Consider the following 144,179-nt stretch of genomic DNA (forward strand, 5'->3'; position numbering starts at 1 on the left):
CTGTCCTAATGCATTGACAATGGTGTTCCATGATGCTTGGATAAGCATCGAGCAGCCATCAACTATTGTAGCTGAGTCAGATTGAACTGGCTCATAAACCATGATGGGAGCTATGTATGGCAATGCTGCCAAATCTGGTTTTTCAAGAATTATTCGGCCTTTGAGAAGGTTATGTTGTAATTGCTGCAATCGATCCTTCTTGGTTGCGGATAAAGCCATTTCACTAAAAAGGACTTTGGTGGCCGGCGGACTGGCAGGTGCTGGGCCCTTTCCTTTGTCAGTATTGATTGCCACCTGTTCAATGCTTGGCGTTGCTTGCTGGCCTTTCCGAGTACTGATTTCTGTTGGAGTCTGCTCTTCAGGTACTGCTGAAGTCTGGCCTGCTAAGGATTTTTCAATGGGTAGAGGCTTGACCTAACTTTCCAATTGCTTCAGCAGAGCAGTACTCTTTGTCAATGTAATCCTTGGTTTCTTGGAACTACCGGCCTCCACCTGTGTGGCCTTCCTCTTTTGTCTAGTTAGGGCCAGTTGATTGCCCGGAGCCTCTTCGCCTGAAGATAGCTCTACATTGTTAGTGGCTGGAATGGGCTTTGGACTCCAAGCCATCTTTACCTGGAAAGAGGCTTTGGAGCAGTTGCCTAGTATAGAAATTTCCAAACATACCAAGCTTTAAATACATTCTGAGATTTCAGCTTGGCAGTCTGCTGTAACACGTTGTAAGACAAGATCTGGCACAAATTGATTTTAGCTTTAGCATTAGCCCTTTTGTAAGCAGCATGGCAAACACCTTCTCTTGACACATATGTGGGATTATTCTTCAAACTGACAGCCTCAACAACAAACCTATAGGCTGAGGGGACGTCCACTCCTACTACTGGAACCCCTTGTGCACCAGCCTTCCTTTTTTGGCTGCTTCATCCTCCTTCAGAGCCAAACTTATCTGTTCTGCAGACGCTGTGGTTGGCTCTGTCTCATTGGGCATTTTGAAAGCGTGAGCAATGACGTCAGGTGTTGCTATGATTTTCACTCCATTAACAATGGCACTGCCTTCCTTAGCATTAAAAGAATCAAGAACCTGCTTGATAATGGCTATGTCAAAATTCAACCTTGTAGCATGTACGACCACATGCAAATCCATAGCTGCAGCAGCAATTTTGCCTGCTCAGTAAACACATATCTTTGTATCTTGCTATGTGGGATAAGTGGTAGAGAGGCTTGAAGAGAGTTGATAATTGTTGCGTTTTCAGCCATTGTATCCTGCATCTTCTCTGACATTTTCCTTCTACCCATACACTGCAAGGACGGTAAGTCTGTAGAGGAAGAAGACTTACTTGTATATTCAAAGCCGCAGCAAGGTGTGTCGGGTAAGGACAGACAAAGATCAATAGATTCTTCTGACGAGGAGGTTTTTGGTTGTAGTGAAGAGTCTTCAGAGCTTGGCGATGGCGAGTGTGTAACAGCAGGTAGGAATCACGCAGGACTTGTGAGGAAGAATACCACCCGCCTTACTATTATACACATACATGCCATAAAAGCTCCACCACTTATCGTTCCTAGAGTTTTGTGCACCTTCAGAGACGTGGCACACATGTATTGGCCAATTTGTCCCATAATCCCTTTAATGATTATCACATGCATTCCCCTTGGCCCTTTTCCCCATAAGAAGTGGTACTGACTCTGAAACTCTACTGGCTCTGTCACTAGCACTGTTTTGTCACTCTGAGACTTTTCTTGCACTGTCCTCACTGGTTTTGGTACCGGTTGTACATGGAAGACGTTTAGAATGGCTCAATCTGAAAGTCCCTGGTCATCAGTACCCATAAGACCAATATCTTCTCCTCTGGAGGTCTCTTTTTCATTAGAATAATATAGCCTGATTTTGGTCCCATTATAAACACCTGGCAACATAATCCAGATAAGTCCTTCAACCTTATTGTGCCATTGGAAAATACCCAATCAACTTCCTATGGACCAACCCAAGCTATCTTTACATTTGGTTTCTTAGGGCCTAGTTTGGATTGATAAAGAAAAACTAAGTCTCCCTTCTGGAACTCCCTAACCTTGATTCTTCTATCATGCCAGTGCTTTTGTTGTTGCTGAACAATCTCCTGTTCCAGCATGGCTCGTTGTCGCAACTCATCCAACTGCACTAATTCTTCCAGTCTATGTTTAAGATTGTGATTAAAATCTAATCCATATTCCATCGCCATTCTGAGACTGGGAATCACAAATTCAATAGGCACTACAGCTTCAGTAGCATACACCATTCTAAAAGGTGTCATTCTAGTGGTGACTTTATAAGCTATTGTGTAGGCCCATAGAGCATTCTAGAGCTTAAGATCCCACTGATGTGGTTCCTTCTGAACAATCTTGGTTAGAATATTCTTGATGGTTTTGTTACTGCTCTCTGCTTGACCATTGCAGTTGGGATAATAGGGAGTTGATTTCCTATGCTTAACTGAGAGCATCTCCATCAGAATTTCCATGGTATCATTAATAAAATGTGTCCCTTGATTAAACACAATCTCAATGGGGCATCCATAGCGGCATATAATATTTTCAAATAGGAAAACAACAGTGGACTTGGCAGTATTATCTGGAAGAGCCTTGGCCTCCACCCATTTAGTGACATATAGGTAGCCATCAAGATATACCGGTTCTTCCTTAGAATGACCTCTTGAATGGTCCCATGAAGTCAAGACCCCATTTCATGAATACTCCCAGTGGTTGAACTGGAGTAAGTGGAGTCATATCAACTGTTGTTTGTCTGCCCATTCTCTGACATATATCACAAGTTTTGCAAAAACTTCGGACATCCGCTATTGGAATTTGCCACCATAATCCAACTTGCAAAATCTTCTTATAAGTAATATTAGTGGAGAAGTGTCCTCCAAAATCCGCATCGTGTGCTTCAAAGATGACTTGCATTCTTCCTTCCTTTGGCACACACCTTCGAAGAACCCCATCTACACCCAGTATATAGAGTGATCCTCCTATAATGGTGAACTTTAGACTCTTAATAATCAGAGCTTTCTTCTGATTTTGAGTCCAGTTTTTTGAGAATCCTCCTTTTGAAAGGAACTGATATACATCATACCATTCTGGATTTGTATTTTCCTCAGTTGTCACCTGAAATAGCTCTGCATCTACTAGCTCATCCCTCAAGGATATTTCAGAGTAGCCTTCAATACTTCTGGACAGAAAATCAACACCACAACAAGATTTACCCGGCTTGTGGAATATGCAAAATTCAAACTCCATTAGGAGCATCATCCATGTGATCAATCCTCCTTGGATAATAACTTTGTTAATAAAAAGTAATAATGCCCGATGGTCCACATAGAAATGAAATAGTTTGCCCAATACATAATGTCGAAACTTGGTGGCACTGAAAACCATTCCTAAGGATTCTCTCTTCGTGGTAGTATATCCTTGTTCAGCTTGATTGAGTCTTCGATTGGCAAAATACACTGGATAATCAGTCCTCCCGTTTGGTTGAGCCAATATTTCTCCCATTGCCAGTCCCAAAGCATCGACATGCACATGGAATATAACATCCCAGTCCAGTTGTTGGAGTACTGGCACACTAATAATGGCATTTTTAAGACATTGTAAGCTCTCCTCACATTCAACAGTCCAAATGAACTTACGGGTTTTCTTGGTGGGCTCAGATAAAGGTAATGCCTTGGAAGCAAACATATGAACAAATCTTCTATAAAAATTTATATATCCAAGAATGAACTTAATTTAGATGTTGTGTGGGGTGCCTTGGCCTTCTAGACACACTGGATTTTATCATTGGACATCTCTATGCCATTCTTGGACACTATATGCCCCAGTAATTGTACCTTCCAGACCAAGAAAATAGATTTGAATGAATTCAAACAGATCCTCTTCTCCTTACACCGCTGGAAAACCATTTCCAAAAACAGTAGACGCTTCTCCTCGACTGAAAATGCAATGAAGTCATCCATAAATATGGCTAAAAATTGGTGCAAGAATTCACTGAATATCTCCATCATGCAACGTTGGAATGTTGTTGGAGCATTGCAGAGACCAAATGGCATGACTAAATACATGAATGCACCTCATTCAGTAATAAAAGTGGTTTTACTCCGATCTTTAGGAGCAATCTCTAACTGATTATAACCACTGTAGCCATCCATAAAGCTATACATATCATGGCCTGCAATCTCATCAAGAAGCATGTCTGTAAAAGGTAATGGAATAGGATCTTTGATGGTTTGAGCATTCAATTTTGATAATCCACACAGACTCTGAGCTTTCCATTCTTAGGGAATAGCCAGTCACTACTGGTGACTTCTGTGATGAATCCAGCCTTCAGAAGGTTGTCAATTTCCTCTTGCACCTTCTTAGCATAGTTTGGATTCATTTTGTACCTTTGCAGACGCACTGGTATGGCATCTAGCTTCAGAGGTATTCTGTGCTAGCAAACCTTTGGATCTACACCTTTTAAATAAGTACGTTCCCATGCGAATATGTCTTTGTATTTCTAGAACATAAGTCGGGCTTTTTCTTTCATTTCTGGGTTCAGATGCTTATTTACTTTGATCAATCGAGGACTTTCCTCAAAGCCCAGATTCCATTCTTCCATTCTTGATCGTCTGGAAGCAACCAATTCGACCCACCTCCCTTCCTTTTGGTTGACTCCTCAACATAATCCCAAGATGGTTCTATTAGTTCTAGACTTTCATTCTGAACTCCAGTAACTTCTTTAGAGTGCACCTCTTCAGTGGGCGCTGGTGTACTGGAATCTGAGAATTCTTTTTTGGAGTCAGCTGGTTTTTCTAGCCATCCAGTTAACTGAATTGGTCTTTCTCCAAGATTCATTTCAATGAAGTGATCTGGAAATTGCTTCTTCTGCTTTTCAGCTTGATCCTTGTCAAATAATATGCATTTAAGTCTATCTCAATCTTCTTTACCCCATACTTCTGACAAAGCTCTTCTAGTCGCAGTGCCTTCTTCTAGCTTTTGGTGTTGTTTATTTGGATCTGAATTCTCCTACTGGTGCCCTGTATTGTCAAAGTCTGATTGGCATAATCATGAATAGCCTGCACCGTCCGCAGCCATGGGCGTCCTAGTAGCATCCCATATGCTCCTTGAACATCCAGTTCCAGAAAGCTGGTTTTGAATTTTTCTTTCCCCATCCTTATCTGCATATTCTTGATCATACCTTTTGCCTAAACAACTCTATGATTGGCCATTCAAACCTTAAAGGGTGCTGGTTTCAAATCTGTGATGCCTAGCCTTTGCTGAAGATGTGCCCCCATGATATTTACATGCCCCTCCATCTAGTATAACACCGGATAGCGGATCCCATTGTTTCCTGACTTTGTAGTCTACCTAGATTACCGGCACTTCATCATCTCTAACAGCTGCCCAATCAACTACTCTGGCATCGGGTTCAGCCTTTCTTCGTTGTCTGATGAATTTTACTGCTTCAGGCAAAGTCTTCCTAATGTCTTCCAATTCAACTGTCAGTTTTTGAATTCTTTCACATATTTTGACATGAATTTCTTCTCTCTCTTTATCAGAGTTATTATCAGAACTCGAGGAATCAGAACTATCTTCATAGTGCCAATCCTCTGTTCTGGTGTCCGCTTTCCCCAATTCAGTGTTTCCCATTGCAGTCAGATCTGATCTGACGTTCCCTAGATCTTCCACTAGTTCTTGCACTGCATCCAGCATAGTCTCAGAGATTCCAGATCCTGACTGCTCTGGCTGCCTTTTCTCAGAAGACTGGGCTGGTATCTTCTGAATGACTCAAGCATCAGAACTCTCAAGCTGCTCTGGTAGCTTCTTAGCTATATCCTCTGTGATCTTAGCTGCCAGTTCTTGCTGCTCTTGCCACTCATCGACTACCTTCTCCTTGCCCTACGACTTCAATACTTCTCTCTGCTAAGTCCATTTGCTAGTTTCAGGACTGATTGATTTCACAGGCTCATCTGGGATTTCTTTTATAACTACCCCTTTGCCGTGAGTGACTGCCCATACTAGAACTGGTTCTTGGGCTTTCGCCTCAGTAGCCACAGTACTGTGTCCATATTTTCCACAAGTATAGCAGTTTAGGCTTTGATTTTGAAAATTACCCTGACTTCGGCCTCGGCCAGTACACCCTTGGTATCTGCCGCGCCCAGTAGCAGTGCCACTAGTACCTAATTTCTCTTCTTGAGGTACACTGGTCGTCTCTACCTTAGTTGGTTCAGCATTGGTAAATGGCACTAGAGATAGATCCTTTCCCTTCTTGAAGTGATGAATTCGAATGCCACAATTGTTCCATAAATGGCCATACGCTTTGTAGTAGGTACACTGTGGGCATTCATTGGAAACATGATCTTTAGATTTGCACTTGGAGCACCAAGTTTCCATTCTCCAGACTAGATGTCTGGTCTGGCTGATTTCAACAATCTGCCTGACCATTTCATCAAGCTTCCTAAACTAAGACCCTTTCTTAGCCTTGTCCTTGCTCTTTTCGTCGGAGCTGCTGTCATAGCTACTGAAGGTCTCACTAGAATTAGAATTCTTGGTGGAAGAATTGCTACTGCCAGACCTACACTTCTTGTGGCTTCACTCCTTCTTAGCTTGCTGTTCAAGCTTCAGAGCTCTCTGCACCAAGTCATTGAACTTCTTTGTTGGTGTAGATACCTCTTGCTCTCTCAGCTTCTTGCTGTGGAACCCATCCAGAAACCATGCGCGTAGCCTTCTTTCTAAGGGTGGCTCCTACAACTGCCTGTTACATACCAGATTTCTGTAAACATAGCAAAATGGCAAAATTCAGATGCCCAAAACGTGCATGCCATAGTTTTGCATATGAAATAGCCCTTGAATCTGCAACTGCATTTGCAAAATTTTGTCCACACTTGTCATACAAAGTGAGTTTATACAACCCACGACACAAAAGGCCAGATGCAACAATTTCATCACCAAAACTGAGATCATGAATTGTACATCTATAATTCACAAATTTGACTACAAGTCGAAGTCTAGCAAGTGCAAATACACACAAAAGATTCTTCTTGATCCCAATGCATAAAGTGCATCAACAAGTGTGAAAGAAATGCCATTTGCAGTAGTAAGCACAATCTTTCCAACTCCCTGAATCGGATAAGAGGCATTGTTGGCACAAGTGATTAAATTCCCATAAGGGACAGACTCGAGAGAGGTGAACAATTCACGATGTGAGGTAATGTGCTTTGTAGCACCACTGTCGAAATACACACATGTGAGTCTGCAGAAACTGACATACATGCATCATGGACAGCAAGATCGTAAGTGCACTCTGCACTAAAAGTCCATTCTACATCAACACCAGCATCACAGTCTCCTTTCACATAAGACTCAACAATGGCTGCATTTGTAGTGGAACTAGCATTTGCAGTGGAACCCCCTCTTTCTTCTTAGCCTCTTTGGCCTTCAACTTAGGACACTGCTTGATCAAGTGATCATTAGCTTTATAATAATGGCAACGCATCTTCTTTTTGCCCTTATCACTAGAATTTCGAGACGAATTGCTGCCGGCAGAAGCATTAGGAACATGTGACTTTCCACTTGTAGAAGAACCATAAGAAGTGACTGCATTGTTGTTACCACCCTTTCTTTGAGAAGCAATAAAAGCTTGTTCAACTACACGCTGTCTAGTCCTGTTTTTTCTGGAAAGTGACTTTGCAACAACAATGTGCACAATGCATCAAACTTGACAACTTCAGGATTTCCTTGGGTCATGAGTCTCCAAGTGCTAGCAAAAGTTTGGTAAGAGTCTGGTAAGGCATCAACAACAGTCTGCACAAGGGAACTGTCTAAAATGACTTCACCTACAAAAATTAGTTGCTCATTGGTATCCTTGGTACGAGCAAGGAAAGTGTCCATATCATCTTCCTCATGCATAATCTTCGACTCCAGCTCTTTACGCAGTAATGCAATTTTTGCCTCATTGCGGCTTGCATAAAGACCAGCCAGAATATCCCAAGCCTATTTTGCAAATTTCGTTGAACAAATGTGAGGAGTAATGGTGCGCTTCACAGAAACGCAATCAACACAAGAGCGTATATATCCTTTACATCCCAACGAGCTTGTTCTGCCCCATAGGCAAAACAGCTCTAACAACAACAATCCTTGCAGTAAGACCTGCAACATCCTCAACATCGCTACATCCTCAAAACTAGGACGTAGATCAATGATTTGCACAATATTCCAGACACCCTTTAACACAAGAACATATTGCATCATGTAAGCCCACATAAGGTAATTGTCCCCATCCAATTTGTCCTTAGTAGCAAACATCTGTGTTGTTGTCGGCCATGGTAAATGTTGCACCTGATGTAAAAACTACCTGAAAAGAGGATAAACAAAGCGGGAACAACACGTGCTATATAACACAAACCATAGAACACTGTACGGGACCTATTATGCTGAAAATGGCACTAGCAAAAAATTTGCACAGAATGATGAAATAGCCCGTGCAGTACTGTATGTAGTGGAAACGGAGGACAAAATGAGCTCTCCCAAAATTTTTGTTGACCTGCAAATGCTCGCCAAACCTCACTGAAATCGGAGAAAGTGAGCAGGTGTGTGCTGGAGCTGCTCGCGACTAAGCCCGGGAGGACGCAATCTGCTTTGATACCAATTGTTGGAATTAGGGTTGCAAGGAAACGCACATAGCTTGGAGAAGACGAAGGAAGCTCAAGGCACACAACAGAGAGTGTATTACTTAGTATGCAATGGAAAGATAGATCGCCCTAGAATGAATGGGCGTATATACAATGTATGGGGGGAAAAAACCTTCTAAAGAGGAAGAAAATGTCCCGGTGGTCCTAAGTGTGTTCACACACATCACTATCACATGTATGGTAACAATTTTGTCATTGATGACTTCTTCAAATTCGGAGTGGAGGTGGATGCCAAAAATTCCACCAAAATACCCGTTTTTCCTCCTTGCAAAAGTCTTCCAGTGGCCCCTCTTTTGTTGAATTTGCATAAGGCTCCAAGAGCGAGTCCCTCCTTGCATGAGAGCATTGACCTAATAGATTCTTAGGGATTTGAAACCATGCATGGATGTGGATTATCCACTAATATGATATAGGTATATATGAAAAAAAACAAGTTAGTGCATAAACAAAATCTAAAATAGTGTCACCTGTATATAAAAACAAAAATAAAATATATGAAAATATAGGGAATCAAATGAGGGGACCCTCATTTGTTTTTATTGATGTAGGTATATTTACGAGAAGTAAAAAAAATGCATGTAAAAAATAGTAATTTTGTAAAAGAAAATGATTGGGTGAAAGGTATTTTTGTGATTTTTTCTTGGAGTGAATTCATACAAAAATTTAGAGAGGTTTGGATGAAAATATCTTTTTATAAAATAAAGAGTATGTACCTTGGTAAGAAAAATTATGGTAATGGTGAGTCAATGTACATAACATAGTTAGGCAAATAACGCACACCTAAGTAAAAACAAATAAATATATATCAAAATAATTATAATAAAAACTCCTATATCTAGGCCCTATATACAATGCAATATTTACACACAAATGGATCATAATATACTTTTATTTTTTATTTTTATTTATTTTTTGGGTTCAATTAGTCCAGTGACTAACTAGCTGATGTTTTTAAGGAGATATGGAAAAAGTCCCTTAACTCACACACGTCCATGTACAATGAAAAGGCGAGGATAGACACAATGTTTAGGTGATTTTAGTAGGGTGAGGTAGCTCACTGTGGCAATTACGGATAGCCAAAAAATAGATATCAGTGTCTAAGCAAAAGATGATGATACATATCAGTAAAGGACTAAGGGTCCATTGAGAGGTTGGAAAGAAAAGGGGAAAAACAAAACCTAGCGAGAGTCAGCTATGGGGAGAGCCGATTTGGGATTTTGAAACTCCTGGATGATAGCTTTAACACGTCGTTATAGTGCCCATTTACCTTGTTTGCGGGCTTTGTGTACCTTCTTGAGCTCGCTTGCTTTAATTTTGAGTTGTTTTGTGGTCGATCATAAACGTTTTTCCCTTGAAAAGGTGGAATTGGCGTAGTAGCTTCATCCGTTCTTCTTTGTCCTTGAAGGTGAGGATACACTGCTCGAGTGGCACATGCCTGTGTGTGTCGTTGATCCAAGAAATGGTTTCAGGCTTAATGTTGCAGGTTGAAGAATGTCATTGAGTTTGTCGATTGCTTCTTCGAGTGTCCTTACTGGTGCATCATGGTGAATGGAGACCTCCAATCGTGACTTTAAGGCCAAGGGATTCTTGTAGTATGCATTCTTGTAAAACCGCATGTATCTTGGTGTCAATCTTCCTATGTGTCGCTTCATGTACTTTCTTCACTTTCTTGACGATATGTGTGTGTGTGTGTGAGAGAGAGAGAGAGAGAGAGAGAGAGAGAGAGAGAGAGAGAGTCTTTTGCTAACACACACTTGATTTCATTAGATAATGAAAGGTGATTACAAAATCTCATTTGTAGGCGAGAAAAAGCGCTATAGTATGAGAGGCCTGAGCTAAGGGCTTCCAAATCAGCCCCTAACTTGAAGGATTCAACTCCCTTATTTGTTTGCACTTCTTAGCCTAATGAAGTAGTTCTGTCAGCACAGCCTGCTCCGTTTGCCTCATGGAAATGGAAACAAGAGACAATGACGTGAAACGCTCTTCCGGCCAGCTCGAGTCATCTCCTTATATCAACAAGATCGTGGTTAGTTTTTGTGTGAGAGAGAGAGAGAGACTTGCACGCAGTTGTATGCCCGTTATTTAGACTTCAAAATCGCAGGCACCTGGTGATATAGTGCTCGACCTTGGTCAATTAAGCATCCCAACGTTACGGCTGGGTGGAGGCCTCCGTCAGGTCTCACTCTATCTTTTCCCCTAGTGCATGTGTGTGTGTGTGTGTGTGTGTGTGTGTGTGTGTGAATTTTCATTACTAAAAAAATAAATTTGCGTGTGAATTTTTGCATGGAAGTAATTAAACAAATGTGCAGGTTTCAACTCACGCATGCATGAGTTTCTATGTCCTCCATAATCATTTACATGAACGTGCTGTAAACTCTCTGTTGAAGCACATTTAAGCATTGAAGTCACATAGCTGATTTAATCCCCGATTTGGCCTCAGTTTAGGGAGCAAAATATGACAACCTATAATTAAGCATTAGCTCTAGGGATAAACTATGATCTTGTATACTTACAACTTGCGGTGCATCGTTCTGGGAAGCTGTATTTGTGAAGTGCTAGCCAGAATTGTCACGGAAGTGGGTGTTAAGAAGTGCTGATAGTGTGATGTGGCAACCGAAAGGGTGTTAGGAGAGGGATGAGTAGGTAGAATTGCCAGGGTTTTTATTGTTCTCGAAAATTGTGTAAGAGGTGGTTGTTTTTACATTGCCAACTGCTGGACTTTTTGAAATATATGTATTAAGAAATGGCATTTGATGTTCAAGATGTCACCAGATGGTGGAATTCTAGGTTGCATCTTATGCTTGTACCCTTTTTGATCAGTTATCATTGTCCCGGACCTTCTATCGATGAGTTGACCCATTTATGGTATAGTTGCCCCATTTTCAGATAAGGTGGCACCTTATTATCTTTTGTTGGGGTTTCAGCCCAACTTGGGCAGTCACCTCAAGTGTGAAAAGGATGTAAGCTTATTTAAGGCCTAAAACCTAAATGGGAACTCCTCTTTTTGGTGCACGCTCATTTGCTCTGTAGCTATGTCGATTAGGGAAGCCCTAGGCTATCCCCACAGAGCCTACGATCGTGGCTTTGGTTGCATCTCAAGATGTCGTGCAAACCGACCCCAACCGGTAGTGTAAGCCGCCTAGAAGCATTTCAAAATGCCTACAAAATCGTTGCGACTATCAATGTCTGTTGCTGCTTGGTACCTCCATCAACTGTGCGTCTCAAGACGCTTAAGACAATGGCTCTGCATTTGGCTCCGCCCTTTGTGTGTCTCAAGAAGTTGCTCTATGAACTAGCTGCCAGCAGTTGCGTGTTTCGAAACGCTCGTGACACCTACCCTTATCAGTTGTCGCCTTGCAATTTGTGCATCTCAAAATGCTGAGGAATTGCGTGCAACGATTGCTGCTTCCAACTACGACATCTCAAGATGCCTATCCGACGGGCGGTGTACAATATCAATATAAGCGTGCTTCCCTTGAAGCTTTCATAGAAGGGGAGTAAAGTCTTTATGGATGTAGGAGTTGATTCACACTATGAAATCATTGTAAGGGTTTTCCTTCAATATATTTATGCACTAGCACCATTTGCAAGATGTTCTCACAAAATTTTGTAGCTCTCTTAGTTGTGCGAACCTACTTCATGTATCACTATTGTGAACCTTGGTGATGAATTAAATTTGAACTACCATGATGAATCAAGTGATATAGAGGTAGATGTGACATAGGTACCTAAGAGAAGCATTAACATTATGGTTAATTTTAAGGGGAGGCACATTCACATGTGCATGTAAGTTTTGTCTCAAGTAGGAGAAGTCCTCAATGTTGCGGACATAAATTATTAGAAAAACTGTCACAAAACGGGAGCGTACACGAGCACTTGAAAATCTGAAAATTAAAATACTTTGCAAATGTGAGAGAAGGGAGAAGATCGACATAGTATTGGGGACCAGAAGATGGGCTGGTCCCCCCCGTTAAGAGTATTCTTTTATTCAGGGAGAATTCTTATACAAGCACGAGAACCCGAGGAAACCCCTCCGTTCTGTAATCTTAGACCCGAAGGTCGTGCTTTCCTGTAAAGGGCTTGGGCACAAGGCCGTTCCTTCCCGTAAGGGACTTAGGCGCGAAGCCATATTTTCCCGTAAGGGACTTAGGCGTGAAGCCGTACTTCCCGTTAAGGGCCTTCCCGTAAGACGAGAGATTCCTGCAAAACAAACCACACAAACACACGACAACAATTCGTATGGCGAATCCACAATAGATACCTGTCGCTCTTGCGCGGGAAAAAGCGACTTCCGTGCTTCGTAGTCTCGTGATCTCTTGCGGCAGAGTCTTCTCTTGCTGACGTTGGTACCCCCTTTGAGTGAGGGCATGTGGTGCTTTTATAGCTCCCTGGCCACGACACGAATAGCTGCTCGCGTAGAGATTGCGGCCTCTTTTTTTTTTTTTTGCGCTGTTCTACCCGAAATAGGGAGAGAGAATTCGCTGGCTGGTTTTGTTGCTTTATCTTCTAAGTGGCTGCCCACTTATTAAGTGGGCGGCCGGCATATTTTAAAATTGGTCTGAACCTGCCCAAAAACTCAATAAAACCTTATAAGTTAAAACCAATGCATTTCACAATACTTCCCAGGTGTCCCTGGATGCAACCACATGCACAACTGCAATGCAAACATAGATTCCTCGCGGGAAAGCGTCCGCCTTCCCGCGATTGTTCCTGCTTTTCGTAAAAAGCTTCATTGAACCCATCTTTATTCTTGTGCTTGCGTTCTTAAGCGTATTTTCTTACTCAGTTCGGATTTCCTCCTTAGCCTACGGGATGCCCCCTTACTGATGCACCCGTCACCCATCATGTGACGCATCAGGGGTACTCGTAACCCGGCCCTTTCCACCGAACGTACGGAAACTCCTTCGCGATGTTTACCGTCACCCATCAAATGACACATCAGAGTTGTCCGTTCCTGATGGTAGTTCCTATAGCTACAGTCTTTTAACAGTTCTTAGTGCACATAATAAAATATCCTACAAAAGAAATTAATCATTAAAAATAAGAAAATAGTCCAATTAGCAACATCCCTCTGGCTTCTAAACAGTTGACCTCAACTGTAGTGCTTGGACATATACCCCCAGTATCTTGGGATAAGCTGCTAATTCCTCCTGCGTCATCCACTGAGCATCCTAGATTCGAGTAGTTCTTAAACTTAACCAAATACGTCCGTGTTATCTTTCCGTTTGAGAGACCGCTCCTCATGACTTACTATCTGCTCCGGTTGGAGTATTTCTTCTGTTTCCTCAACCTCAGGAGGTTCCTCAGCACTAGGCTGGCTGGAGGCGGTCCCACATACGGCCGGAGTAAACTGACATGGAAAGCATTATGGATCTTCCAATTAGGCGGTAGCTCTAATTGGAAAGCGAAATCATTCACTCGCTCAGTGATCTTAAACAGCCCATAATAACGGGTAGAAAGTTTTACCACTTTCCCCTTATGAGACGCTTGTTTCTTAAGTCTTGCCTTCTCAAACCTGAGTAAGACTAACTGTCCGACTGTTAAGTCTAGATTCCTTCTGTGCTTGTCTGCAGCTTTCTTATGCTTTTCCTGAGAGGGTAGAATAGTTCTCCTAACTTGCCCGTAGGTGGTGTCCAAATCCCGGACAAACTCATCTGCTGCAAAGATCTTATCCTTAGTTAAAAGGATGGGTGGAAGCAAAGGCTTACCATAGAGAATCTCAAAAGGTGCTTTCCCCGTCGATGAGTGTATGGTATTGTTATACGCATACTCGACAAGAGGCAAATATTTCTCCCAGTCAGATTGTTGGTCTGACACATAAGCTTTTAACTTATCCAATACTGTGGAATTGGCTATCTCACTTTGCCCGTCCGTTTGAGGATGGTAGGCAGATGAAAAATTCAGCTTTGTACCAAGATTATCCATCAAGGCACGCCAAAAATTTCCTGTCATGCGAGGATCTCGATCGCTCACAATAGACTTAGGCATTCCATGATGCTTAAAGATCTGTGCTAGAAAGACCCTAGCCATATGATCTGCTTTGATTGTTTTCTTGACTGGTATAAAGTGTGCTTGCTTGCTAAACCGGTCCACAATGGTCCAGATCGCGTCATTTCCAGTCTGAGTTCTAGGGAGGTCCATGATGAAGTCCATGGCAATACTTTCCCAGGGTTCATTAGGCACATGCAATGGTTGTAGCAACCCAGGCGTCTTATGCCGATCATACTTCACTTTTTGGCAAACCAAGCATTCCCTGACATACTTATCAATGTCTGCTCTAAGGCTAGGCCAAAAGAAATATCTTTCCATTGCTAAGGTCGTAGAGAGAATACCCCGATGATCCGCATAAGGCGAAGCGTGTGCTTCATCCATGATCTTCTTTCTTAATGGTTCTGCCACACATATGGCCTGATGGTAGTAGAGATAACTGTCCCGAATGGAATAGGGAAACTCATTCTCTCCACGATGTAGCTTTTTCCAAATGGTGGAGAAGTCTGGATCATTCGGATACAAATCCGGTAGTGCTTCTAATTCTTGGTGATACACCGAAGTGATAGCGTTCACCTTGGCCGCCTAGACAATGCGTCTCCGACCACATTCTTACTCCCAGCCGTGTGAAGGATCTGGAAGTGAAACATAGACAAAAAGTTTGCCCATCTCATCTGCTTCTCAGATAGTTTCCTTTGCGTAAGAAAATACCGCAAACTCTGGTGATCAGTCTTGATCACAAAATCCGCTCCTAGAAGATAGTGCTTCCAGTTGGATAAGGCGTGAATCACAGCCGTGAGTTCCTTTTCGTAGATTGATGCATGCAACTCTGCATCCTTAAGCCGTCTGCTTTCGTAGGCCACTGCATGGCCTTCTTGGTTTAACACTGCTCCGATGCAATCGCCTGAAGCATCACAGTGACCCTCAAATGGTTTTCTTAAGTCAGGCACTATCAAAATAGGCCCATGGCTTAGCAAGTACTTGAGCCGCTCAAAAGCTCCTTGTTGTCTCGATCCCCATCTGAAAGGAATCTTCTTCTTTGTCAAGTCATGAAGTGGTCGTGCTACATGAGCAAATCCTCGGACAAACCTTCGATAATATGAACATAATCCAAGGAAACTACGTACATCATGTACTGTAGTGGGAATAGGCCAATCTTCTACCACTCGGATCTTGGCAGGATCCATACTCACTTGATTGTGAGAGACTATATGGCCGAGATAGTGTATCTCTGAGAGAAAGAACTCGCTCTTCTTTGCATTCACATGCAACTCATGCTTTCGCAATTCTTGAAACACTAAGTCTAAGTGCTTCCGATGTTCCTCTTCTGACTTAGAGAAGATGAGTATGTCGTCAAAGAATACTCCCGTAAAAGCTCGATACAGGCTGAAAATGCGGTCCATCATGCGATTGAATGTCGCAGGAGCATTGGTCAAGCCGAAAGGCATTACCAAAAATTCATATAGTCCAAAGGTTGTGCGGAATCTTATGGACATCCTCAGGGGCGATCCGTATCTGATGATACCCACTCTTTAAGTCTATGCGACTAAAGACACTTGCACGCTGCAACTTATCAAGTATATCATCAATCCGAGGGATTGGAAAGCGATTCTTGATTGTGATCTTGTTTAAAGACCTATAGTCTATGCACATTCGAAACGTGCCATCTTTCTTCTGCACCAATAGAACTGAAGAGCAGTAGGGTGAAGCATTTGGCCGTACTAACCCTTTCTCTAGAAGCTCGTTGACTTGCTTCAAATTTTCTCTTGCTGAGCAAGACTCACCCGATAAGGGGGTTTGATTGGGGGGCGAGCTACCCGGTATGAGATCTATGCGGTGATCTTCCGGGCGTACCGGAGGGAGTTCATCAGAAGTGTTTCCTTGAACATATAGAATTGAGTTCGAGCTTGGTGGTGCGGGTTCCTTCCTTGCTTTCTCTTGCCTCGTAGAGGCTTGTTCTTGCCGTTGCTGCTTTAGCGGGCAGTCCGGTTTCATATGTCCTTTCTTGCCACAGTAGAAGCATCTTCCTTCCTCTCTGAAAGTTTGGAGTTGAGTAGGAGAAAGATACTTAGTTCGCTTGCCAGTGCCCTCTGGCTTCTTAGAATGATCATCGTCTCTAGATGGAGGACGTTTTTCTTCCTTGGCCCCCTTGGTCATCGTAGACCCCTCTTTGTCTTGCACGGTAAGTGCTATGCTCCATCTTTCTGGGCGTCCCAGTTGAGTGCAAATCCTCAGCAATGATTGCTGACTCCATCATCCTTTGAAGAGTATCATGTGGATACACCTTCATACTCTTTCGAAGCTGTGGTTGGAGACCCGCTTCGAATTTTCTTTTCTTTTCCTCGTCGGCAATCTTCATGAAGGGAGTGACCTTCAGAAGAACCGACCAATACTTGTCCACATAAGTCGTTACTCTTTCATGTTCCTTCTGGGCAAGCCAGTCCCATTCCTTCCGTATGTCCTGCTCGAAGTTAGGTGGAAGAAATTGTTCATAAAATTCAGATTTGAAGCTCTCCCAAGTTCTGGCCTGAGAACCTTCCAGAATCTTGGCTAGCCACCAATTACTTGCCGTTTCCTTGAGGTGCATCCCCACATGGCGTAATTTGGATCTTTCTGTGAAGTGCCCATTGGTAAAGGCGACTTCAAACTGTCTGATGAAGGACAGTGCTTTGGAGATGTCTCTCCGTCCATTGTAGGTTTCGAACTTGATGTCCTTGTCGCCCGATTTGAAGACTCTCATGCGCTGTTGAGACTTGCGACCATGCTTCTTGAATTGAGGCTTATCTTTAGGTTGATGAAGAGTAGTAGTAGTAGTAGCGGCTTCCTCCTTCTGACGAGATGATCGAGAAGTAGAAGTATAATCAAGAGAGTAAGATGGAGATGAGATAGAGATGTCCTTGCTCTCGTCTAGCAAAGAGAGCGGCTTTTCCTGGGCTTTCCTTGGAGTAGGCCGTTCATTACGATCCGAAGATCCTTTGTGCACCTCGGCACGTTCTTCTTCTCTTGCCTCCTGTGGTCTCAAGCCAACAGTGTTGTCTGGATGCTTGACTGCCTCAGTTCCATTCGTTTTCTTCATTCCGCCCAAAAGCTTTTGGACGTCTGGCAACAGTAAAATTTGTTGCAACTCCGTAAGCTGAGCTTGCACTTGTTGAAGCTCCTCTTCAACGCTTCTCCCTTGGCTCGACATGGTTCTTCCCGTTCTTCCCGGAATCGTCCTTCTTTGCAGAGAAAGAGAGGAGTCCGAGCTCTGATACCACTGTCACAAAACGGGAGCGTACACGAGCACTTGAAAATCTGAAAATTAAAATACTTTGCAAATGTGAGAGAAGGAAGAAGATCGACACAGTATTGGGGACCAGAAGATGGGCTGGTCCCCCCCGTTAAGAGTATTCTTTTATTCAGGGAGAATTCTTATACAAGCATGAGAACCCAAGGAAACCCCTCCGTTCTGTAATCTTAGACCCGAAGGTCGTGCTTTCCCGTAAAGGGCTTGGACACAAGGCCGTTCCTTCCCGTAAGGGACTTAGGCGCGAAGCCGTACTTTCTCGTAAGGGACTTAGGCGTGAAGCCGTACTTTCCCGTAAGGGACTTAGGTGTGAAGCCGTACTTCCCGTTAAGGGCCTTCCCGTAAGACGGGAGATTCCTGCAAAACAAACCACACAAACACGCGACAACAATTCGATGGCGAATCCACAATAGATACCTGTCGCTCTTGCGCGGGAAAAAGCGACTTCCGTGCTTCGTAGTCTCGCGATCTCTTGTGGCAGAGTCTTCTCTTGCTGACGTTGGTACCCCCTTTGAGTGAGGGCATGTGGTGCTTTTATAGCTTCCTGGCCACGGCACCAATAGCTGCTCGCGTAGAGATCGCGGGCTTTTTTTTTTTTTTGCGCTGTTCTACCCGAAATAGGGAGAGAGAATTCGCTGGCTGGTTTTGTTGCTTTATCTTCTAAGTGGCTGCCTACTTATTAAGTGGGCCGCCGGCATATTTTAAAATTGGTCTGAACCTGCCCAAAAACTCAATAAAACCTTATAAATTAAAACCAATGCATTTCACAATACTTCCCAGGCGTCCTTGGATGCAACCACATGCACGAATGCAATGCAAACATAGATTCCTCGCGGGAAAGCGTCTGCCTTCCCGCGATTGTTCCTGCTTTTCGTAAAAAGCTTCATTGAACCCATCTTTATTCTTGTGCTTGTGTTCTTAAGCGTATTTTCTTACTCAGTTCGGATTTCCTCCTTAGCCTACGGGATGCCCCCTTACTGATGCACCCGTCACCCATCATGTGACGCATCAGGGGCACTCGTAACCCGGCCCCTTCCACCGAACGTACGGAAACTCCTTCGCGATGTTTACCGTCACCCATCAAATGACACATCAGAGTTGTCCGTTCCTGATGGCAGTTCCTGTAGCTACAATCTTTTAACAGTTCTTAGTGCACATAATAAAATATCCTAAAAAAGAAATTAATCATTAAAAATAAGAAAATAGTCCAATTAGCAACAAAAACCCTCTTTTAGCCCTCTATTCCAAAAATCTAAAGAAACTATCACTGCTTTGGCAAAGAAAAGTAGCCGAGGTAGACCTTTCCTTAATACTCTTCATTGGTCTACTTGTGTGATGGATAAAATCTGAGAGAATAGTGTTATATTGATCCTCTAAAAATCGCCACGATGTATCCTAGGGAACCGTGATGCGTTAAATTCAGAGAGAAGCACCACGATGTATCCAAGAGATCCCATGAAGGGAATATCTAGAACCTATGAGTGATTGTGATAAAATACCCCAAATTTGGCTGAAGGGGGTGGTTGTTGGGGTTTGAGGGATGTTGCTAAATTGACTATTTTCTTATTTCCCAAGTAATTCCTATTTAATGAAATTAGGATATTTAAATGTGTGCACTTGAAATGTTAAGTTGGGAAATGTAGATCTACAAGAATTGATAAAGGTCATCGGGAACGGACATCTTTGATGTGTCATATGATGGGTGATTAAGCATCGCGAAGGAGTTGTTGCTTAAGTTTGGTGGGAGAGATTGGATAACGGATGGGTGACGGGAGCATCGGATAGGGAATATTTTGTTGGGGTGAGGAGGAAATCCGAATTGGGTAAGAATTATGCATAAAGAGCTGGTCTAATGGTAAGGCTTTGGCTTCTCAACCTATGGGTTGTGGGTTCAAATCCCCCGTTGGGTCACCTCTAGAGGGACACCTTGTGCTCACATGGTCTTCACGACGCACGTTGCTAGGGATCTTGCCCTTGGACACTGAGTCATCCTCCTCCTAGGGTGGGTCACCCAAGGAGGAGGTTCCTAACTGGTTGCTACGAGTTCTCTCCGTCGTTCCCAGCACGTGGTGCATCAATTAGGTGGCCATGGTGATGCCTACGCGTGGCTCTTGCCCGATGATATGCGGCCCTTGCCTAACCATGTTTCATGGTTAATAGTTGGAAGGGATAAGCACTTACCTTGAGGGCCCTCTGGTGCCTTGAAAAAAAAAAAATACACGTAAAGATGCAAGCACATGAATAAAGATGGGTTTTGAGAAGCTTTGAATAAAAGCAGGATGTTTTTGACTGCTTTTCGAGAGAGCAAACGATTTCCCACGAGGGAGTCTATGTCTGCATTGCATATGTGCGTGAGGTTGCATCCAGGGACGCATGGGGAGTGCTAAGTAAGCATTGATTTTCAGCTCATACATTTTAAACTGAGTTTTGAAGAGGTTCAAACCATTTCTAAAACATGACCGGCTGCCCACTTACCAAGTGGGCAACACCATATTAACAACGATCTCTCTCCTCTCTCTAGAAAAATGTCGTTAGTCCTTTTCTCTCTCCTCTCCCTATTTTTGCCGCCTTTCCCCCACCTGCAACCGTTGGGAGGACAATCACCACCCACCTTGCTATTCTTGCTAGCCTCCGGAATCTATAAAAGAAATAGGGACGCCCCCACTCTTAGGAGAACTGCCACAACGTGAAGGGAAGGGAAGGTTCTACTGCGACGGATTTGCAAGTGTTCGCGACAACTCTGCGTACAGAGGTTGTTTTTCGTGCCGGGAGTAACTGTCACAAACTGGTGACGTGGTTGAACCCTCGGACACACACCCTGCTGGCACAGACCCGTAAAACGCGCAACGCGCTGGGTCCAATGCCCCCAAATTGTCATAAGGAATTGTCTGCAACATGGGCACTGTAGTAGGCATCATCGGCACATCTTGGCCATTGACATTTTGCGTCAGAGGTGCCATATCTGGCTGCTATTTAGAAAAATCAGAGGGGTCTGATAGCACAACAGAAACTTGTGGTAGCAGTAATTCCAGTCGTCGAAGGGTGATGGAACAGAAGGGTAGAGACAATTACCGATTGAAATTTGCGAACACGAAAGAATCAAGAGAAGATGGTGTCAAGGTCCAGAAGGAAGCTGTGACGGGTTTTAGGGTTAGGATTTCTACGTCGAGGTCATAGACGCATCTGATCACTGCATTTGTTTGGCGAGTCACAGACTCTCTCCCCCTAGAAAGGTGGTCCATCGCAATCTCTTTGTCAGAGCCAAAATCCTCTATGCAGCTTATAGATTTTCTCTCCACTTGTAATGTGTAGCAGAAGTGATTGACGGTGTGTGCTCAATGCATACTCAAGGTTCCTTTTACTGAATCAGAGAGTTCCTTTTACCTCATGAGAGATGTGCAAAGACTAGAGAGAAAAGAGAGAATGATGCTGTGAATGAAGATGGTGTGAGGGGTGGAGAGAGAGAGAGAAGATTGACATCAAATGGGGTCCCAAACCCCCTCCAAGGGCCCCCCACTCTATCGCTAGAGAGGTATTTGCTTTAGATTGCACAAATGCTAATACAACGGTCCTAGATGCTGAGATGCTGATGGGATCTTGTTGTAGGTGCTTGGATCTGCGAGGCTAAGGGCTGAAAATGCAAAAACGCTAGGGATTTTGGTTGTGATCTGCAGTGGCGACGCGGCTATGGGCTGATCTACTATTAACGATGTCGACCATGGGCTGAAAACTGAAAAACCCTGGCTGATCTGCTGGCTGAAACTGAAACGTTGGCTGATCTGCTACGATTGGCTGAATTCTGAAAACGCTAATGCCGAGGCTGGTATTGCGACAGAGTGGCGAGGCTATGCCTGAAAACTGAAAACGTTGATGCTGATTTGGTGCAAAAACGCCAGAGAGGCTAAGGTATTGCAAGTACTTGGTACTTGTTGTCACGTGCACATCTAACCCTTTGTGCATGTGGACAAGTTGTTTTTACTTCTAGGTTCAGGTTAACCTAGGAAGTGTTTTGGTACCCTTGTGAGCCTGTGCGTAGGCCGTGCATGTCGAGGCACTTCGAATAGTTGCATACCCTCTGATTGCACACATCATTATCATTAGCACGACATTCAATACCCATCATGAGCATTTCAAGAGCATAGAACCCTTTTTTGCCAAAGTACACATTTTTCACTTATTTATTAATAAGTGACTTTTGTTGGAAAAGTAAGTAGGGCAATTTGCTAAAGATCTATAAAAGAAACCCATTGGGCACTCAGTAGAAGCAGAAGAAGCAGGGACACAGAAAGGGCAGGCACCGCAGCAGACCGGCAGGCACTCTCAGGCTCCCCAACGTTTTCTCAACAGTTCAGCCCAGCGTTTCAGCATCAGCAAATCAACATTTACAGCCATCAGCCACCAGCGTTTTCAGTTTAGCCCTTATCTTTGCGGATCCTCCCCATTCAATTGCAGATCCTCGCCGCATCGCCAAGCAGAACCCAGATCAACCTAGTGTTTTCAGTTCCAGCCAGATTAGCCTAGCGTTTTGCAGATCCAACCAAGACAACCTGGCTTTTTTGCATTTCAGCATTAGTGGGACTCGGCGGTTGCGGATCCAAGCTGCAGTACCGCAATAGTAGTAGATCCCCAGCAGGAAGCCTAGCGTTTCAGTTTTCATCCTTGACGCTGTCGTCATCGACACCATCGTCGTCGTCAACATCGTCATTTGTTACATGCACCTTTAACCCTATGTGTACTTGGACAAGCTACTTCATGACAAGGGTTCAGTTCAGTTCGGTTAGTCTAGAATAGGAAGTGATTTGGCACTTTTGTGAGTCTGTTCGCAGACTGTGCATGTCCAGACAGTTAGGGTAGATGCATATCCTCTGGTTGCACACAACATGATCATCAAATGTCCATGAGAACCCATCAGGAGCATTTTTACAGTCCATAGACCTATTTTCCCTACTTTTTTTAAGTGACTTTTGTTGGGAACTGGTTAGGGCAATTTGACTAGCCAAGTATATAAGCAAACCTAATGCTAGCACATTCTGGCAGAAGAGGCAACAAGAACCAAGTGTTCAGCAGGCACCTTCTCAGCAAGACCCCCCAGGGCAGTCAACCTTGCATTTTCAGCCACAAACCCAAGATCAGCCCAGTGTTTTTCATCAAGGACAACCTAGAGTTAGCAGAGACAACAGATCAGCCCTAGCGTTAGCAGTTTGCAACAATTGGAGGCTAGCGTTTTTGCAGCAGAACACAGTTCAGCACTAATGTTTTTGATCAGCAAGAGGCCCAGTGTTTTTGCAGATCTTCGCGACAGAATCCGCCCATAGCCAGCGTTTTCAGTTTTCAGCACCTAGACACAGCAGAACAAGCCCCAAACCTCGCAGATCTCACCTTCCCGTAGCAGATCCTCGCCGCAGGGTCAGATCCAGCGCTGTTTGCAGTTTCAGCCCGGAAAACGTAAATTTCAGCATCTGCGTTTTCAGCGCGTTGTCGACACATCGTCGTCATCGACATCGTCACTGACATAGAGTTAGAATTCAGCAGATAAAGATTTGTAGATTTTAGCCCGTCTCGTCGTCGTCCTCATTGTCGGCAAGTCCAAGCATTGTAGAGATTTGTGCAATCAATAGTAGACCGCTCTCGCCATAGAGAGTGGGGCCCTTGGAGGAGGGTTAGACAGCTTGTCTGGTGTCGTATTCTTCTCTCTCTATCTTTCAGTCTCAGCACCTTCATTCACAGTGTTTATCCACTTTGTTTGTGATCTCATTAAAGGACGGAAGGCTCTCCCTTCCCTAAGTAAAAAAAATCTTGAGCACAGGTCGGAGCACTAATCTTGAGCAAAGTTCAACATTCACTTGCGTTGCACAATTACATTGGTATCAGAGCTTTGGCAGTGTTTTCTATTACTCAAGGAAAGAACCACAAGAACCGCATAACTTTTTTTGCTTGTTGCGGTCGCATGTAACCCAAGACCTCTTGGGCGTGTCGATTCCTAATTGTGTTTTTGAAGAGTGACAGGAAACCCAAGAAAGAAGGGCTTGTCTAGCCTCCCCTTGTTTCTCTTCTCACTCATTGAGAGTGGATGGTGCACTTAGCGGCCAGCCAATCGACGTGAGGTGGGAAAAAGCAACCTTGGTATGAGCGCAAGGCCGCCAAGGAGTGCGCCTGCGGCAAAGAGCAGAACTCGGGTGAAGAGAAGATCCTTCTCTAACACAGATTTCAAGCGAAAGCAGAACCTCCCTCAAGAACCTCAAGAACTCGAGCACCTCAAGAACCTCAAGACTCTCAAGAACCCCAAGAACCAAGACCCCCAAGAACCCAAGTTTCTCGTGAACTTAAGAATCAAGACCCCCAAGAACCCAAGTTCCTCGTAAACTTAAGAACCCAAGACCACAAGAACCCACAAGAACCCAAGACTTCAGTGGATGGTCTTCACCCGAAGCGGAATGGATACTTTGCATGGAGGTGGTGAGCATGGGACTGGCGAAGAGGAGTTTTCCCCACCAGGAGGTTTTTTTGACTCTCCCCCTTCCCCATCTACGCAAAGGATTGCACTAACTCCTATGGAGGCTTTCGACAAGAGGATGATGGACAGGAAGTTAGAAAGCGACGAAAGAATAGCAGCTATAGATATGAAGAAAGAATGGCAGCCATAGCGCGTGAACATGAGCAAGCACGCTTGGAAGCCCAAGAAAGACAAGCCAAATTTGATCGCGAGAACAAAGAAAGACAAGCAGAATTTGATTGCGAGAACAAAGCAAGACAAGCGAAGGGCGACCAACACATGAAAGAGTTGTGGCAGCTTTTTTCTAATTTGCACGCGTAGTTTGAACAGAATCAGGAGGAGACTCTTTCAGTCTCTTCTTCTTCAAAGCATGACACACATGAAGATTTGCATGATGATTTGAATGATACTGATAAGCATGATGAATTGCATGATGATGATGAGCATGATGATTTGCATGATGATGATGAGCATGATGATTTGCATGATCAAGATGTGATTTCTCACAAGCATGATGATTTGCAGGAAGATGATGTGATTGTTCACAAGGATAATGGTTTAGTTGATGCTTTTTCTAGTGAAGCTTACCTCATTGTAGATTCGATCAACCACGAAGAACCGATCTTGGCTCTCGAGTCGAGGTCCAAAGAATCCCCACAAGAAGTATTATGTGTACAAATGATTAGTCAGCACGCATTGTTCGAGTGTTTCATTCGTGATGCTTTCCTTTATTTTAATCACCGTCCTTATGTGATCCCTTTTCATAGGCATGACATATTGTACGTGGAGCACGATTCACTCTTGAATGAGCACGGATGTATGCAGATGATTCATGAAAAGCTGAAAAGTATGCATTCAAGGAAGTCACATTCCATGTCTCTTCCTTGGCATGACACAGTTGTAGAAAGAGCACAAGAAAGATTGAGCATCAAGCATAGGCATTTCCATTGTGTTTTGCCACAGTTGATTGATTCAGATGGGAAAGTCAAGATTCGACCCCATTGTTTGCGTGAGTTTGATGAACGGTTTGACCCTTCGTCTCTATGTTCATCTACATTGCATGCATAGGCTCTACAGAAGAGTAGTATTTTTCCAGTCACTTTACATGGAATGGGTATGTTCATTTTTTTGTGTTGAAAGTGGTTTTAAGAATTTTTAGCCTCGGAGATTCTTGAAGAAGGCAGAAGCATGACTCTAGACGAAGTTGAAGCATTGAAGGAGCCACAGATGACTTTGTGTCGCTTTCGGCGCGGCCCAAAGAAGCAAGCGTTGCAGACCTTTATGAAGTTCAAATATCGCATGACCCACGCATCAGAGTGGGCCAGCGAAGAGTCCTTTCCAGGATTCCACACGCTGTTGGCGATCTCCCTCGACGCCATACAGTTCGGTACCAGTACCTCACTTTGAAAGGAGGGGATGTCACGTGCACACTAACCCTATGTGTACATGGACAAGCTACTTCATGACAAGGGTTCAGTTTAGTTCAGTCAGTCTAGAATAGGAAGTGATCTGGCACTTTTGTGAGTCTGTTCGCAGATCGTGCATGTCTAGACACTTAAAGTAGATGCATATCCTCTGGTTGCACACAGCATGATTGTCAGATTTCCATCGGAACCCATCATGAGCATTTTTACAGTGCATAGACCTATTTTCCCTATTTTTTTAAAGTGACTTTTGTTGGGAATTAGGTAGGGCAATTTGACTAGCCAAATATATAAGCAACCTAGCGGTAGCACATTCTGGCAGAAGAGGCAATAGGAACCAAGTGTTCAACAGGCACCATCGTCGTCGTCGACATCGTCATGTGTCACATGCACATCTAACCCTATGTGTACATGGACAAGCTACTTCATGACAAGGGTTCAGTTCAGTTCAGTCAGTCTAGAATAGGAAGTGATCTGGCACTTTTGTGAGTCTGTTCGCAGATCGTGGATGTCCAGACACTTACGGTAGATGCATATCCTCTGGTTGCACACAGCATGATCATCAAATTTTCATCAGAACCCATCAGGAGAATTTTTACAGTGCATAGATCTTTTTTCCCTATTTTTTAAAAGTGACTTTTGTTGGGAATTGGGTAGGGCAATTTGACTAGCCCAGTATATAAGCAAACCTAGCGCTAGCACATTCTGGTAGAAGAGGCAACAAGAACCAAGTGTTCAACAGGCACCTTCTCAGCAAGACCCCCCGCCCAGGCAATCAACCTTGCATTTTCAGCCACAGACCCAAGATCAGCCCAACGTTTTTCATCAAGGACAGCCTGGTGTTAGCAGAGACAACAGATCAGCCCTAGCGTTAGCAGTTTGCAACAACTGGAGGCTAGCGTTTTTGCAGCAGAACATTGTTTCAGCACTAGCGTTTTTGATCAGCAAGAGGCCTAGCGTTTTTTTGCAGATCTTCGCGACAGGATCAGCCCATAGACCAGCGTTTTCAGTTTTCAGCACTTAGACACAGCAGAAAAAGCCCCAAACCTCGCAGATCTCACCTTCCCGCAACAGATCCTCGCCGCACGGTCAGATCCAGCGCAGTTTGTAGTTTCAGCCCGGAAAACGTAGAGTTCAGCATCTGCGTTTTCAGCGCGTCGTCGTCGCATCGTCGTCATCGACATCGTCACCGACATAGAGTTAGAATTCAGCAGATAAAGATTTGCAGATTTCAGCCCGTCTTGTCGTCGACATTGTTGGCAAGTCCAAGCATTGTAGAGATTTGTGCAATCAATAGTAGACCGCTCTCGCCATAGAGAGTGAGGCCCTTGGAGGAGGGTTTGGCAACTTGTCGGGTGTCGTATTCTTCTTTCTCTATCTCTCAGTCTCAGCACGTTCATTCACAGTGTTTATCCACTTTGTTTGTGAACACTTGCACTCTCTCATTAAAGGACGGAAGGCTCTCCCTTCCCTAAGTAAAAGGAACCTTGAGCACAGTTCGGAGCACTCATCTTGAGCAAAGTTCAACATTCACTTCCGCTGCACCTTACATTATCGTCATCGAGTGCCTATCTTGACGATGACACCTCCGTCATCGTCATCGGAGATCCCTATCTTGACGACGACACCTTTGTTGCCATCGTTGTAGATCCTGGACTTGACGACGATACCATCGTCGTCATCGTCGTAGTCTATTCGTCGTCGTCGACATAGTCATCATCAAGTACCACAGTATCTAAACCATTGTACCAGATTTGTGCAATCTATAGCATAGACCTCTCTTGCCATAGAGAGGGGGGCCTGGGAGGCCCTTGGAGGGGGTTTTGAGAACCATGTGTCGTCTCTCTCTCTCTCTCTCTCTCTCTCTCTCTCCTTCTCTCTCTCTCTCTCTCTGTCTCACCACTTTCAGTCACAATAGCATTCACTTTGTTTGTGATCGTTGCAATTGCACTCTCTCTCTAAGAAGAACGGAAGGCTCTCCCTTCCGTAAGTAAAAGGAACTCTTGAGCACATTTCGAAGCACTGGTCGTGAGCACTATCAACATTTACTTCCGCTGCACCTTACATTGATATCAGAGCTTTTTGGTAGTGTTCTGTATCACTCAAGGAAAGAACCACAAGAAATTTTTTGCTTGTTGTGGTCGCACGTAACCCAAGTTCACTTCGGCGCTTGGGCGTGTCGATTCCTAATCGTGTTTTTGAAGAGTGGCAGGTAACCCAAGAAAGAAGGGCTTGTCCAGCTTCCCCTCGTTCCTCTTTTCACTCATTGAGAGTGGACCGTGCACTTAGCGGCCGGCAAATCGATGTGAGGTGGGAAAAAGCAACCTTGCTGTGAACGCAAGGCCACTAAGGGGTGCGCCCACAGGGAAGAGTCGAGCTCGCATAAGAGAAAAGCCTTCTCAAACACCTATTGCAACCTCGGAACTGAAGAACCTCAAGAACTCAAGAACCTCAAGAACCCAAGAACCTCAAGAACCCAAGTTCCTTAAGAACTTAAGTACTCAAGAGCTTAGTGTATGGTCATCACCCGAAGCGGAGTGGATACTTTGCGTGAAGGTGATAAGAGTGGAGTTGGAGAAGAAGAAGTTTCCACACAAGGAGGATTGTTCCCCGATCCTCCCCCACCTCCATCTACGCGACGGATTGCACCAAATCCTATGGAGGCTTTGGTCAAGTCGATGATGGACATGATGCTGCAACAAGAGGCGCAACGCGTCGCTATGGATCGCGACCACGAAGAAAGAAAGGCAGCCTTGGAGCGTGAGCGTGAGCAAGCGGGCAAGCAAGCGAAGCTCTACGCATAGCGATCAAAGAGAAGCGAGCGGTTATGGAATTAGAGCGTGAGGCGCAGGCGCAGAGAGACCAATGCAAGGTACTCACCTCGAAATCCGAGTCACTCAAGGACGTGGGCGATTCATCAGGTAGCATAGGTAGAGCCGCAGATTCCAACAATCTAGTCATTGAGAAATTGACGTTCAGTAAGTATGACGGTAAGATGGATGTTAATGTTATTCATTCTTGGTTGCATCAATTTAATGCTTACTTTGCGACAACTAAGAAAACAGGGAATAGCAAAGTTTTGACGGCAGCTATGTATCTTATTGGTGATGCCATAGACAGTCACGGATTATCTTTCGCCGTCTAGTGCGACAAAAGAAGAGGGCTTACCTATCTCAATTAGAGCGTGATCTGTATCAGCTGTTTATGAGTCAGGACTCTAGTGAGGCATGGAGGCTTTTCAATGAGCATGTTAGGTGCAGCGGAATGAATGTTGTATTTTCTCAAGATTAGTGATCTTTATTGCTCAAGGTTCCTTTTAGTTCTTAGGGAAAGAGAGAGCTTTCCGTCTTGTAGAGTGCTGTGGTCACGAACAAAGTGAGTGGATATTGTGCGTGCAAGTGAATGAGACTGAGAGAAGGAGAGAGAAGAGATACGACACCGAGAGGTTGTAAAACCCTCCTCCGAAGGCCCCACTCTCGTCGGTAAGAGTGGTCTACTTTGATTGCACAACGGTGTACAATGCGAATACAATGGACTGATGCAATGGGACTATGCCGATGACGACGACGATTTGATGGCTGAAATCTGGGATCTTTTATCTGCTGAATTTCGAGACTGTTTCGGTGGCTGAAAATGACTGTTTTGGCTGCATTTTTATGGCTGAAAATGGAGGAACATCTGCAACCGTCTAGGGGTTGATCTGCTACTACGTCATAAGCTGAAAACTGCGAGAATCCAACTGCTGAATTCTGCGTTTTGCTACTGCTGAGCTGGCGTTTTTGACAGGGCTGAAAAAACGCTGAATTTGCAATGATGCTGGCGTTTTTGTCAAGGGCTGAAAAAATGCTGAATCTGCTATGATGCTGGCGTTTTTGTCAAGGGCTGAAAAATGCTGCCTGGGATGTATCTGCTGAGGTTGGAATGCCAGGCAAGAGGACTTGTCGGTGATGGCTTGCTGGGAGGAATGCCAAAGGGAAGGAGTGGATGGCGAGGGTCTACTGCTGAGGGGGGGTACTGCTGAGAAGTTGCCTGTTGAGCGGGAAGCTCCTTCTGCCTCTTCTGCCATTTAGTGCTAACTTGGGTTTGCTTATATAGAAACTTAGCAAAATTGCCTTACCTACTTTTGTAGGAAAGTCACTTAAAAATAATAAGTGAAAATCCCAATAAATAGGAAAATAGGCTAAATGTACTGGAAAATTCCCCTAACTCATGCTAATGGATTCTGATGGGAATTCCGATGATCATGTTGTATGCAACCGGAGGATATGTATCTATTCTAAGTGACTGGGCATGCACGGTCTACGAATAGACTCACAAAAGTGCAAGATCATTGCTAATCTAGACTTGACTGAACTGACTGAACCCTGCTGTGGTGTAGCTTGTCCACGGACACATAGGGTTGGGATGTGTCACGTGACATCCCCTCCTTTTCAAAGTGAGGTACTAGTACCGAACTGTATGGCGTCGAGGGAGATCGCCAACAGCATCCGGAATCCTAGAAGGGACTCTTCGCTGGCCCACTCTGATGTGTGGGTCGTGTGGTACTTGAACTTCATAAAGGTCTGCAACACTTGCTTCTTTGGGCCGCGCCGAAAGAGACTCAAAGTCTTTTGTGGCTCCTTTGATGCTTCAACTTCGTTTAGAGTCCTGCTTCTTTCGTCTTCAAGAATCTCCATGGCTGAAAATTCCTGAAAACATCTCCAACACAAAACCATGAACATACCCATTCCATGTAAAGTGAAGTAAAAAAATCTCATCTTCTCTAAAGACTGTGTATGCAATGTAGATGAACATAGAGATGGAGTGACAGCCCGTTCATCAAACACATGCAAACAATGCGCTCGAATCTTTTCTGTTTGATCAAAATCAATCAACTGTGGCAAATCACAATAGAAATGCCCATGCTTGGTGCTCATACAATCATGTGCTCGTTCGGAGACTGTGTCATGCCAAGGAAGAAACATGGAATGCGACTTCCTTACATACAAACTTTTCAGCTTTTCATGAACAATCCGCATACATTCGTGCTCATCCATGATAGAAACGTGCTCAACATACAATATGTCATGCCTAGTAAAAGGGATCACATAACGATGCTGACTAAAATACAGGAAACCTTCACGAATGGAACACTCGAACCATGCGTGCGTATCAATCATGCGAACACATAATACTTCCTGTGATGGTTCTTGAGACCTAGGCACGAGAGCCAAGATCTGTTCTTCCTGACGGGGTTCTTCTTGAGTGGGTTCTTTCTGAGGGGGTTCTGTTGACCTAGGCTCGAGAGCCAAGATCGATCCTTTGTGATTGATCGAATCTACAACGAGGTTAGCTTCGCTAGAAAAAGCATCCACTAACACATCATCCTTGTGAACAATCACCTCATCTTCATGCAACTCATCATGCTTGTGAGAAATCACATCTTGATCATGCAAATCATCATGCTTGTCATTGTCATCCAAATCATTATGCAAATCATTGGCATCCAAATCATCATGCTTCTCATTATCATGCAAATCATTGTGCTTATCATTGTCAATCAAAACATCATCATGCTTCACACAATCATGCAAATCCTGTGTGTCATGCTTTGGAGAAGAAGAGATTGAGAGAGTCTTCTTTTCCCGAATTTCTTGCATCGGTGTCGACACTTGAGAAAAGAGTCGCAAGCGCTCTTGCCTTCTTGCTTTGATCGCGCGATCAAATTCTGCTTGTCTTGCTTTGATCGCTGCTCGTCTTTCTGCTTCGGCTTCTGCGTGTTTGCGTTCCATTTCTTTGAATTCACGATTAAATCTGGCTTGTCGTTCTTTGGCTTCCAAGCGTGCTTGCTCGTACTCACGTGCTATGGCTGCCATTCTTGCGGCATTTCTTGCTTTGCGTTGTAAAGTCTGTTCCATAAACAACAGCTTCAACTCCTCCATTGGAGTTAGTGCAATCAGTGTCGTAGATGGGGAAGGGTCGGAAAAACCTCCTGGTGAGGAAAATTCTTCTTTGCCTCTCTTATGCTCATCACCTCCAAGCGAAGTATCCATTCCGCTTCGAGTGATGATCATTCTGAAGTCGTGGGTTCTTGTGGGTTCTTGGGGATCTTGGGTTCTTAAGTTCATGAGGAACTTGGGTTCTTGAGGGTCTTGGGTTCTGAAGTTCACGAGGAACTTGGGTTCTTGGGGGTCTTGGGTTCTTGAGGTGTTCTTTCGCTTGCAAATCGCGTTGAGAAGGATCTTCTCTTTACCCGAGTTCTACCCTTTTCTGTGGGCGCACCCCTCGGCGGCCTTGCGCTCACACCAAGGTTGCTTTTTCCCACCTCACGTCGATTGGCCGGCCGCTAAGTGCACGGTCCTCTCTCAATGAGTGAAAAGAGACACAAGGGGAGGCTGGACAAGCCCTTCTTTCTTGGGATTCCTGTCACTCTTCAACAAAACACGATTAGGAATTGCCACGCCCAAGTAAACTTGGGTTTGTGCGATCGCAACAAGCAAAAAAATTCTTGTGGTTCTTGTGGTTCTTTCCTTGAGTAATGCAGAACACTTCCAAAGCTCTGATACCAATGTTAGGTGCAGCGGAATGAATGTTGTATTTTCTCAAGATTAGTGATCTTTACTGCTCAAGGTTCCTTTTAGTTCTTAGGGAAAGAGAGCTTTCCGTCTTGTAGAGTGCTGTGGTCACGAACAAAGTGAGTGATATTGTGCGTGCAAGTGAATGAAACTGAGAGAAGGAGAGAGAAGAGATACGACATCGAGAGGTTGTAAAACCCTCCTCCGAAGGCCCCACTCTCGTCGGCAAGAGTGGTCTACTTTGATTGCACAACGGTGTACAATGCGAATGCAATGGACTGATGCAATGGGACTATGCCGATGACGACGACGACTTGATGGCTGAAATCTGGGATCTTTTATCTGCTGAATTTCGGGACTGTTTCGGTGGCTGAAAATGACTGTTTTGGCTGCGTTTTTATGGCTAAAAATGGGGGAACATCTGCAACCGTCTAGGGGCTGATCTGCTACTGCGTCATAAGCTGAAAACTGCGAGAATCCAACTGCTGAATTCTGCGTTTTGCTACTGCTGAGCTGGCGTTTTTGACAGGGCTGAAAAAACGCTGAAGCTGCAATGATGCTGGCGTTTTTGTCAAGGGCTGAAAAAACGCTGAATCTGCAATGATGTTGGCGTTTTTGTCAAGGGCTGAAAAATGCTGGCTGGGATGTATCTGCTGAGGTTGGAATGCCAGGCAAGAGGACTTGTCAGCGATGGCTTGCTGGGAGGAAACGCCAAAGGGAAGGAGTGGATGGGGAGGGTCTACTGCTGAGGGGGGGTACTGCTGAGAAGTTGCCTGTTGAGCGGGAAGCTCCTGCTGCCTCTTCTGCCATTTAGTGCTAACTTGGGTTTGCTTATATAGAAACTTAGCAAAATTGCCCTACCTACTTTTGTAGGAAAGTCACTTAAAAATAATAAGTGAAAATCCCAATAAATAGGAAAATAGGCTAAATGCGCTGGAAAATTCCCCTAACTGATGCTAAAGGATTCTGATGGGAATTCCGATGATCATGCTGTATGCAACTGGAGGATATGCATCTATGCTAAGTGACTGGGCATGCACGGTCTACGAATAGACTCACGAAAGTGCAAGATCACTGCTAATCTAGACTTGACTGAATTGACTGAACCCTGCTGTGGTGTAGCTTGTCCACGGACACATAGGGTTGGGATGTGTCACGTGACAGAGCACTCTCCACCGCCAGCCATCACTTCCACAGAGACGGGGTGAATATGCTACATCTCTCTATACAGCATCGGGGCAGCCACCTTTGCCTGACCCTCCAGAGGCATGGCCAGAAACATGTACTTTCTTTATTGCTGAGAAGGTAAGGAAAGCCATTGACAAGATGAAGACAGGAAGAGCACATGATCATGATCATCTGGTAGCAGAGCACTTTATCCATGCCACAGATACGCTTGCAGAGCCTCTTGCTATGATGTTTAATGGAGCCATGTATGAGGGTTTCCCTAAGACTTGGAGTATGTCCACTATTGTGCCTATCTTCAATTCCGGAGATCCTATGCTTCCCGGGAATTACGGAACCATCATGGTTGGTCACACTGTGGCTAGGCTATATGCATCAATTCTTGAGCATGAGTTAAGTGGATGGGCAGAGAGAGAGGGCATACAGGCAGCAAGACAGGCAGGGTTCATGAGAGGTTTCTCCACTCTTGACCAGATTTTGACACTTACAGAGGCCATTATTGAGGAGGGTAGACACCATGGCAGGAGGATATATTGTAGCTTTGTGGATTTCCGCAAAGCCTTTGATACAATGCCACGAGCCAAACTCATACGCAGATTGCAAGACATGGGGGTGTCCACAAAGCTGATCTGGGGGATCTTAGCTTTATACAGGACAGTGGTAGGACAGGTACGCACTACTTAGGGCATGTCCGACATGGTTCACTCCACCATTGGGGTGAAGCAGGGTTGTCCCCTATCTTCGACTCTCTTTGAGATATATATAGATGAGTTTTCAGATTATGTACATACAGAGGGTGATAGAGGTGCTCAGCTTGCAGGGACATGGATTCCGTTGCTATTATGTGCTGATGATATTGTGCTAATCTCCGATTCTCCAGAAGGGATGCAGCGTCATTTGGATGCACTGCATGTATTTGCACGGGACAATGGATTGTCTGTGAACCTTGGTAAGACCAAGGTAATGGTGTTTAACACCACGGCGTAGTGGGTAAGGAGGTCCGCCCCCACTTTTACATATGGTTGAGAGACAGTGGAGTATGCAGATACATACACTTATCTTGGGACGGTTTTCAGTGGTCCAGTATTTTCCCTAAGGCGTGCAATAGATTCGCGATTGACCAGAGCCTGTGCAGCATTGGGGAGACTTGAGAGGATATGTTTGTAGGTTCAGTTCCAGGAACCTCGGACAAAGCTTTGGCTCTTTGACACTTTGGTCACTTCGGCCATGCTGTACGGAGTGGAGATATGGGGGCCCTCAATTGATCATCATAGCAGAGCTAGCAGTGTCACAAGACGGGCACCATGTGCCAATAGAAAAGAACAGACTGAACAACTTTAAGCACTTCAAATAACAACTGGACTGAAATAGAGAGAGACGACACGCGACACGGAGTGGCGGAATTCCACCCCAGAGAGTATTGGCCCCAAACCTTGGCGCCCCTTTCGGTATTTCTTTATATTGCATCAACACAGTATAAGCCGGTACTCCAGACTCTGCACCTTCTCCAAGAAGCATGCCAGAGAATGAGCCCTAACCTCATATTTAAAGACCCTTGGCCTAAAAAGCAATTACAGTGAAAAGCCTTCAAAACTCAAAAGCTCCTGGTCCAAAAAGCAATGCCAAAAGTTGCCAGCTTTTCGTAAATCGTGTTGGTGTCCGTACAATAGGCTACATGTCAGCCCGCCACATCAGCAAATCAGGGTTAGGGTTAGGGTTAGGGTTTCTGATTTTAGGGTTAGAGTTTGGGCATAATTAGGGTTTTTGATTTTAGGGTTAGGGTTTCAAAAGAATTAGGGTTTTGGCAGAATTAGGGTTTCTGATTTTAGGGTTAGGGTTTCAGCAGAATTAGGGTTTTGGGCAGAATTAGGGTTTCTGATTTTAGGGTTAGGGTTTCAGCAGAATTAGGGTTTCGATATGTCAGCAGTTTGTTACAGGCAGTACTGATGGATGGAGATGTATGGAGAAGCCCTTGGTGTCTATGATTTCTCGGATGATTAGGGCCAAAGGCCTCAGTACCACATGACATTGTTAGGGCGGAGCTCGCTACTCCTCCATTGGTAGCAGAGGCACTCACTCGATCAGTTTCATTTATGCATAACACTTGGGCTCTCCCTAGAGACAGATATGCTCGATTAGCACTAGAGTCTTCGCGACAGTTGGCATTGCAGGAAGATAGATCATGTTGGTATGTAGAGTTGGCATCTTGGTTTCAGTTACATGGCTTTAGTATGACCGATTGCAGTACTCTCTGGATGCACCCTCCATCCCCCTCACCAGGGCAGAGATTACCAGGCTCATCAAACAGGACTTGATTCAGTTGGATACGAAGAGGACATGGATACAACCTACACATGAGCTAGGTACGAAGATGACTTTCTATAAAGAGCATCTTCTCTTACTCACGGAAGATGGTTTTGTGATCAGACCAGGATACATGGATACTCATCTATCCCACCGGATACGATGTGCTATTGGTCAGATACACACATCCTCACATGAGTTAGAGATCGAGACAGGCAGATTTAGAGGAGTACCCGCTGAGTCCAGGATTTGTCAGGTGTGCCAAATAGAGCCAGAGGCAGAGCTACATTACATGTCACTGCCTAGTATACTATGAGATACAAGGCCGCTTTCACTGTCTATTTAGAGAGGGTTTTGGGCCACTTTCTAGAGTCATGAGATACCAAGATCAGATATGCCTCGGATTATACTTACTGGAGATTCGCAAACTGTAACAAACTGCGGACGTGTCAAAGCCTAAAGAATGGAGCCAACTTACAGATGTGGCCGAGGGGCCTAAACCCTAAGAAGAACAAGTAACAGAAGAAGTCCTACCAACTTATGGGGACCCTGTTCGATGGGGCTCCAAGTGACATAAAGGATTAAAATAAAGCAGGATCCGGACACACGCCAAAATTGATGGCGTGGCAGATTTTCGAAAATTGCGTTGGCTGATGACGTGGTAGGCTGTACGGTTTTCGTAAATTACGATGGCAGCTTTTGGCATTGCTTTTTTAGACCAGAAGCTTTTGAGTTTTAGAGGATTTTTACTGTAAACTGCTTTTGGGGCCCAGGGCCTTTAAATATGAGGTTAGGGCTCATTCTCTGGCATGCTTCTTGGAGAAGGTGCAGAGTCTGGAGTACCGGCTTGTACTGTGTTGATGCAATTTAAAGAAATGCCGAAAGGGGCGTCAAGGTTTGGGGCCAATACTCTCTGAGGTGAAATTCCGCCACTGTGTCACGTGTCGTCTCTCTCTTTCAGTTCAGTTGTTATTGAAGTGTTAAAAGTCTGTTCAGTCTGTTCTTTTCTATTGGCACGTGGTGCCCGTCTTGTGACATTGGTATCAGAGCATCAGGCGTGTGCTTTTTTGAAAGCATACCGGTCCTACAAAAGAGCAGACAAAGCTATTAGAATTTTATTTGAGGTATATTCACCCTCCAACCGGTCCTACAAAAGAGCAGACAGAGCTATTGGAATTTTATTTCGCCCCCCAACCCGGACTCATTAGCCACTCCCACCCTTACTTCATCGCGCATCGTGCGCGCTTCCGTCTTCATCGCAATGTCTTACAGGGCATAAGCCAATTAAGATCACTTGCAAGAGAAGGATCCAGATTTGTTTTAAGTCACTGTTTTTCTCAGAAGCAGTGCCATGCAGATGTCGATGTCTACAGCTACCAAGCAGCATACTCCAAGTACTTGGCAAGCTTTCAAGAAAAAAATTTGTCCGAAGTTATATGATTTCTGACATCTTCCTTCGGAGTGCAACTTCTGGCAGAGTGGGGTATCTTGAAATGCTTGCCATGGAAACCCTAGCAGATTATATCTTGAAATTTCTCGACATCTCTCAGTAGATGTCTCTTCTCGAGTTGATAACCTTGGAAGTTCGGTGCGATTGCTATATCTGTCCAAGAGCTGATAGACCATGCTGTGCTCCGATACGACCTTACGGAATGAACCTAACCCTAATTTTTGGTGTAGGTTCCATGATGGAAAGTCAGTCGACTTTTCGAGCTCGACTGATGTCGAGATTGCTTTTTTTTATAAAGTTTGAGTTTTGTTTGAGAACTTGTTTGGTGATCCTGTTTGGAATTTGTTTGAAATGGATGCTATCTGTTTTAAACCTGTCTTGGTGCCAATTTGAAATGTTTGACTCTGGTTTTAATATTGGTTTCATCGATTGGTGACTTTTGCTCCCGGGTGGAGTAGTGAGAAATGATGTTTGAGAATGCTTGTTCATACTCATGGCCCGGATCCTTGTGGTTATTTGCGGGGGGGAGTATTGAATGATTGAAGAGTGTTGTTTTTACTCATGGCCCGGACCCTTGTGGTTATTTACGGGGGGAGTATTAAGAAGTCTGAGCAGTCGTTACTCTCAACACCTCCAAACGACGCAGGCTGTTGTCTGGGGGGCGTTTGGTTGTAAAAGGCCTCTATATCTCATGGCCCGGACCTTTTTAGGTTATTTGCGGGAAGAGTGATGAGGGAGTCGTTGAACAGCTCATGGCCCGGACCTGGATGGTTATTTACGAGGGGAGTGTTCATCGGCGGCTTTATGTTTCTATGTCTTGTAACATGCATATGTGAGCATTTGTGTTGCATTGTGATGTGCCAACTACTGGATATTCCTAATTGGATGAGATTGCATGGGTATGTATTTTTAGTGCATCAAGACACCCGTGGAAGATCAGTACGGTCTGGGTGTGATGGCTAATTTTACTACACCGGAATATCAAGAGTTCCGATTTGGACGAAAGGAGAAGCTAACTTCTCGATCAAAACAACCGAAAGGAGAAGCTAACTCCTTGATCAAAAGAGCAGAAAGGAGAAGCTAACTCCTTAATAAAAAGAGCAAATTGATTATCCCTCGGAATGTCCCTCGAAATTTTTTGAGCTAACTTGAGTTGTTTTGTAGATATGCTGTAATCATGGACGATTACTCTCTTTCAAGAAGGGGAGATGTAACAAATTGCTGCGTGTCAAAGCCTAAAGAATGGAGCCAACTTACAGATGTGGCCGAGGGGCCTAAACCCTAAGAAGAACAAGCAACAGAAGAAGTCCTACCAACTTATGGGGACCCCGTTCGATGGGGATATGTCCCCAAGTGACATAAAGGATTAAAATAAAGCAGGATCCGGACACACGCCAAAACTGATGACGTGGCATATTTTCGAAAATTGCACTGGCATGATGACATGGCAGGCTGTACGGATTTCGTAAAATTACGCTGGTAGCTTTTGGCATTGCTTTTTGGACCAGAAGCTTTTGAGTTTTAAAGGCTTTTTATTGTAAACTGCTTTTGGGGCTTAGGGCCTTTAAATATGAGGTTAGGGCTCATTCTCTGGCATGCTTCTTGGAGAAGGTGCAGAGTCTGGAGTACTGGCTTGTACTGTGTTGATGCAATATAAAGAAATACCGAAAGGGGCGCCAAGGTTTGGGGCCAATACTCTCTGGGGTGAAATTCTGCCTCTCCGTGTCACGTGTCGTCTCTCTCTTTCAGTTCAGTTGTTATTGAAGTGTTAAAAGTCTGTTCAGTCTGTTCTTTTCTATTGGCACGTGGTGCCCGTCTTGTGACACAAACACAGAGAGGACCTCTTCAAGAGGGGCACAATGAGAGAGATCCAACGACAGCGGAAGATTACAAATTTCTTTCAGTCACAGACAGAGGAGTTCGAGCAGGCCCCACAACATAACAACACCGAAGGCACCAGAGGCATACTGCTTGATCGGGCGATAGAGTTGGGGCGGTCCCGTCGCCCACGGATGAGAGAGCCCTCTCGATATCGACGCAGATTGCGACAGAGGATCCATACCATACTGGCGCGACATAGGAGCCATCCCGGATAATGATGTATATGTATATGATGCCTCGACTGTCAAAGAGCTCCATTGTATCAACTCACCCTTTGTATTCCCTTTGTATCAGCTTTCACCCCACCCCTACCCACTATTTTCTTTTCAGTTCTTTGTACTTTTTGTACCCAGACCTGGTATTAGATTCACCACATGTAACCTTTTGGTCTCATAGGTCATTTTGGCCTTTTGAAGACGTTAATATTACATTTCATTTCATTTCATTTTCTCTCTCTCTCTCTCTCTCTCTCTTCCCCACCTGCCCACTCCCACAATCTTTTTGTTTTATGGAGTTTTCTCTACTGGTTCAACATGTTAAGGTGTTCATTTAAGGAGTTAATTCTGTTGGTTTAGGGTGTCAGCCAACGCTTCACGAGAACAGGACTAGCTGATAGATAAACTTGTCAAAAATATGTGGATTTTTGATATATTGGACACAATATGGAATTACCTCTTCCTTTATATGTTGTCATCATCTATTGTTGGGAACTTTCAATTTGTAACAGGAACAACTCATACTACAGTTTTATCTCATTTGAAGTGAATCACGATGCAGGATCAGGACCTTGTTATAGCGACAAAGGCTGGAAGACTAAAATTTATAAAGCCAAACAAGGTCTGGGTGGAAGGCTCTCAAAAGCGAGTAAGGTTTTTAAGTAGCTGTCTGAGTAAATAACCCTTTATTTCTGTAAGAGAGAATGTTAGCGTTCACTGGTAAAAATTTTATGCTCTATATTTGTTTGTCTCACTTGACTTCTATATTCTCGAATTTGTGTGTCTGTTTAACCACTTGAGCCAACAGAAGCTACATGATTGAAGACCAATTGTATATATGCATTATTTTTTTGAGTGAGTAAAGTAAGGTGTTTGATCAAATATCCTGGCAAATATTTGGTAGGATGTAGATAAATGGATTTGGGGCTTTAAGTAGATCAAGCCAAAAGCTGGTGTTAAATAGTTTGTTTTTTGGCGATTCTGAATTCTTGTCAAAGTCTTTGGGTGCATTTAATTGGCAAGTCTCACAAACTTAGATTCCTGAGTATGGTGTTCTCTAGGCTGTTGCAAAGACTGCATTAAACTTTTGTAGATATTATAAACCTATCATTCCTGTCCTTAGCTTTGACAAAGCATCAAATTCTAATGTGGACCCTCTCATGCGGAGGTGGTTGAATAATATAGTGTGTAACCTGTCTCGGTCATGCAAGTAAGAGTTCTACGGTAACAAATGATGGATTTGGTGGCATGAACAAATATATTGCTTGTGATTGCCTGGCTAGCAGTTGGTCTTGTTCTTGAGACGTTTGGAAGAATAGGTGGCAGAGAGTGCTTTTGTTGTCGACTTGTATGATGTTTTCTGGTTGTGAGAGAAGCCAAAAGCTCCAAAGTTGGTAGTAGCTACATATGGGTGTTTTCTTTGAGAAGCTGAAATTTGTGCATCTCTTGGATCTAGACCTGAACATAATCTTGATTCTGATTCTTGAATAGTTGATGGAGGAGGTTCTGCATACTCTCTGCATCCATCCCAACCGTGACTTGAGAGGTAGTAAAAGGAATATCCTTAGGATCCGTGTTTCTATTTCCCGACAAAGGAACTGAGACCTGGATCAGCACACTTTGTATACATTATCTTTTACAACAATGAAACAATTTGCAAGCGCGTAACTGGCATGCAGAGAGGCTCTGGTCACGAGCATCCTTTCCGTAATTTTTACTTTCATTTACAGTCTTGTGGACAACATCAATGTTTCGCCTAGACTGTGAGTGTGCTTCGTGAATTACACATGCTTAAAAGTTGAGTATGACTAACCAAAGGCATTACTTTTTAGGCTAAGCCCCAAAAATAGTAAACGAACATTACACGTATCACCTCATCAAAAAGTGGCCGCCACTATACAACCTCCCAAAAATTCTCTTCCTGTATCTCGTGACCCCCTCATCAACTTTTTAGTCGTGTTCTCTTTGCTTCACCTTTTGGCCACGGATCAAGTTACCTGATTTGTCACAAAGTGATGACGTGGCCACGGACAGCAGAAACCCTAATTTCTGCCAGACTGCAAACCTTCATTTTTGCCAAAAACCCTAATTTCCGGACATCGCGGAGGTGTACAAAAAAAAAAAATAATTTTTTTTTTGGGAAATTTTGAGCGACGCAAATCTCTGCTTTTTCCTATGATTTGGGAGAAAGAGAGAGAGAAAAAGAGAACTTGCTTTTTTATTGGCTCTCATTAAGAGAGAGAGAATCTGCTTTTGCTTTCAAGCTTTTGGGCATCCCTTGTAATCTTTAAATAAGTGGTGAGGGTCTCACTTCTCAGAGCATCTGGACGCAGAGTCTGAGAGTGAATCCTGACCCACTCTCTTGTACTTTGAACTGATTAATATAAAAAGAAATACTGAAAGGGGCGCCAGTCTTTGGGGCCAATATCTCTAGGCACGGAACTCCGCCGGGCCAGTGTACATCTATTGTGATTTGTGACTTGTTTTGAAGTGGTTATTTGGTGCTGTCGCGGTTGATTCTTGACTTGGAGTATCCAAGTCTGTTACAGAGGTATCAGAGCACGGCCGATTTCTCTTCTACGGGAAATCCGATCCCCAATTTTTTTCCGCGGCACCTATGGCTTCAGGCAATGATCAGTCGACTCCCTCTGCATCTGGAGATGCGGGCAGGGATCACAACGAAGATTCCGGCACGGAGTATGGCCCGCCTAGGCCTACTCAGGCGGAGCAGCAAGAGATGGAGCGTCGTCAATTGATTGGCGATGCAACAAAGATGATGCTCAATTTTGCCAAGGACCCGAAGATGGCAAAATATATAAACCAGACCTCTTTGGAAGAGGTACAGATGGAGTGGCAAAGAACCACAACACCACTCCCGAAACCCGCTCTCAAGAAACCTTTTGCCTCCAAGAAATATACGGAGAAGGAACTGGAGAACGTGGTTGATGCACGGATTGCTCAGCTTTTCGACGTGCAAAAGAAAGGCAAAAAGCACGGCAAAAAGCAGAAGAAAGGCATTGACTTCTCGGGATATTTGGGTCGTCAATCGGCTTTTGACAAGGCAAAGAAACAGAAGAAGCGTGTTCGATTTGAAGGAGTACCCAGTTCTTCTTCTTCTTCTTCTTCTGACAGTTCTTCTAGCTCTTCAGATTCGAGCGAAGAAGACAGAAAAGGTGAAAAGCGAAGCAAGAAACAAAGCTTCGGAAAGGGCAAGAAAAAGGCAAAGAAGGCTACATCTCGCCCAGAGACTGACAATTCTATTGAGGATTGGTCTACAGACAGCTCAGATTCCGATGACGGAAACTTTTATGCGAACAAGAAGAATTTTTACAAAGCCAACCAGTATGACTTTCTCGAAGATAAAAGCAAGAAAGTCTAAGAGTTTAAGGAAGGTGGCCACTCGATCAAGTTTGATACTTTTTCAGGATACTCAGATGCTTCGAAGGCTTTGTCTTTTATATAGCAGTTTGACATCGCTTTCGCGGGAGGACGCTATTCAGAGCACTCCAAGATTCGGTGAGCTGCCTCTTACTTTAAGGGGAATGCTCGTACTTGGTGGTCCACGTTTCTTTTAAACAAGACTGCGCCAGTTAAATGGCTGAAATTTAAGAAGCTTTTTATTTCTTCTTGGTTAACGTAAGAATATGAATGAGATATACGAGCTGCTTGGAACCATCTTCGGATGACCAAGAAAGACACAATCAATGCTTATTGTGAAAGATTCTGGAGCTCTTTTCTACCCGCCTCTTCATTCAAGAAGATCTCGTTCAGAGAACAGATTGAGCGGTTTACCTTGGTTCTACCTACAGAGATCCGAGATCACTGCTTGGAATAGAAGTCAGCTTCTATTTAGTAGTTGATGAGTCATGCGAAGCGGGGCTTTGCCATTCACTTTGGCAGTCTGACCTACCCCACAGATGAGGCCATGACACAACGAGCTGGACAGACTTCTGGGAATGAAAGTAGAAAGAAAAAGAGCAACCCAGAGAAAAAGGATGCACGACCCAAGCTTACTCCTGAGGAGAGAGCTCGCTCCATTAGAGAGGGGAAGTGCTTTGGATGCGGGGAACATGGACATATCTCCGTGAAGTGTCCTAAAACGGCACAAAAAGAATAGAATGATAAAGACGACGACAGGCCTGAGAGTTCGAGAGCAACTGAGGAACGTCATATAGAAAAAATAGAACTGGTACCACATGGTGTGGGACTTGCACCGAATCAAATGAATGAAAGTACAAACTTTGCTGCTTTTGGGGCAAAGTGAAGGATCATGAAGCTCTTTTGAGGGAGCGAAGGCCAACTTCTTTTCACTTGGAATTGGCGGCTCGATTTGGAAATTACGCCCGACAGACTGACGCCACAGGCGGAGGTAGTTCGACTGACACCCGGATGGGATGTTGCCATTACACCGAGCATTGGCAAACTTCGTTTGCAATGATAGGGGTGTTCAGGGCACGCGAGTGACGTTCTACTCAGGATCCCTTGGTACCACAAGAACTACGCCGTGGTTGACTACCGAGCCGAGAAAGCGACTTTGATAAATGAAGGGCTTAGAGATTAACTTCAGTTTCTTACTCATTCTTTTGGGAGAGAACTGAACGATGGATAAAGGTTGAATCTGTTTTGACCTGATCAAAAGAACGCCAAGATTTTTCTCCACACTCATGCTGATTGCTTTTCAGAGGGCCTAAAGATCAAACCATTGATCTGATACGTGGAAGCATGCCACCGAATCGGCCACCTTATCGTGTGAGCCGAGTACAGAATGAAAAGATTATGAACCCAGTGAAAGACCTATTGGAAAAGGGTCTTGTCCAGCCTAGTACTTCACCGTATTGCTCTCCAGTGTTGTTGGTTTTGAAGAAAGACGGATCTTGGAGAATGTGCATCGATTATAGCGCTCTCAACGAAATCACCATCAAGAACAGATTTCCGATTCCTAGGATCGATGATATACTCGATAGGTTACAGGGATCTTCGTGCTTTAGTAGGATTGACTTGAAGAGTGGATATCATCAGATCAGGATAGCACCGAGAGATGTCTACAAGACAGCTTTTCGGACGACTTTTGGGTTATTTTAGTTTTTGGTCATGCCTTTTGGCTTAACCAATGCTCCTGCGACATTTAACCGGATGATGGACATGATTTTTTCGAGAGTACAGGCTATTTGTTGGCACTTTCTTTGACGACATCATTGTTTTCTCCAAGAATGAGGCAGAACACAGAGATCATCTGCTTCAAGTCTTCAGGCATTACGAGATCACACGTTAGTGATTAATGCAAAGAAAAGTGAATTTTTCCTACCAAAGATACACTTTTTGGGACACATTGTGTCAGCAGTAGGAGTGCAAATGGACCCGGCCAAGATAGAGACTATCCGTGATTGGCCCGATTTGAGGAATGTCCATGAAGTTAGAAGCTTCTTGGGACTGTGTTCGTACTACAGGAGGTTCATACGAAAGTTTGCATAGGTTGCTTCCCCTTTGCATACCTTGACACAGAAAGGAGTACCTTTTTCGTGGGGACCCACAGAGGTGACTGCCTTTCGGACATTGAAAGAGAAATTGACTACGGGACCTATTTTGACTTTGCCGGACCTGCAAAAGTCATTTGAAGTATATTGTGATGCTTGTGGTCGTAGTCTGGGTGCGGTCTTGATGCAAGAAGGCCATGTCATAGCTTACGAGAGCCGTTTGTTCTCTAGGCCGGAGATGACAGCACAGATTTATGAGAAAGAGCTTTTGGCGGTTATCCATGCTCTTACTCAGTGGCGGCATTACCTACTCGGAGCGGATTTTACTGTCTTTACAGACCATCAGAGTTTGCGCTACTTCTTGTCACAGAAGCAGCTTTCGAAAAAGCAGATGCGGTGGGCGAACATCTTGTCATAGTTCCACTTCCAGATTGTTCATGTGCAGGGACAAAAGAATGTGGTAGTAGATGCTTTGTCTCGGAAACCGTTGGTTCTGGCTATTTCCGCGATACATCATAGGAGCTTCGAGGATACAGTCGATCAGTATGCCACAGATACAGATTTTGCAGATATTTTCACACGGCTACGAGATGGGGAGACAGTAGTTGGATACTCCCTTCGGGAAGGCTACTTGATGAAAAAGACTGTGCTGTGCGTTACACAACCGTTGAGGGAAAAGGTTATGACTGAATGCCATTGTCCACCTTTTACGGGTCACCGCGGCATTGCTACCACCATGAAAGGGGTAGAGAGATACTTCTTTTGGCCGTGACTCAAAAAGGACGTGGAAGAGTTGTGCGCAGTATGCCAGAAGGTCAAGTTTGACAGGCATAAGGCACAGGGATTGTTACACCCTTTACCCATACCCACCCGCCCCTGGGAAAGTATTGAAGTGGATTTCATTTTTGATCTCCCGATTACACAAAATGATCACGATGATTTTCCGATTACATGGCACGTCTGAGACGATTGTCTCCGACAGAGACCCCAGATTTATGAGTTTGTTTTGGAAGGCAATTTGGGAGAACATTGGCATGCGGTTGCAGTTCTCATCATCGTTCCACTTGGAGACTGATGGGCAATCTGAGATTGTCAATTCAGTGGTTTTAGATTTATTGAAGTCTTGTATCTCGGATCAGAAGACTCAATGGGAAAAGAACTTACCTTTGGTGGAATTTGCCTACAATAACACGATACACTCTTCGACGGGGAAGACGCCATGTGAGATTGTTGAAAGTGCTGCGAAGGTTTCATCCTTCCTGAGCACGAAAGATTAGATATTTGAAGCGGATGAATATTCGCGAGATTTGGATATGGCTATTGCCAAGGTTCGCGAGACTTTGTAGGAGTCTCAAGAACGACAGAAAAAGGCAGCGGATCGCCATCGTCGCGACTTAAAATTGAAGGAGGATGATTGGGTGCTCTTACGTTTTGAGAAGGCACGCCTACGAAAGAAAAAGGGAAAGGAGAGGCTTTTTCCAAAGCTTAGTATGCGATACTACGGACCTTTCCAAATCACTGACAAGATAAATGATGTCTCCTTCCGATTGAAACTGCCAGATACTTGGAGGATTCACAATGCAATGTATGTGAGTCTCTTGAAACCTGTTAAGGGTGATGTGCCTGATAATGGGGAGCTTGATGAGCAACCCAGAGTGGAAGAAAACGAGGAGATCCTTGTTCCTGAACAGATTTTGGCACATAACGATACGAAGAAAGGTAAAGTCCGAAGGCGGTTCTTGGTTAAGTTCAAGAACTTTCCTGCATTTGATGCGAAGTGGATGGAGCAGGAGGACCTAGCAGATACTCCTTGGATTGTGAAACTTTACCTCGATGTTTTGGTTTAGCATAGTCTACTCCAAACGGAACCCAGAAATTCAGCTTGGCCGAAGATCTGGTGCAGTGGGATGCACAAGAGGGGAGTCACTCCACTCCTTTGTCAACAGATGCTTCGATTTTGATACTAAAGTCATTGATGTCTCTTTGAGGTTCAGGGATACTGATAGCTGATAGTATTCTGCTGGATGACTTTATGAAATGGAATTCCTGATAATGATACTGATTTGTTCTTGACTTCTTGTGAGTGCAGGAGTTGATAGACGAAATGACTGCAGCATTTTGGTCTACTTGATCTTGAATAGACATGGTTGCAATAGGGGTTAGTCAATCGGACATCGATGAGGTCCCGATTGGACCTAGATGTGATTGCTAGCTACATTGCCGATAAATCATGGTCTAAGATCCGAATGAATGTTGAATGTCATGTGATGTCTGGTGATGTCCTGTGATGTCGTGAGATGTGACTGTCGATTTTGTACATGTGCTAGATGTGTGTTCCTAGTATGTAGGTACTAACAGTCAGTGTCTGCTAAGATGGTTTATGGCTTTTGTTGGTTTTGCAGGCGTAATCGCGGTCGATTACGATGCTTTCAAGAGGGGGGTATGTCACAAAGTGATGACGTGGCCACGGATAGCAGAAACCCTAAAATTCCTGCAAACCCTAATTTTTGCAAAAAACCGTAAGTTCCGGAAATCGCGGAGGTGTAAAATAAATAAATAAATAAAATTTTTTGGGAAATTTTGAGCGACGCAAATCTCTGCTTTTTCCTATGATTTGGGAGAAAGAGAGAGAAAAAGAGAACTTGCTTTTTTATTGGCTCTCATTGAGAGAGAGAGAATCTGCTTTTGCTTTCAAGCTTTTGGGGCTCTGCTTTTGGGCATCCCTTGTAACCTTTAAATAAGTGGTGAGGGTCTCACTTCTCAGAGCATCTGGACGCAGAGTCTGAGAGTGAATCCCGACCCACTCTCTTGTACTTTGAACTGATTAATATAAAAAGAAATACCGAAAGGGGCCCCAGTCTATGGGGCCAATATCTCTAGGCACGGAACTCCGCCGGGCCAGTGTACATCTATTGTGATCTGTGACTTGTTTTGAAGTGGTTATTTGGTGCTGTCGTGGTTGATTCTCAACTTGGAGTATCCAAGTCTGTTACATGATTGTTGCTCACATGTGCTTCAGATATGTGAGCCCAACCAGCTGCTGCAGCGTGGTAGTGCAACGTTAACACAACAGTCCAAGAACGACAAAAGAAGGAAGTGTACAGGCGTTGGAGGCATTTGGCTCTTGAAGGGCAATATGTTTTATTAAAATAAATTTTGATAAAAGAAGATTGAAGCAAAGTTCATGCCAAGCAAATTTTTTTCCAAATCTGTATAAAAGATACTTTGGACCTTTCAAAGTGATAAGAAAATAAATGAAGTGTGTTACTGGCTTGAACTTCCTAGCCATGCGAGAATATATAATGCATTCCATATAATTCTATTGTGACACAGAAGTTTCTATTGAAGTTGAAAGATTTATTCAACAACCGAAGCAAAGACGGTGGATGAGAAATTTATGTAGGCTTACCCTAACATCCTTAAAAATTATGAAGAAGCTTTTCGGCTGAGGGTAGTAAGAGTCGAGGGCTGTCACAACTCAATAGAAAAAGAACTTGTATCCTTTTCTAGAGGTTCATATACTTTATTTATAATTTTGTTTTCCTTTAAGAAATGAAGATAAAGATAGCTTGAATAGTGCATTTTAGAATGGCCATTGACAAGTAGTCATAGGTTATTTTGAACCCAGTCAATGGGTTGGAACGTGGATAATGCACACTCCCGCCTAGATCACCAAGAAGGGCGCTTGTAACCTTCAACTCTTGCACGTCGGGGTTAGATTTGCACAAAAAAAAAGGATTAATGCCTTGGTTGTGGGCTAGATCTGCCGGGATAGTCAGTTACTATCAATAGGACAAGGCAATTGTGTGTGGGAAACGGCTGGAGACTCGATTAACATTCGTATAGTTAGCGCTCCACAGTGTCATAACCATGGAGAATAAAGCGAGCGTGAGCCATTGGTTGTAGAAAACTTGGATACTCCATTTCGCCATTATTTGAAGGTGTGTGTAGAATTGCCCTAGCTTTATTAGCCGTCCAAACGGCCGGATCCCATTGAGGCTCACAAAGAGGCTATGGGATGTTGGACAACATTAGCCATTGAAGCTCTAATCGATGGCGTAAGTATCTTTCCCACCAATTCAATGATTGACACATAATTTTCGAGAGCTATAGGGCTACACAAATTCTCGTGTTGGCACTACAATGCTTTGATGTTTGCCGGGGAAGAAAGAGCAGCCATTGTAACTTGTCATGAAAGTGATGACGTGGCAACTTCACTGAAGGGAGAGGAAGAAAATATCGCAAGTAATTATGTGGCAATTGTGTATGAATTGATGACGTGGCAAATTGTACGTACGTTTTAGGCCAATACCAAAACGGGCGCCAGTGCATCTGGAAGCGGAACTCTGTTTCTTGGTAAATGGCTGCTGTTCCTGACCGGCCACCGTTCTAAAACGGTGTTCTGAATGGCCAGGTTCGTCATCTGCTGAAGAAAGTCGTCACTTGTTTGTCTCGCTCCATCCTTGGTTGTCCGCGTCCGCGTCCCCGCCCTCGTCCTCACCCCCCCGCCCCCGTCCCGGTCCTCCAGTTTCTTGCCATAGGGTGCCGTCCCCTGTTTCCATGTTACTATGGTGCCTTTCTCGACCATGTCCAAGACTCCAACAAATCCTCCTTGACCTTGGCAAAAGCAGTCTCCAGAATGTGTCCAATATGATATGCTTCAAAAATCTTTTCCTTGGTGCTCAAAATAGGTGAAACCTTTTTGCCACCCTCGACAATCTCAAATGTTGCCTTCCTCTTCGAAATGTGAACAATATTTTTGTAAGCATGAAACCGGCTAACCTATCGTCTAAGCAGTACAAGATAGCATAAACAGTAATTTTCAGCTTTAGAAAACCAGAAATTTAGCTCTTAGATAATGGAGAGATAAGGTAGAGTATTTGAGAGATAGACTGAGATAGAGATAGAGATAGAGATAGAGATAGAGATAGAGATAGAGATAGAGATGGGATCGGGAGAGGAGGAGGGGCGGAGTTCTCCTTCGAGATAGCACTGACCCCTCAACAGGCACCCCTTTCGGTATTTCTTTATTTAATTGGAATAAATATGTACGTACAACAATTTAAGTAGAGGGTGCCTTGCATATGGGAGAGCAGCTTGAGAGAGAGAGAGAGAGCTGCACGGTCTTCACATGCCAGTGCAAGGCGAACCAGATTTATTGGATCAAGAGTACGCAGATGATACCTTGGTTTGCTCTCAGTATGCACCTCATTTGTTGGATAGATTGCAAGATACTCTTACCGTTTTTTGCATTGCAAGCGGAGCTCTTATCAATTGGAATAAATCGTTTGGTTTTCTAATTGGTGTTGATGAAGCTCCACAATGGGGTGTGTAGGATGGGTTTACCTGGTTGGCTCTTGGACGGTCATGTCATTACTTGGGCTTTCAGGTTGGCATTGATGTACCGCCGGAACAACAATTTGAGCCAGTTTTATAGTCAGCTAGGAGGAAGCTTTGTCATTGGTCGTCTATGCATCTCTCTCTTGCGGGCAAAGCCTTGATTGTGAACGAGGTTCTCCTGGCAACTGTTTGGTACACCGCTTTTAGCTGGACTATGCATTCTGGGGTATTCATTCGGCATCGGCGTTTAGTACGCAACTATTTGTGGGGGGGTTCGGATGGCATGCACGACACCCGTCCCACAGTTAGCTGGCGTACCGTTATATTGCCTCGTGAAGAGGGAGGGTTGGGCATCATTGATCCAGAGATGCAGAGTGGTGCTTTGCTGCCCAAACTTATAGTTAGAGGCTTATTTCTTGGGGCCAAGCCTTGGAAACAATTTTTGTATCATGCTTTGTCCCGTGCAGTGCCACGTTTTGGATCATTAGATGCAGAGGGGCCTTGGCGCACGACTATCCGTTTCATCTTGCTCCTTTGGATTATACTCAATTATCTCTTTTTTACGAACTTGGCTGACTGTATGTCATGGTATGGTTCGCCGAAGACCGCGATGCATTGAGGATATTGAAAGACAACCCTTGATTTGGAATGTATATGTTCGTGATCATGAGGGACGTCAATTAGGGGAGCGGACTCATATGGACTGGGCCAGATGGGATGATGGGCCAACAACTTCTGTACGGACCTTGTTAGAGGCAGGCTTGCTTGATGCGGATTTCATTAGCATTGAGTTCGGTATACGCAGGGGAGTTTGAAACCGGCCCGTATGGCGGTAGGCGTTGGCTTTCACCCGAAATTCTTTACTTTAGACACACACACAGAGAACGTGCAAAGGAAACCTTTGACGGGAATTAACACTTAAGTACCCACACGGCTCGGAAGCTAGAATGCCCCGAGCAGATGCCGACAACCTGTAGGCCCGAAAATTGGCGCCCCTTTCGGTATTTCTTTATACTTTGAGAGGGTAAATTACAAAGTAGAGTCCTGGGAATCCTCTACATGTATCCCGCTAGATACTACTAGTTTTGGCCAAATTTCGGCAGCATAACAGCCCCAAAACTTGCGCGAAACCAATTCCCCTGTTAGAAATCACTTCCATTGCCGTATACCCTCTGATTTCTGCCCAAAAACAGTAAACTCAGCACGCTGTATTTACTGGTTTTTGCTCTGTTTTCAGCCCCAAACAGTCCCCTAACTGTCCTCTACCAATGGGCTCTATTCCCAAAGGTTCTGGTGTCCGTATGGCTGAAAAACAATCAATTAACAGCGCATACACAGCGCTGAAAACGCACCTGTATGGTGAGGTTATGCCCTCATCGGTGCTTGCTTTGGAGTAGCAGTTAGCTACCCCTGTTCCTGCTCAAGGAGGCTCTTGCCTCAGCACAAAAGCATGAACCCACACAGCTGTACATCAGTCAAATGAAGAGCGCTCTTGTGGGGCATCACATAACTGCACGTAGGGGAGAGAGAGAGCAGTGTGTAGCGTGCAGGGCATCACTCCTAGCACCACACTGTACATGAGAGGGAAAGAAAGCACTCCATAGCTCTTAACCTGATAGGTTCTCAATGAAGCATCCCCCCAGCATAAATCGAGCACCCCCTCTTCTGCACTTGACCTGTAATGCATCTGTGAACAAATAGATGCAAAAAGGGGAAGATTTCCATGGTTGCCAAAACCTGCGTATCGCTGGAAACGCAGCAAAACAGCCCTTTAAACACGCATCTGATGCCTTCCAATGCTGAAAATGAGCTCCTTGGACCTAGGTAAAGTCATGGGAAGCTCAAAAATGAAGAGAAATGGCTGAAAATCAGAGTTATCAGCCTCCAAAACTGCTCCCAAAAGTCAGTTACGAGTTCTCTTCTCCCAGACTGGTAAATTGGCTAAACAGTGGCACTTGACACTCATACATGCAATTTTTCCGCATTGGACTTCTTGCTTAAAAATCTCTCAACTGGTGCATCAATTGACTTTGCAACAGAGTAATAAAATGTTCCCTTGTCATTCTGAAGGTAATGACGCGAACAGATTTCGTGGCCCAAAACAGTAGTTCTCTAAATTTTAGGAGATGCTTCCGTTGGGCTCCCACTGGTCTTCTGACCATCTATCCTCAGTGGGACCGCATCCAAAAGTGCAATGTGGCCCAACTGTCGGATACTTTCTGCTGGTGATCCCAGCTTGACTTTATGCCTTTATTGAGTTCACTTCCTGGTATCCACCAACTTGCTAAGTGCGATTTTACTTCACGAGTTCCAGTGCCGACCAACTTCCCGTTTGCGGGTGAAACTACCGTTCACATTGGCCATACAATGTTCGACCATTTGCAACTTGAAAAAGAGGGCCTCAAAAATTAAACTAAAATCATTGGAAAGAAACTAAGGTTAGCAATTGCCACGTCCTCGTGAGATACCCCCCTCTTGAAATCGCAAACGTCCTCGATTGCATACAATACATGCCAGTGATGATCTTGTGTTGTTAGCACTCTTTTATCATCGCATGTATCCGCAAGAAAGGTCGTAACACATAGATACAAATGACTTAATGAGACCTTCATACTTTTGTCATTTCCATCTATTACACTGAATTCATACGTACATATGATGTGCGAGCTCTATCATTACCCCTCCTTTGCACATGTTGGGTTGGGGCATAAGTAGACTGTAATCCAAAGGCCTCAAGGTAAAGCTGCAATACATTTGGTGACTTTGATAGTTCATGCTCTTCCATCCACTTTCCATCCATAGGTCGATAGTTCTTGAACTTCACCACATAGCATCTTGCAAAATGTCTCTTAACTTTTTACCTGTGCAAGAGGCTCTTGCCTCCGTAAACGAGCATAATTCCACAACACTGTAGCGTACTACCCTCGACCAAGTAAGCTCAAATTTCAAGATGATTTACCAATGCGTCAAAGAATCGAAGCAATCGCCTCAGAGAATCGGCAAGCAGCGTGCCACTTGGCAGACCCCACATCACTCCCGCAGGAGATCTAGTGGCCAATCTACCACCGTGAGACCTCTCCCTATCCCATCTTGGTTCATACTTGCAAACCCTAAAAATGCAGCAGAAAATCAGCCCTAATTTGACCACTTTTTGGCAGGGCGAACATGCGGAATTTCCTACCTGTCTTGTGAAGAGGAACCCTCTTCCATAATGCCCTTCCCTTTGTCGGCTATAGTATAATCCCGTGTTCCTGTACTCTGTGTCTTTACCCAAAACAACCGAGGCTCACTTCTTGAGGAAAAATTGATTAATGTCCCGGCGAAGGAACCTTGACACCGGCCCATAGGGCGGTAGGCGTTGGCTTTCACCCGAAATTCTTTACTTTAGACACACACACAGAGAACGTGCAAAGGAAACCTGTGACGGGAATTAACACTTAAGTACACACACGGCTCGGAAGCTAGAATGCCCCGAGCAGACGCCGACAACCTGTAGGTCCCAAAATTGGCGTCCCTTTCGGTATTTCTTTATACTTTGAGAGGGTAAATTACAAAGTAGAGTGCTGGGAATCCTTTACATGTATCCCGCAAGATACTGCCAGTTTTGGCCAAATTTCAGCAGCATAACAGCCCCAAAACTTGCGTGAAACCAATTCCCCTGCTAGAACTCACTTCCATTGACGTATACCCTCTGATTCCTGCCCAAAAACAGTAAATACAGCATGTGTATTTACTGGTTTTTGCTCTGTTTTCAGCCCCAAACAGTCCCCTAATTGTCCTCTGCCAGTGGGGCTCTATTCCCAAAGGTTCTGGCGTCCGTATGACTGAAAAACAGTCAATTTACAGCGCATACACAGTGCTGAAAACGCACTTGTATGGTGAGGTTATGACCCTCACCGGTGCCTGCTTTGGAGTAGCAGTTAGCTACCCCTGTTCCTGCTTAAGGAAGCTCTTGCCTCAGCACAAAAGCATGAACCCACACAGCTGTACATCAGTCAAATGAAGAACCCTCTTATGGGGCATCACATAACTGCACGTAGGGGAGAGAGAGAGCAGTGTGTAGCGTGCAGGGCATCACTCCTAGCACCACACTATACATGAGAGAGAAAGAAAGCACTCCATAGCTCTTAACCTGTGTGACAGGTTCTCAATGAAGCATCCCCCCCCAGCATAAATCGAACGCCCCCTCTTCTGCGCTTGATGTGTAATGCATCTTTGAACAAATAGATGCAAAAAGGGGAAGATTTCCATGGCTGCCAAAACCTGCGTATCGCTGAAAACGCAGCAAAACAGCCCTTTAAACACGCATCCGATGCCTTCCAATGCTGAAAATGAGCTCCTTGGACCTAGGTAAAGTCATGGGAAGCTCAAAAATGGAGAGAAATGGCTGAAAATCAGAGTTATCAGCCTCCAAAACTGCTCCCAAAAGTCAGTTACGAGTTCTCTTCTCCCAGACTTGGTAAATTGGCTAAAAAGTGCCACTTGGCACTCATACATGCAATTTTCCCGCATTAGGCTTCCTGCTTAAAAATCTCTCAACTGGTGCATCAATTGACTTTGCAGCAAAGTAATAAAATGTTCCCCTTGTCATTCCGAAGCTAATGACGCGACCAGATTTCATGGCCCAAAATAGCAGTTTCCTAAATTTTAGGAGATGCTTCCGTTGGGCTCCCACTGGTCTTCTGGCCATCTATCCTCATTGGGACCGCATCCAAAAGTGCAATGTGGCCCAACTGTCCGATACTTTATGTTGGTGATCCCATCTTGACTTTATGTCTTTATTGAGTTCACTTCCTAGTATCCACCAACTTGCTAAGTGCGACGGGGGTACCTACATGATCTTGAACTGAGCCAAGATATCCTTTTACTTTACGAGTTCCAATGCCGGCCAACTTCTTGTCTGCGGGTGAAACTACTGTTCATATTGGCCATACAATGTTCGACCATTTGCAACTTCAAAAAGAGGGTCTCAAAAATTAAACAAAAATCATTGGAAAGAAACCAACAACTAAGGTTAGTAATTGCCACGTCCTCGTGGCAGAGTTGCCACCCGAATGCTAGAGAGTTTGAGGATGCTCTTCCTCTGGATTGGCGGCTGCAGGCTAACCTGGGTGACTTGGATCTATCCATGCATGAGGGTTGGTGGGCTTTTTTTGGTGATGACAGACATCCAGGCTTGGTGCGCAAAGGCACTCTTGTCTTCTCACTTGCAGATCACAAACATAGTAGAGGGCATCTACGCTTGACATTTCAGGGCTGTTTTCCTTTGGATGAGCAACCTGATTTGCATTATGAGCTAGTTCGAGTGCTAGGTGCGTTTGGCAAGCGCTTATGTTTAGACCCTGTGTTTTCTTTAGAGGAGGCAGCGTTATGGAGGTTGTGGGCTTGGGAAGGTTTACCACTGGCACAGCTTGTCTGGGATCTGGAATAGTGGATGTAGCCGGGACATATTGCAGAGGAGACGATGTCATTTTTTGAGTACAACGCACACATTGGCAGAGATATCATTTTTCGCCATCAGATTGTCTGTCATTAGCCATGCCAGCTACAACATTGGTTGGAGCAGAAGCTCTCTCATGCATTCATGTAACGGTATTGGTCATTGTAGCGCGGATAGCGTGTCGTGCTCTCTACAGTGGGTGCTCCTCAGTGCAATGTGCGTGACATCTCACTCAAAACAGAATTAAAACAAAGGAAACAATAGATAACAGGTGATCAACACAGAGACACAACAGCAGACCAGAACATATGGACTCGACTATTTCAAAGAACCGATACAGACCCTGGCGTGGCAGCACACTCAGCTCCATCCCAGAACTCATGGGTACAATGGGTGTGTTGAGGCTCAGATGTGTAGGGATGGTGCAGACGTGCTGTGTGTAGATTCGCTGCTCTAGGCGACGACGCTGGACCATATATGAAGAAGATGATCGTGATGACCCAACAACTACTACTCATATGTCCCACCATAAAGAGCCACCAACGGCTCATAAATGTCAGCCATCTAAGTTTATCTCCAAACTGAGTGCTGGTGATGACCTGGCCACGATGTCCACTAGACCATCATCTGTATCCTTGCCACGTGTCACTGCCCAGCCCAGAGAGTTCGTTCGGTGTGAACCAGACTAGACCAACTGTACTAACTGTGTGTCCTGTGAAAGTGACACTGTAGCCTGCTACAGATTGCTCGCCACAAGACCGCTCACCGTCTCGGTGAGAGGATCAATATGAAACTAGAGAGAACAGTGAAATATCAGGGGAAAAAAAAACGCAGTACACTCTGACTGAAGCTGGTGATGTTGGTGAGATAGATCAGTGAAACTAGGGAGAACAGTGAAACACCAGAAAAACGCAGTACAATCTGATTGAAGAGGGTGATGTTTGGAGAAGATTTTGAGTTCCCAGGAAGAAGTATCAATGAAGCAATGTCGATATTTGCAAGATATGCTGAAGAAGTACCAATGAAGCAATGTCGATATTTGCAAGTTATGCTGAAGTAGTACCAATGAAGCAATATCGATATCTGCAAGCTATGCTGAAGCAGTAATGACCCCGGCTGAATGAGGTAAGCTGACCAAAAGGTAGAAACAGAAGACTACCTAGATTAAGTAATCCCACAAGGCACCCAAGTTGCAGTTAGTTGCAGTTAGGTAGTTGGCTGGAGGGGCTGGAGTAAGTAGGGGAAGGGTGGGTAGGGTGGTGGCTAGGCTAGATAGAGGCGAGGGGGAGATTGGGTGGGTGCGGCCGAGGGGGATTAGATAGGGGCGAGGGGTGGATTAGATAGGGGCAAGGGGTGGAAGGGGCGATGTTGAGTGGGTACGGGGGCGAGGGGTAGGTAGGGGGTGAGGTGGGAGAAAATAGGGGCGAGGTGGGAGAAGATAGGGGCGAGGCTGGTGAGGGGGGGAACGAGTTGGGTAGGGATAAGGTGAGTTGGGGAGGGGGTAGGGACGAGTTGGGGGGGTAGGGCGAGCTGGGAGAGAGGGGGGAAGAGTTGGGGAAGGGGGGGGCGAGTTGGGAGAGAGGGGAGGGGCGATTGGGAGGGAGTAGGGACGAGTTGGGCGGGGGGGGGAGGGGGGGCGAGTTGGGGAGGGGGTAGGGACGAGTTGAGGAGGGGGTAGGGCGAGTTGGGAGAGAGGCGTGGGTAGGGAGGAGGGGGGGGGTGAGGGTAGGGGCGAGAGGGGGTGTGAGTAGGGGTGAGAGGGGGTGGGTAGGGGCGAGGAGAGAGGAAGGGGGTGGTTAGGGGAGAGGTGGGGTGAGGTTAGGGGCGAGAGGGGGTGTGGGGGGTTGGGTAGGGGCGAGTGGGGAGAGGGTAGGGTGTTGGGGTGGACAGGGACGAGAGAGAGTGGGGTGGGTTGGGGTTGAAGAGGGGCGAGAAAATGCCACAAGGAATAAATTGTCAGAAGAAGGCAAAAACAACAACAGAAATTGACGGATGTCCAAATATACCTATCTGCCTTGAATATGCCCTGTGGAAGCCTGTTGAAAGGTAGTTCATTAGACCCAGTGACCTCTACACCTGCTGCATCCGTCGGCAAAGATTGAATAGAGACCTCATAACAAGGCATAGACTTGGTAGCTTCCAACCAATCCAACAAATCTTCTTTTGACCCATCAGGTAGCTGATTTAGTTCAAGATTGGATTCTATTGACAAGGAACTATGGTGCACCACTGTATCCACACCTCTCCTTCAAGTTTAGTAGGTTTCATTGGGGAGCCAGGAGTGTGTATCCACATTGAGTCATTTCCCCAATCATGCAGTGCTTTAGTGTGCCGCAACCATGGTCTACCAATGAGCAGAGGAAATCCTCCCTCAGCTTGTGGTAGGTGAACCACCACGAAATCCAAACTAAAGGTGAAATCTTGTACTTGCAGAGGCACCTTTTCCACTATGCCCACAGGGTATACTGTTCTCTGGTCGGCCAATGTTACTGTGAAGGGGACAAGACGAGTAGGCTGCAGGCCTAAAGCCATCATAGTGAACTCATGCATCATGTTTATGCCAGATCCACCGTCCACTATCACTCTTGAGAATTGTCGCCCCAAGACGGACACGGTGAGATGAGGGCTTCTATAATCCGTGAGGGGAGTAGCGTGATGGGATATAGGACTCGGATGGTTGCACTGGGAGGTGCCGGCCACTAGGACCTGCTCCGGGGTAAAGTGATTGAATAATTGTAAGGGTGTCACTTCGAAAACTTACATCTAGCTGCAGCATGTCATAGAGCGACACTTATTGAAAGGTATTCTTCAAGATTGTTTCTGCTGTAGGCTTTTCTTTTTCTACCAGTGGCTTTTCTGGTACCTTGATCTGCTGTAGATCAGCAACTGCTTCCAAGAAGGCTTCATCAATATCGGAGAGCAAAGATTTGGATTCTTGTTTGTCACTAGGTGATGGCTTGTCAACACCTGAAGGTAGGGTATCCACTGTTTGAAGAATCTGTGGGGGAGTTGAACGTACTGGAATGCTAAAACCGAGAGCGGCTCTCTGGGCCCGGGTGAGGATGCCCGCTGGCTCCTCTACCAACTGCAACTTCTCTTTAGTGTTAACCACATGGGCAGAAGGGGGTGGTTGAGGAGTTGTGCTAACTGCTATCAAATTGAGCTTGGGAAAGGTAAACTCATTTTGGCTTTGACTTGGGTTTGCAGCCGCAATGCACAAAGTTTAGGGCAATCTTTACTGTAGTGATCCTTCGTTTTAGGGCAATGACGGCAGGGAGGGGACCCTTCGGGCAGGGGGCATCTGCTTTGGTAATGATCATATTCCCCGCATCTGTAGCACAAAATGGGCCGATTCAATGGGCGAGTCGAAGGGCGAGGTGGTCCTTGCTCTTGGTGCATGGAGTTGGAGGTGGAGGTATAGAAGCTTTGAAGGGATGAGGGAGCATGGGTATGATAAAAGCTTTGAGAGGGAAAAGTGCTCTGCATACCTTGCATAGGAGGGGCTGACAATAAAGGTGGCATGTGGTGTGGATGGCCACAGGGAGAAACCATGTTGGATGCAGGTGTTGGTCCTTGTTGAAGAGTAGGACCAAGACTTTGCTGTATTTGTCGCAATCCCTTGAGGTAGTAGCAGTCCTTGTCCTCATGCCTAGACTTTTCGCAGAAGTGGCAATAAGCATGAAGGGGACAGTCCTGTGGAGGGTGTCCTGGAGATTGACACGAGCTGCACCATACCATAGCCTTAGTCTCCTACTGAGACCGAAGCTCTTCTAGCTCTCTCTTGATTTGATCCAAAGCTTCATGTTGTGGGGGCTTCTCCTGTCTAAGAGGGATCGATTTCTCCTCTTGAAGAGCGCGTTGTAGTTTTAGGGCTTCAAGTTCCCTATGTAAAGAAGTCAAAGGGTCAGATGGACTCTCCAAGAGTACAGAGGTAGTCTCTACCTTAGAAGAGTCGGTAAACAGCTTCCTTGCCCCCTCTATCCTAGTAGCAGCCGTAACAAACTCCTCCAAGGTGGCATCAGGTCGGAGATTCTCTCTCAGTTTTTGCCGAGAAGTCTTTGGAAGAGCCTTTTCTACCCATTTCTTGACCATGAACTCACCTGGTGGTGGAGGAAGCTTGGCGACCAGAGACTTTGTTCGGGTTATGAGTTCTGCAAAAGTCTCTTTGGGCTGAAGCATCAGGTTGGCCAACTCATCCACAACCCTTTCTTGGAAGTCCCCTAGTCTGAAAGCTTTGCAAAACTGTTGTCGTAAAGCTGCCCAAGTTGAAAAGTGATTCTCTGCAAATTGACTGTACCACTTGTCTGCTAAACCATCGAATGTTGATGGAAACAGCACCAAATAAGCATCTTCTCTAATAAGACCACGACCTCTAGAGAGAGAGACAAACCTCCTTGCATGGTCGTCTGCATCTTCTGAGAAGAGTCCCTTGAAAGTAGGAAACTTGATTTTTACCTTGAAAAACATTGGTCAACGCCTCCATGGCCGCTTGCTCGGGAGCCCGTTGCTCAATAGCTTGCTGTAACAAACTGGGAGAGAGCTTTACTGGGGAAGGTGACCTAGAAGATGGAAAACCGACTGGAGGAATGGATGATGCCGTATGTGGAGGTATGGGTGATGAGGTTGGTGGACTTCTACTAGGTGCCAAGGGTTGACGTCTTCTGTTGTAGTGTTTCAGAGGACTGAGTAGTGCGCTTTGACGCTCTAATGACTGCCTTGTATGTGTCATGCAGTGACCACAAACCCAACCAAGCTGTGGGCAAAGAAGACTTTTTAACTGGCTGGACACAGGTCTAGACTCTACTAGACTGGGGCAAGTGACTAGACCACTTGGCTGGACCAGGGACGAGGAAGGACTAGACTAGGACGAGAGCTTGGTTGTACCAGGGCGAGAGAGGACCTTGGTTGGACCAGGGCGAGAGTGTAGGTCAGCTAGAGTAAGCTGTCTAGGGTGAAACTGGACCAGACCAGCAAGCTGCACTTTGCAAGGTGCAGTGGGCGAGGCTAGGTAAACCCAGCTAGCTCCTTGATTTGTAACTCAACAGAGTGAGACTTCAGTTGAGGTCCCACCGGGTGTGCAAAAAATGAGAGCATTGTAGCGCGGATAGTGTGTTGTGCTCTCTATAGTGGGTGCTCCTTAGTGCAATGTGCGTGACATCTCACTCAAAACAAAATGAAAACAAAGGAAACAATAGATAACAGGTGATCAACACAGAGACACAACAACAAACCAGAACATATGGACTCGACTATCTCAAAGAACCGATCTAGACCGTGGCGTGGCAGCACACTCAGCTCCAACCCACAACTCATGGGTACAATGGGGGTGTTGAGGCTCAGATGTGCAGGGATGGTGCAGACGTGTTGTGTGTGTAGACTCGTTGCTCTAGACGGCGACGCTGGACCATATATGAAGAAGATGATCGTGATGACCCAACAACTACTACTCATATGTCCCACCATAAAGAGCCACCAACGGCTCATAAATGTCAGCCATCTAAGTCTATCTCCAAACTGAGTAGTGGTGGTGACCTGACCACTGTTAGGTGCAGCGGAATGAATGTTTGCGCTTTGCTCAAGATGAGTGCTCCAAACTGTGCTCAAGGTTCCTTTTAGTTCTTCTGGAAGGGAGAGCCTTCCGTTCTTAATGGAAAGTGCTATGATCACAACAAAGTGAATGGACATTGTGCATGCAAGTGAATGAGACTGAGAGATAGAGAGAGAAGAGAGATACGACACCAGAGACGTTGTAAAACCCTCCTCCGAAGGCCCCACTCTCGTCGGCGAGAGTGGTCTACTATTGATTGCACAAAGTGGTACAATGACGATGCAAGGACTGATGCAACCTAGGACTATGCCGGTGACGACGACGGTGATGACGACGACGACTTTAGGGCTGAAATCTGCGGTCTTCTAACTGCTGAAATTCGGGGCTGTTTCGGTGGCTGAAAATGACTGTTTTGGCTGCGTTTTCGAGGGCTGAAAATGGAGGTCTTCTGCATGTCCTTAGTGCTGAATCTGCGACTGTTCTAAATGCTGAAAACACTGAGCTTTCTGCTGCAAAAGGGGCTGAAAACCAAAAATGCTGGCTGGCTGCTGTAGCGTTAGTAAAACGCAGGGCTATTTGGGGATGACGGCAACCCTGCAAGCTGAAAACGCTAGGAACTGTAGAAGGTGTGGCGATGAAGCAAGCCTGCAACGCTGGCTATGGTTGATGGCGATGATGAAACCAAAACGCTAGGGGTGCTGATGAGGTTCTTGCTGAGAAGGTGCCTGTTGAGCGGGAGCTTCTGTTGCCTCTTTTGCCAGAAAGTGCTAACTTGGGTTTGCTTATATATTTTCTTAGCAAAATTGCCCTACCTACTTTTGTTGGAAAGTCACTTTAAAATAATAAGTGAAAAATGTCAAAAATAGGGAAAATAGGCTAAATGCACTGGAGAAATCCCCTAAGTGATTCTAATGGATTCTGATGGGAATATTGATGATCATGTTGTGTGCAACCAGAGGATTATACCCCTCCACGGTGGTTTATTCATCATTCTTCTCAGTTCCACCTTGATGTACATACAACCCTACCATTGATCATCCACAATTTGTACTTCTTCTAGAAGACAGGCTCTCTTGAGAATCTCTAGAAGTCTCTCTGTACTCGGTATATAGCAACTGTTCTTTTCAAAGAGAGAGAGAGAGAGAGAGAGAGAGAGAGAGAGAGAGAGAGAGAGAGAGAGAGAGAGAGAGAGAGAGAGAGAGAGAGAAATGAAATGTTATATTAACGTCTTCAAAAGGCCATAGTGACCTATGAGACCAGAAAGTTACAAGGTGGTGGATCTGATACAAAGTCAGAGTAACAAAATAACAACAGTACAAAACAAAGATATATACTATGGGATCCTAGACTGGTCGATGTGAACTAAGCAAAAAAGGGGCGGCTTGCTGAGATAGCTGAATCACAGGAGATCTAGCATTGGTCGTTGGCGGATCTCATCAATCTCCTCCATGGTTAGTAGTCTGACCGGGCGTCGTGCATGCCTGGCCAGAGTGCTCCGAATCTTCTGACGTAGCCTCCGTCCTGGAGGAACTAACTACTATACTGACACAGACATTACATGATGCAGCAGCAACAGAGGCATACCCACACACCCAGCCTGAGCAGAGACGCCGATCAGGGAGCATGCCTCAGAACAGCTGGTACGATGAGGAGTGCCGCCAGACTAGAGCCAGACTTCAGAGGGAGGTGCTTTTGGGGGACGTCACTCACAAACAGTCACAGATTGACTTCCAACGCCTGGTGCGGCGGAAGAAGAGGGCTTTTTTGGCTCGACTCGAGCAGGATCTATACCAGCTATTTTTGAGTCAGGACTCGCGTGAGGCGTGCCGGCTCTTTCATGAGCAGTCCCCCCCCCCCCCCCCCCGCCCCCCTCGGCTATCTCCTCCACGGAGACCTTGGGTCAGTATGCATCATCTTTGTACACAGTACTTGGACAACCACCCCTTCCCAACCCCCCCGATCCATGCCCACACACATGTGCTTTTTTCACCGCTGAGATGGTGAAGAAAGCTATTGACAGGATGAGGATTGGGAGAGCATATGATCATGATGGCTTAGTCGCTGAGCATTTCATGCATGCCAAAGACCTACTAGCAAAGCTTATAGCAGTTATGTTTAACCGTGCCATGTGTGAGGGCCTACCGGACACTTGGAGCCTATCTACCTTCAAGTCAGGAGACCCCATGGAGCCTGGGAACTATCGCACTATCATGATTGGACACACACTGGCACCGTTGTATGCATCCATTCTTGAGCAACAACTGAGTAGATGGGCAAAGAGGGAAGGAAGGCGTGCAGCTGGGCAGGCAGGGTTCAGGAGAGGCTTCTCTACTCTTGACCATATCTTGACACTCAAGCATGGTTCAGGAGAGGCTTCTCTACTCTTGACCATATCTTGACACTGGCACGGTTGTATGCATCCATTCTTGAGCAAAAGCTGAGTAGATGGGCAAAGAGGGAAGGAAGGCGTGCAGCTGGGCAGGCAGGGTTCAGGAGAGGCTTCTCTACTCTTGACCATATCTGACACTCAGGGCCATCATCGAGGAGGGCAGATGTCATGGGAGACGGATCTATTGTAGCTTTGTGGACTTCCGCAAAGCTTTTGACACAGTACCCAGACCTAGATTAATGCGCAGATTACAGGAAACGGGAGTACCCACAGAGCTCATTTGGGGGATCATGGCATTGTACAGATTAGTAGTAGGGCATGTATGCACCCCTGAAGGACTTTCTACACCGGTTCACTCCACTATTGGGGTGAAGCAGGGCTGCCCGCTCGCTCCTACTCTTTTCGGTATGTATGTGGATGAGGTTTCTGACTACATTGAGAGCGATGGTGATAGAGGTGCACAGTTGGCAGGGACATGGATTCCACTTTTGTTATATGTTGATGATATAGTGTTGATCTCCGAATCTCCAAAGGGAATGCAACGTCAATTGGATGCTTTGCATAGGTTTGCCCATGAAAGTGGTTTGTCTGTCAACCTTGGTAAAACCAAGGTTATGGTGTTTAATACCACCCCACAGTGGATCAGGAGGTCAGCACCTACATTCACATACGGCCAGGAGACTGGGGAGTACACAGATGCTTACACTTACCTTGGAGTGGTTTTTAGCGGACCTGCATTCTCACTCAGAAGAGCAGCAGAGACTAGACTGACTAGAGCCCACGCAGCATTGTTCGCAGGTTCAGTTTCAGGAGCCCCGGACGAAGCTCTGGCTCTTTGACACTTTGGTGGCTTCAGCATTGCTCTATGGAGCTGAGATATGGGGACCTTCATTGGATCACCACGGGAGGCTGGGGCGCACAGATGGATGGGGGAACATGGAGAAACCTCTTGTCTCTATGATCTCGCGGTTCATTAGAGCCAAGGCATCAATACCACGGGCCATTGTCCGAGCAGAGCTAGCGGCCCCCCCACTAGTGGTGGAGGCGCTCACCAGATCAGTCTCCTTCATAAACCGCACATGGGAACTTCCTAGAGACAGATATGCTCGCATAGCACTTGAGTCCTCTTGACAGTTAGCCATGCAAGGAGATACAACATGCTGGTATGGGGAGATGGCATCATGGTTTCAGGCGCATGGGTTCAGCATAGACAGGCTGCCACCATTCCAGTACTCATTGGCTGCACCATCTCTCACTCTTACACAGTCAGAGATCACCAAGCTCATCCGCCAAGGTCTGACCCAGCTAGACACCAGGAGAACATGGATACAGCCAGCACAGGAATTGGGCACGAAGATGGCTTTCTACAGAGACCACCTTCTCCAGCTTACGGAGGATGGTTTTGTGACGAGACCCAGATGCATAGGCGTCTGTAGATCCTGTCTATGTATATAGAATCCGTCTCCCGTGTGAAGGTGTAGCAAGTAGGGGCTGCTACCCGTGGCATGTGTGCTACATTGAACTGGAAGGAGATGGTGATTGACACCAGAGCATGATCCACTGCCACCCCGACCGGTCTGGGCCCAACTGTGTGATCCTGGATACTAGAGATGAGATTCGGCTGTGCCATGACATAGTCCACTATGCTGGCTCCATGTCTGTGTGGGAAGCATGTAAAACCTCCCGCAACAAGAAATCTCTGTAGGCCATTCAAGATGGCCAATCTATGTGCGGTGCCCATGTCTATCAGGTGTCGCCCATACTCAGTATATTCCACATCGTGTGATAGTCTGGACAGGCCCGTCTCTACAACATCTAGCTCTCTTAGCATCTCCTCTGAAGTATCATAAAACACTGTGTGGTGATGGGCAATCCTAGCATTGAAGTCCCCTAGGATGATAATGTCACCATCCCTAGAGAACTCCCATATGTCATCATCCAAAATAGAGAAAGGGGACTGTCCTCTGGGTGATGCATAAACTGATGTACTCGGGGGAAAGTAGCAAATAGCAAGGTAGAGATATCTTCTAGTCTCTGCTTTCAATCTCACCCACATGTACCTAGCCTGCTCATCCCTGCGGGCTGTTTGTATCAATGGCTGCAGATCCTCTCTAAATAACACTGCCACTCCCCCGAGCCTCGTCCTCTGTGCTCTGAGCGTGTCTCCTGTCTGTAAGCTATCTCCCACCTGTATCCACTGATGTGAGGCATGGATTGCCCAGGGGCGTGGTGTGTCTCAGAGTAAAAGATGATGTCTCTTCCAGTAAAGCTATCCTCAAAAGCACCCACATCAAGACGCATAGATTCATTACTGTTCCAGGCAGCCACTTTGAGTGTGGTCCCATAAGTCTCGCACCGTCATGTGGAGCGTTGCTCTAGTATTACCACTCTTCCATCTCGGTAAAAGGCAATCTTGCCTTTTTCCCTTGCCGCTCTAATCTCCGGCATTACTTCCTGCATATGAGCGATCTGCGAGAGGGTGAGATCATCCCCGAGAAAGATGCCAGTCTCTTTAAGAGTTGGTCTTTTCTTCAAGAAGGACTTCTTCGCTTCCATGGAGGGAAAACGGAGGATGAGTGCTCTTTCTTTTGAGGTTTCCCCACTGCTTCCATTTTTCTTTATGTTGCCCACTCTCCATGCTCTTGTGTGCGTCGGCTCATGTATCCCCATCAAGGCTATGAGTTCTTTTACCTCTTCGTCCACATTGCCTTTGTCTTTAAGATCGCAAATTCTCACATGTAAAGTGCGCACCCGTCTTCTTTGCTCCTCCTCTAGTGTCTGATTAATGATAGTGGGTGTGGACGTGGGCGTTATCTCCTTGCCTTTTCCTTTCTTGGCCACCTTGATCCATTTCTCAGCTTCATCCGCCTTCTGTTGAGTTTTGGTAAGAACATCCACCCAAGAAGTCGTCATTTCTTTGTGTTGCTCTTCTCCCTCTTTGATGGCCTGTACTTGCTCCTTGATCGTGTTGATTTCTTCGATTATTGAGGGTTGCAATTTGCCCTCTTCCAATGTGTTTCTTGATCGTGCTTCGGCAAGATCTTTGTTGAGAGAGAGAGAGAGAGAGAGAGAGAGAGAGAGAGAGAGAGAGAGAGAGAGAGAGAGAGAGAGAGAGAGAGAGAGAGAGAAAAGAAAAAAGAAAAAATGCGATAGAGTACGGGCGAGAGAGAGAGAGAGAGAGAGGGGGGGGGGGGGGGCGGGGGGGGGACAACGCGCGGGGTGAGAGAGAGAGAGAGAGAGAGAGAGAGAGAGAGAGAGAGAGAGAGAGAGAGAGAGAGAGAGAGAGAGAGAGAGAGTTGCACAACTGGCTAGTTATCCCTTTTTATAAGTTTGTGTGACTGTGTGCTCACATATGGCAGGTGTGCCATTTGTGGACATAGGCTGGCCTTATTTCTTTAATTAATTAAATTGTACAACCTTTTTAAAGAGCCCACTCTCAAAATCTCAGGTACAACTGGCACAGTGGCCTCATATTTTGTACTTTACAGTTGCCAAAAGCAACTCTAAAAACAACTCATGGCTCCAAAAGCCATCTACTGACTTATGCTTTCAAAAACAACTGGCCAAAAACACATCTGGGCTGCTGTCACATCATTGGGAGCTGGTGCCACATCATCAGCTCCTGTAAATCATGACACCAATCAGGGTGCGATTTCCGCATCCGTACAGCTACCCGTTCCTCTTCTTGTCCGCACGAAATCTGCCACATGTCAGCCCCGTCCATACAGCAGTATGCCATGTTATAATTTGTCACAATCGTCGTGTTGCATATTTCAGAAACTAATCAATTTCTTAGATCCAAGGACGAGTTTTAGTTGCACTTTCTTCTCAAGGCTCGTGACTGTTTTCGTTTTGTCTAAAATCCCTTCTAAAAGCACCCTTTCCCATACTTGATAGCTGACATTGTTTCAGTGATGAATTAGCTATCCAAGCATTTTGAGCAATAAGTACAATTGTCTAATGTTTTGTACTCGAGAAAAAATTAGATCTTGTTAATGGTTTTTATTTAACCATGAGATGTCAAAATTTTAGCCGCTTTTATAACCTTGGTTTTCAACGTGCAGTACATCCCCAGTTTAGACGATGTTGTTATCGGTCTTGTTGTAGATCGGCGTTCTGAGGTAAACATTCAGACATTGCTTAGTGACGATTTATCATGGCATTTATTTACTTTAGCTGACTGCTATAGATGGTTCAAAACAGAGTTTTACAGTTGATATTGGAGGTCCAGTCTATGCATCACTTTCCATTTTCCTGTTTGAAGGTGCAACAAGACGCAATATACCTAACCTTCAGGCAGGTACAAGACCATCAAATTCAATCATACATTTTTGGCTCACGTTTGTTTCTCAGATGATTTTTAATGCAGGCCTAAGGCTGTTAGACATACCTCTATCAATTTTCTGAACTGATTACACCTTGTTCAATAGACGACTGATTTTTATGTTTGAAGAAAGTTCCCATGCTGCCTGAAAAGTATCTGACATCTTCGCTACCCAAGCTGCATCATCAAAAGCTAAAAACTCGAATGTTTTTTCGATTTTAAGAAGCCTTGGATTAAATAGTACTGGACTGACAAACAATTTCAGGGTGTTTTTGTTATTGCTATGTGAAATTGTTGGCATATGCAACATAGACACCCTCAGCAGTACATATTGCCATTACCATCTGAAGCATTGCCATGTGCATATAATTTTTGGATGCATGCAGCCTACTCAACATGTTAAAGGTGCTGCCTTTAAAAGCTTATCAGGTAGGTTTTCTCAGTTTTGAGAAAACTAAAAATCTGTTTTAAAATGGAAAATTTTGCGAGATTTCTGCTGTTGCTTTAACCCTCCCCCCAGGACCTTTGCCCTTAGGGAAGGCGGAACAAGGGAGGCATCACTAATGCGCCTAAACCAAATGAGGGACTTCCCCCCCCACCCCCCCCCCCCCCCCCCCAAGTCACGTGCCCTAAAAATGGATGCCCAACTGCTTAAAACTGAACATGTCTCCAGTTTGGAATCTGGGCCATCCCCAAGATCTCCCAAGGAGAGAAGCCTCACAAGGCCAGGCACAGCGACAAAGAATCTCCACTCCCTAAGATCTCTGCAGGAGTTGATCCACAATAACACCCCCTCTTTGAGATCGTGCATGTGCAATTAGTCTAGAGATATGTAGGCCATATTGAGTAATATAGGCATTCGACAAGTCCATAGAAGGGAGTTTTGAAATGCGAAGTTTCAAAATTCGCGTTTTGAAATGGGTTTCACGAGGTTTCGGTACATGTCTAAAACGCCACCCTAGAGGTTTCATAAAGGACTTTACGAACTATGCACATTGTGCACCATCTCAGAGTAAGACATGAATCAGGTGTATTATGTCAATAAAACACTAAATTTCAGAACACTTCTGCGAGATAAAAAGCAACTATGGATAAGTCCAGTTGCAAACAATAGTAAGAAGCAGCAAATCAAGTTGCTACAATGGAAAGTAGTCTAGTAGGGTACAAGGATAGGCAATCCTGGACACTAATGGCAAACCAATGTATACCGTACTTAAAAAACCTCCATCAGGACGAGATGGGGGCAACTCGCCTGGCAGGCCCTCGAAGAAGCAATCGGCATGAGTGTGGAGAAAATCTTGGCGTTCTCTATCAAGGTCAGACATGTTCGTTCTGTGTTCATCAGTTAACTCTTTCAAGTAGATTGAGTAAACAAAGAGACTAGATTTCATTAATTTGGAAATAGCAGAAGCCCATACAATAGCGACGGACTCGCCCTTCAGTTTTACATCGAGTATAATTTTTTGACCCTTCGTCAATGTTGCTTTCTTTGCACGATAATCAACCACGGTGTCGTTCTTTGGTACCAAGGGACTCCTAGGAGGACGCCACAACCTTCCAAGGGCATTATGTAAAAGTCCTCGTGCCCTAATTACCCCTGACAATGCAACCGAAGTTTGCCAATGACAGGTATAATGACTATATCCCGTCCGGGTGCCGCTAGAACTGCCTCTGCTGGTGGTCCCATCCTATCGGGTGTAATCTCGAGCCCTGCCGCCAATTCAGGTGAAATGAAGTTGGCCTTGGCTCCTCCATCGAAAAAAATCAGGGCTTCTTGATCTTTCACTTTTCCCTGTTGGGGTAAAGGCCTAAATAACCCCTTTTTGTACATTTTTATACTTTGTCTAGGTTCACATTGAACCCGGACACATTTTTTTAAAGTCACTTATAATAAAAGTGGGAAAACCAAAAACTCACTTTTGAGTTTTCCCAAAAAACATGAGCTCTTTCTTTCTCCCTACTTCGATCTCTAGCGCTAGCTCGATGCTGCTCTGTCCCTCCTGGTTCTTGCCCCAATCCTGCACTACATCGCGATGCGCACCTATCGGTACCTTCTGCTTCGCGCTTTCAACTGGTATCAGAGCCCTAGGGTTTCAAAACAGCCCTGTGCAATCTGTTGGACAGCGAGTTAAATTTGCTCTCCCGCGATCAATTTCGCTTCCATCACGAAGTCCCTTGCTTCCGGAGTCGAAATGGTCACCAAATTTGCCAAAACAGTCGAAAACAGGCTGTTTTTAGGTCAAAACAGGTGATTTACAGCGTATTACAGGTCCAAACAGCAGTACGCAGGTGTACCAAAGTTGTGGGATCACATGTATTGATGTTTGTCGCGACAAATTGAGTGGAAAGCTGAGTATAAGTGCTTGAAATTGCACTTTTCAGCTGAAATTTCAGATTTGGACAGTTTCATGTAAAGAAATTGCGGTCTATCATATGCAAAGTCTTGTGGTTGCTTCTATTTGCTGAAAATTTCAGCCTATTGCATCTCTCTTGTATACACACTTGTGGTTGAATTAAGATGGCTTCTTCCTCTTCCACATCTGATACTAAAAGTTTGATGGAGATCAAATGGGTTGATGGTCAAGGCTTCGATCTTTGGCAAGAACGCATGCAAGGTATCCTTTTCTTAAAGGATTGTGAAGATGCATTGGAAGAGAATAAGCTGCAAGGTTTGTCTGACGAAGAGTGGGCCAGGTTGAATAAGAAGGCCATGGCCTACATCAAAATGGCTATCAATGATGACATTTTGACGGACATCAAGCGTCTGGACTTTGCTTATGCAATATGGCAAAAGCTAAAGTCTAATTATGAGAACACCATGCCTGTGAACCAGGTGCATTTGATGCGAAAGTTGGTGAATATGTAACTTGATGACTCGAAGTCAGCTTCTGAGCATTTGAGTGATTTTACAGGTGTGTTGAGTCAGTTGCAGGACGGTGGGCTTCAGCAATTTGATGATAAGCTGAAAGCTATTTTCTTGCTTATGACATTGCCAGATACTTGGAAAACTTTAGTTGTCTCCTTGAGCAACAGTCCCACCCTCACTTATGACGGTGTGAGAGGGTCTATTCTCAATGTAGAGATTAGATGCAAGTCTAGTGGGGAAGGTGGCAGTTCTGCCTACAATGTAAGAGGTAGAAATCAAAAGCGTGATGTGGGCAACAGGACTCAAAATAGAAGTAAGAGCAAGACAAAGGATAAGGATGTCACTTGTTATCAATGTGGCAGAAAGGGTCACAAGAAACCCGATTGCAGGTATTTCAAGAAAGAGCAGGAAAGGAGGAAGGAAATGAAGAAGAAAGATGAGAAGAAAGGGGAAAAATCAACAGGTGATTCCTCCAGGGATGTTGAGAATGCAAATGTATTCTCTAGTGTGGTCATTGAAGAGTTGTCAGACGTCGAGGAAATTTTGGTTTGGTAATAGCTAATGCAGAAGACATGCTTATGTCGAAGAAAAATGTCATTGATGCATTGCTTAGTGCTAATGATGGCCTATCCCAGTCTTGGATAGTGGATTCTGGTGCTTCATTTCATGTGACTCCATCTTTGGAGTGTTTTGCTACATATGCTGCAGGCAATTATGGCAAGGTGTACCTTGGCGATAATTTTGCTTGCAACATTGAGGGAATGGGTACCATGGGTTTGGCTCTTAACAATGGTCAAGAGCTTGTGTTGAATGATGTCAGGTTTGTATCAGGCATTAAGAAAAGTTTGCTATCTGTTGGCCTATTATATGCACATGGTTATACTACCATCTTTGTTGGGGGTTCATGGACGTTGCTTAAGGGCTCTATGCTTGTTGCAAAAGGGTCTGAAAGAGGTACTATGTACTATCTTCGATGCAAAGCTTTGCCTGGCAAGTTTCTTGCTGTTGTTGAAGTTGCTTCACACACGGAATTGTGGCATAAGAGACTTGGTCATATGAGCCAAAAGGGTATTGATGTGCTTTCCTCTCTGAAGAGGATTGATGTAAAAGGCAAAAACTTGGATTTTTGTAACGATTGTCTTTATGGAAAGCAAAAGAAATCTTTTTATTACTCTGGTGTCTCTCGCAAAGCTAATCCTCTTGATCTGATTCACTCCGATGTATGCACTATGCATGTTAAGTCTTTTGGTGGTGCATTGTATTTTGTTACATTCATTGATGACTATACTAGGAAAGGATGGGTGCATTTATTGAAAAGTAAGAGTGAGACTTTTAATGCTTTTAAGAAGTTTCATGCGTTTGTCACTACGCAAAAGAGTACTGAGCTTAAATGTCTCAGATCTGATAATGAAGGAGAGTATGTATCTGTTAAATTTCAGCGTTTTTGTAATGAAAATGGGATTAAAAGGGAGTTGATAGCCCTTTATAATCCGTCTTCTAATGGTGTGGCTGAGAGGTATAATCGTCCTTTTATACCTCGTCCTTTATGTGAGAGAGTGCGTTGTATGTTGTCCATCGCTAATCTTCTCAAGAGTTTTGGGGGGAGGCATTGAAAACTGCAGTTCATATTTGCAATCGCTCTTCTAATAGTACGCTGAAAAATGACATTCCAGAGGACGTTTGGTCTAGCAAACATGCCTCTTATGATCATTGGAGAGTATTTGGCTGCGAAGCTTTTGTTCATGTACGCAATGACTTGAGAACAAAGCTTGATATGAAGTCCATTAAGGGAGTCTTCCTAGGTTATGGGGAAGAAGGTGAAATGGGCTATAGAGTTTGGTTACCACAATTTAGAAAGGTAATACGTAGCCGAGATGTAGTGTTCAATGAGGCAAAATTGCTTAAGAAGGCTACAAAACCTGATGCTGACAAGAAAACAGTTAGATTTCAGCCTTCCGTGCCACCCATTGATGTTGAAAAAGAGCCTCATGATGCATTACCGCAAGCTGAAATTGATAATCAGCCGGTTAACCTTGAGCCAGAAGAGGTAGGACATGATTTTGATGCTCCTAATGAGGATGGACAACCACCTGAATTGGCTGAAAATGATTTTCAGCAGCATGATAGAGCTGAAAATGAGTTGCCTTATGATGTAGAACCGTTGCCTGAGAATGTAGATCATTGGGTACGCAATTCAACTTGTTGAGAAGGCAACCGTAGAGATTTAATCCCTCTTTGCATCATGTAATGTCGACAGATGAGGGTGAACCTCTTACTTATAAAGAGGCTAAGTCATGTGAGTCAAGTAGTAAGTGGGAGCTTGCAATGCAAGAGGAAATGAAATCCTTGTATGCAAATAATACATGGGATCTTGTGCCATTGCCAAAAGGGAGAAAGGCTCTTTCTAACAAATGGGTATACATGATTAAGATTGTGGATGAAAAACTCAAGTACAAGGCAAGATTGGTTGCAAAAGGATATCCATAGAAAGAAGGAATTGATTTTCAAGATATCTTTTCTCCTGTTGTAAAGCTTACAACTTTACGTGTTCTTTTTGCTCTCGTTGCGGTGCTTGATTTGGAATTGAATCAAATGGATGTAAAGACAACGTTTTTGCATGGTGACATTGAAGAGGACATATACATGAAACAACCTGAAGGTTTTGTAGTTCCTACACGTGATGAACTTGTATGCAAACTGAAAAGGGCTCTGTATGGTTTGAGACAATCATCATGGCAGTGGTATAAGAAGTTTGACACTTTTATGCTGTCTCAAGGCTTTAAACGCAGCCATGCAGATCATTGTTTGTATACGAAAAGGGATGAAGATGGTAGTCCCATCATTCTTGCTCACTATGTTGATGACATGCTGCTTGCCGGGAAACATAAGGCTAGTCTTTATGCTCTGAAACGTCAGCTAAATTCAACATTTGCTATGAAGGATTTGGGTGATGCAGAGCATATTTTGGGCATGCGTATTCAAAAAGATAGAAAGCTGAAATTGCTGTTTTTATCTCAAGAACGGTACATTGCAAAAGTACTTGACAGGTTTAATATGGCTGATGCTAAGCCTCTTGAGTACCTTTACCTCCATATACTAAGCTTAGCAAACTCCCACCTCTACGCAGTGTATATGGAGGACATTGTACCCCGTCCTGATACAGAGAGAGAGTTGCATGAAGATCAATCTGGGTCCCTGTTATTAGCTCCCTCCTCTACACATCCTATTTAGAAGAGTGAGTTTTGTAATTTTTGGTTCATTATGTTGTCCAGTAAGTGTAACAGCTTTGTCTCATTGGCCATTTCTATCTTCAAAGGGGGGATCTTGTGCTTTATCTGTTATGAAGAAATGGGCCCCCAGCAGTACTTTGAACAATTGAAGACTTGCTCTGGAATAAACAGTTTTTAGAAGAAACATAATACCTAAATTGAAAATAACCTTGTATCTGTCAAGATGATACGCGGCTGTTTGCTGTTATTTTCACATGCATTGGCTGAAGTTTGCATGCTTGAAGTGCTTGTTGGTTTCTAAATTTAGTTGCTCTTATCTCTTAAGCAGGTTCAGTCTTGTACATGCGAGTTGTGAAAGCGCACAGGGATATGACACCAGAAGTCTCATGTGTTGATGGTAATGTTTTCAAAGAGCTTTTGCCTACGTATATGAAATCTTAGTTTTCTGGGAAGAAGGCATGGTATCAACGTGCTTTAGCTTACGTTTTAAGGTCTTTGTAAGGTTGCAATAAAGAGGATCATCTTCTAGGATTTCCTGCCTCTCCGCTTTCCCTCTCTTACTCTTCTACATGGACTGCTTGATTCATTCTTGCCCTCATCTCTTAGTCGGCTGTAAGTACAGCGCAGTTTCCGTGGCTGTAGATGAAATCTGTGTTAGCCCACATACAAAGGATTGTACTGTGACATTCACTCAGGCCCTAAATTTGATGGGTGGTCATTAAGCTTGTGGTTGAGTGATAGAGGTTGTGTTTAATACTGATTGAACCGCATCGGCTGCCAACTAGTTTTTACCTGTATGTTCTCAGTGAAGAATTCCATTATGCTGCAATGCTATGTTTGTATGTGCAGCAATGGGGAAAGCATCCGGATTTGGACAACTGAAGGATGGTTTTGTGTTTCAATGCTCAACAGGACTTGCAAGAGCGTAAGCTTGGAGTTTAGTTTAGCATATGTGTTTCTATTTAAGTAGGTGCTTCTTTCTCTATATTTTCTCTATAGTCATGAGTTCAGCTAGACATTGGATGTACAGTTTACTAAGCCGGCCAACGTGCCCTGTTCTTGAAGCCCTTGGCAAAGGCCTGTCGTTTGAGATTGCAGTCGGAGTAAACGGGCGAGTTTGGGTGAGTTTAGATGTCCTGCTTGTTGAACTCTTGAAAGGTGAACAATCTGCAGTTTCTCAAATTTCAGCTTGATGGGCAGGTGAACGGGGATTCTGTGTCAACAATAATTCTCGTATCGAATGCAATTATGAATGCGGAGTTTCTGAGTGCTGCACAACAGCAGCTGATGGTTCAGAAGTTGCTGCAACGGGTTCAATAACACTAGTTGGAAGTGGTCCAAAAACAGTAAGCCCTGCTAATTGGCGACATAGTGGCATGGTGTAATTATTGTTATCAAACTTTTGAGGATTTTCCCTGCCTAGCTGAAGAACTTCAAAAATCTTGATAGCCAAGACGCTTTGGGAAGAGATTTGAAAAAAAAAAAACGCATCAATAACGATTTCATGTATCTGCAAGTGACAAATTTCTATGAAGGAAAAATTAGCATTTGTGCTTCATTCACCATCAACACATGGAATCTTGGTGAGAGCCCTCTCATTTCTAGAGATGGATTTTGTAATCGTGTCAATGAAAATCCAATGAAACAACCAGCAATAGTGTTCTTTTTCCCAAGAAGATTCACCTAATAAGATCCTTTTTTATTTTCATTTTCATTCCTTTCATCCTCTCCTTTAAACTTTCCTATAGCTTCCTTAGACCTTCGTCAATAGGAGTTTAACTTATCAATAAAATTTCCAGTGATATCCCATTTCTAAACGTCGATTAGCCGATGAATTGCCTGTATTGCATTTGCATGTTGGACGCTTGACTCATGGTATGAGATAGGTTTGGTCCGAAAAGGGCAATCCCTCACCCTCTTCAATTTTTAAAACTGTCCTTTAACTTTGGTGGTGGTACGTATGGCCTTGGTAAAAATGTGGTTGCTTGCCCTCTTGTTGTAGAGTTTTGGACACACACACACACACACACACACACACACACACACACACACACAAGGAGAAGAGAGTTTTAACGTCGTAGGAAACTATCCCAAGAGACCTTAAAGATCTAGCCGACAAGGAGTTGAACTCAAGACTTGTCATTCAAGAGGGAAATGGCATAACCAATCTACCACACTTGGGTGATAGAAAGGTTATACCATTTTCCTCTTTTTATTAGCGCACACACCCACCCACACACCCGAGAAGAAGAGAGTTTTAACGTCGTAGGAAACTATCCCAAGAGATCTTAAAGATCTAGCCGACGAGGAGTTGAACTCAAGACCTGATATTCAAGAGGGAAATGGCATAACCAATCTACCATACTTGGGTGATAGAAAGGTTATACCATTTTTCTCTTTTTATTAGCGCACACACCCACCCACACACCCGAGAAGAAGAGAGTTTTAATGTTGTAGGAAACTATCCCAAGAGACCTTGAAGATCTAACCGACGAGGAGTTGGAACTCGACCTGTTATTCAAGAGGGAAATGGCATAATCAATCTACCACACTTGGGTGATAAAAAGGTTATACCATTTTCCTCTTATTATTAGCGCGTGCACACACACATCTGCCCATACACCCGAGAAGAAGAGAGTTTTAACGTTGCAGGGGAGAGAGAGAGAGAGAGAGAGAGAGAGAGAGAGAGAGAGAGAGAGAGAGAGAGAGAGAGAGAGAGATCTAAACTTGGCAATGATGAATGTGTTCTATTGCTTGAAGGTGAACCTTTTAATTAGGATAGGATTTTTTTTTTAGGACAACCACCATCAGCTTCCTCAAGCGCTCAACTTTGTTGATATTTCTAATTTTCTATACTCTTAATCATTAAGATTATGGGACCATACATAGCAATCTGGTTTTGAAATCTCCCTGCACTTACATGAACAAAGCTTCCACCACACTTGACAATGAATAACTTGATAATTTCCTTTTTTTCAGCTCTCTAAGTTGGCTGTTGATCAATGATTCAATGATGCTATTGTTAATGTTGTGCCACATAAAGGTGGATTACCACTTTTGCTTAACATAGTCACATAGCTAAGTGTTGTAGATTGACATGATTAAGATTGCCTCTACCGTTAAGATTGCCATTTTGGAAGGATGCCTAGTGACCTTGAAAAGGTGCCTACAATAGAATGGATCATTTGCCACAAAAAGCCTTATGAGATCTCTTTGCACTCGTTTGCACTCCGGCATTCTTTTTCTTAGACCTCTCCTCCTAGCATGTGTCTAGCTCATGTTGTAATAATGACCACCTCATGCTCTTGCATATTTGTGTACACAGTGTATGTATGTACATACACAATGTGTCATGTATGCACACAACCACATTTGAGGCACATAACCCAAGTTAGAGATAATATGCCACCAAGATGCATACATGTTCGTAAAAATGAGATTGCCATACTCATGCAGGACAACATGCCCAAAATGGTTGTAGGCTCAATGAGATGTTGGCATGGTGGCGACCATATTATTCTTACATAATCTTTTTGGTATGAAAAGCTTAAAGGTAATATGCCACCAAGCTGCATGCATGTTTTTTATAATGAGATTGTTATACTAATGCATGGTAACATGCCCAAGATGATCAATAAGATGTGGGCATGGGGCCGGATGAAACATGACACATTGATGTGCCTTGTTTTAACTAACAAAACAAGAATGTTTTCATGAAAGTTTACTTCATTTTGCTACTTGAAACAGGGCACATCAACGTGCCGTGTTTCAAGTAGCAAAACCAAGTGAAAGTGTTCACTTGATTTTGCTACTTGAAACAGGGCATGTCGACGTGCCGTGTCGTCACCTACAAGGCATTGACGATGAGCTTCAATTCGCACAAAAAACAAAAAAACATACACAACTTTTTGTAAAAAAATATTACCTCCGGTAGATCCCATTATCATTAGTAATTGTTAGAGAGTATGGCAATAGATAAGGATAGCCCATGCTACACATGATCCATCACTAATCTCATCCCATGTGGGATGGATAGAGGGGCCCCTTAAGGGGCCTTATAGATCTTGGCCACTCAACCAAAACAAAGTCTACAGCCTACTTCACATGCTTATCCTTCTTGTATATTTACTACAGCCATTCCTATGTTTTAAAATGTGCTCGTGAATCTATGGATAAACATTGTTCTTTCCTCCAATTGCAAATTCCTTGCCAATGAGCACATAATCTCCCATAATGGACAAAGAATTTCAATCTCTCAAACCATAATATAGTGTGTGAACAAACATTGTTGACCTTCTCTTTTTGAAAGAGAGAAAAATGCATGACAGTCAAGAATAATTGATCAAACAAAAGACAATTCCTGACCTTTTTGATCCTACCTCCAAACCCATGAGCAAGCTCCTCACTTTCTTTTCTCTCAATTCGACCAAGCTCTTCATCACTCATCGTCAATCTTAATTGGTTCAATCTTTTAATCAGATCAAGTCTCATTTGAACCTTTTCACATAACAAGCACAAAAAGATCAAAAGATAGTCACATTGTAGGCCAATTTTCCCAAGTATCTTTGAGTCAATGGAAACCATGGCTTAGAGCGTTTTCACTTCTTCTTTCTTATGTTTGTAATGATTTTTTTAATCATTATCTTGAAGACCCAATAAATATGAATCATGATTTGCTTCACAAATGCTTGTGCAAGTCACGTCATCCCACAACGATGTAGGGACAATAGTATGAGCATTACACTTGAAAAAGTTAAAGAAAACTAAGTCATTAGCTTTGAGTACCACATAAAATATATTACTTCATCCTGTTGATATCAAATCGTTCTCAAGGACCTTACAAGGATCAATGCTAGTACACATGCCTTTTTTATGCTTCTCCCTAGAGCACGAAAATAACTCTTTGATAGCACTTGTATGGTTGACATGCAATACAAAGAACGTCATGTTTGAAAAAATGGAAAGATGAGGATTGAATTTTATTTCTTGCTCAAATTCACCATGAATCTCTGGAGTCAGCAGACACACTACGTGTGAGCAAGACCACATTGAAACTATGAAGTCCCTTTCTCTACAACATAGCCTTCCTTGCCAAATGTTGTCTTCAAATCACTCACTTTATTTCTTAAGTCCCTTACCTTGGCAGGAGACTGACTGTCAACCTCACACATTAGGTCATCATTTTCTTGCAATTATGTCTCGACCACTTGGTTGACTTCACCTGCAAACTATCCCCTCATCCTTTTTAGAGAGTTTTGACTTCTTTAAACACTTTGGCACACTTGGAGTAATGCCAACAAAGCACAACCAAAAAACATGCACAACAAAGAAAAAGATGTATGACAAAGAATTAAAGAAGAAGGCTAAATTTTTAAGTATATTCTCCTAGAAGCCAATATGAGACACTTCTATGAAACATGACTTTGCTACTTAAAACAAGGCACACTAATGTGCCTGGTTACAAATAGCATAAGTAGATGTGTTTTTGACTCATGAAAATCGTAAAAGTAAAGAATTTCCAATAAAATTTCAATTGCTTATCCTAAGTTTGCTACTTAAAACATGGCATGTCACCATGCCTTGTTTCGAGTAGCAAACTTCATTGCACTTTCTTAACTCATAAGAAGCATACAATAAAAAACGCCTCCGATAAATTTTAAAGTGCTATCCTAAGTTTGTTGCTTGAAAGGGGGCACAACCGGCGTGCCCTCTTTCAACCAACAAACTTGAGAAAACTTTCTTGATCTTGTGGAAAAAGAGTCAACTTGAAGTTCATGTCACTACATTTAAGTTTTTTGGTTGAAATAGGGCACGTCGACGTTGGTTATTTCAAGTAGCAAACATGGATGTATCTTAAGAAGGGTAAATTACACAATTAAGGGGAAATAAAATGGTCTTGCTCTTTAAAAGTTTGTTGCATGAAACAAAGCACGTCGATGTGCCTTGTTTCAACTAACAAAACAAGAATTTTTTCGTGAACCTGATTTTGCTATGAAACAGAACACATCGATAAACTCTATTTCAAATGACAAAACCAAGAATGTTTTCACTTGATTTTGTTACTTGAAAGACACCGCTGGATTAGTGGGGAGATATTGTCAAGTGTCACATTTGGACATCTGCAAGTGTATTATTATGATGCAGCATGATTTTTATGAGATTATGATGCATGCCAGATGCCATATGTTCTCCTTTGTTGCATGCAACTCGAACAATTCCATCATCTCATCTTTTGTGCTACCATTGCTGAGCAGCCACATAGCTCATCCATCTACCATTGCACAAACATCGACAGATATCGATGGTGAGATTGATCCCCATTGGGGGGTTTAGTCCATATGTCTAGTGAGGATTCTCAACTTGCTATTTATTGTGGAGCATTGAATATTTCATACAATTTTCTCTTATGTATGGATTGTTTTGTGCATGCCTTTGGACTTTTGGACTTTTGGACTAGGGTAATGTTGTGATAGTTATTTTATTTTTAATGTTACTTCCAGACTATGTAAAGGCGATGGCTAGGAGCACAGACAGAGATATTTCTGATCTCATTTGAGAGTGCAAGAACATCAAAGTCCTTGTATCTTGTTTATTGATGAATGTGACTCCACATGATATTCTTGGGTGATATTCATTTGGTGATCTACCTTGTTTAGGTTATGAAAATATCTCATCAAACCATCTTATGTTTATCAATATTTAAAACCATTGACATATGAAACCTCCACACAAGTTTCTCCTTTTTTCATGCTTTCTGATTGTGTATCTATAACTCTTGGATGGAACCTTGTCTACAACATGATTTGTAGGGGTTTTGTGTTGTGTTTGGATATAGTGACACAATGTTTGGGTTAGGTCCATATAAGTGTCTCCTTAGTGGACATATACTTTTATGTTTTCTTGTTGTGTTTGTATTATTTAATGCTGTAACTCTAACTCTTGGAACATGATTGGTAAGGGGTTTATGATGTTTTTGTGCATAGTGATGCACTAAGATCTATACGCTTAAGTTAAAGCTTAGTCCTACTTTTTCTTTTGGGTTACCACAAGTAATCTATTTTCTTAAGGGACATTTTGTCTCAAGTTAAATCTTCTGGATTGCTTGGGTTTGTATCAACGAGCCGTCTAAAGTCATAGCAAGACCTTGCAGCAGCTGTGGTGTCCTGTGGCACAATAAGAGTGACATGGCCTCATCAAAAAAGAGAAAGAAGTAAGTTGCCGAGTGGCAACCTTTCCAGATTCAACATGATAGACGAAAACACTACCCAATGTGGCCTCTAATTGTGATGGCACTAAAGGCAGCGCGATATAATGTATCTACACCTCTGATCCATTGTAAGGGAAACCCATCCTTTGTATAGTGCCCTCCAAGGAACAATAATCTACTCTATCAAAAGCCTTCTCAAAGCCAAGAAGCATGAAAGCTATGGAGTATCTTCACTGACGGGCCCACTCAACTACCTCATAGAATGTGAAGATGTTGTTTAGAATGCATCAATCTTGGAAAAAATCTGCTTGAGAAGCATGGATGAAGTCGGGCAAAAATGATCTCAAACGCATACTAATCATGAGAGCAAAGATCTTATACACAAATTACATGAGAATGATTGGCCTCCACTTTCATACTAATGATGCATTTCTGCCTTTTCGTATAAGAGAAATGGGGCCTACACACAGTGTTAGGCATCTAATAGATGTATGCAAAGAAACTAAGTACCTCGCACTACAATCAATTGAAAGCCTCGCTAGCACATTTGGACCTAAATGAATGTAAAAAATAAATCTCATCTAGGTAAAAACAATGAAACATTTTCATTAACAATACGTAGACTTGCTATATGCATACATCCATTAATGTTGTTTACAGTACTTGTAACCTTGACAAGTCTTACTAGGTATCCAACACCTTCTAGGCATTGTAATTGTTCGTGATATAACATGCACAAAATGGTCAAATAAATATTTAACCAGCACCAATGGACTTTGTTGTCGTGACATATAACTGAAAAAACAACACCAATGTCAGTCCCAAAGATCCATATTCTCCACATGTGGAATATGTCTCATAAAATGATGTCAAGAAATATGATATCCATCAAGTACAAGATATACTTGTATGTGGAGGTAATTATCAACACTCAGCGATATGCGTGGGACGGACCCTCATGAACCTTGGTCCACACTGGCTAAACCAAACTCCATGAGTTCGTAGGCCAATTGCACACCTTGTGACTAACAACATGTGCCAAACAAAATCCTACCATGTAGGCCTATAACTATTTCAATACGGAGTGAACCCTTGATTAAATCATTATGAATAGTTAAAAGATAAAGTGGCAGGTTTTTGACATGGTACCTGGTACACTACTTTCACAAAATGCTTTGATCCTACATAACCTTGTCATGTGTGTGAAGAGAGAAGTGGATGAATTAATTCTAACAGATGCATCCCACTTGTAGAGCTCAACCAAAAAATATTCAAAAATGAAACTAAACTAAATCATATGCTTACTAAGAGCTGGAAAATATTGTACACTTACTACAATGTCAAGTGCACTTTTCAACACAGAAGAATACATTACCAAAAGTACACCCTCAAAAGGCCAAGTATTTCTTTGACTTGTTAAGCACTAAATTAGAGATTATTGAATATAAAAAAATATTTACTTGATAACCCTAGGTGTGGCCTTGGTAATCCAAACCCCTTGCTTAGATTTTGCAAAGAAATTGCTTAAACTATCAGTAAACTCTAACCAACATAGTCAACCATGTCACCAATAGTGATTGTAAGCAACTTGGTAAGGTGAACTTATCTACTACCTCTTGGTAGATTGAGAAGTACAACTTTGAAGAGGTCAAGCAGTGACCATCAACACTTATGGAGTGATTTTTTCATTATTTGGCTCATAACCGTGAAAATACTAGTCTCGTAGGCACAATCGGTGCTATAAACTAAGCAACAAATCCTCTCAAGTTGGAATCTTATTCACAACTGGATCAAACTAAGCAACGGATCCTCTCAAGGTGGAATCTTCTTCACCACTAGATCTTGAAACAATGATATCTCTCCATGATGAAAAGAAGAGAAAGATTCCCAACACCAAAAAGAAGGTAGTCATATTAGAGATTTTTTTATTATTGTTCTAGAACAAGAGATTACTTGCCTTGAGGCTCTCTTAGCAGATTCATGTGATCCCATTGATTAGGTGCTTAATAGTGAGGCAATGTCTACATGCTATAGACTGAAAACATCATCAGTAGTGCATGTACCTTGTGCATATATCAATGATATACAGTGCCCGCCGTTGCAATCATATACAATGAATAGAAACAAATATACCATGTGCAATTATTATTGAGTAGAAGATTACAACTATGGGTAATCGTAACAACAACATCAATAGAATAATCATCTATAAAAGTCATTTGAAACAAACAAGATTTTACCTCCTACTTGATAGAGTAGCTACTGTTATCGTAGCGGACGTAAACAATGATGCGCTGTAATTTATTCCACCTTACTGGCATGCCATGCATGAAAATGATAAGTCCTTGGCTATAATGACGATCTCAATAGTTTGAGTTGATACCATAGGTGCCTTGCACAATCTTTACTCGCATTGGATACATCTCAATTTGATGTTGCTAAATGTAAGATGTGAGCTTATATTCTCACATTGCCAATGCCCCAAACTTGCCTGCCATTTCCCTTGATCCTAAGTCAATGAGCAGTACCTTGGCATGAGGTAGAAACCTTGCTTCACATATGGCCTTCAAAGTACTTTGCTTTGCAAAACAAAAGATCGGTTCCAATTTAAAAATTGAAAACACAAAAATTGGTCTAACCTTATCGCACATCTATGGCTAGTTGTCTTGAGAGTGAATTGCAGAGCGTGTCTTGGCAATTTTGTCTTGTAGCCATGGAATTTGATATATGTAGAGTGTCGTATATACTGTGTAATCCCCCTATCTTGATCCATACGAACACCCATCAAAGATCATTAAGGCACATTGCAAAGTCCCCCCAAGTTTGTATGCTGATATCATATTCCAAACTTTGGAAGCTGTTTTCCAATATACCAAAAATTGAAGCCTTGCTTCACATAAGTACATCGGAAGGATAAAACATGATGGAAATTCTGTGCTCATAGCTAACAGGGGCTCTTGCCAACATAAAAATGTCATGGCAAAATAAAATCAACCTTGCCAAGCATTTTATGCATAATTGACCCTGTCAAATTGTATGCTGTGTTGACAATCATAAAGGTAGGTACCTTAGATTACCCAGTGTTGAAAGGAGACAGAACATGTAACTTACCTATCAATTTCTTTTGATTGCAAAACCTTTCTTGAACAAATCAACTTTTGCTTGCCAAGATGGAACTGTAGAAAAACCTACAAGATTGAATAAATGCAAAATTGTGAACTGTAAATTGAACTTGCTTACCGACTTAATCAAATCACTACCCTTGGCAGTCGTATCTCCCCATGGCATGGTTTGCCTATGCAGATGCCTGATTTGTGTAGAAATTGTGCTTCACCAAGGACCATTGTCTTGATCAACTTAATGTAGAAAATATTTGCCCAGGAGCCATGCCTTAGCAAAAATTCAAACCAAAAACTCAAAGATGAAGAAAGAGAGACTCCTACCAACTTCTTGAACTATAACAAATAGTTAGCCATGCTGAGAGTCTTTGCCTCCCTCTTTAAGAAAATGCATGATAGAAAAAGCTCTACCTTGCTAGCAGCAGCCCTTGCCTTGCTGCAGTTGGGTAAATTACCTTTCCTTTGCATGAAACAACTCAAAATAAGCTCCAGTTTTGTTGCCCAACTTTGGAGGCCACTGCCATTGTTAGACATCCGTACTGGTTCAACCTATAAAAGTTAATCAAATGCAAAATTTAAAACTCTACTTGGATACTTACTTCCCATCTCAAGAGATCTTTTTCCAAGAAGTCTTACTTTGCCTAAACTTGAGCCCTTGTACAAGCTAATTTTGATGTTGAACTTTATCTGCCACCATCGTATATTTTAGAGAAACTGATCTATGCATGCATGGTTATGCATGCAAGCTTGGTCCACTTTCAAAGATCTAGGAGTTTTGTGCAAATCCCTATCTTGCATGGCCCATGTTTCTCCATGACCACAACCATACCTTGCATGGGATCATTTGGATTTGCATGGGCATACATTGATTGAGAAGGCTTTGACTCCTCAAACTAAGTGCCATATTTCAAAACCTACAGCTCTCACACTGAGGCCATGGTCTTGCTTCTCTTTGCATGGGCCAAAGTTGAGAGGTCTTCTGGAAGAGGTCATGAATCCCTTAGCCATTATTTGTCTACTGCTTGGACTTTGCATGAGGGTAGTCCCTTGGGGTGACCCTATGTCACCCTTGGGTGCCTGATACGATAACTTATGAGGGAAAAAAAACATCGATATGGTGGTTTACTGTAGAACAATAATGCAGAGGGAAGACTAGCTTGTACCTGTCTGTTGCTTAAATCAGGGCATTGGAGATTTTTTTCCCCCTCAAGGCAGCATGGAGACCCTGTTGAAAGTACTTCCATAGGTTTTTGTAGAGATCTGTGAGTATGCAAATGTAGTACGTGCACACACACACACACACACACACACACACACACACACACACACACACACACACACACACACACACACACACACACACACAGAGAGAGAGAGAGAGAGAGAGAGAGAGAGAGAGAGAGAGAGAGAGAGAGAGAGAGAGAGAGAGAGAGAGAGAGAGAGAGAGAGAGAGAGAGAGAGAGAGAGAGAGAGAACACAGGATGTGGATGGAGCAACTCGCCACAATGTGAGAGAGCCCCCCTTATTCTTCTATCTATTAAAGAATGTGTACAAGTGATGTCTAGTTGGTTGGATGCCTCTGGCATATCCAGACGGGGTTAAAGATACACCAAATGTACCCCAAAAATCTCCCACTTAAAGGCGAATGTGTTGATAAGTGGTACTACTATAGGACCTAGTAGTATGTATATGAGGTATAGGGAGTAATCTCATCTCAACCTATGTCCATTGGCTCTCTCAAATTTGATGCATGCCACCGTATAGGCTTTAGCTAGCTGTGTGTGAAAAGCATATATCCTTCCTAGAATCAACATGCATACCGTGCATGTTGGAGTGTGTGACATATTATGCACCTTCTATGGAGCGTTTCCCTTACCACTTATGCATGCTTAGCCATCCCAAATAATGCCCATACATAGATATATGGCCCATGGGTCTTTCTACGCATGTTCCAATTGCATATGAAGACAAGAGATGGGTCAAAGCAACCCCTAAAAGAAAGCATACGGGTTCTCCACTTGAATTTCTCCTTTTGGGCTGATCATTTAGCTCTCTCACACTTCATTCATGATGTAAGCAACAAGCTCTAGACACAATTGGGATGAGGTGGTAATTGGTAGACCTGTTGATCATGGTATTTTATCGACTTCTAGTCTTGAACCATTTTGCGGGCTCCTACAAACATCTGGAATTGCTCCAAATTAGTATATTCTGTCTCATCATGGAGAAATTCTTCATTTTGAAGAGCCTTTTTCCTCCTTAGCTTCTTGTTTAATGTTCATAGGGAAGTAGAGTGATGTGGGTATGAATTTGAATTTGAATTTGAATCTAATGCCTTTACCTTTGTAAAGCTGATTCAATGGATCTTGTAAAAAAATGGCTTGCTGCATCTTCAACTATCTGGAGCCAAACTACATCTGCTCTTTACACCGAGTCTATTTGTTATTGCTGCTGATTAGACTGGGTCTGATCTTGATGTTGATTCTGATCACCGGCCTAAATCTCCTTCTAAATGTTTGGCCTAGTGCCAATGTTTGTTTGCAATCGCTAAAATTGGAGGTGGAGGTTGATCATCATCATCATCATCATGATCACTGTCATGATCTGCTCTAGTACGACCCTGCTTCTCTTGGTTGTCATCATCCTCTTCCTCATGTTCATCACCATCCAAGTTCTTGATGTATTCGACTAGTACTTGGTTCACTAAAGCTGTTGTGTATTGCTTAGCTTTATCTTCCAAGTCAGACTTCATAAATTCAACCAAAATTTTGTAATTCCTCCATATTTAGGGTAAGGTTGCCATCAATATTACCTATATAAAAGTCAAATTTTTATTTTTCCAAAATTAATACCAAGTTAAGATTATGGTGATAAGTTTTAAGATGGAAAAATCATAAAAATTAGTGCAGTTTTAACAAAATTTCTATAAATCGAATATAACTTCTCATCAAAATAAGATTTTGCATAGAGTTGAAGGTGTATCGATAGGGAAAAACTTATTATAGCAAGAAATTGAGCTTCAAACTTAATTTTGAGACGAGATTTTTGGTATAATAAAAAATAAAGTTGGATCTTATGAGCTCATTTTTTCATAATCATTCCGACTGGTAAATCTATTCACCATGTACACATACACCCTAACCATTATAACACACTTGGCGATTTATTTTGTAAGCATGTAACATTGGGCTCTTAACTTGTTACATACATAGTAGGCATACAACTTCCATTAGGTTACCCCTATGGATTATAGCACGACACTCAGATCTAGTTTACATAGCTTGAGGTATTATTGATCTTTCAGGCTCAATTAATTATATTGATATGCTTATTCCTCTGGTAAGGATATTGGAAGACGTGGTAATGAATGAATTTTTGAAATTACAATCTACATGTTGCGCCCAATTTTCTTTTTATGGCTGTCATACATATGATAACAAGTAGTATCATGACAGGGATGACATTACTCTCTTTCTCTCACACACATCACTTATAACTTGGTTTGTGACAACACCAAGCCACCAAAAAAGAACAAAAGATAGTGGCTTTTCTGAACTAGCTAAAATTGAAACAGACGACTCTGGCCAAGCTTGCTATGGGGGGACAGGGAAAAGGTACTTCAGTAGATCAGCCCATTGAATTGACTCAGACCCCACCAACATCAGCTAGAAAAAAGAAGCCTACTAAAGATGATAAAATTCCACTAGCTGAAACTGGAAAGAAGAGTACCTTGCAATCCTAGTTAGCCTTAGTCACCCCTCCTCCAATACACCCAACTCATGTAAACAAGCTACAAAGGCTCCAAAAAACCCTCTCCATGGGAGAGTGATTATTCAACAGGAAGACAAGGCATTGGTTCCTTACCCCACTCATCTCATTATGTATCAAACCTCTCTAATTGATGTGGATACCATTACATAAGGGTGTGTAGCCACGATGATGTCTGGATGGAGGACTATCGTAAATGCCATGTTTCATTGTTTTCAAGGCATTATAATCAAGATCACTCTCAAAACATTAAAAAACAAGATCCTGAGTAGGTGCAAAAGCACCTACTTGTATGTTTGTTAGTCTCCGACAACAGTTGATCTCGTGATAAGGTACTGTTTTGTGTTGTCAATGAAGACTTTCTTGGAGGTTTTATGTATGCTCTGGATAATCAGATGAAGACCGCAACCTCCAAACAGCAAGTGATAATCGATTGAGCAGCCCACGTTACTCATGTGTATGTGTGTTATTGTTACCGCATCTTGTTGACTTTTAGATAGAGAGAAAACGGAATTGGGATCCCTTAAGTAATATTATTGTGATGCCAACATAAACGTGTGTGTGTATGTATGAAATGCTGGAAAGTCGCGCACAAGTAGAAATTAAAGTGTGTGTTCTGTTGTTTTAGGGAAAAACTACTCCCCTGTTCATGCTCACAAGCACGACACAGACAACATACTTATCATCCGATGACACGACTAACCCGTAGGTGCACGTAGGCAATCTCGTTAGCTTGTCAGGCTAAGACCAATCTACACATACGCACTTTTATGATGCATCAATCACTAACCCTGGTAGAATGCAACCCACTCTATCCCTAAACACTCACGGCACCGTTTACACTTCCAATGAACTCGGAATCGCATCAAACTTACTAGGCACCATCCTCTCACTAGGATATACTTACCTATAATTCTAATCTCACCAGGTTTGAACCCTAGTTATCTCGAATACAGTCGCGATAGACTAACAGGTCATAATCCAAAAGTGGGCGAAACTTTAGTTTATGAGTATCTATGTGTAGCTAATCCCTTTCTCATTCCATAAAGCACTTGATTGTTGAAAACAGACACTGTTTGTGCTACTTACAAGCAAAACAAGCTCGAGGAAGGATCGATCGCGAACAACTCGAAAATGTGAATGCATGGCGTGGGCGCGTAGCTCTCGGAGAGACTACCGCGATGGTGTAGTCACGTCATGAATCCGGTGAGGGAGAAGCGCGTAGCGAAGAGGATAAGACACACTCTCTCTCTCTCTCTCTCTCAGACTCGTACGACACAGGATAAATTTTCAAAATAATGTTTTTCAAAAATGGTTCTAAGGTGACTTTTATACTTTAGTCACCTTAGCTCAAAAATGTTCATGGGGTTATCGTACTCATTATTACAAAGTGGGAACAAATCTGAGTCCTGACTAACTGATTAATCTTTACATAACCCAGACGAATGGATCAAAATGATAAGACGTCTTTGACATAAAATGGGAATTTGATATGCTTTACAAGATGGGCTCATTACAACAGTTGGACAAATGGGCTCCAACACTCCCCCCTTCCTAATTCATGTCTACCACAACATGATCGTCTTGTCTTCAGTGTCGTTGTCGTCCTTCTTTGTTGATTTGATGTAGAAACGCATCATATCGCATAGACTCGCTTGCCATTAATAGGCCAAAAATTTTGGACTTGTACATGAAGAAGCCTGTATAAAATGCTTCTTCGAAGGTTTGGAGATGGTAGCTTGGCAGAAACATTAGCCGTCTGAAATAGGCATACAATACTGGCTCTGTAGGTGGCCCACTTAGATCGTATGACAGCTCTGAAATGCTTCTTTCGGTATTCATATACTCTGAAGTCCAGCTTTGTGAGAAGACTGTGACACATGCCAAAAAGGTTCAAGCTATTTTACATAGCATCTTGCAGGATAGGTCGGGTGAGCCTCCAAATTCTGCAATGGCGCCCTGAAGGGTTTTCACCATGTAAGAACCGGATATTCTCTCTCCCTCTGCAGGCCCTGGCAATACTGGATAATTTACCCATGTCGGATTTCTGCTTTGTAGTGGTTTATGTTGGCTGTAGGTGTATGTTCGGGGAGTTGGGCAAAAAGTTATGTCATTCCTCAGCTCAGACGGTGCGTTGACTAAATGGATCAGGTTATTAGGATGATCCAAGAGCCATTGACGCCTCCACTTTGGCTGGCTGTGAAGGGGATCGGGGAGCACCACAGACGGAGAGTGAGTGAGAGAGAGAAGGAGACACACACGATGTGGATGGGGAGACTCCAAGAGTGAGTAGCCCCCTATACACTTATGATATGTATAAGGTATACAAGTCAGTGGGCGCCCAGACTCTGGGTGGCCGGGCAAGGCACAGGCGCCTATACCCCAACAACCTCCCACTTAAAGGCCACTGTGCCTTTAAGCAAGAGAACCTAGTCTAAAGACTACAAAAGGCGAGAGAAAACCGCTCTCAGCTGATGTCCTCTGGTTGGCTGTGATCGTGTGCATCCGGCTGTCCTGCTCCCGTGTAAGTCCATACACCACCAGACGTACCACACACGTCCTGCAAGTATGTATGCAATACCTGCATATCTCCCTCGTGCACTATGCCATCATCAGTCAACAAACGACTGACAACCCCAACTGCAAATGCTCCCACTGCAGCTGCGATATCCGGTCTCAAGATCAACATCTCATACATGAGACCACCGAATGCCGATGCAATGCTAGCGGGCCCTGCTAGCTCTACGTAGCATGCATCAACATATATATCCCTGGCAATAGGCATCTCTGACTGACAAGGCGTGTCAGCCACATGCATCTCCTGACTGTCCTCAAAAGACGCATCAACCTGTCGTGCAACCTCAGAGCAAACCAGCTGCTCTAGGTGTCTACTGGAAGACATATCCTGCACAACTATATCCCCATGCTCACTGTCGAGCATAGAAAGGAATGACTGCATAATCGCTGACATCTCAGCCTCCTCTGCAATCATCCACTGAAAACATGACCACTCAATCTGCTGTGACTCACTAGAGCTCTCATGCTCTAACTCCGTATGCATAGACTCTTGCACAACGTCCTCCTGTCGTGACTCACTAGAGCAAGACCGCTCTACCTGTCTATCCTGCATAGAAGTATCTCGCACAACTGACTCTCTGCTTTGCTCAGTCACTAGCAAAGCATGCATGTCTGACTCTGTCACCTCTCTGTGTGACTGCTCAAGTCGTGCCCCAACTGTGTGCACAACGAGCTCACTACTCTGCACTCCATGCAAAGCATCCTGCAACCCACAAGCAAAAGAGACTCGCCTGCTCTCTCGCTCTCTACCTGGCTGCGTGATCACAAAGACAACACCGTCTCTCGCGTGATCCACATGCAATGGGTAACCTGTACCACTCCTGGCACCTCTCGCAATCACTAGCGAACCCAAATGCATCACAAAATCTCGCTCTCGTAGCGAAATCTGACATCCACAATCTCTAAGCTGACCAATCGAGATCAAACTCACTGTCAAATCTGGTACATAGCGCACATGTCGTAACAAGTAAGATGCACCACTCGGTAATGACAGTCTCACATCTCCTACACCTGCTATCGTATGCACCGATCCATCGATCAAATGTACACTGCCAAGCATCCCGCTAGAATAGCTACAAAACCATGCACGATGCGGCGTGACATGAAACATAGCATCTGCGTCTAGCAACCACTGCGAAGGGAGTGCACTATCCACATGTATAGCATCTCGTGCATAGCTCGAGGTAAAAGTGACATCCCCGTCACTAGTATACTCCGACACTACATGTGCCTCAACTGTCAAAGCAATTGAGTCCATGGCATCACTACATACATCTCTGAGACTGCCATGTCTCCTACGATGTCGCATACGACGAAAACAGCGTCGTCTAACGTGTCCAGAATGACCACAATACCAACATGTCGCCTGTCGGCGTGCTCGTGAATGTACATGTCTCACACGAGTCCGTGATGACTCAGATCTATCATACATATCATGTAATCTGCGTCAAAGTGCTCTCGAAGTAGTCTCATACATAACAAGAGCATATACAGATTCCGCAAGGTGCAAAGAGAGCGTAGATAGTGCCATCTCCTCTAGCTCCTACCACTGATCGTCAGACATGTTTGAAGGTCTACCTGCATCACCACTCAATGGTCGATGCAACCCTCGCTGTGTCAATGCATCAAGCATACACTCTCTCCATGCCGCAAAGTCTGACCCATCAAACATGCGCATCTATGAGAGGTCACAATCAGATCGATCACCTGTCTCTGCCATGAGCACAATGTAGCAAACTAGAAAGCAAAACCACCTCACCAACAACACCTAGAAACTGTCTACCAATATGGCCAGAAACACAATGTAAAACCTGTGAGACACACTCCAAAATAGAGCTCCCGCAATGTTGACCAAATCAGCCCTAAACTGGCTCGAATCGCATCAACAAAAGTCTGCAAATATGGCTGTAAAATCTGATGCAAAGTTGCACCAATAATTGTGCAAAACGTTGCACAAAATCACAAGTCAATATGACTCAATCGCGCATAAATATCTGACAAAATTTTGCCAGAGTCTCCTTTGTAACTGGAGAAAAATCTCAACAATAAACCTCAAAGAGACAATAATATATGCCACAATGGCCAATCCGGGAATACACTTGACCGGAATCACCTCACAAAGTCATACATATGAGCATACCCACTCTTGCCGGAGTACCACTCAACGGCACCTCAAATGACATAAATGTGAGTGATGATTGCTGCCAAAATACCTTTCAATCAATGAGAAAATGTCTGCCAGATAACTATAGCAACATTTCGCAAAACCTTGCAAGATGTGTCGCTATGCGCAATACAAAATACGGCACACAAGGGCATACACAAGTGACTCCAAACTCCAACCAAATGATGACTGAAAATCACCTGTCAAAGTGGGAGTAAACTCAACCACTAAACTGTCAAAGAGCAACCTACGGATACATAGAAGCTATGGCGAGAACCTGGATAAAATCCAACAGAGTTTCTTCTATAAATTGAACCAAATCTCAAATAATCTCAGCCACAAACAAATACACAAATCCATATATGGCATACATAAACCGCCAAGACCATGGCAACATAGCTCACTCTCGCATGAGTGGCTCTCTGGACAAATGCATATCCAAAAACCTGTGTACACCTATGAATTTACTGGTTGCTGCAGAAAATACTCCGTGTGTGTGAGATATACCAAAAACAGTGTTTTTGGGACCCGAAAGTGCACAAATAAACCTGCTGCTGTACCTGCTATAATTCAAAGCATAATTTCAGCAAATAGACATCACCATCGCGTTTGGAGCGTGCCAAAACCTTGACCTAGACTCCTGGATCATGTAGATCTGACTCTGTATGACGGAGCTACTCAAAAAACTGCGTTTTAGAGCCCGAAAATGGCAAAAACGAGCTGCACACAGTTTTGAACCTGCTCCTGCTCCACTCTGCGTGATGCAATGTCCTCTCAATGCAAGCTCCAACACAAGAGCTCTGCCACAACAACATCCAAGCACTCGAATGTCAAGCTCTCCTCCGCCGAGCACTTCTCTAACGAGCTCCACTTGTGTGCTCCAAAAAACTGCGTCTCTCAAGAGACCGCTTCGGTGGTGTGTAAACGCCTCCGTACTTCGTTGCCCAAGTCTACCAAAAAATCCTCAAACCACAAGCTTAACACAAGCTGCAATTGCATCTTCAGCTCAGAATTTATGCACTCAACATCAAGCATCTCCCGTGCTTCCAAAAGTGAATCAAACTCGCACACAATGCAACAACAGAAAATATGGAATTTCTGTATACAGTCAGTCTGAGCTGAATATCAGCAAAACGGTGAGGAATTTGCAAAAAGTTTCTTCTGCAAAGTTGTAGGCCACGTCGAAACGGATGGGCTTGTGTGGACAGAATTCTCAGATCTTCATTCTACAAGGAGAAAAACGAATCTGAAAACAGTGCTGCTGCGCACACAGTTTTAGGGCAGCACCTTCACTTACACACAATCTTCCACACTCCTTTCTGAGCTTCCACAAGAGCATACATCACTCTCAATTGAGCTCACAAGGTCCCATTGCATTCTCACAAAGCTTCCAAGATTTCTTAATCTCTCTACCGTCGAGAGCGAGCGAGCTATCGTCTCGAAGCTCTCAAAGCCGTCGTGCTCTCCGCGGTCACCATAGCTTTGATACCAATTGAAGGGGATCGGGGAGCACCACAGACGGAGAGTGAGAGAGAGAGAAGGAGACACACACGATGTGGGTGGGGAGACTCCAAGAGTGAGCAGCCCCCTATACACTTATGCTATGTATAAGGTATACAAGTCAGTGGGCGCCCAGACTCTGGGCGGCCGGGCAAGGCACATGCGCCTATACCCCAACAGGCTGTCTACTATTCTGTTTTGCTGTTCCCGATCCTGTAATTCGCCTTCAAACACTGGCACTTGTTCTTCTTTTGCGAGATGCCGTTGATGTGTTAGAGTTTCGTATTTCAGCAGAGCATAGGGTAACATAGGGGCATTCCATTCCTCCCGTAGCTCTGCTGCTGTTTTGTCTGATCTGGAGAGCCCTTGTAGCATCTCATTTTCTAGTTGCATTGCCTTGTACCATATCATCTCTGATTGTTTTTCCATTTTCTCGGCCAGCCTCTGCTCTTCCAATCTCGTGACTGAATCTTCGTCTATTTCTTGGTCTTTGGAGCCAGTTTGATCAGTCTGTGTATCTGGGGCCTCCTGATCATCTGATTGTTCCTCGTAGTCATCTTGACCCCCATATACTTTGGCGAGTCCAGCCAAATCTGTGGCTGCTTGCTCCAGGTGCACTCGTACCTGTCCTTGGTGTTGCCTTGCAGTTTGAAGAGTTGCGATTTGCGCAGCCATTGTTCTACTATTGATTTGAAGAGCTTGAAATTCCATCTCTTTTTGAGCTGCAGACTCCTCTAACTGTTTTAACCTGATTTGCAAGTTTTCATTTTCTTCCCTGAGTGATTTGGAAACAATGCTTTCCATTTCACTGTCAGGAGCTGGTCCTTGTTGCTGTTCACTTTGTAAGTCTGAAATTTGCCTTTGTAGTTGATCCTCTGCTCTAAGCGCACTTTCGGCTATCATTAAGCGCTGCTTTCTTTCCAATTCCAGCTCCCTCTTCAGTGCAGCCACTTCTTCTTGTGGGTGGACTACCGGTGTTGTTGGTAGCGACGTTTTTTGTTTCTTAGCTCGCTCGATTTCCCTTGCTTGTATATCTGTTACTGCCCTCAAATCTTTGACTTCAATTTGTAAGTCATCGATGACGACTTGCAAACTTTTGACTGTCTCCAGCCATCTTGCTTTTCTTTTTCCATCACTGACATCTTCAAGGAATACGTTGATCGTATCTTCACAAATGGCATTGAAATCTTCAAACTCCTGTAAATTGTCTTTGAGGAGATTTACCGTGCTTTTGATCCCCAAGATCGCAGCATCTCTGATGCTGATCAATTTTAGAGTGTCATCTCTTTGCTCCTGCAGTCTCATAACTTCTTGATGGGTTTTTTCTAAATTCGTTTTGTTGGACCTGTTCTGATCAGCTAGCCATTGATTGTGCAGTCTTGTTCGGTTTAGTATTGTCTCCATTGACTGCAAATCTTCATCTATAGTAGCTTCCAGCTCAATTTCTTGAGAGGAGGAAGCTTTATCTTTTGTTTGATCCACCTCCTTTTGCTTGCCTTTATCAATTTGTGATATGGTTCTAGTGTTTGGGTGACCATCTGTTCTTTCTTCTTCTTCTTCTTCACTCGGTGGTGTATGAACTCTCTCATCATGGTGTGAACTTTTCGAATGTGAAGGAGAGTCAGCAGGTGGGGTAGATTTTCTCTCACTTGTCTCTGGCCTTGGAGATGGTGGTGGTGTTTCCTGATCTTGTGAAGTTGGCCTCAACTGATCTCTCAAAGTTTGGAGATCCTCCTCTTCTAGTAGCAACTCTGGTTCGTCCCTAGCATTTCTTTCTTGGATGTACCTCTTGAATCAGTCCAACTCAAAAGCTGGGTTGTTTTTATTCTTCGTTCTCAGTGTGTAAGTGCTACTAGAAGGTTTCCAAGTGGCGCCTACATCGCCTCGTAGAGATCTCTCTAGAGAAAATCCTTCTAGCATCCTTTCCATTTTTGCTATCTTTTGCAGCCTATGGCTTGATATATGATTCTGGTGAGGACTTCTCCTCCTGCAATGCAATTTGTCTTGTCCTGCCTTAGCTTTGTCACTTCTTCAAACAGATATGATGCGTGATCTATATAGAACTCATGGGTCATTCCCATAGCCCATGTCAGTGTGGTTGATATGCTCACGTGTGGTGTAGTGTATCTTGGCGGTCTTTTGCTGTAGCTCAACAAACACTGACTGTAGATCTGTGTCAGTTCTCTTACTTCCGGGTTTGCTATGAGTTCGAAAGAAGGTAGTTTGGACTTTTGCAAGTAGACTGTGAGGTTTTTCCTTCTTTCTCTCATGTTGGCTCCTTGATCAGACAATTTCAATGCCTCCTTGATGATTTCTTTGGTGATCTGGATCTCCATCACTTCATTATCCATGCATGCCACTCTGCAAGTTCCATCTTCTTCGATAGTCTCAATCAGGTGTTGTACCCTCTTGAAATCTATCCCTACTGGTGGTAGTGATACAAAGTTCCACAAGCCAACTTTTTTGAGCCTTGACCTTTGCGGTGATCTTTTCAAGTAATTTTATGTGTCCTTGGGGATCATCACTGTATCCACTAAGTTTCTTTTGTCATGCACATATGAACCTTGATAGATCTGAAAGGCTGCTGCCTGTTGCACATCTGCAGGTATCCAGGTGGCCACTGGCTTTAGTGAATTGGGTAGAAGTGCATAGTGTATTGCACCTTCCGTTGCCAGGTTCTTGCCTTTTCTTTTCCCCGGAGAAGCATCCATGGATCCTGTATTCACAATTAACAGTTAATGTACAAACATAGTAGTTCCCTTCTAAATTGATTACCACTTAATCGTGCATCTAGATGAGCCTTCTTAGTTCCAAGATGAGTTAAGGTAAAATGTTAGCAGATAGACAAGCTCTTCCCTTGTGCGACTCTGACGGCTTCAAATTAATGTTGTTGGTGAAGAAAAACAAGTCCAAATGCTCTGAAATTTTGTGTGGTGTATGTTCACAGGGCATGTAAGGTCACTCTATGATCCCAAATAGAAAATCAGTTCATTTGCAGCTTTTGCTCAGTCTATCGCGATAGACTATCCATTTTTTGACAGGGGTCCTATTTTGTAGTTGTGCCTCCACCAATTGGTTTCGCACATGATCTGATGCCATTTTCACCTCAAATGAATGTCAAGTGACTCCTTTTTGGATCAACTCCCATTTTTCCAGATTCCTTCCAAGGAGATGTTGGTCTATCTCCTTCATTTTGTGTTGTTTTGGGCTCAAACTTAGTGGGTAGTCTTCTTGCATCATGCTGAATCCAACTGTTAATTCAAAATTTTGGTTAGATGGCCTAGTATCCCTCTGCTTAGTCTATCGCAATAGACTGATAATTAGTGTCAATTTGTCATTTTTTGGCTCTGTGATCATCTGTCTGCCTTCTCCAAGTTGATGTAAGGTTTCTTGACCTCTCACATGTGAATTTTAACTGTCTGCCCTCGAGATGTCCTGTTCTAACTCTGAGTTGTCGTCATGTCTTTCTCGGCTTGTCATATGAGTCCATCCTGTCACAGAATTCGGTGTACTGCCTTCATGTGCTTCCCCAAGTCTATCTTGTTCAAATTTTGAAAAGTCTTTCCCCCAATTATTGGTGTAGCAAGTCTATTGCGATAGACTAGGTTATTTGGCCAAAAGAGATCCCTCTTGCACTTTGATTTGATAATGGTGGTTAATATTCCTTGTTAGCACCGCTCATGAAGCCAAAATCTAAATTTTACTGGTCTAATTGTAAATTCAAGTCTATCACGATAGACTAGCACTTAGTCATTTTTAATTTTTTAATTTTTTTTGATGTTAGTTGACCACAATTGTGTTAATAGGCTCTCCTAGGCACAGACATCAAGTTTTAATCAATTTAGAAGAGTGTACTCCCTGTTTGCACACTTAGCTGGTCCTGGAGTCGAAGTAGACCACTTAGGTGATGGTCACCGTTCCTTTTGGTCATTGTATGACTCCGGCTGTCTTTTATTTCCTTTTGACCTTCCATCCAAGCAGTCAGTTGTTGTTTTGGTGTTTACAACACCAAAAACGACCATTTGGACATCTTTCTGGCCTGTTGTTGGCATTTGTCCTAGTGGAAGAGCTTTTTTCCTGAGTGGACACATTCCATCTCGTAGTTGATCTCTTTTGGATGTACCTTGTTAAATTTGGTGTCATTTTGTCACTTGATCGGCCCGTTAGAGTATCGTGACGCTTTGTGCAGTTTTCGTCAGATAGAGACTTTAGGCTCCGTTTTGACGAACTTTTTCATGGTCTAACCCTTCAGTCGGTTTGTCGAGGTTATTGGCTTGCTGTCTATGAGTTTTGGCTCATTTCCGATCACCTTGGTTCAGTTGCACTTTTGCAGGTCCTGTGAAATTAGGGTTTTTTGAGCGGCTTCCTTCGCGCTTTCCAAGGTCATAGGCTTGATCACTAAGCTATAGGCATTGTGCCTTTCAATTTTGGTTCCATTTGGTGGCCTCTAGGTCTCCCTAAAAACCGGTCTACCGTATGTGTGCACAGGTTGCGATTGTGATGCCGGCGAGGTTTTGCGACTAACTGAAGTAAACAACACTTAGAGTCAGTGTTGACGAGCGTACCTCTCATGTCTGATGTCGATCTGGTGACCGTACGCGATGGATGAGCTTTTGGAAGTCTCAACTGCTGTAGGGAGCTCTCTCTCTCTCACAATGGAAAATGACTCAAATGAGAGATTTCTAGCCTAGCCTCTCTATATGTAATCAAGACTCCGACACAAAATTTTCCCATCTTTTACCTGTGGCCAAAACTTTTTGTGAGATGCGGTTTAGGCTCGCAAATTTCCTGATTTGGACCTCGGTTGCTCGAGTTCTACCATTTTTGTAGATTTCTCCTGTTGGAGGTCCCTTCATGACGGTGGTCATTTTGCCCTGTCACCTTTGCAGTCCCTATTTTTTCTGTGTCTTCTTTACCTTGCTCCGATCAGGCGTCTCTTCTTTTGTGTTTCCATCTGGATTATGGATTTTTTTCTATAATTTTTGCTAGAAAATGGCTAAAATAAAGCAAATAAATCCCAAAATAACCCGAAAATAGCAATTCTAACCTATAAAAATACAAATGAAAATAAAACACTTTGTAGCTCACTTTTCTCTCGTCTATGTACATTCTCACTCATAATCGTCAACCTTGGCCTATTTTTTGTTGTTTTTAGACATTTTTTGACCATATTTGATTCACTATATAGTCTATACACGTCCCTAGGGGCTCATGTATGATGATTTGGTCCCCAATTCTGATTAATTATGAGGGCATATTCTTTTTCCAAAAATCACACAATAAAACGCAAAAATGGTTGAAAAATTGCTCACAAACATTGCCCTCTAATATATGACACGAGTCCGCATTTGGAATGCCTCCCCCCCTCCTAGTTGGAGTCCTCTCGGACGACAGGGTATCGTCAAGGGTATGTGCTGTGCATGGGTGTGAACTCGTGCTAATGCAGGCCTTGTAATATAGCCCTATATGCATGTGCAGTCAATGCATGTAGAAAGAATTTCTACATGCATGCAATCAATGCATGTAGAAAGAATTTATGCGGTGTAAGAGGAAGGTATAAGCTATTCGCTTATTGGCATTTGTCGTTGAGGTTTCCTGTGGTAGCTTGAGTTGGCTGGCAGATTTTCTTTGCAAGGAGTAGTTGTAAATCTGTCGTTCTTGGTTTGATTGTTTTCCACTGGTTTTGAATTGGCGTATGTGGATCCTTTGAAGTCGATATTGTCGTATATTTTGTTGCATTTTCTGGTGGAACATTCTTTCTTTCTCCTTTGATGACTTGGGTCTTATAGATCCTTGTAGTTTTTGTTGTTGATTCTGTTTGTTTCCTCGTGCTGATTGAATGATGTGGCTTGACATTGACAGTTGTAGATAACTACTCGATGGTCATCTTTGGCCTCCCTTCTTGTGTTGTTGGCCCGTTTTGAATTGGTAATTTTGGCCGCCATACCAATATAGTCCGTTGCGTAATCGACCTATTGACTTTGGTTCTTTGAACTTTTGCTGGCTTTTGGTGTTTTGTCTGTTCTTCTACCCCCTTTTTTATAGGAATTAGGCTGTCCTGCCTTATCCAAAATTTGTATTTCCTCTTTTGATGTAATTGTGCCTCGGCCAGATCTGTACGCCGTACCCAAACTTGCCTGGTTCCCTGCATGGATGTTGATTTTTGATCAGACGTTGCTGGACTTGTAAACTCTATTTGTTGTTGGGCATATCCTTGCGGTTGTATTGATTCCTGTTTCCTCCTTGACATGTATTGGTTATAATTTTAAGAAGGGTTCTGAAAAGTTTTCATTTCGGAACAGTGCTTCAATCAATGAATACCCTGTTAGCTTTCATCCATGACACTGCTAAAATACACGGCGTTGCTGATCTACTTGGTGGCAGTACATGGAATTTTGTAGTGGACTGGTGTGCCTGCACTGTGATTGGTATTATAATAGACCCCAACGTGGTCACCTCATCACCCGATGCTACTTTCAACCGGTGTGTCTCTGGGATTGTCCTCATTGGTCCAAGTTTCTGAAAGAGCTCAAAGCTGATGACGCTCATTTTTGCTCCAGTGTCAAGCAATGTATAGATTTCAACTTGTTTTGTGCCTGCATAAGCTTTTATGTAAGGACTACACCATGTATCTTCCAAGTCCTCAATGATGCTATCATCCTGAGCCCTAAAGTCTGTCATGGTCTTTTCTAATTCTTTACTTTGTATATCCACTTTGATTGTTTGGGATGTCGAAAGAGGATATTCGTCAGTCATCATTGGGGTGACCATGTTTATTGTCATTAGAAACTGCTTTCGTTTAGCAATCCGTTCCTTGGCTTCTTGTTGAGCCTGGTCCTGGATTCTTTGCTGTTCCTGTCTATAGGCTTTTCCATAATGCAATTGAAACAACATTTCCGGTGTTAAAGGTAGATGATATTTTTTTAAACGACACCCACTAATCCAATTCGGCATTTCTTTTCCATCTAGTGTCGACAGTTTTACTGTTCCGCTGGACGATATTTCTTGGATCAAATAAGGCCCCATTCCCCTTTTCTTTAGATTTTTAGCATGCTGTTTAAGGGTGTATACTAAGACATAGTTGCCCGTTTTAAAGTCCTTGTTCTTGACATGTTTGTCAAAAAACTCTTTCTGTTGTCTTTTTTTTGCATATATGACTGCTACAGCATTGAGTCGTAACTCATCTAATTTTTCAAGGTCCTCTAACTGTTCTAAAAGTTCATGCCCCGTCTAGTCCAATTTTTTGGCTACCCTTAGTGTGGGGATCAAAAAGTCAATAGGCAATATTGCATTTAACCCATATACCATATTAAATGGTGTAGCATTGAGTGTTGTGTTATATGCAACTCGATAAGCCCACAATACCGAATAGAGCATCTGATCCCAATCTGTTCTTGTTTCACTAACCAGTTTCATAAGAACTGTGCACAATATTTTGTTGGTCGCTTCTGCTTGGCCATTGGCTTGTGGATGATAGGGTGCAGATTTGCGATGAATTACCATAAACTCATTTAAGAGATGTTGGATAACTTCTTTTACAAAGTGTGTCCCTCTATCACTCACCAGCTCGATTGGAAGGCCATAACGTGTAAACACATATTCATATAAGAATTGTGCCGTGGTTCTAGCGTCTGCTTTCGTTGTGGCTTTTGCTTCCACCCATTTGGTCATGTAATCCGTGGCTACTATGATATATTGTGCTTGTGAACGATACGCTGGTGGAGTGATAGGACCAACAAAGTACAATCCCCATTTAGCGAATGCTCGAGCACTCATCATTGGTCTTAAAGGCATTTCGTCTCTTTTAACTGGTACCTTAATGCGTTGACATTCATCACACCTTTTCACGAATTCTTCTGCATCTTGAATCATGGTCGGCCACCATATACTGCAACCATAATGATTTTCACGGTTCTCTCTGCTGAAAAATGACCTCTTGCTATGCCTGCATGAGCTTGTTCCAATAATGGAAAGTAGTCATTTTCATGAGGAACTAACCTTAGCTGGTCATCAATTCCTATTTTATACAATTGGTCACTAATGAGGGTATACCTATTCGCTTCGATTTGTAAAGCCTTTTGTCTGGCTTTTGACAAGTCTCCTGGCAGCTCCTTATTAGTCAAATATTCCACAATATATTGACTCCATGCGGGTGCTACTGTCACTTGGTATAATGTGGCATAATCCACAGTAGTATTGGATGTGCAAAAGTCACATTTCTTGATGTAATTAGCTACATCGCCTGCCATTCCTGGCCAATACACTCCAAGTCTTCTTAATTGTTCATACATCATTTGATTTCCTCTATGGAATCCCCCTGTTTGTGTATGAGCCTCCTCTAGATACGCTTCGTACTCCTCTGGTCCTATACACAACCTTAGAATCCCATCGCTTCCATGATGGTATAATCTTCCCGCAAGCATTGTGTAATTTCGTGCTTGTCTAACGCCTTCCACCGTGTTTTTGTCGTCAAGATTCATTCCATATGTCAGCAACGAAATAATTTTCTCTGTATATTAAACAGGTATGCGTCTGGGAGATCATCATCTACCCCATTAGCTTTTTCGCCATGTAGTAATCGAGAAAGGTGGTCTGCTCTTTGATGAGTTTTCCCTTTCTTAACTACTACCGTAAAATCAAACTCCAGCAACACAATGAACCATCTTACAATTTGTCCCGTGTTACAAGGTTTGTTTACTAAGTACAAGAGTGCCTGATGATCCACAAAGAATGTGAATTTGTTTGCGAGCAAGTAATGCCGAAATTTCTTTACCGCATATATCATACCCAATCCTTCTCTTTCAGTGCTAGTATAATTCTTTTCTGCACTGTTGAGTTGTCTACTAGCATAATTGATTGGAAAATCCGTATTACCCTCCCCTGGTTGTGCTAATATATAGCCTATTGCAAATGCCGAAGCATCTACATGTACATGGAAGATCTTTGACCAATCTGGTGCTTTTAGAATTGGTACAGATACCAGTGCATATTTTAGTTTCTGGAATGACTCCTCACATTCATTGGTCCAAATGAAGAGCGTGATTAGACTATACAAGGGTTTTGCTATTACAACGTACATGTAGATAAAACGTCGGTAGTATCCACAATGTCCAATAAATGATTGTACCTCTCGTACACTATTTGGTCTTGGCAATTCTATGATCACCTTTACCTTGTCTTCATCAGTGGTAATTCCATTAGCCGACACTATGTGGCCTAAGATTTTACCTTGTCGTACCATGAATACACATTTTTCTGGGTTGAGGCAAATCCTATACGTTTTGCATTTTTCGAATACCTTTCTAAGATGATCTATATGGTCTTCTCTCAATAGAGAATAGACACACAAGTCGTCCATGTAAATATCCAAGATTATTCGCAAGTATTCTTTAAAAGCGTGTGTCATTAATCTCTGAAATGTGGCTGGAGAATTGGTCAAGCCAAATGGCATTACCCTAAATGCATATATGCCCCATTCTATTGCAAACGCTGTTTTGTATTGATCTTCTAGTTTGACCCCCAATTGGTTATAACCAGAGAATCCAACCATAAAGCTATAGGCTTGCTTGCCTGCTACTCGTTCCAGGACGTGTTCAGTGATAGGAAGAGGGTAGTTGTCCCTTATTGTTGCTGCGTTTACCTTCTTGAGATTCACACACACTCGTAATTTCCCGTTTGATTTAGGCTCCCTCATTGGTTGCTGAACCACTAATCTTCTTTCCTGAATGGTGTACTTACAATAGTGAGGAGGTACATCTATCTTTTTACTCCCATCACTAGCGTTCGTTCCATCGCTACTTTCCATTTCAGTTGTCCATACATTTTTAATTTTCTGTTTCAACTCATTGTATCTCGTTTTCCGTTCAATTTTCTTCATAATTGGACTACCAGAGACATTCAGTTTTTCTGTTGCAACTCTTTTTTTTTGCTTTGGTGGTTTTCTTAGGTTTCAACAGTCTGGACTTAAATCCTGAGCCTTCAACAACCTTAAGAAATCTTCCTGACACTTTATCCTTAGCACAATCAACAGCATGAATGTTCATAAGGAAATGTGTCTTACCCCTAAACTCCCGCATGGGTCTCAGCCTGGTTGGTAGACTGCTATGGTGTCGTTTACTCTTGTATCTTTTTTGGCGTCTCTCACTTTGGTTTGGGAAGTTGTAGAAGACGTCATTGTCTTGATCTTGATTGTCGTCTTCCTCCGTATTTTCCGACTTCTCGTCATCCGCATTATCCTTGTTTTCACTTTGATCAGAAGAATCATAAAATTATTCTCCCTCGTGCTTGATTTCTTTAGTGGGGATGTCCACATAGGCCACTATCTTAATCTCAAGTTTCGTTTCTGTTTTATTGATCCTCATATTCTCAATATCTCCATCGTTCTCGTCCTCCTCCACAATTTTTCTCAACATGTAGTATGGTATGATATCGTAGCCATTCTCATCACAAAATTTGGTGGGAGTGACTTCATTGACACATACATCCAATGTAGCCAAAATTTGAGACCATTCTAGGGGTTCGAGCTTCTCTTCAGGAAAAGGTTCTCGTATATATGCATCGTCTTCCAAGACCCTCTCTAGTGTCTTTTCATTGTGGTCAAATTCACTACATTGAGATGCCCTGCACATCCATATCTCCTTTTTCTTACAAAGCCACGCTGGGACTTCTGATCCACTAATGGTGGCTGAGTCAAATTCTTCCACAGGGGTTCTCGAGACATCATGGTAGCTATGATTTTTCATGTTTACTCGTGTAGTAGTTTCAACATGTCTTAGATACAAATAATCATACCCCCAGTCCTGCACCATTTTGAGTTGCCTCATGAACGGCCTACCAAGGATAATTTCATAGTTGTTCTTCTTGCCAAAATCTACTATGGCAAAGGTATGTTCGTACTCTATGCCACAGGAAGATACCACAATTGCCTCAAGCAATCCTATAGGACTTTCTATGTGCCCATCCGCCAGTTGCAATTTCATTCTAGTTGTTCGTATTGCTGGTTTTTCCCATTTTTCCCATAGCATTTTGGTCGCAATGGCAATGCCAGCTCCACTATCAAGTATTGCCTTAGTCTCTATGCCGTTATATTCAATTGGTAGGGTTGTGTTGCCGTCTTCACCCTCACAATACTCTCCTACCTTGTTGAGTGGCACTGGTCTAGTGTTAACTTTCTTCGGTTCTGTGTCATTGAGCTCGGTTTCGAAGAACTTAAGAGGCGTCCTTATACCAAATTTTTCAAGACATTTGTCCACTTCCATCCACATGCTTGGCCTAATTTTTAACAATTCTGCCAATGTGATTGTACACTTGACCGGAGTGGTCAACAAGTCTGTCAGGATTTTAGTGTCCAATTGATTTGACCCGCCTATTCTTTGAGAAGGTACTCTTCGAATTTCTGACCTTGCCTCATAGTCCCCCATATATGATGGCAAAGTTCTGAGTGATGCTGGTCTGCTATCTTCGGATGCAACTGAACCATTATCCCCTTGAAATGAGTTAACATCTAAATCCCATGGAGGCTTATTCAAGTTCAACTCCGAGAAAGGCACCGACTCGAGTGTTTTTGTCTCATATTTTTCTTGAGCTTTTCGCACCGTTTCCCATAGTTCTTCAGGCCAATTTTCTTCCACAATAGGGGTATATGGTGGAAAATCTTTCAGTGATTCATCATTGCTATTAGGCACGTCTCTTGCATTCTCTACATCCGGCAAGGATTTAACGTTTTCTATCTTGTCGGGTATCCTTTGTTCGGTTTTGTGAGGTGTTTCATTGTTTGGTGGTTTGATTACTCTATCTCCCACTTCCATAGGTGGAGGCTCCAATAAAGCTTGTGCAGTTTCAATCAGCTGTTTGCACATCTCTAGTCTCTGTTTTTCTATCTCTGGATATGGATATGTCATCCACCTTTGCTCTAGAGTCTGTCTGTTCTTCAATCTTGCTTCATATGCTTGCAAGATTGCATCTAAGGGTTCATTGATCTTATCTACCAATACCGACCCTCCTGAGCTTGCACTTCTTGGTCCCTCCGTTGATTTTAGAGAGTGTGACTCTCTTTGCTGTTTAAGTTGCTCTCGAGCTATCATTAGCTCAGCTTCTACATCTTTTTGTTTTCGCTCACGTCTAGCTTTCATTTTCGCTCTTCGTTCTTTCCAAGGATTATAACGATTGACGCTAAACTTGTCAGTCTTGATTTCTTCCTGATTTTCATTGTTACTCTTGGGCTGATTGTCATTTCTCCTTGCCTGGGCTCTCGTCAAGACACAGTCAGTTTACCCTAGGCTAATGGTTATCTCTCTTCTTGGCCTTGTTAGGGTCACTTAGTGTTTTCTTATGAGAATCATCTGTTTCTTTTTGTTGGTTTTGGTAGAAATTTTTATGTTTTTCTCGAGTGTTGAATCATAAATTTCAATGTCTACTCTTTTCACCCCCTTCAAGGGTATATGGTGTGGTTTTTGCTTTCAAAGCAAACAAACAGCCTTATTGTTTCTTCTTTTTGTGTGTTTTTGCGTTTTTACAGCGTTTTTATACTCTGTTTCTACACAAGTATAACAAGCACTCAAAACCGAAAACCATAACTCCACATTATCCTACTTAACTAAATCTAACTAGTCGCAGACCCTCGGCAAGACACAGGCTTCCCGGCTATCCACTAGACATCAGGATACTCTATCCTGGATCTTGTTCTAAAAGTATAAGCTCTCTCTAGTCAAGACTAAAGTAAGCTAACCATCACACGAGTGACATAGATCTCCCTACTTAAGGTCTTCGGTCCCCAGCAGCGGCGCCAATGTTTTAGGGCAAAACTACTCCCCTGTTCATGCTCACAAGCACGACACAGACAACATACTTATCATCCGATGACATGACTAACCCATAGGTGCATGTAGGCAATCTCGTTAGCTTGTCAGGCTGAGACCAATCTACACATACGCACTTTTATGATGCATCAATCACTAACCCTGGTAGAATGCAACCCACTCTATCCCTAAACACTCACAACACTGTTTACACTTCCAATGAACTTTGAATCGCATCAAACTTACTAGGAACCATCCTCTCACTAGGATATACTTACCTATAAGTCTAATCTCACCAGGTTTGAACCCTAGTTATCTCGAACACAGTTGCGATAGACTAACAGGTTGTGAGGTCCCCACCCCGCCGTATCACCCAGCGGATTTGATGGTGAACCTGGTGGCCACTAGATCTATTGAGGAAGCAAACAAAATGGTTCAGGGTTCGACTAGCGGACGATCTCTCATCACAAGGTGAGTCGAGTTCGAGCCTACTAGCAAGGAGATCTAGCTCCACCTCGCAGTGGAAGCGTACTTAAACTATCTAGCGATCCTAAGACCCATCTTCCAAGAGGAGAGAAACCTCGAGTGCCTTTTTCCCCATGTTTCAGAGGCACATACTCTCGAGATTTCACCGCTCTAGGGGCAATGAGTATTATTAATATCGAAGTAAGCACAATGGGGACAGAGAGTTTTCGACCAATCGGGACCACCCATCTTGTAGGCATTGGCAACCTGAGCCAAGCCCCCACTTTCCACCCCCACACTCACACTTCCTTGTGTGACCTAATTATTACCACAAAGGTTGTTCAACATAAAGATTCCTTGTTTAATTCCGAATCACATTGTTCGTTAATACAGCCCTTCAACCAGTATTGCAAACAGCACCAAGACAGAATTCTAGTAAAAATTCTACCCAAACTTATTCATAAAAGTTCCAATGTTCTGGAGGTACAACATCCCCCCTCCAGCGAGAGTTCACTCCTCCCGTTGTCGCCTAGCTGCCCATACAACTAGGTATGTCCACCGCATAGAAAGCACGTCATGGACACTCCCACTGCATAGAAAGCAAGACGTGGGTTCCCACCGCATAGAAAGCAGGTCGTGGGTATCCACCGCATAGAAAGCAAGTCGTGGATTCAAGAGCCCTTAACGAGGAACTCTGCCCCCTGTGATCAGTAGGGGGGTCAGGACTGATTCAACATTGGAAATAAAATGAACATGTCGAGCTAAATTTTCCCTAGCAGACATTCTTTTCTAATTGCAACCAGCATACCCATCAATCATTTCCTTCCTACTTTAGAACTTTAATGTACAATGAATTCAATGCCGAGGTTTGCGTCGGATTTCTCCAACATGTTTGGGGATATTTTCATTCCTAACTAAACGTGTGCAATGTTAAAATTAAACAACTTGAATGAAATTATGATCTACCTCTTCCATTTCTTCGTTGATGGTCCGTGAGATGGCCAGTATTTGTTCCTCCATGGGAGCTTTTCCCTTCCCGTTCATCTTACTCGTTCCTGCCTCGTGGTCGTGGACTCCACCAAAGCGAGTCCTCTTAACCGGGGCCATTTTAAACTCACTACTTTAAGTAATTAACTTGGGGAAAAGAGCTAATGTCCGTAGGCGTCATAACAAGCCAAATGATAGATTAGCAACATCAAACAATGCCTGCTACATGAGAGGTTTAGATTTTTTCATATAGCAATCATTATGGATGACACATAATCCTATGGGAACCGGCTCTAAAGGATAATTACTCGGCTTACATGATTAAGAATAATAGGATTTCACTAATGAATTACCAGAGAGATGAATTAAGCACGATTAATCTCTTTCCTAGCAATTAGAGGGTGCAGAATCACCGCATGCATAGGTGTGAGAAAAACCACCTCTTAGAGACTTAATGACACATTAATCTTACCTTAATTATATCTTAATGCATAACAGAGATGGATCTAAATCAGCTACAATATTAATGCGTGATAGAAAGAGTGATTCTCATCAATCTACACAATTACTAGCTTACCGACTATGCTACCTAGAGAGAGAAAATTCTAATAATCATGCACTAATCATTAATCAAGAGTGAAGAATGGCTGATAATTCAGCTTTGGAATGATGATTACTTAATAGAATATGGTTAAAGAGAATTTAGGGAGTAATTATAGAGAATTACGACTAGAAATAAGCATAATAGATGAGAAATTTAGATGGTAATGAAAAGGATTTGCAGAAAGCATTAATTAAACCGTGGTTATCGTGATTAAGGGCTGATAATCCTTTCGATTCTCTGATCTAATCGAGCTTCTTGAGGCGAGAATTCGACAGCACCTCGCTCCTTGCTTCTCCTTCAAAAGGTGTGTGTTCCGGCCGCACCTTCCCAAAGTGTGTGTAGGTGTGTGTGTGTGCACTGTGTGTGTGTGTGTGTGTGTGTGTGTGTGTGTGTGTGTGCAGGTCTTTAAATAGACTCCTACAAGCTGAAAATCGATTTGTGCTGCTATAAGCATCTGAGTGAGCACTCAGTCTCTGCATTGGCAAGTTCAGTTCCCCTACCCACCAAGTGTCAGGTTGGCTTGGTTAACTGACTCTGAGACTTAGTTACTGGCTTGGAAACTCTCCCAGGACTCCCACAAAGCAAGAGGGCGCCCCCTAGTTGCTAAAGCTGAGCTGGAGTGGGCTGGAACCTGTTCCCACATAGCCCCGGGCCCCCGGTACCTCCCTGGGCAATTTTGAGAAAATTTGATTCTAAGCTAAAACGGGTCATATGAGTCGGATTTTGATGCCGAAAATTGCTATAGCAAGCTCTAACTAAGGCGTACTGGCCCGAGTACCTGCCATATTTAGCAGCCCCCGAGGTTCGAAAATGCATTTTTTTGAAATTCGGGTACGAGTGCAGTTTTTCGAGACGGTCAAAACTGGACGGGTCGGGTGACCAAAAACTTGCTATTTTTGGAATTTTTTTACAAAAATTATTTTAATTCACATTTCGGAGCTTTAAAACATTCTAAACATTATGACACTGACAGAATTTAGAAAACTGCTAAAAATAGTAACTTATTCCATTATTTTCATTTCAAGGTACAATGGTGTTCTTTTTTGATCGGGGTCAGAGACCTTACACAGGTCATAATCCAAAAGTGGGCGAAACTTTAGTTTATGAGTATCTATGTGTAGCTAATCCCTTTCTCATTCCATAAAGCACTCGATTGTTGAAAACAGACACTGTTTGTGCTACTTACAAGCAAAACAAGCTCGAGGAAGGATCGATCGCGAACAACTCGAAAATGTGAATGCGTGGTGTGGGCGCGTAGCTCTCGGAGAGACTACCGCGATGGTGTAGTCACGTCGTGAATCCGGTGAGGGAGAAGCGCGTAGCAAAGAGGATAAGACACACACACACTCTCTCTCTCTCTCTCTCAGACTCGTACGACACAGGATTAATGTTCAAAATAATGTTTTTCAAAAATGGTTCTAAGGTGACTTTTATACTTTAGTCACCTTAGCTCAAAAATGTTCATGGGGTTCTCTTACTCATTATTACAAAGTGGGAACAAATCTGAGTCCTGACTATTTGATTAATCTTTACATAACCCAGACGAATGGATCAAAATGATAAGACGTCTTTGACATAAAATGGGAATTTGATATGCTACATCTGTCCTAACAGTAACTCTCGTGTGTGTGTGTGTGTGTGTGTGTGTGTGTGTGTGTGTGTGTGTGTGTGTGTGTGTGTGTGTGTTTTAGCTATTTACTCAGAGTTCAATGGCGGTCATGACTTGCAGGTGAGCTAGAGGGGTTGTGGATAATTGAGGAGGGAGAAATAGCACGTGCCAGTGCATGTCAAAGAAAATGGCAATACACAAAAGGAGTACATTATGCAGGTGTGTGTATGTAGATGTTTGCGATAGGAGGAGACGTTAGTATGATCTACATGCCTCGTATAGACTTTGAAGGTGTATTGCAAGCCATTATGAAGGGTGGGGAACCTCATGATGTGTACGCAAGGAAAGGGCTCATCGAAGGACGTCCGATATGCAAGCATAACGTAGATACAGAAATCACTCACACTGTAAGCTCGCAGAGTGAGAAAATGATCGTGAGTGGAGAAGGACCCAATAGGGATAATAGCTCTATATTAAATAAGCAAGTGTGGGTGTGGGAGTGGTATATATCTGGTAGAGATTAGGTACAACCAGCAATTACAAGTGGTCATCATTAACTGAGAGCATGTGGGCTAGCAACCTACCAAACAAATTTTTAAGTGGTCATTTATTGAGAGTGGCCGATGTCACATATGATGTCCGCACATAGTTGTAAGTAGCAAAGATGGTCGCACGCCTAGCCAAGGTTATAGAACATTTTTGATAGAGCAAGATAATGAAACAGACCATCATGCTTAAACTTGGAAAGTTCACCATTCAGTACCCCCCCTACATAACGTGCGTTCGCGGGGTAATAAAAAACCCCTCTTTTAACATGTCTGAATGAACAAAATGACCCTTTATTTTAGGATTTTTTTTTCAAAATTGAGTATAAAACCCCCTTATTTTAATGTATCTCTGTTAAATTGCCTAACAATTTTGCATTTTAAAACCCCTCTTCTTGAACCCACGTTATACATTAACATGATTACATAGTGCACCCCTCGAGGTTTAAATATGTGTGTGTGTGTGTGTGGGAGAGAGAGAGAGAGAGAGAGAGAGAGAGAGAGAGAGAGAGAGAGAGAGAGAGAGAGAGAGAGAGAGAGAGAGAGAGAGAGAGCGATAGATGGAGTTTTACAATCTATGCCACTATTATTCCTATGGTGCATGAGTGTAGTGTTGTAGACGGCGGGAACAACTGCCAGTTGAAGGCATAGGTAGGCGATTGGGCTAGGAATTCCTAGAGGCATTTACTGTGGTAACTGCAATAGTGGTAGCAACTATATATATGGCTCACTAATTCATTTTAAGGGATCCCTATCTATTCTTGACCAATGCTTTCTATCTTAGAGCTCCCTATGCATCTTTCTAACCCAATTGAGCTTTGAGCAAACTTGGCTCACATTGTTGTATTGGTTTACAATAATGTGAATACATTCCAATTTGAGTCCCCAGCTTCAGTGTTCAATATCATTTTCTAGTTCATTCTATATTTCAGCTCTCGTTTGATATGAAGTCGTAATATGATCTAAACTAGCTCCAACTACCAGCTTGGAAAAGTTGTCATAAGTGTTCATATCATTCCATTTTGGCAATCATAGTGGCTTGGGGTAATTTTATTTTGATAGTTAGATTATATCGTAGTTGGTGTTAGAGCTATCAAGAATCAACCAGGCCGCCCGTACGAGCTGCACGTGGCAGAAGGCCAGCTACAAGATTCATGAATGATTCGGATCGCGTTAGTCCGATTCTAGAAAAGTCAGAGCAAAGATCGAATACTAAGAGAGAGCCTGCAAATGAGACATAGATTCTTCCAAAACCAAGAATATCTAATTAATCAAGGGATTCTCAGCACTCGACCCATTCCAGGTAGAGACATTCACAAAGAGTGAAAAGATAGAACCAATCTCATGGATCTTAACGTAGTAGGAAACATACTAAAGAAAGTGAGGGTAGCAAGAAAAGTCATCGATCAGCAAGACATAAACCAACAAAGAAGATGGAAGAAGACATAGTGGCTGAGATTGAAAAAGACAATGATTGGGAAGCTGATACAGACCATTACAATAAAAGAAGATCCAAAGATAGGAAACCAGCTCACAAAACCAAAACCAGTCACCATGAGTGTTCTAATGACCTAAAAACTTTCATTTTCAATTTTCAAAGGAGAAAAGAAAGATGACCCAAATGTACACATCCAAGCCTTTGAGCAGTATAATGAACTCAAGGATATCAATGAGGAAGAATGGGGGGGAAATGTTTCCCAAACACTGAAGGAGGCAGCTAGAAAATGGTACTACCATTATCCAGCTTGGCAGCTCAGATCCTACAACGAGATGATTGAAGATTTTCACTTGGAGTATTCAGATAAGAGGGGTGATGAGGATATACTATGTGTTGGGAATTATGGGCTTGCCCTAGAGTCATTAGAGTGTGAGTGAATGAGAGAAGAGGTGGATTATCCCATATGTAAAGGTGTGAAGATGTAGAGCTACATAAAGCTCCCTTTATGAATAAACAATCCAAGTTTTGCACTATATGTCTCTTGTCTCTTGATGAGCTTGTGATAGGCTAGCCAACTACTCAAGGTCGTGTTTATGAGTCCAAGCTAATCTATCTTGGACCCTAACTCTCTTTCAGAGTAAAAATCTAGCCTACACACACTCATACATATGTATAATGTTTGTCTATCACCCAACTTAGCTAGCATGATTCCAATCCAATCAAGTGGTATCAGAGCTATGGTATGCTAGCTAGGTTTAATGCTATGCATTTGTGTGCTAGCGTGATTATCATTCCTTAATTATGATTATCAAGATCCATTAGGTTTACTCTCATCAATCAAGATTTTGATTAATCAATTGTGGCATGCTCTTGGAAGACCCAAATGAGCCACTACCCTCCATGATGGCTAATTAGTGCTTTGATTAGGAGAGACTAAGTACGCTAATCAGTAATAATCTTGCATATTTTCTTTTGCCAATAAAATCCCCTTACTATCTCTCTTAAACAAGCCTCAATTGATCTCTTCCTAATGATCAATTAGCAATTTGATTAATTGATTGCATCACACTACAAGAGGGTCTTCACACTTGTGACGGCCATAGCGACAAAAATACGTGGGGATATTTTTATCCCCGGTGCTGCTATACGTGTCGCAAAGAAAACATCACTATCAATGTCGTTACATGCATCGCTATTTAGTGATGCATATAGTGACGGTGCAATTTCCAATTTAGCGACGTTGCAGGTCCAAAAATAGCAACGTATATAGCGACACCCAAGAATAAAAAAAGTTGGTGTCATGGCAATGTATCAACTATATTGAACATAAAGTTTCCAAAATTAAGATGCAAATTCGACAAAAGTATATCGATGAAAGTGAATTGACAAAAGTAAACTGACAAAATCATACATATCATAGGCAAAATCAATTGATTGTTAGGCTTTGATCAAAATGTACTAGTTACAACACAATTGTCATGATTGGAAAAATACAGTGTTGGCCAATAGTTACAAAATTGACGTACAGACGTCATCTCCTAATACATGCTATGAAAAAATAAAATTAGTGCTAGCTAGCTACGTCTAGTCTGACGTCGACTAATTGGAGGTCTCATCACGTCCCAACAGTATATCTGTCAGATTTTGCAGAAAAAACAATAAGACTTTCTATAAGTATAAACACATAATTACAGAACAATCTAATTTCTAGCTTATATTAAAATACAACAAATGTAAGAGCGTAAAGTTAAATATTAATCAAGCGGAAGCGAGAACTCATAATGTCCATAAGGGAATGTAAGCCCTTTCTGCCCACATACTTGTACTTGTATGTTGTGGGGTCACGTCCAATCATCGACCACTATTCAAAAAAGAAAATGTTAGGTTAGAATTTAAAATTAAAAATATCCGTAACTACCAAACCTAAAGGGCAATGAAATAACTCTTACAAAGTCAGCCTCAAATGATGTCCATCCACCGCTCCCCAAGTGGTGCGAGCTCCTTGCATCTACTCGTGCTCTAGATGCCTCCTTTTACTGCTTCCTCTTGTCGAGATTCTTGCATGCTACTCGCTTTGCATTCTTTCAATATTTTTTGGCCATCCAATCTGGCCTGCTCCACCCATGCTTTATTTCTTTCTTCACTTGAGAGTACTTGTGCTCACTGCTTGCAATACTTGTGCATCCGCATCTTCATTAAGTCTTCATTGAAGCGCTCATCCCGATTTGACATGGGAAAATTGTCATGCAACATGTTGATGACTCTGTCTTTTAGTTCACTTGGCACTTCACTCCAAGTGTTTAGTATGTAGTGCCGAAACACCCGAGAGCAAAGGCCGCACATGCGCAAGATCACCTTCTTTCCATCGTCATCCAAGATGATGCTGTCGTTGATGTGAACCGAGTTCAACAAGCCCTCTCCCTTGTGACACGAGAGCCAGAGTGTCACTGTAGGCATCTCGAAAGGGGTCTCGAGTGACCTCTCGATGGGGGTACAGGTTGCAGGTGTCTCCTCTAGAGTCTAGACACCGAAGCGAGGAGTGTTGAGTGGGGTGAGTCTCGGAGGAGTAGCGAGTGGTGTGTATCCACGAATTCACGATAGACACACAAAACCTGGAGTAGAGGGAAACATCGTGGCTAGTGTGGGGGTTGGCAAAGAAGGGGGAGGTAAGGAGCCTTGATGACTACGAGGCGGTGTGGAAGTGTCAACGGCGCCTCCTCCACAGCAACAACGACCACCACTAGAGCGTCGATGCCTAGAGAAGTGTGTAGACCATCTAGTCAACACCGAAATCTCAAAATGCATTGATCGCTCCAAAGAAGACAGAGACTTTATGGGAGTGGAATGATGCGAATATGAAACGGAGCCGTGGTGGCCCTTGTACCACCTCCTCTGCTCGAGGTCCAACGAAGCAAGAAACTGACCGTCATCCATACCTGCTTAAAAAAAACACACATGTTAATGATGAATGGAGAAGAAAATCTAAATCAGTTATTATTTGATTCACAATTTAAATTTGACAAGTTTAGCATAGAGACAGAATGGGCAAAACTGCACTTGAATACAATATATATGACAAAAGGGAGAAAAATTTCTCAAATACAACGTCTATGGCTTTAAGAGGTCTCTCTCTTGTCCTCGCATAACTCCCTATGTCTTTATAGAGCTCTCCGTCTAGGCAAATGTCCTATGTTTCATTTAGTAGGTCCTCTGCATGCATCCCTATTTCAGGAGCAGTGCTAGGCTCATCTGGCACTACATCCGTGGCTTCCAAATCAGTTTCCTCTCCAATCTCCTCCATAGATGCCAAGATGATTGGCAAATTTTAGCCCTCATACACCCGTGCACTCCGAGGGGCTACCTCTATGACGTACCACCGGTTTCATTTGCAACTTTGTAGGATGGAAGGGCCACCTACAAGAGCCACATAACTTACATGAGTGGTCAAGGCACACCAATTCTCTATAGTTGGTTTGAATATTCATCGACTTACTTACATGAGTGATCAAGGCACACCAATTCTCTATAGTTGTTCAAGGCACACCACTTGGATGTTAAATATCTACCAACTTACTTGCTTACAATGCTTGGGTAGTACGAAAGTGTCTCGAAGGTTGGTCCACTTTTTGGTTGAGTTCACCTCAAGGAAACACGTTTCTCCTCTGCGCACAGTAGCGTTGCAACCCTCCATGTTTATGTTGACCCATTGCACATTGAACAAGTCCACAAAAAATCCTCTATATTCTATCCTCAAAATTTCTTGTAGCATGTCGAAGTAAGTGAGTTCCATCACCATAGGACTGCATCAAAGGGCCGTCATCAACTAGATTGTTTGAATTTTTCCATGACTCCAACATCTTGTGTAAAACGTTTTTTGTCGATCCGCTATATCCTAAAATGTCAACCTTTACAACATGCTACCATGTATGACTTATACTACAACCAACATCGATTATGAGTGGCCATCCAAACATCTAGAAAGCCACAAATAAAACATTGCAAACATACCTTGGGGCTGCAACCCTGCAAGTACTCTCACTCCTCCTCAATCACTTATTTGTCTGCGATGTTGTGTGCTTTTCAACTGGTTGTGCAACCATCTTAAGCTCATGAATGTTGGTAGGATCTCAAGAACCACCGGATAATGCACCGATGGTCATCTTCCCCGTCTCCTCTTGATTTGTGTCCTTTTCACTCTTGCTTTGCATCCTCATATTGTGAAATTCACTTTTGCATCACTGCATTGTGAAGCATGCAAAATCAATTGATTGTAGCTTCTAGATCTTTCGTCGTTTTCATTTTGACACCGAGATTGCACATCACAATCCTAGATATACGCTCATCATCTATGGTGCACCAAAGTGTATCTCCTGTACAAACAACTCCAGAGAGCTACTCTCAAATGTAAATAAGGGACTCTGAAACTAGCCAACCCTCTATCATGCTACCCTTTGGATGTTCCTTTGGCTGCACATATCCCTTGAGCGGTTCATGAAATGTTCTAAAAAGAACATCCACCTCGAATGCACTGTGCCTGCTATTTCCAGCTCATACACTATGTGAACAAGAAGGTGCACTTGAAAGGTTAGCATGGTAGTAGGAAAGTTTGTCTCAAACATGCAAACAACCTCCGCAATGTTTAGTTTGGTGGATGGTATGGAACCTACATCAATCTCCTTATGGGAGATCCATTGCACCAATTTTGCGAGTTTGTAGATTGCGGTTCAGATGTTGGGAGATAAACTCGCGGGGATCACTATGTATAAATTGTGTATATCACTTTCATTCAAGGACTAGTTTTAAAACTCCTTATTTGTGAATTTTTAACAAATAAAATATACCCTTTTCCTATTCAAATCTGCAAATTTTTTTCCCAATTCCATTTTATGATACCTATGAAATTTAATAACCCCTTCTGCTACACTCACGTCATAGCCACATAATTATTAAGTGACCCCCCGAGGAGATAAACAACCCTCAATGGCCATTGGTAAAATAAGTTGCAAAACAAGTCTAGTAATGGTATTAAAGTCCGCACAGATATGCTACGCAATACATTTTCCCAGAAGCTCTGTAACAATTGCCCACCTGCATTACACATCAAAGTTTTCGAGCTCAAAGTTTAAAAGAAACACTTCAAAAGCCTTGAATTTAAACTTCAAAGCAAAGCAAAGGCACTACTTCCTATTGTAAAGAGGGGTTTTGTTGCTGGTGAAGAGGAGATTCACATAAAGTGAAATTTCTCTCTCTCTCTCTCTCTCTCTCTCTCTCTCTCTCTCTCTCTCTCTCTCTCTCTCTCTCTCTCTCTCTCTCTCTCTCTCTCTCTCGCATTAAACTCCAAAATTTTGCAACCAAGAACAATACTTGCAATGAATCTTATAATATTTTTTTATGGTGATGATTTTATAATTGTGCTTGTGTAAAAATATCCAAACACTGACCTTGGAGAGTCTCCAAGAACTAAGGTCCCTATATTGGCACAATGAGTGAGAAGGGTGTAGAGAAAATTTAATGGGGGAGGGTTCCACACATGGCAGTCAAAGCCTAGGGGATACTCGATGAAGAAGAAATTATGGGGTCAAAGCGTCACTAGATTATCAAGAGGGAGTGCATACTAGGGCATATAGTGCACTTACACCCTCTTATGACCACTTAGTCACCATCCTTGAAGAGAAAGATCTGGCTCCAGCATTACAAGGTGTCATCAATTCACTTCAAGCAGAAGAGAAGAAGCAAAAGGGTGCATCAACATCATCAAGAGGATCTTTTGTCGCATCATCATTAAATAGGAAGTGTTATGATTATGGGAAAATGGGACATGTAGGAAAGGATTGCTACACCAACAAAATTGCTGCAACTGTGGTAGGAAGGGGCATCTTCCTTCTCAATGCTACTCAAGTGAAGGAAATAGTAGTGGCGATAGCAACAACACATGCTACAATAATAAAGGCAAGAAACTTATAAGAGGAGCAGCTCATGTGATGAAATATGAAGAAGAAGACAAAGGCAAAAACAACCTTGTCTACGATGATATACTCTGAAGATTTGTATCCTCTCTACTTCAAGGGGAGGATTTTTTCATCCTGTGTGGATAACATATGTCATCTTGTGTGGATATAGAATCTTCAATGTTTTATCCTAGTTCAAAACCCAAGGGGAGGCTTGTTAGGAATTATGGGCTTTGTCCTAGATTCACTAGTGTGTGAGTGAATGAAAGAAGAGGTGGATTAGTGAATGAGAGAAAAGGTGGATTATCCCACATGTAAAGGTGTGAAGATGTAGAGCTACATAAAGCTCTTTCATGAATAAACAATGCAAGTGTTTCATTACATGTTTCTTATCTCTTGATGAGCTTGTGATGGGCTAGCCAACTACTCAAGATCGTGTTTCTGAGTCCAAGCCTACACACACTCATATGTGTTCATAATGTTTGCCTATCACCCACCTTAGCTAGCACAATCCCAATCCCATCACTATGTGAACTAGATAAAATCAAGCACGGAAAGTTGTCAATGAGAAGCTATGTGGAGAAGATTAAGGAATTGCCTAGACAACTACAAGAGCCTCCATTAAAAAAAGAGGATGCGATCCTAGGTCCTTAATGGTTTTAGAAGCAAAAAGTTAAGGGAACAAGAGGTTCGAGCACCCACAAAGAATTTTAATGATATCGTTCAAAGAGCACTAGAATTAGAGCATCAAGCCAAAAAGGAGAAGGGCCACAAGAAAAAATAATCCACGGATAGTGAGTCATCATCTGAAGGGTCAAAGTCTAGCACTACATCCAACTCATTTGAGAGTGACTCTGATGAAAAGGGTAAAACCAAGAAGGGATCATGGATCAGAAAGCTAGAAGAAATGTCCAAGAAAACTGCTAAAATAGCTAAGACAATGCCTTCAATCAAAAACATGGAGATCTGGTGTTCAAAATGCAGACCTAGAGACCACAGATCTGATGAATGCTCACAATGTACATATTGCAAGGCCTATGGGCATGTATGGAATAATTGTGGAATTAGGATTCATCATTTCAAGAAGGGAAAAGATTTATTAATGATTTCACTGAAAAATATTTTGAGGCAATGAAGGCAGATGGAACAAGTGGTTCCAGAGAAATTAAAACCAATACAAGTACTGATAAAGGTAGAGGTAGATACCAGGGGGTACTGACTAGGGTAGAGGCAGAGGAGACTTGGGAAAAAGAAGCCTAAATTATTATACATGTGGGAAACATGATCACTTTGTAGCAGAGGGCCCCAATGCTGAAAAACCAGAGGGACCTGAACAGAAGGCACCAGAACCAATGCTAGTCTGATTCAAAACCAGAAGTAAAGGTGTCATAATTGAAGAAATTACAAATGAACCTGAGAAGAAGCAAACTACTAAAACCAAGAAGTGGGAGAAAAAGAAAGATATATGGAAGGAAAAAGTCAAAGAGAAGGTAGTGGGGATGAATGGATATAGTAGTGAGAGATGGCAACAAAAATCAAAGAAAATATGGCAAAGAAAATGCCAGAACAGCCAGAGTGTTCATATGCTTTTACAATCCAGAAACTACAACCTCATCCTTTAGGATCGCAAGAAGAGCAAGTATTGCAAGAATGGGAGAAGGGAGTATCTGGATTGAATGAATCCATGATAGTTTCCCTTCAAAGTTTGGCTGAAGAAGTACATCAAGTCAAATCAGACTTGGCCAAAGCTGGAGGTATTGAACTGGTAAATGATCAGATGGATAGTCCATCACAGTTTCAATTACCTACAAGACCATGGAAGTTAGCCTAGTGGAATTGTGAAGATAGTTAAATAGAGGAGAAATCTTCCATTTTAGATTGTAGCTCTGGTAAAGAACGTGAAAAAATATATGTGAAGGTTCGTGAAAGAATTCATAAGTTGACAGTAGAATTAGAAGATGTCAGATGCACATTACTAGAAGCTTGAAAGGTCATAAGAAAAAGGAGCAAGGTTGAAGCTAAAGTAAGAGCACTCGACCTGGTAGCCATTAGCAATGATGAGGTTCTAGTTATTCAAGTTGATTATAAGCTAAGAAATCACTGGGAATCATTATTAGGTGTAATATTTGATGGAGTCAACATCCTTAGAGAGCATTTGAGGTAGAAAATGGGGATTATTGATTTGAAACAAGCACCATTCAGAGTCATCATGGCTGACCATAGGGTGGTCTAGGCCATAGGACTGATTAAGAACATGCAGATAGAGTTGGAAAAAAGACATTCAAGACCAGCTTCCTAGTCCTAGATGTACAAGGAGCCTATGGGATGTTGTTGGGTAGACCATGGTTACAAACAGCTAGAACAATTCATGACTATGATAACAAAATACTAACAATTTGAGAATCTAGTAGGTAGAACTAATAATACCATAAGCTGGAAGAAATCCCTCAGACCAAAGGAGCTATGCAAAAGGTATAGTACAAAGAAGATTGAGAGAATGCTGCCTTCCATGAATATTTTTCCATTAATGGAGATAGAATTGAGTATTGAATGTCTTAATGGACAAAGAACAAGATGAAAGGCAAAGAAATTGGTACCCAAATCAATTCACTGAGCTAAATTGTGGGGAAAGATCAATTCAGCTAGATGGAGAACCACCAAAGCAACAAAGCATAAGATAAGTTTGATTTCAGACTAGTAGAGGGAACTAGCCATGCAAACTTGGATCAAGGGAACCAAGCAGTCGATGAAATAGAAAATCAAAACTGATTACTGGAGTTAAGCATCCCCTTCAATGATTATGCTACTGGTATTATGACTGAAAAGAAAGCTAAGTCACTAGCCAAGCAAAAGGGAGGAGGCCCAAATTTGTTGCTTCTAGATGACTTCTAGATGACCAAGAAGTAGAAGATTGAATCTTCGCTCAGAGGAGAAACCTCAAATAGTCAAATTTAACAAGCATCTGAAGCCAAATATTAAGGAAAAAGGAAAGGCACTATTTCTAAAATACAAGTATGTATTTGTCTGGGAACACAATAACCTAAAAGGAGTAGATCTATAGGTGTGCCAACGTGTAATACCACTAAAACCAAATGCCAGAGTAGTGAGGTTGCAAAGATATAGGATGAAACCCAGCTATGCCAAGAAGGTCAAGGAGGAGATAGACAATCTTCTCAAGGAAGGGTTCATATTAGAATTTGCAAGCAGTGAGACTGGCTATTTCCAATAGTGGTAGCTCCCAAGAAGAATGGAAAGTTAAGGGTATGTGTGGCTTACAGGAACTAAATGCTTAGACCATTACAAACCCGTTCCCACTTCCCTTTGAAAACATGCTACTGAATGAGATTGGGGGCCATGAAATATATAGCTTTATGGATGATTATAGTAGCTACAATCATCTTACAATTGCACCTGAAGATCAAGATAGAACAACAATCATCACTGAATGGGGAGCATTCAGGTACCTAGTCATGCCATTTGGGTTCTGTAATGCTCCAACAATGTTCTAGTGATGTATGATGAAGATATTCAATGAATTCTTGAAATTTTTTTTAGCTATATTCATAGATAGTTTTACCATCTTTTTCACAGAGGAAATAGACCTGCTATTCTTGAACATGGTTTTTGCGAGGTGCATGGAGAAGAGAATATGCCTAAACCCTTTCAAACTAGTGTTTTTGAGTCCGGTCATGGGCTAGTAGGAAAGAAAAATGGGAACCATGGTATGGAAAGGACAACTTATGGGACACATTGTATCTAGAAATTGCATTGATTGATTGTTGATAAAGTTAAGTGTGTACAATAAGCCAAAACACCGTCAAGAGTGTCTGAACTGAGTTGTTTTTTGGGGTATGTCAACCTCTACAAATGGTTTATTCATATGTTTGTAGCTAAAACACCTCCGTTATATGAGCTAACCAAGAAAGGAAATAAGTTCATTTGGACCAAGTAATGTGAGCAGATTTTTTAGTGCTTAAAAGATGCAAGCAGTAAGAAGTCATTCCTTCGCCTACCAAATTGGAAAGTAATTTTCCATGTACCTGCCAATGCATCAAGAATGGCGCTGGGGGCAATACTGGCCCAGCTTGATGGGAAGACAGATTGTCTAGTCTACTTTGCTAGTTGCAGGTTCAGTTTGGCTAAACAAGGGTATTCCATGACTAAAAGAGAAGCACTGGGAATGGTTTTCAATTCTAGTTTTTCAAAAGCCAAGCAAGATGCATTGTGTTGTAAACTTCATTTCTAGAAGTATTGAATGATATTCAAAAGTTTGTCTTTGAGATGATATAGTGGATGCTGAGTTATTTCAGAAATCATCAATAGAGGAACAAAGTTTTTCATAAGCCAAGCAAGATGCATTATGGTGTAGACTTCCTTTCTAGAAGTATTGAATGATATTCAAAAGTTTGTCTAAGATGATCTAGTGGATGCTGAGTTATTTCAGAAATCATCAATAGAGGAACAAGATCCAGAATGGTAGGATGTGTACAATTTCCTTCAACATGGAACATTTCTAGATGGTTCATCCCAAGAAAACCGTAGAAAGTAGTGATCATAGAAAGCTTAAAGTTCACCATCATTGGGGGATCCGTGTACAGAAGACGAAGCATTGATGGATTCCTCAAAAGATGTGTACCCATGAGAGGAAGAATGCAAGTCATCACAGAAGCCCATAGTGGAGATGCAAGATGACATTTCTCCACTAACATCACTTATAAGAAGATTCTTCAGGAAGATTTATTGTGGAAAAGTATGATGGATGATGTCCGAGAATTATGTAAAACTTGTGATATTTGTCAAAGTATGTGAAGACTAATAGCAGCTAAGGTTGGGTTCAGACAAGGCGATGGAACTCCTTCGCACAAGGGCATCAAAATTTTGTGGCTTGACATGGTTGGTCACAGTTGTAGTTTCTCTTCCGTTGGGCCCGCCACACTTCTTCGGGACCCCCCCCCCCCCCCCCCCCCACACACACACACACACACACAGAACACATGCATGCCTCTCTCAATCTCTCCCTCTTTTCCATTCTTCCTCCTCTAGCATTGTTTAGATCGAGGTGGCGACAAATCTGAAGCTGGCTTGAGTTCCACCGCACTAGTCTAAACCCAGCCTAACATGACACCCTTGACTCTAGTACAACCCCTAGGAGTATTCATAAAATGGGGATTGGACATTATGGGTCCATTTAAGAAGATTACTCCCAGAAAGAATAGATATATATCATTATGGCTACATGTTATGTGAGAAAGTAAGTGGAGGCCAAGGCACTACTAAATAATAGTACTAAGTCAATTGTTGTGTTTCTATATGAGAACATCTGCAAATATGGTTGTCCTATAGAGATAGTTTTTGATCAGGGTACCCATTTCATCAATGACACTATGTGGATAATAATGGAACTATCCTCAGTCTAGCACAGGAAATCAATGCCATATTATCCAAGGTGCAATGGTCAGGTAGAAAGTAGCAACAAGACAATAAAGACCATCTTGACTAAAATAGTCCAACAAGAACCACATCAATTGGATACAAAGCTCTAGAAAATGGTATGAACACATAGAACTGCCTATAAAGTAACCACTAGAATGCCACACCTCAAGCTAGTATATGGCCCAAAGGTAGTAGTTCCCATGGATTTTGTCATCCTCAGCCTCAGACTGAGAGTAGAACATGATATGGACTATAATGAAAATTTAAACCAAAGGTTAGATGAGTTCCTAAATCTGGAGCATACCATGCAAAGGGAAATTCTTGAGCAAGAAGTAGTTCAACATAGAAGGAAACACTAGCACGATAGTAAAATCAAAGTCAGGAGATCTAATATTGCTCTATCAGTCAAAACTTGGACCCAAAAAACTCAATCCGACGATTGCTTCGTTAATACCTTATGAGGTTGATTGGGTTTTTTTGAATGGCATAGCTATGCTAAAAGACCTATCAGGACTACTACTATCAGGTGTGTATAATGGGTCCAAGATAAAGTTATGTTATGCTAGATCACACGAGACACTACAACAGAAGAGGTGCCTTCGACGCAGGTTTTGACGCGATCCGTCAAAAACGCGTCGAAATACCTGTCCCTGTGAAAACATCGAAATAGGCGTCGATATATGTGTCGAAAAGCACAATTTTTGACGTGTATTTTGACGTGCCTATCGACGCATATTTTGACAACCATATAAAAAAAAAAAAAATCTTGGGCAGAGGACAGGCAGCCTGGCCTGTGCCTAGTGAAAAGATGGACACAGCCACACAGCGAGACTGCCTATCCTCTGCCCAAGAAATCGAGCTGCAGTTCCTTCGTTTTAACATAAACTTAAAAAAAAAAACCCATATGTACACGCCTCCTATATGATATCCATGTAGGATCTCACATGAGATTTAAGGCAAATGAAAGAAATGAAACAAAGTTTGTGCAAAACCATAGGCAAATTAAAACCATAACCATAACGAACGCCATATATAACGAACTTTGTGCAAAACCATAACCAAATTAAAAGTATAACCGGCCATAACCATATTGATCAAAACCATAATGATAACCATAACCATAAACAAAACAATAACCATAACCATAACCATAACCATAAAGTTAAACAAAACCATAAACAAAACAATAACCATAACCATAACCATGTCTAGACAAAAACAATAACCATAACCATAACCATGCCTCCTCCTCGTCATCTCATTCGTCATCCCTAATTGTATCCCCAAGCTCTGGCAATGGTGTGATGCTAACATATTTCCATTCTTCAATGTGCATTCTGTTCCTGCATCTTCTCCACAACCCACGCATACACGGATCACAAAAGCATGAAAGTGATCGAAAGCGTATGGCGGTGCGGTTGTTCTGTGAATACAATGAAATGAGCAGGAGCCAAAGATGCGCTCACAGTCCCATTGCAGATTGCGCTGCACTTCTTCCGTGCCAATAAGCCAAAAGACTCTTTGCGTATTACACCTCTGAGACTGTTCTCTTGGTTGAAAAGTTGCTTTGAAAAAGTTGACAACATCGGCTGCACACTTCATACGCCAGCCATCTGGTTTCAATTCCTCATGCGTCAAAGTTATCTTGATGACTGCCCCTGCCCCATCACGCTCACCTTTTCCATGGCCGGATGCAGAGAAGTTATGCATCATGTGCAGGCCTGTCATTTGATAGTACCGGGCCACAAAATAGTAAGGTCTACGGGCCTTGAATTGTGAAGTAGTACCATCTGACCAAACCCAATGTTGTTGCAGAGAATGTCCTCGTTCTTTCAGCCACTTGTCATGCAGCAAGAAACAATGTTGTACAAACAATGTGTCATGGTGCTTGTCATCCGATATGTAGAAGTGTAGCGTCTTCTGTGTACCACCTGCTGCATTTCTTAAATAAGTGATGTGCACAAGTATTGTGACTTGGGTAGACCACCAATGCATTGACTGAATTTCATTTTGAACTATAAAGGAATAATTCTCTGCAAAGTCAATAACAGATACTACAATGTTGCTAGGAAAATTCTGCAAATAGTCCTTGAATTGTTGGGCTTGCCAGCGGAAGACAAAGTTGTGCCTAATGAAGCCTGTCAGATGGGCTGAAAATAGGCTAAGAAAAATCCCACTTTTCATCCGTTGCACAATCAAGTCCTTTCTCTTATTCTCACTCCCACCTTCGTGAACCTATCCTGTTCCAACCTCCATGAAAACCTTCACAGACACCTCCTTGCTCTCCTCTGCTATTTCATTGGGACAAAATGTCAACCTCCGTACTCCACATTGTGAGCAGTCCCCTAGCAAGCATTTCTTTGCATGGTATTCACAATTTGGAGGCTTTGGGCACATGATGGATTCCCACATACCGGTGATGTGCTGACACACTGCTTGGCTTGCAAAATACGTTCCTCTCTCATTACCTTTGCAACAAACGGAGCAAGTGCAAAGGTGACCTTTCCCGTGGTTCCCAAACTTGTTCTTCCGCATTTGATTAAGGGCCTCTTTGAAATAGAGCATCTGCACATGAACCACACAGTAGCAATTATTTCTGTCCTTCAACTTCCGTACAAAGTATGGTGTTAGAAGCTGGAAACACCCTACGGAAATTGACTAGTCATCAACAGATCATCATTTTTTGTAATTATTCATTTATTGAGAAAACCCGACATTTCACCTTGTAAATATTGGGGCTTACAGAAGTTTCCACATTGTATCCCAGTTTTGACATTTAGATTGAGTAGATGGTTAATTTGGAACTTTAGGGTTTGAGAATTGTAAGGTATTATTACCACTTTTTGACCTTAATGAAAAAACCTTTGTCATTTTAAAAAAAGTTTGAAGTTTGTGAGTGAGCGTACTGTGTACGAGAGAGAGTGTGAGCTTCATCTTGACACTACGTTTGCACTGGTGGTCGGAATCGAGTGTGGAGAAGTGCAGCGTGTTGCCCCCGACGAGAACCATGCGCCGATACCTACATTGCACGCGTACGGTCCGGTTTTGCGAGCTCCATCTACGAGCTTCATCTGGTAATTCGATGAGCATACGTTGTCCGATTTTGCATTGCAGCATATCCACGCGTTCACATTGAGTAGAGCTACACATTAGGCACTTTAGATTTTGGAAACGAAGACCTGAAAATTTTGGCCAGACATCCTACGTGATTTTGCACCGGGTGGTTTGGGTTGGGGTTTTGGTTCATAGACCTTAGGGAGAGCGACCTATTGGTGTTAGTAAAGCCTCCTTCAAGTTCTGTGGTGTTTTGAGATTGTTTGATGGGTGTTCGGTTCTAGAAAGCGTTGTAGGAAGTTTCCTCTTATGCACTCCTGAAGGATGTGACTTAGACATTGGGTAGAGACCTCTGTAGGAATTAGTTAGGAGTCGGTCGAGTGTAAGTTGACACCCTATGCTTGCTTCCACGTGCCTGCGGGTCGAGCTTCGTACTTAGCTGACAAATCTTGTTAGGTGAGTTCTCGCTGTGCTGACGTCCGTTGCGGTGTATCCGTCCAACATTGGCGCCGTTGCAGGGGACGAAAACCTTAGGTAGGTCATCGAGACTAGTCCTTGAGGAGAGGGATTCTTTGGCTTTCCAAGAGTCTTGTTTTACATTTGGATAGGATCAAAGGGTGGAGGACTCTCTAGGTCTTAGAGGGAGTCTAGGGAGCATGTGTCTAGCCTAGATCCTTCGACTTAGGTAGGTTTAGGTAGACTGAGATAGTTTTAGATATTAGTTGAGTTCTAGAGTAGGAGTTGGAGTGGTAGAAGCGGTGAGAGGAGAGCTTGAGAGTTCGGAGAGGCCAGAAAGCAACCAAAGCACTATTATCACCATTTCATATGAAGAGTAGGAGTAGAGTAAGTAGGACATCATGATTCAGGATCTAGAGCACTTCATGCATGTATACTTGCTTGGTAGATTCATCACAAGGTTGTAAAATACGCAAAAAGACGCAAAAGTGTGTTTGAAAGCTGAAGTGAAGTCCAAAAGTTGCCGTGAGTGTTTCTGATAGAGCTGCAGAGCATCAGGAGCATTTCTGTCAGAAAAAAATTTAATTTTAAGCTAGGAGACATCCTACGCGTAGGATGTCTACATGCTAATCTGGTGGGAATTTTGGGATTTTGAGTTGACCAGTGTGTTCAGAAGGTGAGGTGTATCCTATTTTCACCTGGAAAGTGGAAATTTGACCATATCTTGACAAGATAAGGCCAGATAGACTGAAATTGCCAGGCATCCTACCCAAATTGTGTCAAAGTATTATTTTAAGACCAAAACCATGGGATGGCTGCATGAGCATGATCTGCATGATATATTGAGTGACTGAGAGAGGTTTCATCTCATTTGGGTGAGAAAATTGGGTTCAAAGCAGACTTTAGCACTTTTGACTGAAAAAGGCTAGAACAGCTAAAATTGGGGACTTTTGAAATCCAAACCAAAATCTAAGCATACTACCAGGTTGTTGACATCAAGGGGAAGCTGTGGGTCAAGTCTGGGGTCAAGCAGACCAAAAAGACATCCTACGCGTAGGATATCATCTGTGTGATTTTGCACTCCAAACCTAATTTTGAGCATACCAAAGTGATCAGCAACTCAAGGGGAGCCTGTGCTTTCACTTTGAAGCCATTTTTGGCAAAAAGACATCCTACACGTAGGATGTCTAAAGCAAAAAATTGAAGCCAGATACTGATAGTGGGCATAGCAGGGTGTTGTATAGCCTGAGGCAAGTCTCCTAGTCAATTTTGGTCCAAATTGGGGTTGATTAGACTGATCAAGACTAGCTGCAGGCTGTCGGAACATATTTCTAATCCATTGACCAGCGTATAGGTGTCCAAATCAAAAAGTAAAAACAGTTGTGGACTCAGCACATCAAGGGGAATCCATAGTGCAAGAATCGAGGCAAAACAGAGCAGGAGACATCCTACGTGTAGGATGTTTACTGGGGCTTAGTGAAGAGAAAATTTGATTGGGCTTAGACAGTGAGGTTCCATTTGGATTAAGGTTTCCAGAACTACTTTTGGAAGTGAATTTGGACCTTGTTTGGCCATTTGACAGAGCAAAGACTGAATTCAGACTTTTTCATGTAAATTGATCAACATCTGGGAAAATACAATTCCAGATTAGCAGACCTAATCCAGAACATCAGCAGTGTATAAAATACAGTAGTGGTTGAGATTAGCTGTCGAGTTATACCAATCATTACTAAGATCACCTCTAGCAATTTATTTGCTTTGATTCGATTGCCGAAATTAAACGCTTGTGTACAGGTATATTCAGCAGCAAAGCAAGAAGTTGTGCAGAGACTGGTCCTTTGCCAGGTGAGTGGTTGGATTTGTGATAAGTTGCATTGATAAGTTTGATGAATTTAAGATCAGGAAGATACATTTTTAGAGACTAGAAGGTGGCAGGTGACCAAGGTAGCTTAGTATCCACTGAGGAGAGTGTAAGTCAGGCAAGGCTAGATCCACTAGCACCGATTATTGAGGAGGATAGTGATACTGACACTTCATTAGACAAATCCTTCTTCATGATGGGTAGTCAACAACCAGGAGGTTTCACCTATGACGGATCCATGCCAGGAGGAAGCACCTCCCTAAATCCAATGAATGATTCCAAGTTCACTGTGATCTTCTTAGAAGGAATAAACTCGCACAAGGACCTGTAGGTGTAGAAAGACCACAACCAGTGTTGGGGCAACAATCACACCTACGAGGATTACGACCAGTCAGTATAAGATACACACCAACCGTAACCGAATCAGAAGAGAAGGCTTTGGTGTCTATGCATGCATATTATGAAGATCCCAATTGATATGCGGCAAACTCTGTCTATTATCCACTGGAATAACCCTCGACACCAGAACCATGGAGCATGATAGGAAGTACAAGACCACCAACAGCTACACAGGTAGCAGGAGAAGAAAGATATAGATTAGATGAACGAACATTGTTGTTCATAGCCAATGGAGGCATGGGTGGACAGAGACATGCATACCAACAAAGAGGAGCTCAAGGAGCACCTCAACAACCCAAGGGACCCTGCTACAAGTGTGGTGAAGACCATTGGCTAAGAGACTGTCCTCATGATGGAATCATTAGAGTCAACGCATAGTGCACCGAGTGTGGAGTTACTCATTTGATTCCTGATTTTCCTAAGAACCCGAGCAAAGGAGCAAAAACTAATTTGAACATGCTGGAAGCAGTGCCTTCCAGTGGAGGGTCAGAAAATGAAACAATCATACCTCTTCAGGCAGTGATACGAGCCCAAGATCAAAGAATAACGAACGAACCCATAATTGAAGAGCCAAAAACTAATGCCCCAAGTTCAGAAACGAAAAATCAGAGAAGAAAGGTGCGGATAAAAGCCAGGAAAGAACGAGAGCAAACATCTCTATCCGAAGAGTTAAAACATACAAAGGATAGATTAGAGCGGTTAGAGTATCTAGCTAGCTTAAGCTCACACACCACGGCAACCATAGCACCCAAGGAAATAGCAGAGCCCAAAAGTGCAGGATCAGGAGGATCAGTCTGGCAGACAAGGTAAATGAGCAATTGGATGCACTTCTAAAAGCTTATGAAGCTAGACTAAAAAAAAACCAAACCCAAGAGCAAATATAGATGACTTATCCATATGCTGAAATAGAAAAAAAGAGGTTGAAAATGTGTAGAAAGATGATTGAAACATCTCAATCATTGATGGAAAACCCGCTTGGTAAACCTGCAAATTGGCATGAAGTACCAGCTCCAACCCCTATCCAACCAACTTTAGAGGAACAAGTAGAAACTAAGGAAAGACTCACGAATGCCTATGAGTCCAGGGGAGAGCCTATCATAGTGCCAAATACAACAGATGAGGCAAGTGACGGGTTCCAGCTTAAAACATTGACAAAAATGGGTAAGGACTGTAATGGTCTAGATGATCTGCGGAAGCAAATCCGTGAGGCCAACGAAGCTAACAGGGTGAGTTCCCACATGAACAGCATGAGAAAAGAGAAAAATGAGATCTTACCTTCTATTGAAGAATTTGAGGCAAGATCACAAATGAACTTTGATATACATTCACAAGGGGGAGACCAGGGATCAATTAGTTCGGGGCCCAGCCAACCAGACTCGCAGAAAACTCTACCCTCTTACCTAGGAGAGTATGAAGCCAAGTTTGAGGTGAGAGCAATCCCATCTCAAAGACTTTCTTCTAACAAAGTGATGGATTCACAAGGGTTGATTGAGTTATTGTCCACCCTGGTGGCATGCACAATCACATTAGCCGAACTCCTAAGGTTACGGCCAAACATGTGGACCATAGTAGGCAAATGCCTAGAAAAGTTTGGAGTGAAAGACCCCACCTCGAAGCTTCAGGAAGGGATCAGAGAATTGGACAGGCCTCAACTAAACACTAGGCAAATACCACTAAACAAAGTTGGAGAGTATTGCAAGGGAGAAGATGGAAACACCACGCTACCAGTAGAATTCCAAGGAGTGGTTTCCAAAGCCATTCTTGATAGTGGAGCGGGGGTTGCTATCGCTACCAAGGAAATCTGGAAAACATGGGGAAAACAAGCTTTGAGAGCTACCAGAATGAAATTGCAATTGGCAGATGGGTTCATGGAGAAGCCTCTAGGACTCTTAGAAAAAGTGATTGTCACATCATGTGGAATCGAGTATGAGCATATATTTGCAATAGTCGATTTCTACAAAAAGAACAATTATGAGATCATCTTGGGAAGACCGTTCATGCATCAATTGAAGATGGTCCAGGATTGGGGTTACGAACACATATACCTCAGACATGGTGAGACAACAACCAAAATACACCTGAAAGACCACAATTACAAGGATGTGAACCAAACACCAGTGGAAGAGTTTGATTCAACTACTACAGTCGTAGGATCGGAACTCCCAGCATGGTTAGGGCAACAAAAAGAGCTATGGATGTGCGGAGCTTCACATTGTGGAAGCCTAAAAAGAGAGGAATGCGTCTTAGAAAGAGCGATTGAGGACAAGGAGTATATTCCGGAACCTTTTCCTGAAGATGTCTTGGAACCTCTAGAATGGGAACACATACTAGCAACATTGGATGTCTGTACTATTATAGATAGTCCAACAATAAAATTTTGCAATAAGGATGGCTATGATGTGCTACCCTATTACATGGTAAGCATTGTACCAGGAGAAGATGAGATGATAGAACCACCAGAATAAGAAAAGTTTTATAACTCCTCCGAACATCTGGAGGTAAACACCGATGTGGATAATGAGTGTTCAAACAACTCAAGTGAGCATGGGGGGAAAGCAGAGAATATCAAGTTTTATGATTTTGCTAATCAGCACCCTAAATGCCAGGAACGCTATAGGGAACAACGAGCAGGAAACAAAGCGAGAGAGAACCTGATGCCCATGATAAAAGATAAAACTCACTATCGGATGCTTGTAAAAGCAGAGGATTGTGTAAAAGATCAAATATCAGAAAGATTCTCAAAACTTCGAAGGGAAAGAACGCAAGATGAAAAAAAACAAGTACGAAAAGCTAAAACAGAAACAAATGTTGGAATTAGGGTTGCAGAGAAACACACACAGCTTGGAGAAGACGAAGGAAGCTCAAGGCACACAATAGAGAGTGTATTCCTTAGTGTGCAATGGAAAGATTGATAGCCCTAGAGTGATGGGCGTATATACAATGCACGGGGGAAAAAACCTCCTAAAGAGGGAAAAAATGCCCCGGCGGTCCTAGTGTGTTCACACACATCACTACCACATGTATATGGTAACAAATCCCCCCTGGAGTGATGCGGTGAACGAGAGCTGGCACATGAGTAAAGGGAAGTGCCATGCCCTGAGGACAGGATCAGTCCACAAAGGGGAGTAAGCCCAAAGCTTTGCGGAAAGCTTCAAGCTTCTCACGAGACAATGCCTTTGTGAAAAGATCTGCAAGGTTGTCCTGTGTTGGCACATAAGCCAAGCTGATCTCTCCTGCTGAGAGCCTCTCCCTGACATAGTGGTAATGCACCTCAATGTGCTTTGTGCGAGCATGAAAAACTGGGTTCCTCGCAACTGCCAATGCGCTCTGACTGTCAGTGTAGATAGTGTTGGCAGTGTCCTGTCCAACACCCAAGTCAGCCATAAGGCGTCTGAGCCATACACACTCAACCGTAGCTGTGAAGACTGCCCTGTACTCAGCCTCACAACTCGAAGTGGCCACAGTAGGTTGCTTCTTGCTCAACCATGATATACATGAACTGCCAAGCATGAAACAAAAACCACTTGTGGACACTCGCGTGTCAAAACAACCAGCCCAATCTGAGTCCGAAAAAGCATGTAAGTCTGGCGGCAATGATCCCCCCTTGGGATAAAACAAGCCAAGATGTAAAGTGCCACTAAGGTAGCGGAAAATCCTCTTGACAGCCTGCCAATGCTTAGACCCTGGGCTATGCATAAATCTGCTGACCTGCGAGACTGCAAACTGAATATCTGGCCTCGTGTTGCATACATAAATGAGGCAGCCAACAGCAGTTTGGTAAAGAGTGACATCAGCAGGATCGCCAGCATCATGTAGACTCAACTTCAAACCTGTTTCCATGGGAGTGGCAATAGGTTTGCAATCCTCAAGTCCAAACTTACATAGCAATGTCTCTATGTAACTTTTCTGACACAAGGCAATACCACCATCACACTGCTTAAACTGTATACCCAAGTAATGATGCAACAGCCCCAAATCTTTCATCTTGAAAGTAGCATTCAAATCAGCCTTAAATTCAGCAATATGTCTGTCATTTGGTCCAGTGATCAGCAAATCATCAACATAAAGAACCACAATGAGAAATACATCATCCTCACGCTTTACATACAATGTGCTTTTTGTTGGACTGTTACGAAAGCCTCGTTTAACCAAATGAGTGTCAGCTTTCTCATACCAAGCACGAGGAGATTGCTTCAACCCATACAAAGCCTTCTTACATTTGCACACTTTGTCCTCTTGTCCTTTTATGACAAAACCGCGAGGCTGCGTTACATAAACTTCCTCAAATATGTCACCATTCAAGAAAGCAGTAACAATGTCTGATTGATGTACATCCCAACCAAAATGAGCTGCCAATGCACATAGAAAACGCACAGTAGTCATACGACAAGTGGGAGCAAAAGTCTCTTCATAATCTATGCCTTTTTGTTGTGCATAACCCTTTGCAACAAGTCGAGCCTTATGGCGATCGATCTCACCATCCGGCTTGCGTTTCAACTTGTAAACCCACTTCGTACCAATGGCCTTTTTGCCAGGAGGCAAATCACATAAAGTCCATGTGTCATTCTCTATAAGTGCATCATATTCTGATTTCATGGCAGCAATCCAATTTTCTGAATTCTGTGCTTCATCAAAAGAGAGAGGCTCCTCAACATCATGTAAACTAGACACAGCCAAAGCATAACAATCTGATGCATAAGATGCATGGCGAGAGCCTGAACGAGTACGACTAGATAAAGGTGCATCCAATTTACTGTCACGCAAAGTGTGCACCAGCCATTTTGGCATACCTCTAGCCTGCTCATTTTCAGCCCTTTCCTCATCAAGTACATCATGTACATCTGCATCAGTAATAGGCTGTTCTAAAACATTTTCAGAAACCCCCATAGGCTGTACATTTGCCTCATTGGAACTTACATTCGTATTTCCACCACTGAAAAGAGGCAACAAAGTGTCATAAATGTTCTGTGAGCTTACATTACTGTCTCTAGTACATGACAGCAAGGGTTGAACAGAATCTTCCACAAACACTACATCCCGTGAAACCAAAATACGTTTTGTTTGCGGATGATACAACCTGTAACCTTTGCTTTCAGCACTATAACCAACAAAAATACATTTGACAGCCTTATCATCCAATTTTCTGCGCTGCACTTGTGGCACCAAAGCATATGCCAAACAGCCAAAAACACGCATGTGCTCAATAGAAGGTTTTCTATCATGCCATGCTTCATATGGAGTAATAGACTGCAAAGCTTTCGTAGGACACCTGTTAAGTACATAAGTGGCACACATGATGGCCTCAAGCCAAAAAGAATGCGGCAAAGCTTGACTTTTGACCATACATCGTGCCATTTCCGTTAGTGACCTGTTTTTCCTCTCAGCAACACCATTTTGCTGAGGTGTATAAGGCACTGTACATTGGTGTTTTATCCCACGACTAGCCAGAAATGCATTAAATTCATGAGACATATACTCCCCCCCTCGATCGGAACGGAGGGTGCCCATAGTACATTTTGAGACATTTTCAGCCATAGCCAAAAATTGTTTGAAGCACATAAAAACTTCGGACTTCGCTTTAAGCGGAAATACCCACGCATGCCTGGAGTAATCATCAATGAAAGTCACGAAGTACAGGTAATTGCCCAAGGACGGAGTTTGCATGGGCCCACAAACGTCACTATGCACAAGCTGCAACCTGCATGTGGCCCTAACTGAACCATCCTTTGGAAACTTAGAACGCTGCATTTTACCCAGAATACAGCCTTCACAAACATGTTTGATAGGTGCTTCAAGAGGCGGCAAAGAAGCAACCATATCAGATTTCTGCAAACGCAGCAAACTGGCAAAATTCAGATGACCAAAACGTGCATGCCAAAGTTTTGCATCTGAAATAGCCCTTGAATCTGCAACAGCATTTGCAAAATTTTGTCCACACTTGTCATACAAAGTGAGCTTATACAGCCCACGGCACAAAAGCCCAGATGCAACAATTTCATCACCAAAACTGAGATCATGAACTGTACATCTGTCATCCACAAATTTGACTACAAGTCCAAGTCTAGCAAGTGCGGATACAGACAATAGATTCTTCTTGATCCCAGGTACATAAAGTGCATCAACAAGTGTGAAGGAACTGCCATTAGCAGCAGTGAGCACAATCTTTCCAACTCCCTGAACTGCATAAGAGGCGTTGTTGGCACAAGTGACTGAATTCCCATGAGGGACAGACTCGAGAGAGGTAAACAATTCACGATGTGAGGTAATGTGCTTTGTAGCACCACTGTCGAAATACCACACATGTGAATCTGCAGCAACTGACAAGCATGCATCATGGACAGCAGGATTGTAAGTGCACTCTGTGCTAAAAGCCCATTCTGCATCAACATCAGCATCACAATCTCCTTTCACAGAAGACTCAACAATGGCTGCATTTGTAGTGGAACCAGCATTTGCAGTGGAACCACCCTCTTTCTTCTTAGCCTCTTTGGCCTTCAACTTAGGACACGACTTGATCAAGTGATCATTGGCTTTACAATAATGGCAACGCATCTTCTTTTTGCCCTTATCACCAGAATTGCCAGACGAAGTGCTGCCAGCAGAAGCATTAGGAACAGAAATTTTGCCACTCGCAGCAGAACCATAAGAAGTGGCTGCATTACTGTTACCACCCTTTCTTTGAGAAGCAATAAAAGCCTGTTCAACTGCACGCTGCCTAGTCCTGTTTTTTCTAGAAAGTGACTCTTGCAACAGCAATGTGCATAATGCATCAAACTTGACAACTTCAGGATTTCCTTGGGTCATCAGTCTCCAAGTACTAGCAAAAGTCTGGTAGGAATCTGGTAAGGCATCAAGAACAGTCTGCACAAGGGAACTGTCAGAAATGACTTCACCTGCAGAAATGAGTTGCTCATTGATATCCTTGACACTAGCAAGGAAAGTGTCCATATCATCTTCCTCATGCATAATCTTCGACTCTAGCTCTTTACGCAGCAAAGCAATTTTAGCCTCATTGCGGCTTGCATAAAGACCTGCTAGAATATCCCAAGCCTGTTTTGCAGATTTTGCTGAACGGATGTGAGGAATAATGGTGCGCTTCACAGACAACGCAATCAATGCATGAGCCTGCGCATCCTTAACATCCCAACGAGCTTGTTCTGCTGTAGGCAAAACAACTCTAACAGCTGCAATCCTTGCAGCAAGACCTGCAACATCCTCAATATCGCCTACATCTTCAGAACCAGGACGTACATCAATGCCCTGCACAATGTTCCAGACACCTTTTGACACAAGAACGTGTTGCATCATATAAGCCCACATAGGGTAGTTGTCCCCATCCAACCTGTCCTCAGCAGCAAACATCTTGAACACATCTGTGTTGTTGTTGTCAGCCATGGTAAATGCTGCACCTGATGTGAAAACTGCCCGAAAATAGGAGAAATGGAGCGGGAACAACTTGTGCTATATAGCACAAACCGTAGAAGACTATAAGGCACCTGTTATGCAGAAAACGGCACTGACAGAATATCTGTACAAAATGACGAAATAGCCTGTGCAGTACTGCCCGTAGTGGAAACGGAGGCCGAAATGAGCCCAAATCAAAATTCTGCGAACGCTTGCCAAAGCTCACTGAAATCGGAGAAAGTGAGCAGGCGTGTGCTGGAGCGGCTGGCGACTAAGCCCGGGAGGACGTGACCTGCTCTGATACCAATTGTTGGAATTAGGGTTGCAGAGAAACACACACAGCTTGGAGAAGACGAAGGAAGCTCAAGGCACATAATAGAGAGTGTATTCCTTAGTGTGCAATGGAAAGATTGATAGCCCTAGAGTGATGGGCGTATATACAATGCACGGGGGAAAAAACCTCCTAAAGAGGGAAAAAATGCCCCGGCGGTCCTAGTGTGTTCACACACATCACTACCACATGTATATGGTAACAACAAAATCACAAAAATAAAAAAAAGAAACAACGAAAGACCAAGAGTGGACCAAACTGGAGTGTAAACAGAAATACCAAGAACTGAAACAGTCTTTACGAGAGATATGGACCATTGAGGAAGATAGTGATGGTAAAGGGGAGTCAAAAAAGGGAAACATGAATGTACCATCACACTATCGGAAATTCACCATCCACGACAGAAAAATCATAATGACACCACCAGTCAGGGAAAGAACAAACCAGGAATCTTACGATGGGCCAAAAAATGCAAAAAGTATAGACCTCATGGAACCAGGTGAGAAGCCTGAGCCTGTCTATATTGAAACCGATTTAGAGCCTGAAGAAGAAGAACGGCTAACACAACTTCTCAAGAAGTATAAAGATGTGTTTGCATGGTCCTACAAAGACCTCAAGGGAGCTGATCCATCGATATGTCAACATACAATCGGATGCAAACCCGAACAAACAATGTTCTTATACATATAATGACACATTTGCTAAATGAATCAAAGAGGAGATTGACAAGCTGAATTCATCTATGAAATCAAACATGCAGATTAGTGTCACCCATTGTGGTAGTCCCCAAAAAGAATGGAAAACTACGAGTGTGTGTAAACCTCAAAAAGGTAAATGTAGCCACCATAAGGGATAATTATCCCTTGCCAATCACATAACGTGTACTTGAGAGGGCAGCCGGGAAATGGGCTTATTCCTTTCTAGATGGGTTTTCATGATAAAACCAACTGACAATTGCAATGGAGGATCAACACAAAAGAGCGTTTGCCACAGAATGGGAAATATATGCGTATCGAGTTATGCCGTTTGGCTTAACTAATGCCCCAGCTACCTTTCAAAGGTTAATGATGCACGCATTCAAAGAATACCTGAGAATATTCTTAGAAATCTACATGGATGATCTTTGTGTACACTCTCTTCTACGAGAGGAACATATTGACCATTTGCGAAAGGTATTTGAAAAATGCAGGACATATCGAATCTGTCTTAAGTCGGAAAAGTGTATTTTTATGGTTAGGCAAGGACGCATCTTAGGACACATTGTCTCAAGAAATGGCATAACCACTGACCTAAACAAAGTCAAAGTCATAGTAGACCTACCTAAGCCTACTAATGCGAAACAAGTGCAATCCTTCATGGGACATTGTGGGTATTATCAAAGATTCATATATATGTATGCAATCATCGCACAACCTTTGTATCGTTTGCTAGTCAATTTCGACTGGATCGAGGAGTGCGAAACTTCATTCCAAAAGCTGAAGGAAAACCTTGTATCAGCACCTGTACTTAAATCATCCGATTGGGAAAAGATATTCCATGTTCACATTGATACTTCTGCATATGCAATCGGGAGTATTCTGGCTCAACCTGGAGACGGAACAATGGATTTTCCAGTTTGCTATGCAAGCCGACAGTTAAACAGTGTGGAAAAGAACTACACAACCACCGAAAGAGAGGGGTTAGGAACGATTTATGCTGTGAAGAAATTTTGGCATTATTTTCTTGCAAGCAAATTTGTGTTCTTTACAGATCATCAAGCTCTTTTGTATTTGGTGAATAAACCATGCAATACAGGGAGAATTGTACGTTGGTTTATTATATTACTAGAGTTTGATTTCATAGTGGTGGTCAAAAAGGGTAAAACCCATCTACGAGCGGATCATCTTTCAAGGATACACAACGGGAAAGCTCCTGAAGGAGTAGATGATGACGTGCCAGATGCTTATCTTTTCAACATTGAAATGATACCCAAATGGTCTCAGGAAATTGTTAGCATTCTTTCCTTTGGAGGTAGGTTTGATAACACGAAATACAGATCCACACAACAAACAATTCGACAAACAAAAAACTTCCAGTTGATTGCAGGACGGCTGTATCATCTAGGATCGGACCAAATTCTACGATTATGTATAAATCCGGAAGAATTCGAGTGTTATCTTGAAGAAGCACGTCTAGGATTGTGCATTTCATTGTTCAACAGTGAAAACACACCACAGAATGAAATAGTTAGGGGTTGATTGGCCAATTATGTATGCGGACACACATGCTTATGTTACCAATTGTACTATATGTAGTGCCAAACGACTAGTGGATCACGCGACATTATTTCAGGTAAACTTTTCACCTGCATGGAGTCAATATATCATTGATTTCTTAACCACAAGGACGTTTTTTGAAAACATAACAAGAGCATGGAAAAGGGCTATAGAGCTGGAGGCTCGGGACTTTCAGTTAATTGGGAACTAACTCTATAAGCGAGAAAAGGATAATCAACTTAGAATCTGTGCAAGTGAAAGTGAATACCTACTGATTCTAGAACATGCACATAGCGGAATAAGTGGAGGACATTTTTCGGGTGATAAGACGGAAAAAATCGTCTTAACCACAGGAATATGGTGGCCTACATTGAATATGGATGCTGAAGAGTTTGTAAAGCATTGTGACGCATGTCAGCGCACTAAGGTGCCGATAAAGAGAGATGAGATGCTACTACGGCCAATGATGGGGGCAAGGGCATTTGCAAAATGGGGCATTGATTTTGTGGGGCCTATTTCACCCCCCGCATATCGCACCCATACCCAATATATCATTGTGGCTACGGACTATCTCACAAAATGGGCGGAAGACAAGGCAACACAAAAAGTAGATGCACGGACCACTGCACAATTTTTGTATGAGAATGTTTTTATACGATACGGTTTACCAATAGAAATTGTCAGTGATCGTGGAACACATTTTCTTAATGAAGTCATTGAATATCTACTAGAGGAATTCATGGTCATACATAGGAAATCTGCTCCATACCATCCACAGGGAAATGGACAAGCTGAGGCCACAAATAAAACACTATGCACGGTTCTCACTAAAATTGTGTCAGAGTCAAGAACAGATTGGGATCAGTAGCTACACTCAACACTATGGGCATATAGGGTAGCTCACAAAACATCGATAGGAACGACACCGTACAACATGGTGTTTGGCCTAAATGCTATATTACCCATAGAGTTTTTAATTCCAACTCTACGAGTAGCAAAACGCTTAGAATGGACAGGGCATGAGCTCTCTTCAAGAATAGATGATCTTGAAAAGCTAGATGAACTCCGCTTGAGAGCTGTAGCTTTGATCTATGCTAAAAAGAAAAGGCAAAAAGAGTTTTTTGACAAGCATGTGCGCACAAAAGAGTTCAAAACAGGTGATTATGTACTTGTTTATACTTTGAAGCAACATGCCAAGAAACTTAAAAAGCGAGGGATGGGACCGTTTGTGATTAGTGATCTATCACAAAGCAGAGCTGTCAAGCTTGTTACATTAGCAGGTGAAGAAATGCCAAATTGGATCAGTGGATGTCGATTGAAGAAATATCATTTACCACTAACACAGAATATGCTTCAACAAATCCATTAAGGAAAACAACGAATGAAGGAGAAGCAGATGGTACGAGAAGAAGCTCAAGCAGAAGAAAAATAACGCATTGCAAAAAGAAGAATTCTGCGACAACAACAACAATGTGGAGCACCATTGCGAATCAATGCCATTCGACTAACGAGGTTTGATGAAGACACAGTGGAGCCAATAATTACAGTCAAAGTGGGTAGTAATCAAGTTAAATCGATGGCATTGCTTGATTCTGGAGCTCAAGAAAATTTAATCTCTTACAGATTATACAAACAGCTCAAGTCCACAGGTCAACTTCATCCTACTCCACAAGTGCTGGAAAGTAGTATATCACACTCGTTGAAAACATTGGGCTGGGCTATATTGCATGTACAAGTACATCAATATATTTACCCACACAAGTTTTATGTGGTCAAGGATGAAAGCACACAACACCCCATGTTGTTGGGACAACCTTGGCAAAAAGAGTACAATGTGCAGATAGATTGGAATGCGAATGCAGTCAAAATTCAGCATGCACAAGAACAACAGGTAATAGCCTTTTCTCAGCAACCCCGTAATAATCAGCTGCCAGCAATGCAATCACTGGAAAAAGAGCCAAAAGCAAGGGTGCCACCAAAGAACAACATAATACCCAAGGCTTACAAATAGGTAACAACCAACATTGTCCACTACAAGTATGACAAGTCACCAACCGCAGTGCAAAGATCGAGGTTACCAAAACTAGAGAAACAAATATGGATGCGGAAGGATAGAAATGACATGGCAGACAGAAAACACAAAAACGAAGGAAGTCAACATAAGCCGATAGTTCAACCAAACACCAAGGGCATAAAACAGATATGGATCCCAAATAAAATGCTCAGCAATAACTCAAATGTGACTCGCATTTGGATACCGAAACAAAAGCAAAAGGAACTCCCTTCAGTACAAGCAACATCGAAAGGCAGACAACTGCATTTGCAACCGGCAAACTGACTTATGTGGGTGCCAATCCGCAACAAAACTTTGGCAACCAAGGAAGTAGCAAGGAACCTACAAAAACCGGAAAAAACAAGCTGCCAATGGAAAGCAAAAGAGATGAGGTCTACGGCCATTCCCGCTGAGCCAATTCTCTCCAAAGAGACAATTATGGCCATATCAACAGTAGCAGCAACGTGACTGCCTTTTGCAAGAAAGACAATCAAACAAAGAGCAGTAGAGTTACAACTATTACTTCCAAAGAAAATAAGAAACCTCGACGGAGAATGCCAATAAGCATCTTGCTTATACCCTTCTCTTGCACAACATTAATTTTTCCATGCATTGACCGAGTATGCATAAAATAGGGCCACATTACACGGCCAAGCATTAGCACAATTTTTTCAACCTATGCACGGCACATACTCCGAGGTGATACCTTGTCGTCCGGGAGGACTCCGGCTAGGAGGGGGGGAGGCATTCTCAAATGCGGACCCAATAGCAGAAAGAGAAAAAAAAAGGGCATGATTTTCGACTATTTTTAAGGGTTGTTGTTTGATTGCGAAATTTTCTGGACTAACCCAAGTACATATGCCCTTATACAGCATGAATCTACAGGTATATGGGGCCAAACGCCAAATCAAGCCCCTAGGTGTGTGTATATAAGTAGAAATAGCCATTTTTCGGGCAAAATATTGGTAAAACGGAGAAATCCGGCCATAAAAATTGCATGTGAGTGTATATAAAGTTTTGCAGTAATGTTTTTGATTTATTATGATTTTTGGGGATTTTTTGGGTTTGATTTGCTATTTTCCTTTTAATTTTGCTAATTTTCGGCAAAAAAACTTTAAAAATACAAAAAGTAGGTGAAAAACAATCGTAATGAAAAATAAAAATATAGGAATGATCAGTGACTATAGGAAAACCTATGGTATAGTGGGGGTGCAATTATGAAACTGGAGCGGAAAGCGTGTTTTGGCCAAATTTTGACCGAAATGCCAAATTTCTGGTAAACAGGGCAAAAGGAGTCCAAATCAAGAAATTTTTGAGCCTAAACCGCATCTCACAAGAAGTTGGGAGCACATGCCAAATTTCATGAAAAGTGGTTCGGGGACCCCCATTATAAGAAATTTTCACTTCATTTTTAGCTCATTTTCACTATTGACCTTTGAGAGAGAGCTTCTGCCACCTAGAGCGAGCGGAACTTGCAGCAGCTTCTACGACGTGCACCACTACCCGACGGGCTTCAGACATGAAAGGTAGACTCACCACCTTGAGCTTTTTGCGCATGTTTGTCGTTTTGTCGCGAAAACTAGCGTAGGGTTCACACACAAAGCGGGCAATAGAGACCTAGAAGTAGAAGCGGCCACCTAACGGCTAACCCAAAAGCAACGATACTTCATCGACAACTTGCCCTAGCATAGGAGACCAGTCTTGGATGTCCAAAGGCAGTAGAAAACCATCGGGAAAAACCCTAATTCCTAGAATCCCACAAGAGGCCACCAAATGGGAAATCGGCGGGAAAGGCGCCCAAATGCTGCCAAAATTCATGGGTAGGAGCATCTCAACATTCTCGACAAGTCTATGTAGCCCACATGACCAAAAGGTGACCCGAAGCAGCACTAAACTTTAGGAACGGCATCAGACTCACAAAGCGTCAAATAGCTCTCGCGGCCAAACCGCATGTCCATTTGCCACCAAACTTCACGAGTGGCTTTTCTAGACCATCACTGAACCAACTGAACCAAGTCCTATGGTGGTAGACCACCACAAATCATCGAAGACATGTAAACGCAACCACGGGTGCTTCTGGAGCGACAAATTGCCAAATGGAGCTCCAGTGAAGCCAAAGTCGACAAA

General features: G+C 43.0%; 1 protein-coding gene across 1 annotated transcript; it reads left to right on the forward strand.

Annotated features, from left to right (window-relative positions):
- Positions 1–10,502: 10,502 nt before the first annotated feature.
- LOC147448979 (uncharacterized) lies at positions 10,503–75,536 on the forward strand. Its single transcript, XM_086521368.1, has 9 exons — positions 10,503–10,713; positions 10,789–10,863; positions 40,030–40,116; positions 67,723–67,779; positions 67,862–67,958; positions 74,407–74,475; positions 74,928–75,003; positions 75,109–75,199; positions 75,279–75,536. Exons 1-9 carry the CDS (start codon positions 10,633–10,635, stop codon positions 75,396–75,398), a joined length of 753 nt encoding a protein of 250 aa, XP_086377494.1. The 5' UTR covers positions 10,503–10,632; the 3' UTR covers positions 75,399–75,536.
- The last annotated feature ends 68,643 nt before the right edge of the window (positions 75,537–144,179 follow it).

Source organism: Adiantum capillus-veneris, chromosome 10 (assembly GCF_014529385.1).
Source record: "Adiantum capillus-veneris isolate H3 chromosome 10, ASM1452938v2, whole genome shotgun sequence".
In the NCBI taxonomy this organism is placed as follows: Eukaryota; Viridiplantae; Streptophyta; class Polypodiopsida; order Polypodiales; family Pteridaceae; genus Adiantum; species Adiantum capillus-veneris.

What these genes read in the sequence shown, in the direction of transcription:
- LOC147448979 (XM_086521368.1), top strand. Translation starts at nt 10,633, where the DNA reads ATGGAAATGGAAACAAGAGACAATGACGTGAAACGCTCTTCCGGCCAG. An exon ending in AGAAGTCTCATGTGTTGATG is followed by an intron (nt 74,476 to 74,927) that starts GTAATGTTTTCA and finishes TTGTATGTGCAG; the next exon opens with CAATGGGGAAAGCATCCGGA. An exon ending in GAGTAAACGGGCGAGTTTGG is followed by an intron (nt 75,200 to 75,278) that starts GTGAGTTTAGAT and finishes CTTGATGGGCAG; the next exon opens with GTGAACGGGGATTCTGTGTC.